At 56.6% G+C, this 139969-nt stretch overlaps 1 protein-coding gene and 1 non-coding gene across 3 annotated transcripts; one reads left to right on the top strand and one right to left on the bottom strand.

Annotated features, from left to right (window-relative positions):
- Window positions 1-26231: 26231 nt before the first annotated feature.
- Window positions 26232-26335, bottom strand: LOC148092535 (U6 spliceosomal RNA). The gene has a single exon (XR_015714960.1). It is a non-coding gene; the product is annotated as a U6 spliceosomal RNA (small nuclear RNA).
- A 52535-nt stretch (window positions 26336-78870) lies between these two features.
- Window positions 78871-139326, top strand: SH3BP4 (SH3 domain binding protein 4). Of its 2 annotated transcripts, XM_087819499.1 has the most exons (6): window positions 78871-78989; window positions 110395-110472; window positions 129019-129277; window positions 132185-134547; window positions 137415-137603; window positions 138321-139326. In XM_087819499.1, the coding sequence occupies exons 3-6, from the start codon at window positions 129160-129162 to the stop codon at window positions 138543-138545; spliced, it is 2895 nt and encodes a 964-aa protein (XP_087675625.1). In that variant the 5' UTR covers window positions 78871-78989; window positions 110395-110472; window positions 129019-129159; the 3' UTR covers window positions 138546-139326. The 2 variants fall into 2 exon arrangements, with proteins under 2 accessions (XP_087675625.1, XP_016076198.2); XM_016220712.2 differs by lacking the exons at window positions 78871-78989; window positions 110395-110472 and having other exon boundaries at window positions 128921-129277.
- Window positions 139327-139969: the final 643 nt, after the last annotated feature.

Below are 139969 nucleotides of genomic sequence, written 5' to 3'. Positions count from 1 at the left end.
TTTATACTGAGCGAGTGGAAGCATTTCTTGGTTTCTGAATTAGCTCATAGCTTCTTAAGTTTATCTTTGTCTCCCTGTGTTGATAGTTTGGCTACAGCCCTCCCGCCTGTGAGCCGAGTGTGTCTGATCCTCTCCCGTGGCTTCGCGTTTCTGTCCCTCGCCCCGAGCGCTCTCAGCCTCGCTCTGCCCCCCCTTAGGCTCCGTGGCTCTGAGCGGCTCTGTGCCGTTTACTCTGTCCTGTTGTTGTTTAATTATTAGATAAAGATTTGTACTTGATCTTAGGAACTCCAGTCGTGGAAGGTGGGCAGCAGGTGACAGACCTGGGGCACTGTCATCTGACCCTGAACGACGACACGCCTGTGTGTGCGTGTGTGTGTGCGTGTGTGTGTGCGCGCGCGTGTGTGTGTGTTTTCAGGAAACCGAACGAAAATGGAAAGAACTGACACTAGTCGCGTTCTCCCAGGATCTCGGGAATGGGTCCCCCGGTAGTGACTGGGCCACATTTATTCCCCTGACGACCGGAACAAAAAGAGAAGCTGAAGACTTTGGTTTCTGACAATGCATAATATTAAGATTCAGGAGGAAAACGGAGGCTCGTTAGGAGCCGCTGCCATCGTGAGTCACGGGCCGTCACGAAGACGACATTAATAACGGAACTATTTACCTTTTTAGCCCGTTCACCTTAGGCCGTAGGCCATCATGTGAACAGAAGGGGTGGAGAGAGGAGTCGCAGGAGCTGTTTTCCTAAGAGGGGAGTGGCTCACGTACAAAGCCAGCAGGGGTGCCCATCCTCGAAGGCCGGCTTCCATGGGACGTCTACTTTCAGGTCAATGAAACCACGCGAGACCCGGCGGGCCACGCGGGAACCCGCCTCTGATGAAGCTCAGGACTCAGGAGGCCTTGGCCCAGGGGCAGGGCTCCTGACTTACCAGGAATCAGACCATTTCATTGTTGCCTGCACAGCAATCCTTAGACCTGGCACAGTAGCGTCATTCCACAACGCTGTGTTATTTTTTTAAAAAAAATATGTCTTTATTGATTTCAGAGAGAGGAAGGGAGAGAGAGAGAGAGAAACATCAATGATGAGAGTCATTGATCGGCCGCCTCCTGCACCCCCCCCGCTGGGGATCGAACCCACAACCCGGGCATGTGCCCTGACCTGGAATCGAACCCCGATCTCCTGGATCTTAGGTCGATGCTCAACCGCCGAGCCACGCCGGCCGGGCAGGATGCTGCGTTTTAACTCCTACGAGACGGAAAAGCTTTCCGAAATCCTGTACACGAGCCACCATGTGGAAAAGTCAGCATTTTCTAATCTGTACACTCGCCTATTTGTAATTGTCAAGTGTCTCACTATGTCCACAGAGCGCGATGGGGATTGAGATGGTAGGAAAATTGGACGTAACCAAAAAGGTGGAGAAAATTGAAGTGCAGGGCGCTCGGCAGAGAGAAAATGGAAAATTAAATGGGTCCGATTCCCACTTCGGTGGTTCGAGGGGACATTTTTTGAACTCATGATGGGAACAAACATTACACAGGATGAGAAACTGGCCGGCGGATTGAAAAGCAGCCTGTGTCCTGAGTAACATGAAACTGCGGGTGTCGGCCGGAGAATTCACGTGGCCTTGGTGCCGTCTCAATAGCGCCCTCAGATGCCTGTTCCGTGAAGGTGCCCCGGCCGCACCTACGGGCGGAAAGAGCACTGAGTGGTAACAGAACTAAAAACAGCTTCCAGCGGGTGTCCCCGGGGCATCCAGCTCTGCCCTACACGTCTTCCGTTGACGATGTCGTTTCATTCCCTCGACGGCTCCGTTGTTACCAACAGGGAGTATGAGTCTAAAATTTAATCTCCTTGATCCAAATCACACAGCGAGGCCCTGGCCGGGCGGCTGGAGTCGTCCCGGACACCAGAAAGGTTACGGGGCTGCTTCCCCATCAGGGCACATACCTAGGTTGGGGTTCGATCCCCAGTCAGGGGCATGCAGGAGGTAACCCACCAATGTTTCTCTCACATCAACGTTTCTCTCTCTCTCTCTCTCTCAAATCTTTAAACATATCCTTAGGTGAAGATTAAATTTAAAAAAAGATCACACAGCTAGCAGATGGCAAAACTGGTTCTGGAGCAAAGATCTCCCAAGCCCGGTGTTCGTTCACTTGGCTCTGCCTCCCAGCTGTGTGACCCCCACTCCGTCCTCGGGCTTCGCTCGCCTGCCGGGAGCTGGACGTGCAGCCGGAGGTGGAACGAGGGCCGGACAGACTGCCCCCCGCCTCCTGGAGTGATTTGGAACTAAATGCACCCAAGTAACCCACGGAGCCCCAAAGAATGGAAGCCGCAGGGTCCTGCTGAAAACCGAAGGATTCAGTTAGATCTGGGTGGGGCCTGAAAGGAGTCATTTGGAAACTTCCTCCGACAACCTGCGCACAAACCTGCGTTTTCAGGACCACGGGAAGCGCTGACTCCGACTTCCTCCCCCACGCTCACATCCTGGCTCTGTCTTCAGACGGCCTGTGACTATCTCTGTCGTCCAGCAGTTACACTCGCAGCCTGGCGCAAAGTGCCCACGGCCTGGTACTGGTGGCGTCCGAGTACCTCCCCAAGGAAGAGTGGTTCACATCGTAGGCGGGGTGGGCGTGTGGGGACCCTCCAGGGAGCAGAAACGCAGCTAGCGAGAGCCCCCGCTGCTGGGCGAGGCAATGAAGGCGTCGGGGACCCCGCCTCACCGACCAGGCCGCCCGCGACGTTCCCCCAGCACCGTTCCAGCAACCAGCCCAGTGAGCCCCGGGTGCGAGGTCTCTCATCCACAGAAACTCCCGCTTCGACGACGTTGCTGGCGGGTGGGTTTCTTCCTAGTAAGCAGGTGGAGCATTTGGCCCAGGATGACGTGGGAAAGGAGATTTGGGATTTAAGGAAACCACCAGGCGAGAAGTGAGCTCCTCAGACCGTGCGGTCAGGGCACGAATCCAGCCGGACCGGTTCTTGGAGAAGCTGCCAACATCACCCGGGTGAAGGGCACAAAGCACGTCATTTTAGAAAGTGTTTGCGAAAGGAGGTGACTTCGTGGAGTCTGTGGCAGGTGCGGGTCGGTGGTTACAGCCGACGCAGTGGCCCCGGCCTGCGCACCGGGGGCGCTCAGGTTCCAGTCCCAGTCAGGGGCACGCACCTGGGGTGCAGGTTTCTCCCCGGCCCCGCTCGGGGCACGTGGGGGACTCACATCGCTGCCTCTCTCTCTCTCTCCCCCTCCCTCCCTTCTACTCTCTTTAAAAATCAATGGAAAAAATATCCTCGAGTGAAGATTAACAAAACAACCCCCCCCCCCCCCGCATCACCCACGAACCCAGGCAGCCGGGGCAGCTCAAGAACCTTCTCTACGCGAGTGAGACTCACCACCTCCCGGGGCCTGGCTGGTCGGCAGCCCGGAGACGGCGAAGTGCAGGCGGCCACGTAAAGGCCTGCCCTGCGCACGGCTGGTCACGGGGGCCTTTCGCGGGTGGCGTTGCAGACGCACGGTCGTCCCAGGGAGACCTGGAGCAGGCGGCTGCCCAGCTGGGCCCACCCCTCTTCCTGAGACTTGTGTTTGGGGGTCTATCCCCTTGATAGCTTGCGTTTGGTTTTCTCTCGCGCGCTCTCTCTTTTTTTAAATTGATTTCAAGGAGAGGAAGGGAGAGAGAGAAACATCAATGATGAGAGAGAGGCAGTGACGGGCCGCCTCCGGCACGCCCCCGACTGGGGATCGATCCCGCCACCCGGGCACGTGCCCTGACCGGGAATCGAGCCGCGACCTCCCTGTTCACGGGTCGGTGCTCAGCCCCGAGTCCCGCCGGCTGGGCCTGCATTTGGTTTTTGCAGGGAAGCGGCTCCCTCACGCTTGGTCACAGCTGCAAGGTAAGCACCTGCTGAGAAGGCGAGATCAGCAACGGGGTGAGGAGCTGACGTCCGTGTCCCTGAACAGCACCCCCTTGGCTCCAGGTCCTGGGCGCGCGCGGGGTCTGCGGGGGCGGCTGTGACACCCCGGCCCTGCGGAGTGAGGGCCAGAGGCAGGCATGGGAGGCGGCGACCTCAGCCCATCAGTAACTTGCTAACTGAGGGCTCCTTGCAGCGGCTTCTCCTAGGACGGGGCAATCACCCTCTGAATGCTAAATGAGCTCTGTTCTGAGCAGGCATTATGGAAACCGGGGGTGAGTTTTAGCCTATACTTGTGTTTTTTGTTTGTTTTTCAATCCTCATTTGAGGATATTTTTTTTCCATTGCTTTTTTTTTTTTTTTTCAGAGAGGGTAGAAGGGAGAGATATAGAGGGAAGGAGAGAGAGAGAGAGAGAAGCATCGATGTGAGAGAGACACAGTGATTGGCTGCCTCCTGCACGTGACCTGACCAGGCCCGGGGATCCCGCCTGCACCCGAGGCGCGTGCCCCTGACTGGGAGTGGGGCCCGGGATCCTTTGGTGCGCGGACTGACGCTCTAACCACGGGGCCACACCAGCCAGGGCTGTGCTTGTTTTTTTTATTAGCACCATGTATTTTTACGGGTATCAGAGCATTTCAAACTCTCTGCCAAGCTTCCCTAGACCCACTCTTGGGAAAGGAGCCCCCAGCACCCACGCCCACCCAGCCCCAGGCCTCTCTGCCCCGCTGAGCCTCTAACCTCGAGCTTTCCTCTAAGGTCCCCTTTCCATGCAGGCTCCCCGGGTGAAGTGCTAAGGGCCCCGGTTGCCCTAACAAAGTCCGAGTTAGCGATCAGTACGGGGCCAGCCACTGTCCCCACAGCCACACAGTTGCTCGCTTCAGCCTGGCCTTCCGGTCCCAGGCCTTTCCTCTATCCGTCCTTATCGGGGGACCTAGGAAACTGCAGGGTCTGCGACTCACAGGAAGACTTAGCAGAGGCTGCTGCTCCCGGTGGTTTTCTTGAAGGTTAAGGGCAAGTCAGAGGCCCCGTATCCAGGCCCCCTCGTCTGGGAGCTCTGATAACCGAGCCCGCGTCACGCACCCAGCGTGGGAAGCTGCTATCGCCTCCGCCCGGGGCTCCCAGGAACAAAGAGGCTTCTGTGGGAGGCCAGTGACGTCACTTTTATCAGGGCCTCAGGGTTGAGCATTTGGGAAACCGGACGGCTTTTTCCCAGGCTGTACGTGCCCCCAGCCCCCACCCTGCAAAGTTCTGAAATAAAGGACAGTGACAGCAAGCAAGGCCCCTCACCTGGCCCTCGAGTTCCCAGACGCTGAGGATAGTTGAGTGCGGGACAAGGCCCGGAGGTTCTCCATCAATTCCCGTACGTTATAGATGACAGACCCCAAGTCCTCGTGGGGCCCAGGGTGCCCTGCTGGTCCCTCTCAGGTCTCAGGGGACTGCAGTGGCTGACCCGTGAGAGGCAAGTTTGCGACAGAGAAGAGATCCCTTCGCTCTTTGCTATCGTTGCCGTCAATCCCCACCTGAGGACATGCTTTCCGTTGATTTTTAGAGAGAGTGGGAGGCAGGCAGGGAGGGAGGGGAAGAGGGAGGGAGAGAAACGTCAATGTGGGAGAGACACATCGGCTGGTTGCCTCCCGCACTCGCCCTAACCGGGGCTCGAACCTGAAACCCAGGTACATGCCCTTGACCAGAAATCAAACCCGAGAGCCTTTGGCGAGCAGGCTGACGTTCTAACCACTGAGCCACACAGGCCAGGACAGGATAACGTCACTCTCAAAACCCAGCGCTGGCAAGTCTTTCTTGCTCCAGGGGACAGACCAGCCTACCTTGGACCCATCTCCCACCTGTAGCCCCGCCCAGGGAGCCAGGTGAGGGCAGGACTGCACCCTGCTGGGAGGGCAGAGGCCGCCCAGGTGAGGCTTGACCCCAGGCTGTCAATCCTGCAGGCGCTGAGCTCCTCGGGCAGAGAGCGGTGGGGGCTGGGAGACCTTCAGTGTCTGGATTTGGAACAGAGACACCCCGCTGCTGTGCCCACCGCTGGGAGGGTCCCGTCGGAGTGTGCGAGTGCCACCTCCGACGCGGGATGGCAATCCTGCCACGGGGCAGAAGGCACCCAGCAAGCTCCTTAAGACCATGTTTGTAACGAAGCAAAACCGAGCACCCAATGTAGCCCGGAGCCAAGGAGAAGCTTGGATCTCGTTATTGGGGCTAACAGTCCCCAGGGTACGACCTGCAGGGTCCATGAAGATTCCTGGTTCCAACTAACAGAAATTCAGCTCATACCTGTTAGAGCAGGAAGGGAACCCATGAGGAGAAAATCGAGTTGTCCCTTGTGATAAAATCACCTTTGGGTGGCCCGGGGTGGGCTTCAGGGGCAGCTGCCACCGGGCAACGACTCCGCTCCCCATCTGCTGCCTCCACGGGCTCAGGCGTCACCTCCCGTTGCCCTCAGCGCCGACACGCTCTGTCCTCCTGGCGGAGGCCCTGGCTGCCCTCAGGGACGCGGATTCGCATCGCGGGGCTTCCACCGCTATTTCACACCGCTCCTGAGGACCCCCCGCCACTGGCCAGGCGTGGGTCAGGCCCATCCCTGGACGGCGCAGTGGGCCGAGCTGGAGGGCCTCCCTCGGGAGGGACGGCCACCGCAGGAGCAGGGCGTGGTCCGGGGGACCAAGCAGGGGGCGTCCCGGCCCTGGGCTCCTCTTGTTTGTGCCAACGCGGGATTGGCAGAGTGCAGCCCCTGTGCCAAATCCAGCTGGCAACCCGTTTTTGTAAATAAAGGTCAATCGGAACAATGCCGCTCATCCCTGCTCTCCTGGCAGAGCGGGAGGGATGTTCTGGTCCTTGTGCTAAAGGTTAAGACATCCTGGGAGGGTGCCCGGTGGCATTGCCCCACGGCTAGAGCAGGCTCGCAGGTCAAGGCGCTGAAGGTCGGGCAGAAGGTATGGATTTCCACTTTGGGGGCTTTCGTTTTCGTGACTGGGCTGGATTCCCAGGCCCCTCTCCCGGGCTCTTCTAATGTCCCTCTGCCTTCCTCCCCTCGTGAGGCTGAGGTTACAGGTCCATGTGGGTATCCCTGACCTTTGGGTGGCCTGGGATGGGCGCCCAGGGCCAAAGGTGTCCTGGCCTCAGGATGACGTGGTGTCTCTGGCCTGATCTTTTGGGCCAAGGTTGGTTCTCGTGTGGTCCAAGCTTCTCAGCTCCGACAACTGTGCCGGAGCGCCGGCGAGTGAGGCTCTGAGCCCCACGAGCTCGTCCTCCTAGCACACGCCTGCCCCTGAGACCTCCTGGGGGGGGGGGGAGGGCAGAGCTGATGCAGAACCGGGTGCTTCTGGGTCCACCGGCCCAATATTATTTTATAATCTCGCCTCCTTCCCCGCAAACACCAACTCTGATCCCTCACCCCGAGGAGAATGCTCCGCTCTCAGCTGCTGGTCCCGGCCGGCCGGCCAGTTCTCTGCAGGCCCGGGGACGAGGCACCGTCCTGGGGGGGCCTGTTCTGAGGCGAGAGGATGTTCTCTTCTGGCAACTCAAAGGCTCGTCACAGCCCTGCCGGAGTGGCTCAGTCGGTTGAGCACCCAAAGGTCGCCGGTTCGATGCCCGGGTTGCGGGTTCGATCCCCAGTCATACAGAAGGCAACTGATCAAGGTTCCTCCCTCTCTCCCCCTTCCTCTCTCTAAGCAAGTCCTCGGGTGAAAATATTAAAAAAAGATTTCATCATAAAAAGGGCAGCAGAGTTGAAGCTTTCGCTGGGCCCCGGCCGGCATGCAGGTCAAGCTCATTTCCTGAGACCGTGAGGCCCTTTGGGAGAAGCTGAGAAGCTCTTCCCGTGCCACTGAGCTCATCTAACCCAGGTCGCTAGGCTGTTTCTGTTCACTCGTCATCATTGTTAGTGATACTCAAGGACAAGAACAACCCACGACGCAGCAGAGACACGGCCAGGCAGAGCAGCAGCATCCCACAGAGCAGCAGCATCCGGCCGACCGGGAGCGACGTCAGGGGCCGTCGGCCGGTGGCCCCGAGAGAGCCGACGACCTCCCACGGTACCTCCGGCTGCGGGGACAGCGCGGGGCCGGCCCAGGCCGCGGCGAGCCCCCGGGGAGAGCGAGATGTGCCGCGAACACCCAGTGCGGACAGGCGAGGCCCCCCGTATCCGGGCACCTCGAGGGGAGGGGCTGCCCGGCTTTCCAAGACCTCCCTGCACTGCGTGGGCCTTCTGTTCACCACGGGGTCGGGGTGCAGGGGTCCCCTCTCTCCTCCATCCTTCCTCCGTAATGAAGAGCGCCTGGCCGGCGTTCCTCGGTTGGCGGGAGCGGGTGAAGAGTGTGCCTGCGTGAGAAGTAGCTTCGGGACAGTGAACCAGAGGCTGCCTCCCCCCAATTCCCCGGCGGGGTCACCCGAGCCTCCTCCATCCGTCCCCAAGGCACGGCTAGGCGACCTCGGCTACTTTCCAGGTGGGGTTCTGATGGGTGTCCCCGTGGGGGAGCACGAGGGAAATCACTGGGAACGCTGCCCTCCAGCCCCCAAATAAAATAAGGCCCAGGGACGGCCCAGCCTCCGTCAGGTAGACGGACGGAAGGGACGGAGCTGTCGGACTGAAGACGGGCCACAGGAGCCTGTGAGCGAGGCGACTTCTTGCCGTTGTCGCCACTTCAGGGGGCCTTGGATCGGCTCCTCCCTGGGGGCGAAGCCCGGGCACCCTCCGGGGAGCGGCCGCCGGCGCCCCACCTGCGAGCTCCCCGCTTTCCCGGCTGCTGGCCTTTTTCCCGGGCCCACGGCTCCAACGCCCGCGTCTGAGAGACGAGGCTGTTCAGGCGCAGCGCGGGCAGGTTCCCGCCCGCCGCCCCGACGGACGGCCTGTTCCCGCGGGCAGAAGCTTGCCGCCCGCTCGCTTGCCACACAAACGCCACCCACTCGTTCCCACGTCTGCCTGCCGGTGGGAACGGCTGCGGGGCTGAGACAGACACAGATTCCCAGGCTGCGTGCCCTGGGGCCCGGGGCCTGAGCGTTGACTGGCACATCTGGGGACGTGGAGCGCGGGTCCGGGGCGGCACCGTGACGCTGGGGTCCCGGGCGAGTCAAGGAGCCCGGCGGGCCTCTAACTCCGCCTCTCCTCCTGCGGAGAAAGAGCGCTGACCCTGCGAGATAAAACCTGGCCCGGCCCTAGCAGGCTTGGCCCAGTGGTTAGAGGGTGGGTCCCAGGACTGGAGGGCCTCGGGTTCGGTTCTGGTCGAGGGCATGTACCTGGGTTGCGGGCCCTATCCTTGGCCCCGTCAGTCAGGGCGGGAGGCAACGAATCCACGTTCATGTTTCTCTCTCTCTTCCACTCTCTCTGAAAAGCAGGGGAAAAAATATCCTCAGGTGGGGATTAAAGAAACAAAGAAACAAAAACCTGATCAGGCACTGACACTGTTAATGCTCAGCGTCTCTGCAGGAATTAGAAATACGTTTCTGTAAAGCCTTAGAAGGAAACATCCTTACAGGGGAAAGGGTTACTAGGAGTCATCTGTACAGAAAGCAGCCCTTGTCCGGGAGGATGGCTTTGAAAAGCAAATGTTAGTGAAAGATGCTCTGTGGGGGGGAGGCCCGCGAATCCGGCCCAGAGCACAAGGGCCCATCTTTGTCCGGCCATCTGCAGCCCGGGCCTGAATGGCCCTTGGAGAAGCAGGAGCTTCGAAGGCGAATGGTTTCTGGCCTCCGTGTCAAAGAGAAACAGAGCGGTTCTCGCACAAAGGGACTGGGGTCTGAAAGCGACTCTGCACTAGACAGGGGTCTCCGGACGCGTCTCTCCCACGCGGGCCCTAATCGGGCCGCACACCCGTGCACCAGAGAGCGCCCCACGTCCAGTCGTGGTCTTTCTTTCTACGTGGGTAACTTACGGCTGCCCCGGCAGCTCCACGTGGGAAATAATCAGGGTGCTCCTGGAGTTGCCCGTAATGACGAGTGACCCCGACACACGCACGGCCTCGAGGTGACTCCAGCAGCCGTGCAAGCCCAGGCAGGTGCCTCCCCCTGTCCCAGCTTCTGCTTCCGGAAAGTCCAGGTCACTGGGCCTGTGTCATAGGTTGAGCTGGGGATTAAATAAGAGAGTGAACATAAGGCACCTGACGCAGAGACTGCTCCAGAAAGGGGGAGGCTCCCTGTCCCCCTCTTTGAGCCTGGGGTGGAGCCCCCCACCCCAAGGTCACAGCGAAGGCTGGTTTTGACCTTCAGTCGACTGAATCGGTGAGGGGCAGCTACTCCGCGCATCTGGACACCCTTGACCAGGAAGCTGAGAGGCGAGAGTGTTTGACTTGGCTCCTGCAAAAAACAATATTTGCTCGAGGTTGGTTCCTGCCTTATGAATTTTTAAGCTCACATAAATCAAACCGTGAAAATGGACAAAGGCTGAGTTTCCTGCGCCAGGACCAAAATAGAAGCTGCCCGCGTCTCTTAAACCGTTGAGATGATGTTCCCATAACCCAGCGATGCTGAGATGAAGAGCCGGCCGTTCCTCCGCGGGTCCCGGAGCATAACTGACAATACATGGGAGCCGTCTGTCTCCTCAGCTGACACGGTGCCTGTGTGTCTCCCACTTGCAAAGGGCAGGCTGTGCAAAGGCCGCGGAGCCCCGGGGCCGGTTTTTGCTTCCTGGCTCTCCTTGCTTTTCCCCGTAGCTGTCATCACCAGGTCCCCACCAGTAAATGATTAACAGAGAGCGAGGGAGAATCCGTCCAGCGTTTAGAGTGAGTGCCTTTCCTGAAGGTTTCCTACCAGAAATGCACCCCCGTTGAGAGATCCACGAGGCAGAATCCCCAACCGCAGAGCACAGCGCTTTCATTAAATACCACGTTCACCACCCCGACCAGCGCACCTTCAGCAACGCTTATGAGCTGCAGACTTCAAAGGACATGGAAACAGCCGAGAGACGTTCCCCCTTTCGGGCCAGTGGGAGGGGAAGATTAGGAAGCGCCTGGTTTACTGCGAGGCAGGAGGAGCTCGAACGCGTCGCAAGCGGATGCGAGGGGCCTCGAGACGCAGGGAGACGCCGCCACAGAGGGTGGAACCGGAGCCGACCTTCAAACAATGATAAAGGTGTTAATAGGAGAGAAGGTGCTGCAGAGGCCGGGACAGTGGCCGGGCGAGCGACACTGGCAAGGAGGTGGGGGCTGGGGAGGCGGGGACGTAGGAAAGCAGCTTGGATTCCGGACTCCGGTCAGAGCCCTTTGGGAACCGGCCTGGTCTTTCTGACCAACAGGCGACCCCTCCCAGGAAAGCCCCAGGCCTGGCCGGGGACGGGGAGGGAGAGTGGGAGAGAGAAAGAAGGGGTCCGGGCTCACACCGGGGCTGACGCTGACCCTAAGGAGCCTCGTCTGCATTTCTGCACAAAGGCCCTGCGGTCAGAGTGGACCTGCACCGTAGATTCACAATAAACAATGTCAGTCAGTGCGTAAAATCGCCTGGAAATCCGCAGTAGGGTCTTCCTGGCAAGTTAGGTGAGCCGGTCCCCAAAATAAACTCAGTGTAAAGGGAGGTGAGTGGCAGAATGCAAGCTATTTTTAGCTTACCTATTACTGTGCGAGGCTTCTTCCTTCTACCCAAGATTCTCCAGCTCAGGCTTGTTTTGATTTTCCAAGCGACCGAGGACGACAGATGGTCGTCATCTAGCTGAAGAATCTCATCTGCTACTTGGTGGGGCCTCAGCCCTCCCTGTCCGTCGGGAGCTCGGGGGCAGTTTTTCAAAAGGCAGCCGGTGCCCAGGCTTCACCCCAGGGGTTTCGGGGTTCGCTCAGGGGCCCGGGGCCGCCGCGCTTTTAAGAAGCTCCCAGATGCTTCGGATGCTCAGGGGTGAGGACTGTGGCTCCTAAGTGTTTAAACCGATGCTGATGCCACTTTGCTCAGATCCTCGCGGTCGCTGAGAGCCGGCTCTGAAACCCACGCGGGGCCCTCATTGCAGCTGCAAGGGCAGGACAAGTGTTTTCGGCTCATCAGCATTTTAACTCAATTACTTTGGAGATGATTCTGTTTACAAACCACATGTAACAGCCTCTGAAGTGGAAGCCGTGTAGCGGAGGGGCCCGGGGTTTGGCTCAATCGCGGAGAGCACAGAAGCGAGGAGGAGACCCGACGGGGCGCACGCGTGTCCCCGCTGACTGCGATTACATGTAGGTGTGTCCGTGTCATTGTGAGCCGCTCAGGTTGTTTTGCCTGATCAGGTCCAATGAGATAAAAGCTGTGGATTATTTGGAACGTGGGCGATGCGCTTCGCCTCCTAAGACAGTAAGTCCGCTATTTTGATATAAGCCGTGGGCACAGGCCTCATAAATATAACCCCGTGACATTTCTTTATAGTCAAGGAAAACTGAGCTTCCTTAGGAGAGAACAGGCCACGAAGAATTCCGTTTCCATGGAGGGGGAAAAAAAAGTTTTCTGCTTGAATCTCAAGCTGCTTGGGCCACGATGAGATTTCAGCGGGAGAACTTGGGGCAGCGTGTTCGGGTGAGACTGGAGCAGGAAAATGCGGAGCCCACGGGAACCAAGCAACTGCGCGGCAATCAGCAAATATCCCCAAACCCTGGGTCCCCAGGAACAACAAGGCAGCAAGTGGGGGAGGTGACTCCTGGTGCTGACCAGACCTCCCCCACGTCTCCCCAAGGTCTCTGCACACAGGGCACCTGGGACCCAGACAGAGGCGGCCCTGTGCCCGCATGTCATCCACGTGGTCACATTCATTTCGCCCTAGAAAAAGGGCAGGTGATACCGTTCCTTGGAAACGAGCGTCATTTCCACCATCACTACTCACCCTCCTTGCCCTCCCTCTCAGGGCCTGAATAAGCGCTAATTATTGCAAGTGGTAATCACAGCGTACATTCGTCTGCGCCTTATTGCCTGTCCTCACTGGAGTGCAAACCCCACGGGGAGGAGCTGGCCTGTCCCAAGCGTGTGCAGGTCCCAAAACCTAACCCAGCGCCTGGCACGCGGAGCGTGAGTCCGCTGAGCGAGTCCGCCCTCACACAAACACCTGTGTCTGCGTGGGATCCACGTGCATCTGATGGGCGACGGGGGGCCCCCTTTCCCTCTCTGCCTGGGCACTGTTTATTTATAAGGAGAAACCGTTTAGGATTTGCTCAGATCTCCATTTGGTTGGCCCTGACTTAAGATAAATAAAATCTTAAGAAAAAAAGTGGCCCGAGTGAGAACTAGTTTTTTTCTTCCAGGCTTTTTTTTTTCCCCTAACAAAGCATCTCAAGAGATTCAGTCTTGTGGGGGAATGAGTTTGCATTGTGTTCATCACAAGCGGGCTTCCCTGGCTTGCACTGCAGACCTCTTTCCAAGGGTGTGGACACGCCGTCCAGTGTGGAGTGGTCCTCGGGACGTGCCGGGAAGAGACGGGGCCATTAGGGGGGAGGGGGTGTGGTTGCTGCTTAAATAAAACAGGCAGGAATGGGCCCCTACAGGCGGGAACCTCCACAGTCACTGGAACCCGCCCTCTCCAGCATCGACGTAACCTCAGGCTGAAGGTTTGAACACATACATGTAGTCACCACTGGCAGCGGCCACAGGGCCCCGCCGTGGGCAGACACAGGCCCCCTGGGCGCGGGTGGGCAGGAGGGCATCGCCAGAGGTACAGGGATCCCGAGTTCAAGAGCAGGGCATGGGTCTGACGCTTGGAGCAGATCCTTCCCCAGTCGAGCTTCTGATGAGACGGCAACCCAGCCAACACGTCGGCTCCCACTCTGTGGGACCCTGTGCAGAGAACCCCGCTGAGCCATACCCGGGCTCCTGACCCCCAGAAACTGTGAGGTCATAAACACGCATTGTTTCAAACCACTAAATTTGTGGTAATTTGTTATGCAAATTATAAAACTGATACGCCTATGGTATAACGTAATAATAATATATAGGCATATGTGCTTCCATTTTCATAAAGAAACATTGGAAATGCCCTGGCTGCTGTGGCTCGGTCGGTTGCCCTGACCGGGGATTGAACCCCGATCTCCTGGGTCATAGGTCGATGCTCAACCGCCGAGCCATGCCGGCCGGGCTAAAAACCAATTTTAATAAAAGGAAACACCGGAAAGATAAACAGGAAATTTATATAAATATCCACGAGGTGAGGGAGAAATGGGTGTGTCCAGAGGGAGGGAGGAAGACTTCTTAAGCCATCGCTTTTCGAATGTTTGAATACTTACGTAGAGGACCTATTCAAAAAGTTAAATTTAATTTCTTTTCTGCTTTTCCATTTAGTAATAAAAGGCTATTCTTCAGATTTGTACCTTTCATATTTCACAATTTATGTTCATAGTACCTTTTACCTTGATTCTTTCTGCACCAAAATCACTAACGTAACCTGTTCTGCTGATCTTCAGAATGTCTCCTTTTAACCTCAAATTGCCATCGTCCAAGGAATCCTGGACTCTCCTCATTGGTGTCTGCCCAGCACCCAACACAGAGACCGGCATGGGGGCACCCCAGTAAGTGCCTGCTGATGAATGAATGAAGGGCGATGCCCCTCATTTGGGCGTTTCTATCCATCACAAACCCACCTGGACGCTGGCTTCCAACCCCCCCCCCGCAGGCCGATTCCACTCTCCGCCTGAAGCTCCCTGCAGGACGAGCTGCCTCCTTCCCGCCTCCGGGCGCCCCCCTGCCGGCAGGGGGTGTTGACGAAACACGATTCCTAACGCATTTTAAACATCTTTCGGGAAAACGTTATGCGGAGAAGACACAGGGATGGTGACCGCAAAACACAGGCATCCGTTCCTCCCTGGCTCGTCTGCCGAAAACAACTCTCCGAGTTTCTGGCAGGCTCTCCCTCGGCCGAGCCACACCCGCCGTGGCCGACGTGGCCTCCGTGGCCTCCGTGGCCGCCGTGGCACGCAGGGACGGAGCTGGCCGAGGGTGGCCAGCCTCCCGGCCCCTTCGCCCTCCCCGGCCAGCTGGTCAAGGCTCCTCTTAGGAGGCGCGGACACCCTGCTCTCCCGTCGCCCGGGCCCCTCGCCGGCTGGGGCTGACATCCCTGCGAGCGAACCTCTGTCCTGTTCTAAGGACGGGGGCCCGATGCACACCCTTTCCTATAGCCGGGAACCTCTCTTTTTCTCTTTCATTCTCTTGCATGGACTGGCGTCCAGCCCCCCTCTTTAGCCCACGATGGCTCCCGGAGCCAAGAGGAGGGAGGTGGGAGCTGCAGGAAGAGGCAGGGAGGGCTCGGGGCGGGTTGGCCGGAGCCCCTGGAGCCCCGAAAGGGATCCTTGAGTGTAGGTGCGAGCTGGGGGTCGGGCTAGGAAGAGGGGGACGGGACTGTGGTTAAGCCTCGCAGTAAGTACCTTTTCAACGATGCACAACTGAAGTGCCCGCACTGCTTCGATAAGAATTTAAATCCATAGTAACAATAAAACTCACCGTGCTTTTCCAAACATCAAAAATAACTTCAGTTTTATAAAAACAAAGAACAAAGTATGGAGTTAAAATGAGCAAGAAGCACAGGGAAATTCACGTATAACAGGGTTTTCTGCTCTGTTCTGACTGACTTTCTCCTTGGGGAATAGGTTTTGTTGGCGTCGATGGGTTTTGCTTTTTGGGTAACTGCTTAGACGCCGTAACCCAGACTCGGGGTCGCACCCAATCAGACGTGCCTGGTGCTGGGGGCTGAGCCCGCTGCCGGGGGCCCGGCCTCCGGGGCCTTCTCAAGGCACACTGGCTGCCTGGAGTTGAAGTGACCCGGCCCGCCTTGGGTCCGAGCTGCCTCCGATTTTCTCAGGGGCTCCTTTAGGAACCGTCACCATGAAAAACATTTCTCGATTTTCTGTAAAACTTTACGAAGACTTCGGCTGATACCTCCCTAATGTCCCTTTCAGAAGGATCCACAAGACAAATTTTCCTCTAAATTTAAAATCCCCAAAGAGGCCGTCTTCTGACGAAGTGGCATCTGGCGACGAAAACCTGTGGCCGCGCCCTCGCCTTAGCTCCGAGAGCGAAAGCACGCGTCTCCCCCAGGCGGGTTGACAATCCGCGCACCTTCGAACTGGTGGGGACTCTACGTTTTTGTTAATGTTTATTTAGGAGATGGAGAGGGGCTGATTTCCTTCCTTTCCTAGGTGTCGATTTTGACTAGGTAATAAAATAGTCGCCGTCGTAGTGTGAGATTTTACCGTACCTCCCCCGTAATTAACTGGCCAACCACTAAAATTGGCTGCCCCCAGGACTGTGGCCGGAGGAATTTAAATGTCAGAAACATCTCAGCGTGCTAAAAAACACAGACGTGCTCCCCATTTAACCCCACATGCGGGCGTCAACGTGGCTCTGGGCTGCTAATCCCTTCAAACAGAGGCCGAAGCACGTGCGGGGGACTGCTGGGGGATGGGGAGCTGCGTCTTGGACCTGCACCCCCCGGTTCTGGTGCTCAGGGGAGCCGCTGGGCAGGCTCCCCCAGGACAAGGCGCCGGGCAGCAAGCCTGGCCGCCCGCAGTGGAGTGGGGCCGAGACGCACCTCCCCTCGCATCTCCCACCTGCCCGCCAGCTTTTCTCCGCGGAGGCACGTTTTGTGCCCCTGACGGTAACCGCAGCGGCTCCGGGAGGCCCCTTCCGTCCTCACATAACCAAGGGCTCGGTCCCGCGGCCGGCACAGGCTTCCAGCAGACGCGGGGTTGGCGGGTTCCAGGACTCACACCTTGAGACGGGCCGTGCGTTGGCTCGCCATGCTCGTAACAAAGCACCGCAAGCCGGCGGTCTAAGGACACACGTCGACTGCTTCACAGCCCCGACGGGCGCAAGTCTGAAGTCAAGGTGTTGCCAGGGGCTGCTCCGGGCCTCTCTCCTCGGCGGAAGAAACGGAAAAAGTGCCGTAGGTATGTGCTTTAAAACCAAAGCATCCCACCCATAGAGAGCACGTTTCTGATCGCGATGCGGAAAGAAAGGGTCATTGGGGGCCCTGGGACGCCGGCGTGAGGCCGTGTAACCGGGCGGGTTGCGAAGCGCCGCAGTTCAAACGGGAAACCCCATTTGGGGAGACAGCAGCCCTGGTGAAACCGAGGTCCCCTGCCCCAGGGCCGGTCCTTCAGCCCCGCCGTCTGCCCCAGCCCCTGGAGGCGCTGTTTCTATTCCTGGGACCCTCACCTACGCGGCCCTCACTTCGGATAGATTCTCCGACTTGTCCCCTTGAACTTCACTGCAGTGGAGGAGACAAGCCCAACAGAGCTGGCCCTGCAGGTGGACACCGAACCCCTACACTAGCCTGGGCACCACCGGCCCGGGCGGGCCCCACGCCAGCCAGGCGCCCCCTCCTTCCATGGCCTGCCCGCGGGACGCAGGTGCTGCAAGCGCTCGAGGCAGGAAACATTCGCGTTCATTGCAATCAATTAACAATAGTTCCGCTCATCCCCTTCGAGTCCAGTTCACTAATTAGGGAGCCAGGACGGCAAGCCCAGAGTAGGCTGAACAAGGTTTCTTTTCTTTCCCCGGCCCCGTCCCTACAGCTGCCTCCGATCCTGTGACGGGGCAACGGTTGCCAGAGGCCCTTCGCTGGACGTGGTCTGGGCCTCGCGGGGGACTAGGGGAGCCGCGTGAAGGGGCTTTGCAGGGACTCGGCTGCCCTCCCACGTGTTTGCTTTCCCTCCCCTCAGACCTCCGCACCTGGGCCCCCGCTCAGAACCGTCTGGAAGGAGGGTGAGGTCATAGAAGGAAAAGGCTCGGCCGGGTGGGGAGACCTGCACCCTCGTCACCCTCTGACGTCCACAGGCAGCCGGTCGGGCCGGGGCCCGGGGTTCACAGGACAGGGGGCTGAGGAGATGAAGCTGGGGGCTGCTCGGGAGTTACTTCGATGGGTCTTCCCCGTGTGGCTTTTATCACTAAAGGGGTGTGATCCTGCCACTGAGTTTTCTCTGAATACGGCAGGTGACCTCTTGACCGCCCCTGCCCTGGGGGTGCTCTGCAGACCGCCCCCCGGGAAAGCTGAGCTCTGGGCTCCAGGAGCGAGCGGGACACAGGAATATGGGGAGGGGCCGGGAGGGGCAGGGCCCTGGGGGGACGACAAGCACCGAGGCCCTCCCACCCTGGTTCCTCTGCACACGCGCTCTGACGTCCGAAGGGCCTTGTCCCCGGGGAAGAGCGGACAGTCCTTCCATGACCTTAAGCGGACAGGGAGCGCCGTGACCTGCAGGTCCTGCAAACCGGCAGACGGGCCTGGAGTATGGAAACGGCCCCGGCCAGCCCTGAGGGAGCGGCCCCTCGACCTGGTGACGGAGCCCGACAATGCCCGTGGCTGGATCCCTGAATCGCTGCCGGCACCCTCCACGCGCCGACCGGCCCCAGGCACCTGCCAAATCTCCTGTCCCCTCGCGTGTGACTTCCCGGGCAAGAAAGGCAAGAGCTGGCTTTGTCGCCACCCGGAACGAATTTCTCAGTTAATGAGCTTTTAAAAAAGAAACAGCTCAAGCTTTTTGCTCTGACGCAACGTTTCCCGGATGCTTTGGGGAAGCAGCTACATATTATTTCTCCAAAGACAAGCAGCCAAGAGGCAGACACGGAGGCGGGGAAGCCAGAAAGGGAACATCCCTGACTGCCCGCGGCGTCCGGTGACGCCGGGCGCAGCCCCCAATCGGCATCTCACGTAACCCTTCGGGGGGGGGTTGCTACTGGGTTATTGAAAATAAGATTCGAAGAAGTTGAATGACTTGTTCTAGTAACTCAGAAATGGGGGGGCCCGGCTGGTGTTGCTCAGTAGTTGAGCATTAACCCATGAAGCGCGAGGGCACTGGTTGGACCCCCGGTGAGGGCACATGCCCGGGTTTTAGGCTCCACCCCCAGCAGGGGGGTGCAAGGGGCAGCCGATCGATGTTGATGTTTCTCTCTCATCTACGTTTCTCTCTCTCTTCCTCTCTCTCTAAAAAATTAATAAAAAAATAACAAGGGGAAACACTCTCAACCCTGGGGTCTTCGTAAACACGGGGGCCACTCGCCTGCACCCTGAAGGTTCTGGCGAGTCGTCACATTGGCCCTGACCACGCGACAAAGCCCCATCTCCACCTGTGACGGAAGGTCTACTGGTTTCCAGTAAAATTTCCGATGACTCGTCACAGCCATTCTCGGGCACAGTTCAACGGCCATGAGCCAGTCGGGGATGCTGGTCGTGGCGGCTGCCGTCCTGTTGCGAGATCCATTGTGGTGACAGGACTTGTGTCGGGGGCGCCCTGTCCTGGCCGTGTCGCATCAACCCGCTAGCTCTGCTCCGCCCTACCGGCCGCGTCCCTCCTCTTTTCTGACCGTCTCTAGGTGGCGAGGCGTAGGAGGGCCGAACCTGACGGGCTCTGCTGTCGGCCTTCGGGTTGGGGAGGTTCCGTTTTAGCAAAATAGAAACTGACCAACAGCAGAGAGCACAGGTCAACTCTCATCCAGACAAGTCGAAACATGGTAACACTTTCAACAATAAAGATAGATTAAAACAAATAAAAACAAACAAACGGATACAGGCCACTCTCGGTTCTTCACCCACGCAAGGTTTTCTCTGACGTATTTACAAAGTGTTTCAATGAATCTCATTGTTAGATAAATTTTCAATTTCCTTTAACAAACGCCTCGGCGCCAGATACTGTTCCAAGTGATTACAAATATCCACTCACGGTCCTCACGGCGAAGCAGTAAGGTAGGCGCTTGTGCCGTCTACACATTGTGGGTGAGGGAACACGGGCAGGGAACCACCCGAGTTCACCCACAGCTAGGGGGCGTCGCCAAGATTCGAACCCGGGGTCCGCTCGGCTCTGCCGAAAATAAAAATTAAAAAAAGAAAAAGAAACACGACAAGCCCGTATTTCTTAAACCGATTGCAGAGAACCGTTCTCCGATGTCCTTCATCACTCCCCCAACTCCATTCCCGCATCTTTCTTTCCTTTCTCCGCAACCCACACCCTGTGAGCCCAGGGCTCTGCCCGCAGGGCCAGCCGTCGCCGAGTCCCCTTTGGTCCTGAAAAACATTCTGTAGCCTGTTAATAAACATGCCTCCTTTTAGATTAAATTATTACTCATAGCGCCCAGGACGGAATGGACCCGCTTGATCCTGGTGAACAGCTTCTCTCTTATTAAGATGTGGGAGCGAGGAGATCCTACCTGGCAGGTGCGGACAGCTGAGTGCGAGGAGGGGTGTGAAGAATTAGAAGGCCGGCCCCTTCTTCGTCCTGAGCCTCGGAGCAGAGCGGAGAGTGGATTAAGTGCATTCCTTTGGGGAGAGGCAGGATATCTAAAACCTCGGCCTTTGAGCCTGATGAACGGGTATTTATCAGAATGCAGGCAAAGAAGGTTCTGTTCGGAGGCTTTTTCCAGAGCGATTAGCATCCATTTATTACATTCTGTCTCATACCTGAAGCCTAGATTATGCGGTCGGGTGCCGAGCCACACATCAATTCCCTCCCCCTCCGTAAGCATCCTCCCTCCCCTGCTTTCCCAGCCTGGATCCCACCGTTCAGCAAAGAAATGACCATCTTATGAAAGCTCCCCCCCATCCCTGTCCTTCTGCTGTAGTCCCAGCAAAATGCCACATCTGGGTCTAGATCCACAGTCTGCCAGCTTAGCTCCTTTATTTTAATTATTGAGCATACCAGGTTCAGACCACAGCCAGTCCCTGGCCTCCAGCCTCAGCTGGGCCTGAGGGCTCCTCTTGTCCTTGGTCATCGACTGTGGTGGGCGGAGTAACAGCCCCTAAAGACGTCCATGTCCTCACCCCCCAGACCTGGAATATGTTACTTTACGGTGGTACCTCGGTTTTCGAACGTCTCCGGTGACCAGCATTTCGGTTTGCGAAGGCCGGAAACCTGGAAGTAAATGCTTCGGTTTTCTAACGCGCCTCGGAAGTCGAACGTGCCAACGGCTTCCGCTGAGGGCGAGATCCTGAGACCTAGCTGTCGGCTGCGGATCCCTCGGTTTTCGAACATTTCAGAACTCGAATGGTCTCCCGGAATGGATTACATTTGAAAACCGAGGCACCACTGTATATGGCAAAAGGGACTTTGCGGAGGTGAATAAGTTAAGGAATTAGAGATGGGAGATTATCCCGAATCCCTCTGTGACCCAATGTAATCACTGGGGTCCTTATAAGGGGGAGGCAGGAGGACCAGAGTCAGAGAAGGAGATGTAATGGTGAAAGCAGGGGAGAGAGAGGGCCATGGAGGGCAGAGGGGAGGAGATTGGAAGATGCTATTCTGCTGGCTTTGAAGATGGGCAAGGGGACCACAAACCAAGGAATGTGGGTGCCTCTAGAAGCTGGAAAAGCCTAGGAAACCGATTCTCCCCTAGAGCCTCCAGAAAGAACACAGCCCTGCTGACACCTTGATTCTGGCCCCATAGAGCACATTTATAATTTTTTAAAATCTCTAGAACTGTAAGGGAATAATTTGGGTTGTTGAACTCACTAAATTAATGATAATTTGTTATGGCAGCAACAGGAAACTAATCAGTTATGTTTCCCATTTCCCCAGAAAATGCACCAAAACATCACCTCTCTCCTCACCAGTTCTAGCTCCTCATGCATCTCTCAGGAGACCACTCCACCTATTATTTCACAAGAAAAAACAGTAAGACATATATTTCTTTATTAATTAGTCAAAGATTCCCCCCAACCCTTACCACATTTACACACAAACACATCTGTTCCTTACCCTGTCTCTTGTAAAGAGTGATAATTTGCTTTCAATGACCACTCTCTAGTTTCTCTGTTTTCAATTTTATCAGTTCTGCCCTTGTCTTTACTACTTTCTTGTCTTCTCTTGCTTTGGGATTGATTTAGTCTTTTCTTTCCAATTATTTACATTTCTTAAAGTGAAAACATAGATTACTGGTTTGAGACTTTTCTTCTTTTTAATATAAGTATTTTAGAGCTATTAATTTTCCTTTAAGCACTTCTTTAGCTGCACCCCACAAACCCTGAAGTGTCATGTTTTCATTTTCATTCAGTTAAAACTATTTCCTAATACCCCTTGTGACTTCCTTTTTGACTCATGGTCATTTAGATACCTTTTGTTTAATTTGCAAATATTTGAGGGTTTTCCAATATTTTCTGTTATCAATTTCTAATTTAATTCCATTATGATCAAAGAAAACCTTCCTTTTGGGGCTGTTTTTTTTCCTCCCTCTCTTTCAATAAATGTTCTTATGCCTTACCCATTCTTAAAAAGAGACCCATCCTTTGGTCCTACTTTGCCATAGCTATTATTCTGCAACTCCTTTTAATACTTGCTATCTCCCTCTTTTCTTCCTGCTTCCTCACGCCTGTGCCTCTGGATTCTGATTGGTTTCCTAAGCCCTTTTAGCCTTCTAATGATCATTCTTTTTGTTTAAAATAGCCAGAGTTTATCTTGTTTGCTTCTAACCAAGGATCCTGGCTGATGCAGCTTAAAAGCATCACAAATGTGCCCCTAAGCCACAACATGTCATAAATCCTCTCCCAGTTTCAGCATCTCATCACCATAGCAACCACAAAATGTGCTATGCAGCAGCAGACTTAGAGGCGTGTTGTTAACGGCAGCCAAGTAGGGAGAGCATTTCAAGAAGGGGGAGGTAATGATTCATTCCAACAGCCCCAGGAAACTCACACAGAATCAGAGCAGGTTCGATGCAGGTGGGCCGGTTGACTATCATGAGAAGGTGAGGCTGCTTTCTTGTGATGAAATAAGATCAAAACTCTGTATCTCCCACATGTCAGCTGGGAGGAAGGTGAAGGTGAAATAGCCTAGGGCAGAGAAAAGAGAAGATTGGCGCCCTGTTCCATTGATAAAGGGAGACCAAATGACACAGGTTGGTAAGGTGACTCATGTGGGCCACATGGAAAGCTATAGGCAAAGCAGGTGCAACCAACACCCTCCTTTCTCCCGGGGTAAATGAGCATCCTAGAAAAATGCCCCAGTTATGCCTAGAATCACCCTCGATATTGGCAACTCGCTCCCCCAGGAGACCCACCCCTGCCTGAGTCCTGAAACCCACCTTCCTCGTCCCCTCCCCCTCTGACCATGTCATCTTTGTCTCTGCCCCCAAAGCATTGCCCCTGCACCCTGACTCAGGCCCTCGTGCTCATGTTTATCAACTACGGGTGGGAAACTCAGAGCCTCCCGCCTCCACTTGTCCCCCAGGGAGGGGATGGGCAATAAACAACGAGCTTCTTTTCTTGGGTCAAAGCCAAGAACTGCCAGGGTCCCACAGAGCGAAGCTTCCCAAGGGAGCCCGAGTCGAACGCCCCAGGGTGTGTCTTTCTTCTCTTTTCTCAAAGGGCGAAGGGGGGGGCAGCGAAGCCAGGACAGCCCCTGGGCACCCTCCTTCCCACCCGTTGCTGCTTCAAGGGCTCGGCCAGGTAAGACTCAGCTGTTCCTCCCCAGGCACCTTTTCTGAGTAAAATTCTTGAGGCTGTTCTGCAACAAAACAAGTGAGAAAACTAGAAAATAAGGCAGATTTTACCCCATAGCACAGTAAAAGAAAGGCCAAGGTGACAAAGAGAGAGAGGTGGTTTGTCAGGGGAGTTGAGGGGCTTCGAGGAGTTGGGGCCGGGGCAGGGTGGTCTCCCTGGAGCCACAGCGGCTCCCGGAGCAGCCACACACCTTCCCACTCACGTGCTCCCAAAGGCTCTTCCACTCACCTTCGCACCCACTCCTGCCGGGGCCCTGTATTGTAATAATGTTTTAAATTTAAAATAATTTTTGAATTACTTAAACTTGAACACTATTGGATTTGACCTGGAAAACCGGGGTTTTGGTTTCTCTTGAACTATTGAAATATCTGGCAGAATCAGGCCACAGTCCCCGACGGCAGCGGCGGGCGGGAGCTCAGCAGCCAGTGCCCCTGAGCCAGGTGTGGCCCTTGTCCCTGCACTACCCGACCCCACACGCACCTGCTGGTTTTCTTAAACCGCCCCCAAACTTCTCTGCAGACGTCTGAGTCTGCAATCCTGTTAAACCCTCGCCCCAGTGATCTGACCAGCTGACCAGCCCTGGGAAACGGCCAGCGTCAGCAGAGAAAGTTCCAGAGCCTCCGCACCACCCACAGCTGACCCCCAGACCACTCTGCCTTAGCTCACGACTGACGCCCCCTCCCCACCTGCCCTTGTCTCCCTGCCTCCTCCCTGTGTCACCTCCTGCGGAGGCTCTTACTCCACCCTGACCCCACCTTCAGTACCACAGCCAGGCCTGACCCGCTCCCCCTGCAGGTTGCAGCCACACTGTGGGTACATCGCCCAGCGGCTCTGTGTGCGAGACCCTTCCCCGGGGTGGTCTGTGCCTAAGCCCAGGACCAGGCTGGGGCAGAGATCAGGCCCAGGACCAGGCTGGGGCAGAGATCAGGCCCGGGACCAGGCTGGGGCAGAGGTCAGGCCCGGGACCAGGCTGGGGCAGAGGTCAGGCCCGGGACCAGGCTGGGGCAGAGGTCAGGCCCGGGACCAGGCTGGGGCAGAGGTCAGGCCCGGGACCAGGCTGGGGCAGAGATCAGCCCAGGACCAGGCTGGGGCAGAGGTCAGGCCCAGGACCAGGCCGGGGCAGAGGTCCGTCCACTCAGCACTCCTGTGGCAGGTGGACCCATCTCTACTCTCCCTCCTCAGGCTCGCATCTCACGGGTGTTTTATAATCTTGCAACACACGTCCTGCTCCCAGGTGGCCTCCGAGCCAGCAGAGCCAGACAGGAGGAGAGGCCCCTCCTCCCAAGCCCTGGCTTTTGAAGTAGCCCGATTGGAGCTGTCCGCCCTGGCACGTCCTTGCCCGCTCTCCGGCATTTTTGACGAATTGTGCCACTCTGCTCCGGGCGAGCCAGCTTTCCAATCAGTGCTGCAGCTTAGAAAGCTCCTCACCTAGCACGCACCTCGGCTGTGCGGCTCCTGCCCGTGTGCGTGCGTGCACGTGCGTGTGAGACACGCAGCCCTGCTCTGGCCTCATCCCCCGGTGCCCAGGGCGGCAGGAGCAGCTTCCCGGAGCCCAGTGAGCAACGCTTCATGCCTGTGCCTCGCAGGCTCCCTGACCGCGGCCGCCGCTCCCGGGAGCCCTGGCGGCGGCCACTCCGCCGGGTGCGGTGGGTGAACGCTCCAGATGCAGCGCCACACCTCAGAGCGAAGGCGGACGCGCCGTGTGCCCAAACCCGCGCCGGGGGCCTGCGTGTGCAGAGCACCGTCCTGTCCTCCCAGCACCGAGCCCGGCCCGGGAATGGCGTGCGGCTGTGAGGGGCTCGGCGTTTGCGCCTTGATGTGGGCGGCTCTGCGTTTTCTCACTGTATCCGCACCGGTCCAGTCCCTGCGGTGCGCGTTTCCAAGGCGTGGCAGTCTGCTCCCTCCCACCCTTCCCCAAGCGCTTTCTTGTTAAACGTGAAACTGAGGCTTGGAAAGCGTCACGGCTGGGGGACATTACCTCTTCCTTCCGACGCAGGTTTATTTTTGCATTATTGAAACGAACGTTACGATGTCCAGCCCAACCTCGGGTCTCGAATATGCTCTCAGACAAAACAGAGGCAAAAAGCCGAGGCATAAACACACAGCCAAAGCAAAAATTGTTTGTAGCAAGCAATTTAGTCACGACTCCCAGAGTCAGCTCCCGAGGAAGAGACCCAGCTCATTAGCTCAAAGCAAAAGCCAGAACGAAGTCTCGACCTGTCCGCACAGCCAGGGCACGGCCTGCTCTGGGCCCTGCGAGCACCTGTGGGAGAAGCCGCCGCCCCGACGGGCGCTCCTGCTCCGGCTCGGCGGGCGAGCGCCAGGCTGCGGCCCCGGGGCTCCCCGGGAGCGGGCCAGCGGGAGTCTCCCCCGGCGCCGGCTCACGGCCCCTGCAGTTCACAGCTTCCACCGAGGGTCCAGGCCAGGGAAGCCTGCACAGGCGTCTGTGGGGCCTGCGTTTAATGAACAAAGAGCGATGGCAGAGGGACAGGGGAGGAACGCGGTGAGCGGCGCGAGAACCATCTCGACTGGCCCTCCCTCCTCCATCTGAGTGCGCCTCCTGTCTCTACCAAAGGACCAGACTTTTATCTACGCCTTACCTCCGTGGGTCCCGGAAGATTATTTAACTGAATGTATTCCTACAAAAATGTGGTACCCTGCCCAGGGGTACGTGAATTTATAAAATGGAGGTTAGGGTTAATTAAAAGCATAGGGTTTTTTTCCCCCTGACTTGAGATAGGATGTTTATACCCATTTACCTCGACCCTCACAACCAGCAAACATGCCAAATTAATGCACAACCAGTTACGTTTTATTCTGACACCTAAGATGATGTTGGGTTGCTTTCCAAAGACAAACCAAGTATATTGTGAAAGGAAACTCTCTCGAAATGTGATGTGAAATAAAAGAGAGACAAATAAGAATGTTAGAACTAATTTGATAAATCAAGCAAAGACTGAAAATAGGAAAATACGGAACGCTTCACGAACTTGCGCGTCCTTGCGCAGGGGCCATGCTAACCTTCTCCGTGTCGTTCCAATTTTAGTATATGTGCTGCCGAAGCGAGCACAAAAGTAGAGGTGTAAACATGCCTTGGAGAGCCTGCCTTCACTCAGCAGTTCCCTTCGCATCTACTCCCCACCCTGTCTACTCCCCTCTATTGCGGGAGAGACTCCCCAGGCTCCACTGGCCCCCAGCTTTCAGCTAAGTTTGCCCAATGGGAGCCACTGGCAGGAGTCTTGAAAACAGGGTCAGGGGATGAGTTCGAATGTTTCTTTCCTGCGTCGCTTCAGAGGACCCTCTGGGCCCCTCCGGTCTGCTTTCGAGGATCCTCTGGAAGCTTCTGGGCCGCAGGAGCGGCTTCAAGTTCACCGGGTGGACCACGGCCTGGGCCTCCCTCCTTCCTCGGGCCCTCCAGCCCCCGGGTCACCAGCAGGTCCTTCATTGTGCTGTTATATCTGACTCGACTCACATCCTTTGTTTAACTTTCAGCCTTTTCATCCCATGGAACATTATCTGTGCTACCTTTACTGTTGAAAACCACATAAAACGGCTGATATTGAGTCGAACCTGTTTAACAAAAATGACAACCACGGACGGTTTCAGCAGCTGCCCGGGGAGATGGGGAGGGCTCTATCCGAGAGGGGGCCCCAGAGAGAAAGCAAGTTCGCCGTCATGTTGAAAGAGTTATTGTCTGAGACGTGGGGATGAAAGGTGCGCACCGTGTGGGCCTAGGTACGGTGGATTTTGAGGCACATGCAGAGCACTTCCCAGGAGATACCCAGCAGGCCGTGAGAACCTGGGTCGGGAGCGCCAAGGGTAGGCGTCCTGGGATCAGCTCCCATCTCGTCTTCCTGACTTAAGACCAAGTCCCGAGCTCTCTGAGCTGCAGATTTCTTATCTGTAGGATGTGGATGTTGGAAAAGTTTTGATGGGTTGTTGGCGGATGAAAGACATAAGCCTCGTAAAACAGCCCAGTGCCTGGCTCTAAAATCCTTTACTAATTGGCCACTGTGATCATGGTTACTACAGCTGCCCCGAGCAAGTCACAGAAAAGGTGAGGTGGGGTTCTTCATTTCCCCCCAAATATTCTCCTGATTCAGGTGTGCAGGGGAGTCAACCTCAGGAGACGCTCAGGGATGTCATTCCCAACAAAAGGAGCACATGAAAGCAAGTCTCAGCCAATGGGTTTAAAACGTACATTTAATTTAACTTCAAAATAAAAATCTAAGGCCCTGGCTGGGTGCTCAGTTGGTCAGAGCGTCATCCTGACTCACCAGGGTTGCGGGTGTGATCCCTGGTCAGGGGCCACATATAAGAATCCACCGACGGCCGCACAGACAAGCGGAACGAAGAATCGATGTCTCTCCCCCCGCCCGCCGCTCTGTCTCTGTCTCCCTCTCTATCTAAAAATTAATGAAAACGTATCCTCAGCGGAAGATGGGAAAAATAAATAAAAGTCTAAGGATAAAAAGTATTCTGCGGGGAAAAGACCTGATGCAGCGTAAATGAAAACTACTTCACGTTGTTCCTTTGTTGCTCTGCAGCTCAGCTGGCACCCGAGCCAGAGTGGTTTCTGCTCCCCCACAATGGCCCGTTCCTGAGAGAAGGCTCGTAGCCAGACGGGGGTGACCTTTGAGCTCCACGGTGCGCTGTTCGAATGAATATTTGTTCTGCATCGTGAGTGAATATTTGTGCACAGCAAGAAAGTCCAGATATTTCTGGAATTGTTCTTTGTCGACTGCTTCATGGGAGGATTATTGGGCAAAACCTAGCTCCTATGTTCACCTAGATTATGACATTTTCTCACTAATAGCTGCTATTTTAATCTTCAGGTATTGCTGATACGTCGTTTCTTGTCCAAACGACAAGTGGTTCTTTCTAAATAATGTGCTCTTGCCTCAAAAGGTATCTGTGGGTCGTGTGGTAAGTATCTGGCCCCGTGAAGTCCAAACCTCACATTTCTGCACCTCCTCTGTTCGGAGATGAATGGCCTGCTCTGCCCTCCAATCTCCACGCGAAACAAATTACCGAATGAACGTACGGAGTCATTAGCTGCCCGAACAAAGGTGAAAATGGTACCAGACAAGCCCCACCCACAGGCGTGCACTCTCCCCATCCATCGTCAGTAAGATCTTGCTCCCGGCTCAGCTCTAATGCTGTGCACTCCCCTGTCCCGCCCGAGGGTGCCCAGCACTCAGCGGAGAGAGAGAGCCGAGAAGGGGCGGGGGGCGGGTGGCTGTGCCGGTCAGGTCACCTGGGCCTCCCTACCTCCGGGTCCCTGATCACAGAAGACCTTTCCCAGGTGCCGCTTGGAAGCAGGACTCCGTGGAATCATCCCAACCTCCTTACATTCTTTCCCAGCTGAATGCTGACCTTGGAAAATACCGTTTATCCTAAACCATTCCCTGACTCCTGAGAAAGTTTCTACCCAAACAGCAGAACTAAGAGCAAACCTGGTTCCAGCTCCATTGCAGATGAGACCAAACTCACTTTGCTGGGGGGCGGATGGTAGACACGGGAGCAGACCTGCTGCCCCTGGGTGTTTTGGTTTGTTTGCTGCTTGTTTCCTGAGGCCTCCGGACTTTTTGGAGGCGCAGGGTTTGAACACATCGGGCAGGATTCACAGTAAAAGGCATCCCTGAGCCCATTGGTGTGGCCGGTTCGCCCCCAGGTGAGGCATAAACCCGGGGAAGGCTCCCTGTCCTCAAGGCCCGGAGGGTGCGGCTGGGAGTCCTGCTGTCCGCCAGCGTTTCACGTGCATCCTTTTACCCCTCCCTCTAGTCACGACCCCAGGTACAATCAGCTTTGTGACGTTTACATTTAGAAATCAAAATTAAGTTGGCGACTTAGGGCGGGAAACCTCTTCGGTCCTGTGGGAATTCACGGGAAATGGGTTCTGGGGTCCGTAGTCTCGAGGATGAGCAGCGGGAGGGAAGGAAAGGGGCCGGGTCTGGAGGGGATGGTAAGAGCCCAGGGTCCTGCTCTGACCATAAATCCACCCCCAGGGGCTCGCAGCTGGTCACTGGAAGGGCCCAGCAGCCAGCCTCTCAGGGAAACACATTTCCCCGGGGCCCTGAGATTCCTGGTGTTTGTTTTCTTCGCATACTTTAGTCTGATCCGCTGATATTTCCCTCAATAAACAGGGACTCTTTTCAAAGTAAAAAAAAAAATAAAAAATCTTACTTTTTAACCCATTTTTAGTTGTTAAAGTTGACACAATGCACAAGGCAATGCAGAAATGAGGTTTGAAGGGCACTTGTAAGAAGGGCGATTCCTTTCTTGTCTTCAAGCATGTTTAAACTTATCGCACGTTTTAAGGCCTCTGTCAGTTGTGGGCGTGTTTTTCCGGCCACCTGCGAGGTCCTGATGCTGTTCCCCTGGTCACCATCCTCTGGGGACAGTGATGGGTTTTCCCAGGCAGCTGTGTGCTCAGCTCGCTTCCCCAAGTCTTCCTGAAATGGCTGTGAAACAGCCACTTTATCTAAAGTCACGGCTTTCAGCCCATTCGACCAGATTCAGGGCAACGGGCGGCTTGGAGATGGGTGTTCAAATTCAAGCACAAAGGCACTGGGGGCGGGTGAGGGGTGCCGCCCTTCGCTTGGCAGCCTCGGTGTTTCCTGTGATAAATATGTCACAGCCCTTCTGGGGGGCAGATGCCCCAGAGGATACCAGGGCCCCCGTCAACCACCAAGGGAGGGGCCTGGTGAGTTTCTGGGCCGGGGGCGTCTTTCTGAAATTTACTGTAAACCAAACGCCAGCCGCGCCCGCTGCCTCCGCTCCCTGCAGCAAGAAAAGAGAAAGTCCTTTCTCGCCACCCAGGATTTAAAGTTTGCTCTAAAACTTGGAAATGTGCAGATTTTTACCGATGCCCAAAGGCCCCATATGAATAAAGCACTTTTCACGTGAGAAAACTAAGCAAGTGAATAATGATGATAATTATGATAAAGTTTAAATAGAAGATGGACAGCGAGCCCGGGCCTCTGCTCATCTGCTCCCGGGCCGGCCTCCTGGGGGAACCGGCAGGACGGGCCACCCACCGAGGCACCCACCCGGAGCCTTAATTAGCACAGGTGTGTGCATGCGTGTGCGTGCGTGTGTGTGTGCGCACGCCCTGGGCACTCGCTGCATCTTCATGGGCTCGGCTTCTGAAGCAGGAGAAGGTGTGTGGTCCCCGCCAGGCACCTCTGAGCAGGCTCCTCCGCCAGGTGTGTCCTCCCCAGGCAGCCACCATCTCTAGGGGGTTGAATTGTGCCCCCCTCCCCCAAAAAAGTCCAAGTCCTAACTCCCAGCACCTGTGAATGTGGCCTTACTTGAAAATAGTAAAATAGTGTCTTTGTAGACGTAAGCAAGTTACGGATCTGAAGATGAACCCAACCTGGACCTAGGGTGGGCCCTGAGCCCTGCAGCTGGGCCGTAGGAGAAAGGGGATTGGAGACAGGGACAGTGGAGAAGCGCGGGGAGGGGAATCGTGGAGGCAGACGCAGAGCTGGGGTGATGCGTCCACAGGCCGAGGAGGAGCGCAGCCCCCGGGGCAAGGACAGAGGACAGAGCGAGTGTCCCCAGCCCCACCCAGGACCCAGCCCCTGTCCACACCCCCTGTCCGGCCTCCTGCGCTTGGCTTCTCCTGCCCATAGTTCCAAGCCCTGGCCGCATCAGGCCACGGGGAGAGTTCTCGAACAACAGAAACCAGGACCCCCACCAACGTTCAAAGACCAATTAAATAAGACCGTTGTGTGTGGGGGAGGGGGCGAGCGGGAGGGGAGGCGGCTGAAAACAGGACTTTTTTAACCTGATGGCAATGCGTAGCCGAAGTTCGGGGGCACGGGGCCTCCAGCTGGCGGGCCCCCTACGCCCAGCCCACACGCTGCCCACCCAGGTCTCTCCCAACCACAGAGTCGGCGCCCTGGCCTGTGGGCCTCAGATCGGAGGCTGCGTAAGAATCTCTTGGGCACCTGTCAGAGTGTGAATTTCCCGACACCGACCCCAAGGATGAGCCTGCACACCTGGGGTGGGTCCAGGAACAGGGCCCTTAACAATCTTGAGCTTTGTTGTGCGTTAGAGTCTCCCAGGAAACTTTAAAAAAAAACAATGTCTGGGCCACACCCCAGACCAACCGGATCAGAAACTGGGGAAAGCACACAAGCACCAGAATTTTTAAAACTTCCCCGCTGATTCCAACACTCAAACAAACTGAGAGCCACGGTTTCAAGAGCGTCCTAATATGCGCCAGCTACGACAATGATTCGTGCCCGCTCCCCGCTCCCCGCCCCCCGGAGTGCACAGGAGCCAGATATTAATCATTTAAGTGCACAGATAAAAACACAGCTCTAAGCTGTGGTGAGAACTATGACGGGGAAGAATGAAGTGCTGTAAAAAGACAGAAGGGAGCAGGGGTTGCCTCTCTGAGCGTGAGTCAGGGGCCTGTGGGGACCAGAGTGTCCCAAGTACCGAGAGCAGCACGTGCAAAGGCCCTGGGGCACGGGACATGGTACATTTGAGTAACCAACAGGAAACCTTGCGGCTGATAGGCATTAACAGAGGGAAGAAATGAGGTGTCTTTTGCTGAGAAGGGAGAAAACTAGAAACAGAACAGGCTTGACGTGTGGGAGGGCTGTGTGGGATCTGAGATGTGTTACCCAAATTGAGACAATAAACCAGCAGTCAAATGCACTCGTGTGCGCCCGGGTTGGAGACCCGGATCTAGCAGTCTTTGCTCCACAGAAGGTCCTGCAGCCGTGGGCTACATCGGCTCATTTAACAGTCTTCGCCGTCCCCTTGTCCCTCCCTGTGTCCCCCAGACCCGCCGCCTGCAGGGCCTTCGTGGTCCCATCTACCGCCTGACTCCCTCTCCTCCCTCTCAGTCAGTCGCCAGCCTGCCTGCCCTGGTATCACCCTCCCGACCCCGGTTTCTCCCCTTCTAACCCATCCTTCCACCAGCCGAGAGCAAGGGGACCCAATCACGGCCTGCCTTGCTCACAGCTTTTCCGCAACTCAGAGTTACCCCAAAACACGACCTCCTTCGCGTAACGGGGCCTTTGCTATCTGGCCTCTGCTTGCTTGTCCGGCTTTGTCCACACGGCCCCAGGCCCTCCAAAGCCCTGCTCCCCGACCTCGGGGCGAGCGCTTGCCCCTGGCTTTCCCGCCGAGCCCCCAGCTCAGCAGCAGCCGTGCCGGTGCAGCCCCCCTGCCTGCGAAGACCCCGCCAGGCCTCGCCGCGCGGCACGTCTGGTTGAAACCTCTCGTGGGATAACTTCCAAACCACCTTCCCCTGGCACGCAAAGCCCCCCATAACTGAGCCACCGACTATCCTTTCAACCTTACCGCCTGCCGCCCGGGGTGGGCATCTGCTCTGGTTCTCCCGAGACTAAGACGGTTTCCAGGATGTGGGACCTTCAGTGCTGGAAACAGGAAAGTCCAAGGCAAACAGACGGGTTGCTTTCCTCTCTAGAACTGCTTGTGGGTCGTTACGGGCTGAATGCTTGTGTCCCCCCAAACCTCAACCCCCATGGGATGGTATTTGGAAGTGGGACCTTTGGGAGAAAATTAGGTTTACATGAGGTCATGAGGGTGGGGCCCCTGGGGTGGAATTCGTGCCCTTATAAGAAAAGGAAGGTAGAGCTCGCTCACTCTCATTCCCTCCCTCCCTCCCTCCCTCCCTCCCTCCCACTGAGGCATTGTGACCACATACGGAGAAAATAGCTGTCTAGAAGCCAAGAGGTAGACTCTCACCAGGAACCAATAGGGTGCTGAAGTGGGGATAGTGCTGGGATGAAGATGGTGCTGGGATGGTGATGCTGCTGTGATGGTGACGGTGATGGTGATGATGATGGTGCTGTGATGGTGATGGTGATGGTGATGGTGCTGTGATGGTGATGCTGCTGTGATGGTGATGCTGCTGTGATGGTGATGGTGATGGTGGTGGTGATGGTGATGGTGGTGGTGGTGGTGGTGATGGTGCTGTGATGGTGATGGTGATGGTGATGGTGGTGGTGGTGGTGGTGGTGATGGTGATGGTGCTGTGATGGTGATGGTGGTGGTGGTGGTGGTGGTGATGGTGATGGTGGTGGTGGTGGTGATGGTGATGGTGATGGTGGTGGTGATGGTGATGGTGGTGGTGGTGGTGGTGATGGTGCTGTGATGGTGATGGTGATGGTGGTGGTGGTGGTGGTGGTGGTGGTGGTGATGGTGATGGTGATGGTGCTGTGATGGTGATGGTGATGGTATTGGGATGGTGATGGTGCTGTGATGGTGATGGTGATGGTGATGGTGGTGGTGGTGGTGGTGGTGGTGATGGTGCTGTGATGGTGATGGTGATGGTGGTGGTGGTGGTGGTGGTGGTGGTGGTGGTGATGGTGCTGTGATGGTGATGCTGCTGTGATGGTGATGGTGGTGGTGATGGTGATGGTGGTGGTGGTGGTAGTGGTGGTGATGGTGATGGTGTTGGGATGGTGATGGTGCTGTGATGATGGTGATGGTGATGGTGCTGTGGTGGTGATGGTGTTGGGAGGATGGTGTTGGGATGCTGAGTCTGTGCATAGAAAGCCATGATGGGGCTCTGTGCCCTGCTTGTTAGGAAGGTGTTCAGTAAATGTGTTTTGACTGAATGGGTGGAACAAGTAGCTTGGGAGTCCTTTATCCGACTACACTTTATCACCATATTAAACTCAACAGGCTCCATGATGCATAATATTATCAGAGTCCAAGCTACATTAAAATAAATACAAAGCAGACTCGCTTTCCAGGGCCTGATTTTCCTGCTAGAGAATGATTACTTCAACTAAAATCTGGTTTCATGTGTTGGAGTTTTGAATATTTTGCCTTAGCCTAGTTTTTTCTTTTGCCCAAATATGACCTCACCTTGTGGAATGAGTCCTGTTGTGCAATATGCAGGGCACTGTCCGCCTCTGGCCCGGCGCCGGTGACCCGGCTCCTCGGCGCCCGCGGCTCTTGGATACGGTGAGAGAGCCGCCCGAGAGGAATCCTTTCTTTTCCCTTGAGCGCCACTCCGGAGCAGTGAGGAGAAGAAAGGTTCGAGCTCCGTTCTAAAATTAGAATTAGCCGTGTTTAATTAAGTCTAGATTTTGGCAAAGGAGTCCCTTGAACTGCCAGTTACACTCTGAGACTAAACTGAAGGCCTGTGACTCCTTCGTGGCCAGACCGTAGAGGTCGCCACCCAGGGCCGTGACTCAGAGGCCGGACCGAGGCTCGGCAGCTGGTTTTTCCCAACTGGACGCCCACACAACAAGTTAACGATTGGCCATGATTCTTCCTTTCCTCCCCTTCGGCCAGCCCCGTTTAGCAAGGTCCAGACTCATTCCACAGATGCTTCTGTGAGAGCAAATCTACATTAACTCCAGATGCAAACAATATGCTCTGAGCGGAGGAAGAGCTTCAGTGCGGCCATCGACGGCTCAGATGCTCGTGGGCCCTGAAATTGTGACATGCCCACGATACCTGCAGAGGAACTGTGCTAAAGAGGCCGCTCGGCTGGAGCATGGGACCACAGACAGTGTCATAACACAAGACCTGCTCCCAGGTGTAGAGTAAATGCGTTTTTGAGGCATTTATACCTGAGGCTTTATCAGTAATGAGATCTCATTACATACATGTAAGGTTTGTGTTGTCCATTGACTTCCTCAAAAATGCTTTTTATTGCCCAGCCAAAGTGGCCAGGCTGGCTGAGTGTTGTCCTGTGCAAGGGGGTGGGGGTGGGGGTCTCTCTCCCCGCAGGTTCTCAGGCCGTGAGCCAGCAGCCGCCAGGGCCCATCCTGGCCACCAGGCTCTGCTGGGAAATAAACTCGCTGAGAAGAGCGGAGCCCAAGGCTGCAGGCGGAGCCTGAGCGCTCCCGGTGACGGTCCAGCGCCTGGATCCAGCTGTGTCTGAAGTCCGCCGTGCCTGGACTTTTACACAAAGAGCCAGTCGTGGTGGGAGGGAGTGACCCGGTCTGTTTCGCTTGAGGCATCCGGGCTGTATTCCTGTCGGTGCTGTTGCAACTCCGCGTCCAGATGACGGAAGCTGGGCTCTTGCCCACTCGTTCAGCGGCGCGCCCTCTCTTACTTGCCTGCTCTTCCTGCGTCCTGCCCTCTCGCTGTCACCAACGGTCTCTTTCCAGTGAGTCCCCAGGCCCCACTGGCCACCCAGGCGACGTCTGCGATCGCCCCTTCCATTCCCCGAGGGGCCGTTAGAGCGTCCGGCGCGGGGCTCTGCGCTCGCAGCGCCGTGATGCGGGCTCCGGCCTGCGTGTTTCCTCGGGATGAGCGGAATCTCTCCTCCCCGGGCCTCCAGAGGGAAGCCCAGCGGCCGTCACGGCCCATGTCGGGGCTCTCGAGGTGGCACCGGCGCGATGGCTGCCCGCGTGCCGTTCCCTCAGGCAGCACGTGCCTGGGCGGACTGGTCGCGACCCGTCGGCTGACAGGCTGGGCAGAGCCGATGCAGCGGGCGTGTGGGTGGGAGCAAAGCGGAGCCTCAGGGTTCTCTCCTCATGTTTGTCTCTTGGTGAGAATCGTCGGCAGGTTCCCCCGCGCAGCTGCGTGCTCAGTAGGTGCGGCGTGAGGACCAGTAGATGTTTCTTTAGAAATGGAAACAAATACTAAGTGCTTGCGATGAACACTGGGGAAGCCGGATTAGCAAATTTCGCTCATTTACTATCCAGCAAAAGTGGACATCCTCGCAGATCCATGGAGACGCTTCCTTAGACAGACGATGGACTTTCTCAAAGACCGCAAGAGTTATTTAAACACAGCGTTGAAGGCCACAACAGTCTTGGAATTAAAAATTAAAAATTCATCATCAAACTAGCCATGAGGGTAGTAAAAGACTAAAAATATCCGAGAAGAGGGAGTGGACGTCCTGGCCCAGGCCGCTCCGAGGGAGGCGCACTGGGGCCCGGGGGAGCCGTCAAGCGTGAGATGAGCTGTGAGCAGAGACGAGACGCAGACGAGAAACATCCCACGGAGCCAATTAGGGGGCTATGACTAAAGCCACGTGACTGGAGAGATGCTGCCAGCCCAGGGGCCAGTCACGGGAAGTGAGATTCAGGGGCCAAGGTAGACGAAGACAGACTGCGAACGGCCCTGAGTGCAAAGCTGAGGATTTGGACTCGTCTGGGGGGGGCAGTTAGTGACGTTGGGACCGGGTCTAACGTGTGAGCCCACCTTTCCCGGTTCCCTCTGCACCTCCTCTCACAGGTGTGTCCCGTCACATATTCATATATGTTTCACCTGGTCTTGTCGCCTGCTTCTTGGAGGACCCAGACTGACATATTAAAAATAATTTTGCCCAGCCAACGTGACTCAGGGGCTGAGCACCAACCTAGGGGCCTGGAAGTCACAGTCCGGTTCTGGGTCAGGGCGCATGCCGGGGTTGCAGGGCTGGGTCCCCGGTTGGGGACGTGCAGGAGGCAGCCCATCAATGGCTGTTTTCAAACCCACGGGGCAGGGCCTCCATCCACTTTCAGATCACGCTCAGCAGTGCTCAGCATCCTCTGACAAGAGCCCGTGAGAGGGTCAGGTCGGGGACGGGCCGGACCTCAGGTGGTGGGCGGTTGTTTGCGGGAAAGACTTCAAAGCCAACTTCTCATACACTGACTAGGTCACCTGGTCGTTGACCAGCGTTTCCCCGAAATTCACACGGAAACCGCTTATGCAACACGGTGTTAATTTTTACAGCAAAGTCAAAACTCAGCCTCCGTTTGCCAGAATCCAGGCTAACCCAGTGCCAGGCCTTTGAGAAAGTCACGGGGTGTCTTCTTCAAGAGGGTGGGAGTGGCGGATCCTGTGGTGGAAGGCGACACTGAGCCCTTCAAGTCCCACCCAGGTCCAGGTGAGCAGCTGGCAGGTGGGGAATGAGAGCTCAGGGTAAAGAAACCCCTCTCGGGGTGATCAAGCTCCCCCTGGGGCGCTTCAGATGCCTGGAGCAGCTACGGGGAGTTACTCACCACCCCCACAATCTGCATGAAAACCAAGGAGCGTGCTCTGCAGAAAGGCATTTCCTGCACCAAACGCGAGCTGCTTGTGGAGCACGGTTGGTTGGTCGGTAGATGGATGAGCTTTTTCCTAATTCTCTGCTCCTCAGAACATCAGCGAGAGTGAGTGCAAATCCGCAGGGCTCTGCAGTCCAATAAGGTCATGGAAACGGAAACGACTCCACTCGCAGAGCAGATTTTCATACCAAAGGCCTGGAGGGCCTGCGGGAAAGAAGCCCCCTCACCCATTTCCTAGATTCGGGGACAGAGTCTGCGCCCATGTCCTGGGCTCCGGGCTCTGCTGGACTGAGCTGGGCAAGGCCACCCAGGACGGGAGACTCGGGTGGGGCTTCCAGGAGCACTTGGCCTCGTTCCCGGCTGACCTCAGCTGACAACGACCTTGACATTACAGGCTCTGCCGGCCTCGCGGGCAGCTAGTGAGTGGGAAGCAGACGCGCCAACCCTGTGTGATCTGTGTGAAAAAACACCGGGCGCAGCCAGGAAGCCGTCGGTGGTGCACCTCCCCGATCACGCACTTGCTCAGACAAACTGCAGGACGGCTGCCTGGTGCCCACGGAGAACAGTCACCCGTCCGCTTACGGCTCAGGAGGGCGGGGGTTGGTCCTGGAAACGGGCTCTTTGTTCCAAAAGGGAATATTTGCACTCGGGGAGCCAGAGTTTAGTTTCTGGAACCTCTGGGCTGGCCGGTGGCCCTGTGACGAGAAGGGCAGGTTTCAGCGCAGTGGAAGCTGTGCCCTGAGGCCACGAGCTGTCACTGACCCGCCCTGGCCCTGACCCTCCCCTCTCCTTCTGGGCCTCCTGCCAGCCCCCCCCCCGCCCCCCATGGCGGGTTCTCTATGTGGCCCATGCCCTTCAGCCTGACTGTGAAAACTTCAGTTCCCCTGTGGAAAATAGAGGGCAGGGGTCCGGAGAAGATGGGGGGTGGCAGGGAGCTCCTCTCAGGGCTGCGTAACCCTGGGTTTGGCCTCTCTCCCCTTTTCCTCCCGCCCCCCGGAGGTCCTGGCCCCCAAGCCCTACCCACAGTCAGGATCCATGACTCACGCTCCAAGATCTTTCACTTCCCTTGAAAGACCAGCCAGAGAGAGGCAGCTCCCTGGCATCTGGCCTCCTTGCGGGGGCCGCGGGGACCCAGCCCGGAGAGAGCGGGAGGAGAGCCAGTCGTCCACGCGGAGCCGCAGGCGGAGGGTTCCTGGGGCTGCCTGCTGTCTGCTCTTCCGCAGGCTGACGATACTGGGCGAGAATTAAGTGTCATTTAACCCAGAAACAGGGCCAATGTGGGTTCCTGGAGGGAAGGACCGTCAGCAAGAAATGGTCCTCAGTGTTCAGTCCCAAAGAATGAGTTTATTCCAAAATAAAATAAGCGAGGAGTTCCTTGTTTATTTTATAAACAAAATTTCAATTGCTTGGTAACAGGACCCGGACAGGACTCTCTGAAAGGAGAGTGTGTGATGGTCATAACTATCTATGAATGTCAAGGGGTATGAGTCTCTCTTTTAGATCCAGCAGATAAAAAGGGCATAGTTCGGCCAGTGTGGCTCAGCGGCTGAGCGGCGACCCATGAACCAAGAGGTCACTGGTTCGAGTCCCAGTCAGGGCGCATGCCAGGGTTGCAGGCTCGATCCCCAGCAGGGGGTGAGCAGGAGGCCGCCGATCCATGTTTCTGTCTTTCATCAATGTTTCTGTCTCTCTTTCCCTCTCCCTTCCTCTCTCTCTAAAATCAATAAAAACATATATTTTTTAGAAAGAGCATAAATAGTTCTAGAAAGCTGGCCCTGATGTCCTATTGCTAACCTACCAAAGCAGAGCTCCCAGGCCCACTGCAAGGGGGCCTCTCGCAGACATATGGAAAGAACAGCTCGTGTGCACAAGGGCAGTGATGCCGATTAAAGAAATCCTCACGCAAGACCCAAGTCTAGTTCTGGAACCCGAGCCGGGAGGAGCTTCTGCAGACACCCTGCGATTGTTGCAACAGCTCGGCACTGGCTACTTCCTTGCTTGTCAATATCACGCCCAGAAACAAAGTAGCACTGAGAGGCCCTGCGCGCCCTGCGGTTTCGCTGCTTCGTCCCCTGGGCTGTGACAAGAGCAAAGAGGGGTCCCAGGGGAGGTGCCCAGAACCCTGCTCCTGGAGAGGATGAGTGGGGTCATGCATGAGAGGTACAGGTGGGTCGTGGAACCTCACATCAGACAGGCCTTAGCGTCCTGTCGCCCAGGTCCCTGCCGGACAGGCGCCTCCCTCCTGTAGCGTCCGAGCGCTGACCTCGGCGGGAGCACCTCCCTCTAGGGCTCCTCGCTTGTGTTTGCCGTGAGCGCCAACGGGGACAGAGCGAGGACACAGCCGCACTCTGCGGGCACACGGCCGCTTCCGTGACGGGCTGTCCTGTTGACTGTGACGAACGCAGGAGGTGCCGCACTCGCTCTCCGGTGTCCTGCCCGTTCCACCTGGCCAGGCATTTCCCCGCCTCCTCTCGCTGCGGCTGCATCATTTTCCGCTGATGGAAAACTGTAATTTTCTTAACAGCCCATTTAGTGAGCTTTGAAATTTCCAGAGATATAAATATAAACACAGAGGAGCATCTTTTTGCATATAGCACATGAGTTTTCAAATGTCCTTGCTTCAGGAACACGGATAGTCAGCCAAAGGAGAGACCTTTTTTCCTGGGGGGGGGGGGCACAGGAATGCGTTGGGCGGCACCGACACTGCGAGGCGCCCGGTATAGAAACGACACTCACCGAGATGGGGTGGGGCCGGGGAGCGGGCAAGAACGCAGCCGACACGCAGCCGACACACAGCCAACACACAGCCAACACGCAGCGAACACGCAGCCGACACACAGCCGACACGCAGCCAACACGCAGCCGACACGCAGCCCGGCTGTAAAAGCACTAACGAGTTGGCAGGAGGAGCCCGAGCCTACTTACGGCACCGGTCCCAGAGCCGTCCCGGGGCCATCCAGGGCCCTGTAACATTTGGGGACCTTTGGCTAAAAGCAAAAACAGCAAAAAGCCTGGAATCACAAACGAGTAAATAGTCGTAGCTTCAAAATGCAAGTTTTCATGTTCTCTGTCCCCAAAGAGGAATATTTTACATGTTGAAAGAGAGAGGACAGCATTTTACAGGCAGAAGGTGGCAGCCCCTCCCCCGAGGCAGGAGCCTGGGGCAGGAGAGCTGTGCCGGGCGGTGGGGCTGGCACAGCGGGTAGTGGGATTGGGTGTCACCTCCCTGAGCCCCCGTGTTCCTAACTCCTGAGTTCGCCGTGAGAATGAGGTCCGGGAACAGGCCGGTTCCCACCGTTACCTCCCTGTCCAATTAAAACTCCTCTCGCTGCTGAGGGGTCGCCGCCAGGGAGGCTCCGGGTGGACCCTCGGTGCGGAAACCCTGCGGCCCCTCAGGCGCGGCTCCTCCCTGCCGGGTTCCTGGGCCTGTGGCTGGGGCAGGGGCTGGAGGGGGCCCGCACCCTGGCGCCTGTTCACCTGGTCTCCTCGGGGCTCCCTCCTGACGGAGCCACGGTCCAAGAGGGGCCACCAGCCGTATCCGCCCGGGGAAGGGCTCCACCTGGAGACCGGCTCCCCGACTCGAACCAGCCGTGGGGAACTAGAGGGTGGAGGCAGGCAGGCCGTGACCTTGGTTTGCCCTTCCCTCCTTCTCAGCGTTACAAATAAATCAAGTCCTTCCCTCGCCTCCGGGATTTCAGTTCTCACGAGGGTCAAAATGTGTGTGGCCTGGAGGAAATGGAGGCGAGCTCTATAAATAACCCGAGCTCTCCCAGAGCCCGGACAATAAAATAAAGGCAGAGCTTGGACACGCGGATGCCTGGGGCCGGGCGGGAGGAGAGAGCAGGGCCAGGCCGGCCTGTGGGTGGAGGGAGCCGCCTGTCTCCCAGCTGACGGCCCTGGGGACCCGCAGTTACCCAGCCGTCCAGCTCCTCGGGCCATCCAGGAGCTGGCGAGACGGGGTCTTTATGGGAAATGTACTGTTTCCGATGTAATCAAAATCCTAACAAGGCCCCACGTGGGCTAGCAGCACCTGACCCCAAGGAAGGCAGGCAAGGGGCCGGGGAGAGACCAGAGCGGGTGAGTGGCCGGGACACACCGGCTCCGCCACCCTGGCCTCTGACATCTCCACTCTCGACTCCTGCAGCGGCAGAGACAGAGAAGCAGCTGGGGGGGGGGGGCAGGGGGGAAGCGCGAGGGGCGGCGGGGGCTCAGACCCTTCCACCCTCAAGAATAAAAAACTCCAGGTGCCCAAAATGATGTATTAGTAGGTGAGCCCTTCCAACCGCCCGCCCTCCTCCCTCTTCCAGTTCCGGATGGGACCCTGTAGGCAGGCCTGGCACCGGCTGAGGCGGGGAGCGTGGGCGCTGCTGGGTCCTCAGGGTGAGGGCACCGGGGCGTCCATCGAGGTGGAGGTCATCTTTATGTTCTCAAGGAAGCCCAGGTAAACCTGGAAGGACTTCTGGCCACCGTGCTGTTTGAGTTCAGCGAGACCTTCCCGAGATGGGGCTGGTGGCTGGGCTGGGAGTGAGTCTATTTCCCACGTGGACACCCTTCCTGCTGCCGGGACGGAGGCGAGGCATTCCCACCCGGTCTGCATGTCCAGGACGTTGCTATAGCATGGAAGCCTCTGGGACTCGCCCAGCCGTTCCTGGTGGCGGCTTATAAACGACCATCGTTCAGGATCATGGAGGCCATGTGGGGGCAGAGCAGCGGGCTCCCCTCCCAGCCAGTCTGGAAGGAGATGAGCTGCCTGCCGGTTAGTTCGAGGGCGGAAGCCAGGCGTGGGGGGGGGGGGGGAGTGGGCCAGGCGTGGGGCCCCCAGGGTTGTCTGCGGAACTGGTGGGACCACCCAGAAGAAGCCCATTCTGAGGAGGGATTGATGGAGGAGCCTCCTGGGAGACAATGCTTCCGAAAGAGAGCCCAGAGGCAGCGACAGGCAGGCTTAGCGTTAGAGGACCACAGGCTTCACCCGCCCAGGTGACCCTGATCCAGCCCGGAGACATCAGCAGAAACCCTAGGGAGACAGGCTTGGAGCCAAGACAGGAGAGGGGGTCCTCATCGCTAACCAGCCAGACCCGGGCGCCAGAGGGGGGAGGGCGCGGTCCCAGAGCAGACCCAGCTGTGCTCCCAGAGGGGACACTGGCCCTGGGAAGGGGCGGCGGGGTCAGCAGAAGGGACTTGTTGAGCATCAGGGCTGAGGTGGCAGTGGGGTCCCCAGGGAGGGGCCAGAGCCACAAATTCTTAGGTACAAATGGGTCACTGGGGGAGGGGACACCGTGCCATCAGCCATGGACAAGAAAGCACATTTTAAAGCGGGAGCATTACAAACACTTTGCCTTTAGTCTTGGGGACCAAGAAAGGGTAGAAGGATGAGCCCCCGAGCATCCCCACGTCCCCGTGACCAGCTGGAACACGATGCGTCACTTCACTAAGGCTGGAAGTCTGCTGGTTAAAGCTCCTTCTCCAGCGTCGGCACCTCCTGAGCGAGTCTCCCCACCACAGGCCTTGACCTCAACGGCTCTCCAGCTCTGGGCAGCCGCAGACCCCTTTCTTGAAACAGAGCCTCAGGCGGGGGGTGAAAGACACTCAACAGATAAGCGCGGAGTTATCCTGCCGGAGGGGAGATGGGCGAGGGGTTTGTGCACAGCCCAACCCAGGGCATCTTGGCCGCCCTGCGGTTCCTCCAGGCAACTCCTAGGGCCACAAACAACACAAATAAGGTCACCGTCTGAACAGGGAGGCTGGCGAGGATGCCAATGCGACCTTCCCTCCAGCGGCATTGGAACCTCTCAGGATCCGGAAGCAACACAGGTGAGTGGATGAAAGAGCCGTGGGCCATATGGCCAAAGGAATACTGCTCGGGGTAACACAGATGAACTCTCACCACCCGGGACACAGGGACGGGCCTCGAGGGCATCGTGCTACGTGAACCGAGCCTGGCAAGACAAATGCCGTAGGGTCTCACTTATATGTGGACTCTAAAGAGCAAAATGAACATGCACGTTTGAAACAGACTCATAGACACAGAGAACAGACTGATGGTTACCAGAGGGAGGGGGTCTGAGGGTCAAGGTGAAAGAGGTGAAGGGATCGAGAAGCACAAATGGGCAGTTACCGAATAGTCATGGGGGGTACAGTAAAGCATAGGGGACGCAGTCAGTGGTGTTGGGGTAACTGTGTATGGTGCCAGGGGGGTACTGGAATTATCAGAGGGAACACTTTGTAACCTCTATGAATGTCCACCAGCTGCGCTGTGCACCTGACACTAATACAAAATAGTGCTGAATGCAAACTGTAATCAAAAAGTAAAATAATGACAAATATTTTCAAATGAAAGAACAAGCAGAGTTTGGAGAAGGGGGCGGGGGGGAGGAAAGGAAAAAGCCTCAGGAGAAGACTGAAGACGCCTTGGGAAGGTCTGAGTGACGGCGCAGCAGATGGCCGGATGCCGAAGATAAAGTCAGGGCAACCTTCAGTGCGCGGGGCAGGGACAGAGGGCAGAGCCGCCCAGGCCTGGAGCGTCCGGCCTCCAGCCAGCCTGTCAGCACCCCTCTGACACCTCATGCATATTAATGGCCATTGGCTCAGCAGTCTGCATATTCCTAATCTCGAGTTCTGCCTCAGTGCTTGCTGGGACAAGGAGCCAGGTTGAATGGAGATGCAGCCCTTGCAGTTTTAGGAAATGCTGAGCTTAATTCTATTATTATTTTATGCTTCCCACCCAGATGTCAAATTTTGCATTTATATTGCGTTATTCCTGACTAGGTCTAGTGGCAATGTCAAGACGCCCCTGTCAGGACACCTCCCACGCGGCCGAGGCGATGCTCTCCCTTCACACAGACGTCGCTAAGGTTTGACAGATCCAGTTCCAGACGGGAAGAGACCCACGTGCAGGGGAACCAGCACCCTCAAGCTGTGCGGCGCCCACTCGGGCCCACCCACCTGGGACAGAACCTCAGCTGTCGTTTTTGCCGGTGAATGTCGCTGATTTAGACAAGTCACCTGGTTTCTCTACATCTCATTCAGCATCTCTAAAGTGTGGGAAATGGTACCTGTATCAGTTTCCTACTCCCACTGCAACAAATTATCACAGATGTGGTGGGTTGAAACAAAGTTATCATCTTACGGTTCTGGAGGTCAGGAGTAGAAAACGGGTCTCCCACGGTTACAAAGTATCTGCAGGGCTGTTTTATTCTGGAGGCCCCGGGGGAGAAACGGTTCCTTGTTTTCCAGCTTCTAGAAGCTGCTCACATTCCCGGGCTCCTGGCTCCTTCCTCCGTCCGCAGGGCCCACGATGCTGGTCAAGTGTTTCTCACGCTGTTTCGCCGACGCCTGCCGGCCGCTCCCACTGATAAGGTCCTCCGGTCACACTAAGCCCATCTGGCCAGCCTAGGGTAAACTCCCTATTTTAAGATAAACAGGTTGGCAACCTTGATTCCCTTTTGCCATGTAAGGTAACAAGCTCATGAGCACACAGACTTTCCCCACCCATGAGGTGCATGGAAGCCTCCTGGAGCTCAGGGACGCTAGACCCCCGAGCTGCAGCGCTGTGCTAGCGACCACTTCAATCAGCAAGATCACAAACAAAAAGCACAAAAATGTGAAAAACATGGCAGAATGGAGCATGAAAAGGACACTTGTTTACACACGAGCTGAAACAAGGAGGCAGAGTGTCATCTTATGAGACTCAGCTGAGAGCATGCCTGTTGGGCCACCCTACGCATATCCATGAATGACGGGAGATGGTGCGAGTGTTGAATTTGGAGTTGCAGGTCCATTTCAGTGAGCAGGAGAATTCACGGCCCCAGAGTGTGTCTGGCGTTTGCAGGAAAGGCTGGAGGGCTGCGCTCGCTGGGCAGGGCGGTCCTCTGGGGCGGGTACGTGTGGCCCCTCCCACATGGCAGCCGGGGGTAACCGCACCCCTTGTGCGCTGGCTGGCTCCCCCCCAGAGCGGGCACCTAAGGGAACAAGCAGGAAGCCGCACGACCTTTCCTGACCTAGTTCTGGAGGTGACACAGTCACTTCTGCCACGTTCTGTGGGTTACAGTGAGTCCAGATTCAAAGAGAGAAATTCTCCTCCACGTCTCCGCAGGGGAGATGTTATGCCATCTTTGGAAAATCCAGTCTGCCAGGGCGCTGGAAGAAACAGTAGCTATTATTTGATACAAAATAACAACCACAAAAGCCGTGTCAACTGAACGCCCACAAGTGCAGAAGTAATTGCTCAGTAAGATTGCTTCTGTAATTATCTCCCGCCTCGCAGGACTCCAACTGCTAGTGCGCCCGGCCCTGCTGCATCGCTAAGCTAAGAAGAGAGGTAAGGAAGCCAGACAGCCCCATAACCCAGGATTTTACATCCAATTAGGATGTGCCCTGGTCCCCACTGAGATGTCCTGGTCCCCACCGAGTGTCAGGAATTCATGTCTGGGTCACAGTGATCTAGAACATTGGTTTCCTCAGGAACAAGCACCTGGTGAGCCTGTTTTTTGTTTTTTTTTTAAAAAAAAACAACACACAAGATTTGCCAAACTCTGCCTTGAATATATGAATCTGTGTCTGCAGTATTTTTGACAAATATTCCAAGTTATCCAGGCTCAGCCACTAGAACGGGTGTCCTTCTGCAACCCAGGAGCTGGGAGGAAACCACAGCCCAGCATCGTCACTCAGGCCAACTTCTTCAGGGGTCACAGGAGGTCCCATTGGGGCCTGTCTAGACCCGCCTGCGTCCAGGATCTCCTGAAGAGGATTTGAGTGATGGCCAGTGCCTGTTCCCCCAGCCACCAGGAAGGGGCCTGGGTTCTGATAGAAAGCCGGGGAGGAAAGTGAGACGTGCCCCAAAGGGACTTTGAAAATCCTCTTTTAAAAGCACCACATTATCAACATGTCCTGTGGTCAGGGGAAGGATGCTCCCCACAGAAGATGCCCCTGTCCTAATATGATGAATATGTTACCTTCCATGGCAAGGGGGGATTAAGGTCACAGACGAAATTAAAATATGCCCCATATTTTATCAATGTTAATTTATCATGTTGGCAAAAAACCCCACAATGTTTGGCACATAGTAGGGGTTCAATAAATGGTATAGTAAATGACTGGAGCGCTTCCTTATTTTGCTGTGCTCTTGTCTTCAATACTTTTAAAGATGCACTCGATTTTATTTAGTAAAAGAGTAGTTAATACAGGAGAACCCCGGAGAGAGCGCAGAGCAAGGAAATGGAGAGGCTTCGGGTGGACGCGGAGCCTTGGGGTGAGCACCAGGCCAGCAGCCGGCACTGGTTCAACCAGTTTCTACAATCGCTTCCGCTCTTACTATCAAAGGCGAGGGAAGTTTATGCAAATTTACAATGATATTTACAAGTCAAATCACAGGCGAAGGGCCAACCTCCCTCTATAGACAGAGCTCCTAGAAAGTGTTCAGAATAAGACTTTAAAAACCCCCCCAAAAGAAACAGAAACAAGGGCAAATGACACGAAGGACACGAAACACAAAGGGCTGTCGATGCAAAGAAAATGCCACACTGAGCCCCCCCACGATAAGAGAAGCAAACGAAAGTGACGCTGGAATTGAAACAAGTCGTCACAACCTCTGGGCAAGTTTCCTGAGGGACACGCGCTTTCACCCACAGCCGATGGGGTCGGACGTGCGTACAGTTCTGCCAGGGAATGATTTGACAATTTCTATTAAATAGCAGATCGGTCCCCTTTGTCCATCACTCCACTTGGGCGGTCCCCCGACAGGCCTGCCCCAGAGAAATGAACCCATACAGCGCAGCTTTGGTGCAGTAGCAACATGCTGGGAACAGCCCAAGCATCCCTCCTGGGGGGATGTGGGGGGACGGTTAGCGCCCATGCTGGGGACGGCAGACCGCGCGGAAAAGGCGATGCACCCTCCAGGCGCGACATGGAGGCATCCCCGAGATACATTGTTACCTGAAAAGACCAAGGAGGACCGTGTGTACAATACGCCAACTTTGGGTTAAAGAGGGGCCAGAAAGTGAGGCCCTAGATGAACATCCGCCGGCACGTGTGCCCGGAGAGTCTCTGGAAGAGCACGTGGGTGTGAAGGCGAGCGGGCGACAGGTTCAGCGCGTGCCCCTCACCGCGGCCCGCTCCGGTTCCGAAGGTCGGTGCTGTAAGTGCATTATACGCGTTAGATCCTAATTCAATACAAAGCATCGTGTGGTAATTAAAATGTTCACTGCCCCGAATTGCAAACAATAGCTGCGTCCTTGGCGGAACGAGGGGCACCGTGGGCAGGTGGCTAGAGAGGTGGCCTTCTCCTCCTGGAACTGCGAGCCTGGGTCAGGCGCCGCGGCTGTGTGCAGGCCGAGTGTCGGGAACGTTGGCGTAGTTTCTGTCCCGAGAGAAAGACATTGTGGCATTGAGACACAGCCAGCGTTTATTGTTGGCTTTCTGTTTATTGTTTCTGATTTTCTTCTTAGAAAACAGAGGGGGAGGGGGAGGGGGAGAGTCTTGGAGTCTGAGAGAGTGAACTATGTTACTAAGTATCCATTACTCAGACCTGTAGGCAGCTGAATTCTGAGGCACGTTTAACAGAAAAAGGGCTATGATTTCATGTAAAATACACCTTTTCTCAGGTGCTTCTCATTGTATATGTTTTGAGCATGAGCGAGCGGATCCAAAAACAAACATAAGTGGTATTGTAATGGGGTCAAAATGCATTAACGGTGGCAGTTGGCCGATATTATTATTTTTTGTTGGTCCCGTAAGAAATTACCAGGTTTGATATATTTAGAACATAAGTCCATCACCAAATCATAGTTACACGAATCCCTTTTAGTTACACTCCGCCCATTTAGAAATAGTCCTCCCTACTTAATTAATAAAAGAGCCACATCATTGATCATCCACCTGGGACACTTTCTACAGCTAATGGACACTCTTCGTAATCCCGCGGGGACCAAGGCCGAGCCAGGCTGCCGAGGACGCTACCCGCCGCGGAGTTCATAATTCAACGCAAACCGCAGGGTGCGCGTAAGGTTGGCTTGGTTGTAAAGAACTATATTTTTCCAATTATAATACAAATGCTTCGGGAGGGCACGAGGCGAGCTCTTTCTGCAGAGGCACGTTGGACAGAACCATCCCCAAGCCCTGCGCGCTGTCGAGGGCGCCCACCCACGCACCGCGCGCTCGGCGGGAACTCCCCGCGCGTCCGCCGTGGCGAGTGGCCGCCTCCATCCATTCCATGGCGCGTGTCCGAAGGCAGTCTTGCTGGAGTCCATTCGAATTTACAGCACCCAGTCCTCTGCCTAATCTAACATTCGCTTGTGCATTTTTATTATTGTTATTGTGCTTTCTAGGAGAATAGCTTTAAATTTTCATTTCTCTCCATTTGAGACATAGCAGCCCCCACCCCACTGTCAGGGCGGCAATGGGTCAGAGCTCCACCCTGAGGCCCACATCGCCCACAGCCAAGACTCCGTCCAGCCTGTGCTATGCATTCTACAGTCACAGGGTCGTTGTTTTTTAATGTGTTTTTTTTTCTCATTGATTTTAGGGGGGAGGGGGGGAGAGAAACATCCACATGAGAAACATTGATCAGCCGCCTCCCGCCCGCCGCCTACTGGCAACCGAGCTGCAACCTGGCACCTGTCCTGACCGGGAATTGAACCTAGGACCCATTGGTGCAGGAGACGACACTCAACCAACTGAGCCACACTGGCCTGGGCAAAGTCGCAGTTATAATTAGTCCACAGATTTTGTCAGTTTGTCTCTTCGTGTTTAGTAGACACACCCCAAGTCCTTTTGTTCTGTTTGCAACCGGGTGCCGATCCTGTCGTCACACTATGACTAGTCACGGGTACACGAGTGCTGGGGGCCCTTGGGCGGGAGTTGTCCGTAGCGTGTTCTGTGTTTGGGGTGAGCATCTGCATCCCATGAAAAGTTGTTCCCAGCACTCAGCAGTTCTCAGGGGGGGCTACCTGAAGGCTTCATTGCCGGGGGCGGGGCTAATTGGAGCCAAAACCTCTTTGGAGCTTTTAGTCGAGGCCCGGCAACATCTCCACAGGAGCTAAGTCGATATCCGAGGGCCGGCTTCACTCTGAGAGCAGTTTGCGTGGTTTGAAAGGTTTTCTAACGTAGGATAGGAGGCAATGTCTGCTGGGGTCTGGAGGAAGCTGCTCCTTTTATTTCCAGTTGAAACTGACAGTGTTCCGGCTGCTGGGAGCTGAGACAGGCCTGCTTGCTTCTCGAGTAGACAGTAATGGGCTTCATCTCCGTGATTTTCCAGAACACTCCGGTTCCCTGCCTCTTAATGACCGCCCGGGTGTCGTCCCATTAAATAGACATCCAATCTCTGCACTCTCCTTAACCACCAAATGCCTCAGAGCCAGCACTCCTCAGAGCCAGCACACCTCGCCAGGTCCCGCTTCAAATGGCATCAAGGGCCGCACAGGGCCTGCTTTTGGAATCTGACCACGTAAAATTCTCAACTAGGTGATTTTCTACCTGGGGTCACCCGTGAGAGCGTCTGTGGTATGTTTTAGGAAATGCAAAAACTATAATATCAGCCAAGTACACTAAGGTCATTATTTCTGCCTTACGAATAACAATATTTTACAAACATAAAACAGCTTCCCACCCATCCAACCTGATCTGACTATGTTTAAAAATCAAGGCTGGTGTCCCTGGGCCCCGTCTGAACAGCCGGATTTGGGCTCCCGGCACGAGGCAGGGAAGGAAAGAGAAGTGGCAGCTCCTGAGCCTGTCCTGTCTTACTACACTGACTTATTATGCAGAGGGCTCACAGCAGCCCCAGAAGTTAGTGTTATTATTTCCATTACAAAGGATGGAATGGAGACTCAGAAACTCGCACACTTTGCCCTGGGCCACTGCAGCTAGTGGAGTCCAGACCCACACCCAGGTTTTGCTCCCTGTGGGTCTGTGTCCCCTGGTTCGGGATATAGCCCAGTCCCTCGGGACCCATAACCTGGGGCGGTTCGCCAACTTCCTGCTCAGTCATCTAGCATGTGGCCTAGAAACTGGACTATTAAGTACTCAAGAGAGAAAAAGGACCATCCAGGAAACATGACAAAGAATTATATTCAGATTCGCCCTAAACTCGGTCCTCGAAGGACATCTGAGTGGGCTTTGGTGACCCCCTAGGGCAGCTAGTGCAGATTGAGGGGGTCTGGCCAGAGGCGCGGGGACTTGAAGACATGTCCAGGGCAGGAAAGAAAGAATCACCCCGGGTCGGGGGGAGCTCACCTACCGCGGGCGGAACTGAACTGAGCTGTAGGGGGTGGTGGGATCGCGCCGGATCCCTGGACAGGCCGCAGGAGGCCCTCGGGTGCTGAGCCTCGCTCGGGAGACAGGGCTGCCCAGAGTCCTCAGACGGAGGCGGGAAGCCCTGGAAGCCAGAGCAAACGCCTCCATTGCCCACGGGATGGGAGATTAGGAAAACGAACTAGGAGTCCGAGACTAGAAGTGGAGGCCCCTTCCCTCGGGAGAGATCCCAGCCCTGGCCTCGGTTCATGGCCAGCAGCGGGCGGAAGGCTGGGGAGGGCCCTGCTTCGGCAGTGACCCCGTCCAGCTCGGTGACAACCCACAGCAGGTACCTGACACTTGGGGAACATTGCGATACCTCAGGTGGAGGGGGTGGAGGCAATCCAGGTGTGGAAAGGAAGTGACTAGAAGCGAGAAGGTTGGAAAACAGGGGGTGCTCAGGTAACGCTGAGTCAAACAGCTTTTCAGGTGCAGGCTGCACCCCCGGAGGGTGGCAGAGATTTGCACAGAGAGGGCCGAGAGCAGGGCTGGGGTGGCTCTGAGGACACTCGTCTCGGGCTGGGTGAGACGGTTCAGTCTGCACCACTGCGGGACAGAGCCACAAGCAAGGTGAGCCAAATGGGATTTTTTTCCCCTCTCGCTCTGACAAGGAGACGGCGGCTTTCCAATTAAGCGTCGCATCTGCTGAATCAGCAGGTCAGCTTCCCTCCCAGCGAAGGTGCAGACGCTGCCCCCGAAGCACCTGGTGCCCGGGAACGTCGGAGGGGTGGGGGTGGGTGCATCGGGCGCTTCCTGAGACTGTGTCTGGACAATGCAAAACCAGCATGTCAACACCTGGCGCTGCTTTCAACGGCTGGGCAAGCATGTCGAGGGGAAAGAAGATCTCCCCCGAGTTGCTTTAAAGGAAAATTATTGACTTCCCTCTTTGCTCCCTGACACATAAGCTTTATTTCCTGCATTCTGTCATAGTTTTCTCTTTTCTGGTACTTTTGGTGAAAATAAACCTTTCATAGGCCTGGGGCGTGACTACCCACTGTGATCAGCCCAGTCAAGAATTTACGATGAGATCACCCTGTGAGGTTACTTTCCCGTCAGATTTATTACTGAGCAACTTTTCATCCACCGTATCAACAGACTAAAACGGAAAAATCAGCCCGGCCGGGCGTGGCTCAGCGGTGGAGCGTCCACCTAGGATCCAGGAGATCACGGTTCGATTCCCCATCAGGGCACATGCCCGGGCTGCGGGCTCGATCGCCAGCAGGGGGCGTGCAGGAGGCAGCCAATCCATGACTCTCATCATTGATGTTTCTCTCTCTCTCTCCCCCTCTCCCTTCCTCTCTCTGAAATCAATAAAAATTTAAATAAATAAACAAAAAGGAAAAATCACATGGCCATGTCAACAGATGTGGAAAAGGTATTTGACAAATTCCAATGCACAGTCATGATAAAAAAAAAAAATTCTCAGTAAGCTAGAAAGAGAGGGGAACTCCCTCAACTCGGTAAAGACCATCTACAAAAACCCTACAGCTAACATCATACTTAATGGTTAGAGACTAGAAGTTTCCAGCTAAGGTTCCATCAAGGCAAGCATGTTCTCTCTCACAGCTTCTTTGCAACACCCGACTAGAAGCACTTGCTAATGCAATAAGGCAAGAAAAGGAAATTAAAGGTACACAGGGTGGGAAGGAAGACATAAAATTGCCTTTGTTTCTAGATGATGTGATCATTTGTGTTAGAAAATCGGAAAGTCAGAGCAAGAAAAAAAACTCCTGGAACTAAGAATCGATCGTAGCAACTTTGCAGGATAGAAAGTTAAGTAATAGTATCATATGCAATACTACGGTATTGTACCGAAAAGGGAAAATACCATACAAACTATTTTGTAACACACTTTTTTCACTTAATGGCACACCTTAGACACCTTCCCATTCCCGTACCTGCAGGCTTTCTTCATCCTTTTTTACGTATGGATAGCATCCCGTTAGAGGACATCAGATCCCCTTACCTGGTTCCGTCCTGAGGGCACCCAGGTTCCTTCAGGGGTCGTCAGTTGGTTGTTTGCTTGCAGTGTGATCTCGTGGGTCCCCTTATTATTAGTGTCCCCTTAAATCTCTCCAAAACACAAACTGGGCTTTTACCAAAATGTCTCCAATATACTCATTTTTTTTGGAAATAAAAATGTTAGGATCGCACTGTTGGCAGTGGTTACCTCTGAGCAGATCAGAGAGGAACAGGAACGTGCTAATATATTTTACTTTACGCTTTTTCTAGTACCAGAGTTTTTACAACTAAATGTAATGCTTTTCTAGTTTTAATGAAAACATATAAACATATAATGCTGCAATAGCTGTCACACAAGCTGGTTTTCTTCTTTAGGGCGATGTCTCAGGGGATGTATCTAGAACAGCAATTTTCAACCAATGGACTGTGAGGATTTTTAAAACATGCAACACCCGACTATCTAGTCAGGGGCACTGAGCTTTTTTCTCTTAGATTGTCAAATTAAAAAATGACAACAGCCAACACAGCAACAGCCGCCTGGTGTGAATGAATCAAAATTATATCTTTTTTTTTTTTGGTCAGATCAGCAAAAAATATATTTTTTGGTGCTGCCGCAGGATTTTAGTGATTAGTTTGCCTGTGCCGTGAGATGAAAAAGCTTGAAAACCGCTGATCTAGAAGTCAGATTACTGGGTTAAATGGTGTGCTCTGAAATCAGTGACGTCAGGGGTGCAGCATTCGCAGGGGGTCCCTACCATAGGGGGAAAAACAACTGTATACAGCCGAGCACTGTCTGATAGTGGAAGGTCCACTCGTGCAGCTGGTGTGGAGGGTTTGGCCTTTAGAATCCAGGAGAAAAGATTCAGTTGGCGGAAGTGCTGGGAGGACCTGCGCAACGCACCCTGGCCCAGCTGGAGTCCTGGGCCAAAACCCCGGGGGAGCACCAGCGACTGACTCTCTCTTTCTCCGAAAGCTCAGAGAGGTGGGCAGGGCGTTGAAGGGCGGGAAAATGGCAAGTCCCGCTCGGGGTTTGTGGAATCAGATTCCTTCTGACCCACCTTCTTCTGTCTCTGGCTTTGTCCTGCTGCTGGCTTCTCTCAAGGTCACCGGTTGACTCCCACAGCAGCCCCGGCTTCAGGGCCTTGCCCACAGCGCTGAGCTTTGAGCCGGCTGGGCCACCCCTGAACCAACCAGTCCCCAGGGCTGGGCGACTGGCACGTGCTGATTGGCTTCGGACAGCTGTTTCCACAGCCAATCACACTGGGAGGGAGAGGAACAGGTGATTGTAATTGGCTGAGGTCAATCAAGACACACCCGCTAGGGCCCCGGAGGAGCCGTCACCACCGGGCCCGTGGCCGAGCAGGGCCACCAGAAACCGGCTCCGTGGGCCACCTTGGAGTTTCCATGGTAGGAAAGGAGGAAAAGAGACCATGTATTGGGCCAGATAGTGTGCTGGGCACCGAGAACGGAGACTTTATTATTTATTTTAATCCTCGAAGATTGAGAGAGGCTCTGCCCCCCTTAAGGAAACTCCACCTCAGAGAGGCTGAGTCAGTTGCCTAAGGCCACACAGCTAATGTGCCTGGAAGGTGACCTTGCCCGGGCTTCATTGCCTCATGGCACAGCCTGCTGACTCCGTCCGTCTGCCTTCAGAGCCATAGAAAGAGTCTGGATTCTGTTCCCTTGAGCGTTTGGGGAGGGGGTGTTTTTGGCTTTTTTGTCGTTGTTACTGTTTAAAAGCCGTGTGGCGAATTTAGAACCTACAGGGTTAAGACTAAAGTCAGAAGGAAAAGCAAAGGTTTGTTCGTTTTTTTCCACGTAAGCATCGTAATGAAGCATTTGGTTCGTGTTATCAGACGCTGGCCTGGAACCAGATGGTGGGAATGACCCACAGCTGATGTGAGGCAGCTCAGCAGAGCTACTGTGCGGTGCCCAGGTGCATGCGCGGGATGGTGCGCGGTCAGCCCTCCGCCCTTGACCCGGGCGAGCCAGCGTGATGTCATGAACTGGGTGTTCGGATGCAGTTAGTTCAAAGCGTTGAGGACAAGCTGTGAAAACCAGGGAGAGGAGGCAAACCTGGGCTACGGGGAAGTCACCCAGCCTCTCCTCTCCCCCACCCTCCCCGCCCGCCTGCAGAGCTGCTGATATCAACTCCCGCGGAACCTGGTGGGGACCATCCAGAGCCCAGGTTTGCACCTTTCCCCTGAGAAAGGCTGTCAGGAGCTGTGGAGCCTCTGGGATGGTGAGTCTTCCAGAAAAACCTGCTCAGGGAGGACTTCGTGTAGGAGGAAAGGCCACTTTCTCTGCAGACTTTGGGCTTTCTGTTTCGTTAGGAGCATTTGGACCAGCAGCCCCTGACGGTCGAGGGAGGTCTCGAGTGTGCGGGTGGGCAGGTGGGTGGAGGGCCCCTTGGGCAAGGGCACAGGCTTCCACAGCCTGATGTGGGCGGACAGCTGGGTAAGGGAGCCACCCTGCGCAGCGCCCAGGGAAACGGGCAGAGAGGAAGGGTTTCTGTCTCCTCGACGCTCTGTGCTCAGGAGTCCTGAAGTCGGACCTGCCGCCAGGAAAGACCGGTCACTTCACGGCTACGCGCGTGTAAATAAACAAAGGCGAGAAAAGACGCGCAGTCCCAGCATCTCACGCAGACTCGAGTTCCTCAAAGCCTGCGTGGAAGCTCTGTTGCAGGGAAGATTAACGGTGCTGAGCTTCACTTGAAATGTTTAAATACATATCCATAGTCAGTTGAATTGTGCCCCCAAATATGTCCCGAGTCCTGCCTCCCCGCCCAAAAACCTGTGAATGTGCCCTTATTTGGAAAAAGGGCCTTTGCAATGGAATTAAGTTGAGGGTCTCAAGGTGAGATTATCCTGCATTTAGGGTGGCCCTTAAGTCCAAGGACAGGTGTCCTTTTAAGAGAAGAGAAAGGCAGAGGAAGATTTAAAACAGAGACACAGAGAAGATGGTCACGCGAAGACCCAGGCAGAGACTGGAGGGACGCAGCCACGTGCCAGGGGACACCTGGAGCCCCAGGCGCCGGGCGAGGCGGGAGAGGCCCTGCCTCAGAGCCCCGCTGGCGCCTGGATTTTGGTCTTCCGATGCCAAAGCTGTAAAATAATACATTTCTGTTGTTCATGGGCCGCCACAGTTTTGGCCACTTGTCACAGCAACCCTGGGGATCTAATAGGACACACAAGCAACAGAAGACTGTTCGCTGACTTCCGTTCCCCACTTACCAGTTGTTCTGAGGGGCTTGGTGTGTTACCTACATGCTGTCAGAAAAGTCCCAGCCCCGAGTAGTGTTTAAACCCCAGGAGAGTTGGAAGAAAACTGCCTCCGAGTCCTTGATAACACCGGGGCTTCTTCGCAGTTGCTTGAGTTGCGGCCTCAGGGAATTTCCGAGCACGGCCCGGAGCCTTCCTCGAGCAGAAAACGCCCTGTTGCAGCAGACAGGACGGGCCCCCGAGTTCCGTTCCCCTTTCCCAGAGGTGGACGCAGCAGTTCACACGTTCAGAGGGGGAGAGACTTTGACTACGTAGCCGATTTGATTTCTGCGTTTTCTAATTTTTCACATTGGCGCTAAGCTCTAGTTACAGCTGAAAAGAAATATATTTACTTGCTTGGAGCCAAAGGCAGAAAGCTGACTCGTGCCCGGCATGAGCCCTTTCGTTGCTGGATGGTAGGAGCGGGGAGGGGGGAGGCAGGAGGTTGGGGGAGTCAGCGCGGCAGGAGCCCCAGGGGTGGGCGAGGGCGTGGGAGAGCGAGCGGTGTCTGCGCCCCTTTAACCATTGGCGCTGCCTCCCGGTGCCTGGCAGCGGACGGGGCTCCGGGGCGGTCAGCACGAGCAAGGGCCTTGCCAAATCCTTCCCCACCCGTCCCCTTGTCTCCTTCTCCCATGACTGCGACAACCCTGGCCAGGGAGGCTCACGGGTTAGAGTAACTTCATGGTCTTCGCTCTATTCCTGTAAAGAAGTAAATATTTATACTTTCAGAACATAATGGGCAATGTTACTGTGATCATCTTGACATAGTCACTGCTAAAGTAGTCTTCTAAAAACATAGTTCTACTGCCTGAGAAGGAGAGAAGCGATGGTGGGGCCGGAGGTGGCCAGAGAGAAGGCAACGGCCCGCGAAGGGCCTTTCGGCTCCCGTGTCCCCGCAATAGCCAGGGTGGGTTCCGGAGGACCAGCGGGGCTGAGTAAGGGATGTGGTCAGGGGGTGCTGAAGCGGCCGTGCCCAGTGGGGCCAGGACAGGCGCTGGGGAGTAGAGAAGCCTCCTAGGACATCAGAGCATGAGCATCGGGAGGCAGATCCACGACATTGTCCACCATCCGCCGCCGGCCACTCTCAGCGACGGAACTTCCCTGCTTGGTGGACGCTGACTGGTCTGCCCCCTTCACGTAAGAAGCAGCAGGCCGGCCAGTGTGGCTCAAGGGTTGAGCATCAGCCCGTGAGCCTGGAGGTCAGGGTTCAGCTCCCGGTCAGGGCACAGGCCGGAGTTGCGGCTCGATCCCCAGCAGGGGGCGAGCAGGAGGCAGCTGGTCGGTGTGGATGCGTCCGCCTTTCTCTCTCTAAAACCAATAAAAACATTAAAAAGAAAAAAAGAAACAGTACCATTCCGTAAGAACCCTCTCCATACTCCACATGGAAAGAGGCGTCCAACCAGCATGTTCCAAAGAAACTAATTAACTGGGGACATTGTTTTTAAAACACAACGCAAATTGTAGCTGAGGGTCTGCGATGCAATCCTTGGGGGGGGTGGTGGCGCACACGGCCTCCGAAGCTATTGCTGGGAAAATGTCTTACGCTAAATGTGGTTCTGCCTTGAATGTACTGTTCCCGGCTCCAGGGTGAGCACCGAAACCGCCAGGGCGCTCCACAGATCATCCGAGCTGGGAACGCGGGGGCAGCGAGAAAGCTCGGTGAATTCACTGGGGGGAAATTACCTAATTTTTCAGAGGTTGTCCACCCAGCACAAGTCCTCTCTCGAATAAAATAAATCTTCTTTCAGGGGCTGCCACCGGAAACCATAAAAAATGTTGGCACTGTCGTAACAGAAACAAGCTTGTTTTGAAGGGTGAAAAATACGATTTGGGAAGAGTAATCTTTATTGCTTAACAGAGATGCTCCTTGCAGACCCCCGAGTGGGATCACTGAGGGGGGTTTTCTCAGCCGTGGGGACTGGCCGTGGCCCGTGTGCAGCCCCTGAGGACTTTCCGTGGCCACCCTGCACAGGCGTGGTCCAGGACAGCGTGGGCTCAGTGGGCAGGTGGCCGTGGCTGAGGGTGAGAGGCGGGCACAGCGGGTCCCGTCCGGGCAGGACTGTGGGATGGGAGCAGGTGTGGGGCTCCAGGGCCATCGTAAATCACTATGAGCTTGTCTCCAGTCACGTAACGCGCATCTTCCCAAATGGCGGGGGTGACTAAGACATATAACAGAAGCTATAAATATGTATAAACATCAGTTTTCTTGAATTTCAGATATTCTAATAGGACCAAAAGGGATCCATTTTCCTCATTATTTAAATGCATTTGCGTGCTTTCGGTGGTGATTAATTCCTTCCCGCCAGCGCTCCGCTTCCTGGAGTGTTTCTTCTCTCCTTCGGAAGGGCCCCGAGGAGGGCCTGGAGCAGGGCGGCTGCAGGGAAGAGGCCCTGCGGACGGCAGCCTCTCCGAGCCACGTTCCACCACGACCCCCAGGCCCCGGGGACCCAGGGACCCCACACCCTACGCCCTGCACCACATTTGTCCTTGGACCACACTCGGTGCCTCCTCACTAACGTTTGAAAGTTTAAGATCATGAGATGAATAATAATTAACCGAGACTGAGCGCGGGGAGTTTCCGGGCTGGAGCAGCTCAGGTGGGGCCCAGAGCGAGGCCGAGGGGGAAGGGCCCTGGGGGGAGGGCGGCCGACACCCACACGGGCGAACCTGGAGGGACAGGGTTGGGTGTCCGGACACCGCCAGGGTGGAGGGGCTGCGAACAAACTGTGTGTCTCACACCAGCTTCTTAGCCAGATTTTTTTTAAAAAATGAGAACGTTTGGAACATTCTGGAAGTCGAGTAGGTAAGAGGAGGAGGAACTGGAGCGTAGACTCCGCTTCTGTCCCGGAGGGATCACAGGCTGCGATTAAGGAAGGCCCGCCACCCCCGCGGCCAAGGCCCAGGCCTGCACGGCGCAGCTGGTTCTGTCCGGAGAGCAGCGTTTCCTAAAATCCGCAGCCTCGCGTCTTCTCCGCTGGGCGCTGGGCGCGAGACAGCCACACACGCTTGTGCTGCGTGAGGCCGGGTCCACCCAGGAAGGCGCCCACGCAGGCTCCGCAGGGCCGTGGAGCCTCCCTCCGGTCCTCAGGGAAGGAGCACGGGTTCCCTGGAGGCGGCCCCTCTGGAGGTGCTTCTGGGCAGCGGCCCCCCGAGTCCTGCTTCCAGCAGGCCCAGGGCCCATCAATATGCAGAAATACGCTTTCACATTTCCCACGTCAGAAAGGGAAGATTGAGGGGAAAGGAATTCTCCGGGAGGTTGTGGGGCGCTGGACGGTGCTTCGGCTCTTACTGGGGACTCAGGTCTGCAGACATGGTGACTCCAGGCCCCCGCCCCGTGGCAGTCCTGGTCCCCTGGGTACCCCGGGGGCGGTGCGCCCTCCCCCACCTGGGCCCACCTCCTGCCTCAGACCCCGGGACCGAGGCCCTCTCGGCCCTCTGGTCAGATGGCTCCCCCTCCTCTCTCTTTCCAGCCCCCTTCCCTTCGTGGCCCAGCCGTGGCAGGACAGGCCCCTGACACACGGCATCACCCACGTTGTGTTAGTGGTTTCTCGAAGAATCCCTCTCTCGTTGCTCTGCGAGGGGAGTCGGAGGGGCTCCTGCTGCCCTCCTTGCTTGGACTTCTTACCCACTGATGACAACGATGACGACGACGAGGGTCCCCGGGCCCCTGGGCTGGACCCCAGTCCGCATTCCCGCCACGCCCGCAGGTCCCGCGTGGAGAAAGCAGAGCCGGCGCGTCAATGTGCGAGAGCGGCCCCCACCCTCCCAGAGCCTGCGGAAAACATGCTGCAAATAACGCTGCTGCAAGAGGCGGACGGCTCAGGTTTCTCTTTTATCCCCGACATGTTATAAATATTTTGTTCTTGTTTTAACAAAGAAGAAAACTGCATCTTACTTGCCAAACATTGTAAAGTTCATGTGGGAAATAAATTCTTAAGACTATCAGACAGATTCTTGAAAAGTAAAGATAACCAAGTGAGAGTAAAAAATGTTATAAAGCAAAACAAAAAAACAAAGACAAAAAATTAAAACAGCACAGTGAGAACAAACAGCCAGTGAACCTAAAAATAACTGATTTTTATTTGCCCTTAGCGGTGCTGAGTGCAGTTATGTTGAACAAAGGGCTTCATAAGTCAGTATTAAAAGGAAAGAGCTCGTGAACTACCCCATTTGCCACCAAGTCGCAGGTTCATCCAGTAAATAACAGAGGCCCAGATAAAATCGTAACACTTTGTTCTCAGCCATCCTTCCCAAAGCCGTGCTCTCACTGGAATACTATGCTTAAGAAAGTGGTGCTAATTTTATCCTAGCTTAACTAAACTGAGATAATTACAGCCCTAGATATTAGTTTAAAAATAAACTATTTAGTTTAAAAAAAAAAAAAAAAAAAGGCTGTTCTCTATGACTGCGATACATTGTTGCCGTCGCTGCAGCCCTGGCCTCCCACCCTCCGAGCACCATCTCCGCTTCACAGAGAATCTCCCTGCAGAGAACGCTGGTCTTGGAAAGAACAGACGCCTTGCAAAAAAAGTGTCGTCACTTGCCGCCTCCACAGGTGATCTCTAAAGTAGGATTTCCCGATTATGCACCTGCCTTCGCTCAATAAGCGCTAGAATCAGGAGAAGCACGAATGCTAACCCTCCCTGAGCCGGGAATAGCAGGGGGCTATTCCAGAGACCCCCGAGCAACGCCTGCTGGCCGAGGTCATTTCCTTCGGCCTCCCAAAGTCTTCCCTGACAGTGCTCGTGTTCCCTCCTGAGCCCTGCAGACTCCAAGGCCTCGAAAGACCAACTTCCATCCCTCCTTTGCTCTCTGGCGACTCAGCTTGAGGCTTTGCAACTAATGTTGCTGCCGACGTGGTTGTTACAGTTCCTGTTTGCGCTGCGCTGTTGTGTGGTTGTTACAGTTCCTGTTTGCGCTGCGCTGTTGTGTGGTTGTTACAGTTACTGTTTGCGCTGCGCTGTTGTGTGGTTGTTACAGTTACTGTTTGTGCTGCGCTGTTGGGCCACTGACATGGGGAAGCCAATCTCGACCTTTCTCATCTCACGACACACAAACGAATCACTAAAAATCTGCAGCACACCAAGAGTATATTTTTTGCCTATTTAACAAAAAAAAATAGGTGTAATTTTGATTCACTCACACCAGACGGCTCTTGTTGTGTTGGCTGCTGTCATTTTTTCATTTGACAGTCTAAGGAAAGGAGGCCAGCGGCCCTGACTAGATAGTCAGATACTGCGAGAGGCACACTGGTTGAAAATCGCTGAGATAGAGGGATTGAGGAATTTTTACAAAAAGAGCTGACACTGCATAGAAATAGCCAGACTACCGGTACTCGTAGACAGAGTTACATAACTTTTGCTAAAATAAGAATTTAAAAAAGCAACCCTGAGAGGCTGTGTCACCGTGGGTCACGCTGCTGGTGCCCGGGTGTGGCTGTACTTCAGCAACTGGTCTAAATTCACATCACACGCAACACCTCTGCCTTCTGAGGGTCAAGGATAACACGCCTAGGTGCGCAGGCACATAGTAGGTGCTTGTGAAAGATCTGTTTCAGGGATGCTAAGGAAAACCTGGGCACGAGCCCTCCCCCTGCCGCGGCAGTTCCTGACGAGTAGCGGAGTCCGCCTGTGAGGCTGTGAGCTGCTCGCTGCTCCCGCCCTGCCGCCGCCGCGGGAGACGCCCTTGGCCTTGGCGCCGGACCCTGCCCCGGGGCAGCTGCCGGGCAGCTCGCAGAGATGCTCCGTCCGTTGGGGACCACTGCGTGGAAGCAAAGAGCGACCCTTGCTCGGCCTCCCAGGGTCGGTCTGGCTGAGTTTAAATATATGTCCAAGAAGGAACAGGGGTGAAGGAAGGTCCCTGAGACCCCAGCTCAGAAAAAAACAGGGTTTTCTAGAGTGGGCGACGCAAGAGGTGGGAACGAACGTGAGAAATAGGATTGGACTGAAGTCATTCCCGCAAGGCTATAAAATCATTTGATTTGACCCAACACGACTATAAAAATTCCTGTTGTAAAAATCAGGGAGAAAAGGGGGGGTTAATTAGGATTTGTTCCCAAACTTAATTTCTTTTAAAATCAGATTTCTGGCAGATAAGCGAATAGTGCATATACCAGGAGGAGACAACCACGAAGAACCTTGTTTAAAAACCTGTTACTGCAGACTCTCAATTCTTAAACCACCCATCCGCTCCCGCTACTCTCAGGAAACGTGGTGCAAGACCTAGAAGTGGGGAAAAAAGTGAAATAAAAATGTTACTGTGTTTTGCCCAGTGTAGCTTCCCAGGGTCCCCCCCACTGTCTCTGAGCCATTGTATAATAATTCTGTAAGTTGTAGAAAATTGATACGACTGCAAATTATTTTTGCCCATAAAAATGCCTAGATGAACAGCCGGACCTTGGTCACTTAAAAGGGGCAGGTGGGAAGGAGAGGCGTGGCTGATGGACCGAGCTTCTGTGGTCAGCGGGACAGTGTCCAGAAGGGAGATTTTAATGCAATTACCCTACAGGAGAAAGACCAGCCATCCCGACCCACCAACTATTATCAGTCACATCAAAGAAGCAATGGGCGTGGAGCCCCTGCCAGCTTTAATGCGAAAGAAAGGAGAGGCACAACTGACGTGGCCAACCGAGGTCTGCTCGTTTCGATTATATACATATGTATACATGTGCATATATATATATTCAGAATATATTTTTATATCTATGTATAAATATTCAGAATAGTGAGCAGTGAAATGTTCCAAACACCTATGAGACTTTGAAAAGTTAGTCATTTGCCCGGCTGCCGTGGCTCAGCGGCTGAGCGTCGACCTGGGATCCAGGCGATTGAGGTCCGATCCCCCGTCGGGGCACGTGCCCGGGTCGCGGGCTCGATCGATCCCCAGCCGGGGGCGTGCAGGAGGCAGCCGGTCAATGACTCATCATCGATGTTTCTGTCTCTCTCCCTCTCCCTTCCTCTCTCTGAAATCAATAAAGGCATATATATTTTTTAAAAATTAGTCATTTGCAAATCTAGTTGAGTATTTATAGGCCCTGATTCAACTCAGCAGGGAAGGGGGGGGGCGTGGGTGTAAAGAGCGTGTCGCCAGCTGGCCACCATTTGGGGACAAGCTGACTCTTGTCTTGCAGGACAGCTTTAGAAAGACTCTCAGAAGGGACCGCAGATGCCACCTACCCACCTGGACGGATGATCCGGCTCCCACTCCGGCTGGTCACCGCTGGCTCACCAGGGCACCGGGGCCCTGCACGTCTGGGTCGGGCCTGCCCGGGTCCTACCTGGCCAATCCTCGGTGACAACAGAGGTGCCCTGAGGCAAGAGACAAGAGACGTGTGGCGTGGCTGTGAGGAAGGGCTCTGTGCGGTCCTGCCCTCCAGCTACACAAAGGACTAGATGTGTCCCCCAGGTGACAGTGGCTTGGATTCCTGTCACTGCCAGGGCCACTCGGGTCAGAGGCCGAGGGGACGCGCAGACGCGGGGAGGAGGATAAACAAGTCCCAACCCCCCTCCCGTGCCCACGGTCCTCATACAGAATCCCGTCTTGGCCTTGCCGCCTCTTTCACGAGAAAAATGCCCCCAAATGAGAAGCCTGCGCGTCTCTGCCTCTCGCTCCGCTTCCCGAATCAGCGTGAAATATAGTCCGACAGCCCCTCCGGGGAGGCACATTTCCAGCACATTCCCTAACCTCGGAGAAATCACATCTTACGTGGGAAAGTTCACTGTCGTAAGTTTAACTGGTCCCCGGAGCCAATAAAATCCTGGTCCTAGGACCTGTAAATACTTTACAGCCCACTTCCTGTTAACAGGCCCTAAATCTCCGCAGAGGGGGCCGTCGGGCGCAGGACCGAGCAGATGCGGCTCGTTTGCTGGCGTGTGGAGGAGGCATATTTCTACTCGGATTAATGGCGGGCCCTCCAGCTCAAGTTCCACCAGAAATAAATCCACAGCCGCCGCCGGGGGAGCCGGGCTCGACTTCTGCGCCGTTCCCTTTCAGCGACACGCTCCTGCTTCTTTTGATGCTTCCTGTGGTCCCTGGTTTAGGCGTCACGCTTACAGGACTCTTCCTTGGTGCAAAAAATGTGGTGACGTGCGCTTTCTGGGACGCGCTCGTCACGGTGTGACGGCCGACGCAGCAGGACGCATGGAAAGTACCTCGTGGACTGACAGAGCTGCACGTGGTCAGTGGTCCAGGTAACACGCCCCCGGAGATAAGCTCACGACCACAGTAGTGATCTTTCCCAGATTTGTGGCTTGTTTGTTTCAGCCACGACCTGCTCTGTCAGCCACCAAGCCTTCCTCCCGCCCATCACCGGGAGTCCCCCGGGGAAACCACGGGGACCACATGCAGACTCTGGCTTCTCTGATGATGTCCAGCTGGAGGTCCAGCGGTGGGCGGACGGAGCTCGGGTTTAGCTGAGGAAGGCAGAGCGTGTTGGCTCCATGCTTAGAGGGTTGGCCTGAGGACTGGGTTTGATTCAGGCCAGGGGCACGTGCCTCTGTTGCAGGCTCGACCTGCGGCCCCGGCCGGTCGGGGGGCATGCGGGAGACGCCGAGTCGATGTGTCTCTCTCACATCAATGTTTCTCTCTCTCTCACATCGATGTTTCTCTCTCTCTCTCGCTCCCTCCCTTCCACTCTCTCTGAAAAGCAATGGAAAAAACATCCTCAGGCGGGGATTAAAACATGCACACAAACAAACAAGCTGAGGATCTGTGTCCTTCCCCCAAGTAAAACTCTGCCCCTTTTTATTTCCTTGTGCCAGGGTCCTTTGTGGCAGGAGGGACATGAGGGGCGGGGTGGCCGGCAGGCGGTCTTTCTAACGGGCTCTCAGGGGCTCTCCTGGGGTTGGCCCCAGGGTCCCTGACTCGTGAGCAAGGTTTGGCTGAGAGATATCCCTGGAGCCGTCAGCCCCCTTGCCCCAGCCGTGGCCGTACAGAAAGCGGGCTCCTTATCGCAGAGCTCAACTCGGCCGGTTGTAAAGGGCCTCAGGTGCGGGAGTCCCGAGTCGCGCAGGCAGGTGCTCCACCGGGCCAGGGCCCCTGGGAGGGGCAGCCTCCAGCCGGCGCTCCGGTTCTTAGACGCCCTTCACCTATCGCCGTGACTCGGACCCGAGCAGCCCCGCTCTGGGTCCCTCGTCTCTTCTTACTCTCGCCCGTTTTCCTGTGTATTTCTGTAAAATGAAGCAGGTTAGGTATCAGCTGCCGTTTTGTTTCTTTGTGCCCCCAGGGGTTTAGATTTTTATCAAGAAGCTTATCACAGTATTTTCTTAAGTCGCTGCCTTTCGGAGAATAATTCTGCTTCTGGTCATTAAGAGAATAAAATTATGACAGACAGACGGACATTCCTTCAGAATACTACATTTTCAGGTGCCCAGGATTATTTTACTCTGCTAGTCAGAAGCTTCAGTTTCTATGGCAACGTGGCACCTCCAGCCACGCCTGCCTTTCCGGAGGTTCCTTATAATTGGGCTGTGACGGCTGATGTCGAATCCTGGATGCGCAGCGTCATTCCCACAAATGCCCGTGGCTCAGGCTGCCCAGCGGGCACATTTGCAGGGTTTTAAATAGTCAGACAACGGGAATGCAGCGCCCGCGCTCGGTGCCCGCTCCTACCCATCCACGGAGAACAGGATGGGGGCAGGCGGCCCTCCAAGTCCAAGCCCATCTCAGGGGCAGATTCCTGGGGTACCAGGGGACCCACATTTAAAACTTGCTCCTCCACATAGTCCCGATCGCAAGCCTGTTACGAGAACAGCAAGATCCCAGGCTGTGCAGCTTTACGCTCGGCCTATTTTTGGACACAGAGTGAGTGTGAAGAATCGCGGGCATTTTGTAATTTGTGCCCAGTTCGCTTTCTGGTCCTCCAGGAAAGGCGCTCACCTGCGTGACCTTTGTCACAGGGAATTAAAGAGACAAGGAGAAGCCGCCGTGCAGGTCTCGGGCGTCGGCCGCCGCCTCCCCAGTTCCGAGCTTGGCCCCCAGGACTGTGTTGGGCACGGCGGGGTGGGCCCGAGAGTCTCGTGCCAGATCTGGAAGGGCCACTGGGAGGCCATTCTGGCACCAAAGAATGTGCTCGACATGATTTGCCATCCTCTGCAGAAACACCCAGAAAGCCCGGGGAAGCGTGAGCCACGGAAGGGCCGCTCCGGACAAACCAGCCCTTCCATGCGCGATGCGGCCCAGAACGGCCCACTTGCCAGCCTGCGCGCGTAGGAAACCCAGGTCCACAGCGGAGCGGAGAGCCGGCCACCGCGCAACGCATTTCACGGAGACGCCGCGTGACACCGGGTGGCTCACCGCGTTCAGAGAGAAACCCGCGGGAAAGGGAACGGAGCTGCTGGGGGCGAGCCAGGGCAAGGGGGCAGCCGGGTGGTGCCCAGCCTCCCGCTGGGCCTTGAGGCCCGGGGTGCATCCGGGTCCCTCAGCAGCACCGTCAAAGCGGCCGGAGCTGAAACCACCGCGGCGGCGGCGGGACGTCTCCATCGGCCCGGCGCTGTCCTGCGGGCAGCTGCCCCCTCACCAGGCGAGGCCCTCGGGGCCCCGGCCCCAGCCCTAAAATCCCAAACGGCAGCTGAGGATGACGACTGCGTGGAGGCCGCCTGGCAGTTCCAGAACGGTTGCTAGGTAGTCTGTGTAAAGGCGGCGATGGTATTTTTCAAAACGTTTTTATTGATTTTAGAGAGAAAGGGAGAGGGAGAAACACTGATGAAAGAGAAACGTCAGCATCCACCGGCTGCCTCCCGCACGCACCCCGACTGGGGATCCAGCCCGCACCCCGGGCATGGGCCCTGACCCGGAGTCCAACCAGCCACCCCTTGGTGCGTGGACAACACTCAACCCCTGAGCCACACAGGCCGGGCGGCGGTGATGGGGTGTAACCTTGGCCGAGCGCTGTCCGCGTGTCCAGCAGCACGCACGCTCCGGGCCTGTCCCAGGCAGAATGGCGTCCTCTCAAAACTCACGTGTGGAAGTCCTGACCCCCCGACCCCAGAATTCGAGGACGAACCCCACGAGGCCCGTGAGCGTGTGATCGTACAACCGCTCCGTGCGGACACTGTTCTCGGCACGTCGGGGGGCCCCCGTTAGTCAAAGACACAGTCCCTAGGGTTCAAAAGGTGGAAAACAAGCCCGATGAAACTTGAATAATTGAAATTCTAAGTAGCAGCGAAAGATGACAGCTGCGTGGAGACCAGATGGCGGTTCCGGAGCAGTTGCTGGTGAGTATTAAATGTAACGTTGCCGTTCGTAGAACATTGAATTGGAGACAATCCCCCCCAGGCCTTGAAAAGACACTTTTCAGCAGGAGGAGGAGTTTAAGGGCCAATTGATACAGTGTCAGCGTCACTAAATCCTGGTGACCTGCTCATTATTACTGATAAATGGTTACGTTTCTGTTTACTTGGACGCCCCATTGGTTTCTGTTTGTTTTGCATCAACACCTAACTAAGGGAATGCGGATTATCCGATGGGTGTGTTTCTGGAATAACTGTGAAACTGCAGGCTTGCTTCCGCCACTGTCCGGGGCGCGTTTCCCGCGATGGGCGAGGCCCGGCCCGGCCCCCTGGGCACGTGCGCTTGGCGTCCTGCGGGCCTCAGAGAACCGCCGGCGGGGCCACTGACCCGAGGCTCAGAGACACGCTCGATGCTAAAAATAAAGGCCATTCGGTTTGGTGTCCACTTCGGGTTATCTCCTCATTACCTCCCCCATTAGCACAAATAATTTAGTGCCATGAAGTACATGAGACTGTTACGCAAGCACGGCTCTCGCAACGATCCCTTTCCCTCGCTCGGCTGTGAGGTTCTCCCTTCCGATCGGACCCCAAGTGCCTTTCCCAGAACTGCCTCCTTCACCTCCCAGAGCAAGAAACGAGCCGGGAGCATTTTTGGAAAACAAGTGACATAATGCAGACGGTCTCGGGCTTGGCTTGCCCGAGTTACGTTTGACGAGATGACGCTCACGGGCTCGACGGGGTCCCAGGGCTTTGCTGGGGCGTAGGGGCAAGCCCCCCTTGGCTGGCTGTCACACCGGCCCCTCCCCAGCAAAGCCACAAGGATGCCGTCTGATTTGTCTTAAAATCAGCTGAAGTAGAGAAGAGACTAAACCACCCATCATTTAAAATGACACATTCCAAGGGAGGGGGGGAAGTGGCCCTTGTTTTGCCTGCAGCTACCTAACTACCTACACCAAGCTGAAGCCCAAGGTCTCCCCAGAGAGTGGGTGTGGACCACCTGAAGAAAACCCATTCTCGCCCAGCTGGCGTGGCTCAGTGGTTGAGCGGTGACCTATGGACCAGAAGGTCACGGTTTGATTCCGGGTCGGGGCACATGCCCGGGTTTGGGGCTCGATCCCCAGTCGGGGGCTTGCAGGAGGCAGCTGGTCAATGACTCTCATCATCGATGTCTCTCTCTCTCTCTCTTTGAAATAAATAAAATTTAAAAAAGAAAGAAAGAAAACCCATCCTCTTACCCAGTGAAGCTCCGAAGGGACCCAGCTATGGGGGGCCACATTTTCCAAGTCAAAACAAGGCACACATCTGCCACATGTGGCCAGAAAGCCGACGGGACGTTTAGACTCAAGGCGGCCCTGTAGGGTCTGAGAGATGACGGGATGCAGTCAGACAAGGGGGGGCCGTGCCGCTCAGCCCCGGGGAGGACCAAGGGGGGCAGCAGGGATGGGAGGCTTTCTGGAAAGGCAGAGAGGCCCCTGGGGACCACCCTGTCCCCGGGAGCATGAGGTGTGCGCGTTGCGGGTGTCCCGGTGCCGAGCGAGGTGGCGCTGGGTGGTGTCCTCCAGCTTGCAGTGCTGTGGACCCAAACGGCTCCTGACTCTCGGTCCCCTCTGCTCCCCGGGACTGAGAGACGAGCTCCTCCTGCAGACACTTCACATGCCTCTCTTTTGGGGTAAGTATTTCTAAACACGACAGAGCCAAATCTATTCATAAAATAGCGGCAAAGCCAGTAACCAAACAAACCTTCGCCGTGGCTGCTAAAACCACTCCAGCCCTGGGAAGTCATAGCTGCTCTCACTTTCTCCAGGCAATTTTGTAAACAGAACATGGCAAAAGGATCCCTCAAAAATAAATATTTAGAAGGCGCGTTTGCCGATAAAAATAGTTGATTAATAAATATTTAGGGAAGCCAAAGTGCTTCTGTAAATGGTACCAAGATGGGCCACTCTTCCACCAAGAGCAGCAGCATCTTCACTTAGTAATAGATGGGGAATCTATTTTAATTCTTTATTTGGGGACCCTGAACGTACTCGGCAAAGCTGAAGAAATTCAAGGATCTTGGTAACTGAAACGCACACACACGTTCAACCTTTGGGGAGCAAACAAAGGACGCAGGTGATTTAAAGGTGCTTGAAGGGTTTGGAGGAGATGAAGGCATTCCTGAAGGATTTCTGTGAGGAGACGGCCACGGGGAACACATGCACGCATGCACACGCATGCACACGCAGACACACACATGCCCTTACGCTCTGTCATTTTGTGCTTTTTCAAAAGCGCATTTAAATGAGCAACTTGTTTGTCAGTGGCCTCGCCTGCTGGGCGAGCGTTTGTGTGCGATTTCATTCACCCGAGGGTGGCTGAGTCTCAGGCTCCGGGACCGGGCACAGTGCTCCGCCGTGTCCCCCTCATTCCCACGGCCACGGCCTGGTCCCGGCCCTCAGCACCTCTGGTCCCCAGCACAGGCCCAGCCCTCCCGTCCTCAGTGACAAGGGAGACGGAAGCAAGCCCGGGATTACAGTCCACGCCGAGCGCCCCGGAGGAAAGCGACTGGGCCTTTCTGAGACAGAGGGACTCAGGCTCCCAGCCGCCCTGTTTGACTGGAACTGTCCCACCCTAGTACCAAAAGGCCCCAGACACCGCCCCTCCCGGGCCACGGGCCGGTCCTCGGAAGGGGGGCAGCGGGCACCTGCGGGGGCGCGGAGAGAACAGGCGGACGGGCAGGTGGTGTAGCCTGGGACTGTTGGTGTGTCCGTGACAATCGATGACGACTGACGCTGCGGGCGGGGACGCGAGCCCCGGGGAGAGCCCGGCCTCCACGCTCCTGGGGACACCCTTGCCCTGGACCCGGACAGCAACACGACACGCCCCCCGGCTTCCTTTCAGCCCTCGTTTGATGCCTGGCGCGCGTTTGCCCCTCATTACGCCTCCTTGTCACCGCGACTCAGGCCTGGCTCTCGTAAGCAGCGTATCGTTAGGCTTTGTCGTCTGAATTCAGTTCTTTTCCTTTTCCTTAGAGAACTGGCCCATTTATACCCGTCGCAGTCATTCGTGTCCGGCGTTGCTGGTGGCATCTCCGTTGGTTTTTCGTTTGCTTTCTCCTTTGTTGAGCCGGGGCCCCCCCTTCTGCTTTTGCTGTGTAGAACTCTAGCGATTCGTAGGGCAAAACGCCTTTCGATGCTGTTACTACGCCAAAGGGCGTCTGTAAACTCGTGGGGAACTGGCCCGACCGTGAGGGAGGCAGGCCCCGGAGTCCCCGGCGGCGGGGTCCGGGCGCAGGCTGGCGGCGCCTTTCCGCCTGGTCCCCCGGCCCGCCCACAGACCACGTGAACGGCATCCGCACCTTTAAACACCATCGTCTTTATTTCCCCATAAACCTTTCTTTCAATAATAAAAAATACTTTTTAAAACAGCGTCTTAAAAATTTTACAGCGTTACCTCAGTGTGTTTTCTCTGCTCCCTGGCTGACTGTCTGGCCGCACCCCCTCAGCCCGAGCTCTGCCCCGGGGCCCTCGCCTCGCCACCTCCCCGTGGGCATCGCCCCAGCTCCCGGCCTTCGCCGCGCCGCCTCCCCGTGGGCATCGCCCCGGCTCCCGGCCTTCGCCGCGCCGCCTCCCCGTGGGCATCGCCCGGCTCCCGGCCTTCGCCTCGCCGCCTCCCCGTGGGCATCGCCCGGCTCTGCGCCGGCAGGAGAGCTGTTCTCCGCGGCTCGGCGGCCTGGGCGGCCCGGGTGCCGCCTCCCTCCCTCTCCGTCTCAGGGAGCTCAGCCGCCGTGGCAACGCCGCGGGCGGGCGCCCGAGTCAGCCGCTGAAATCGAGGGCCCGTCGGGGTCGCCCCTTCTCACCGGCTCCCTTCACGCAGCCTCGACTGTGCCCTGGCTGCCTCCTGGATATCTGCCCTCCCTGCCGTGTCGCCCCCTCCGTCCCACTGTCACAGCCCTGGTCCCCGCCCTCAGCACTTCTTGTCCCAGCTTCTGGGACGGCCAGTTACCCGCAGTCCCGTCCCCTCCGGGCCGCCTCCCTTTTCCCGACAGAGGGGGCTTCCGAAGAGCAGGCTTCACTACGCGCCCGCTCCCCTGGGAATCAGGGCCTTCCGTCCAGGTCGCCCGGAAAAGGGGTCTGTCCGTCCATCACTGGATTCTCAGGCGCACTCCTCCCGTCACACAGACACACACTCGTGTACGTGCACACACGCATGTGCACACACATCACACGAACACTCACCCACAGGCACACACACTCACGCACACGCACACACACTCTTCCCCCCACCGAGTCGCCAGTTAGCCTTTCGATACCCCTTGCTGTTCGGTGTCCCCGACCCTTTCCACCTGCTTGTCCCTCTGCCTGTCACGCCCCGAACCTCTGCAGCAAACGTACCCGTCGTCCTTCCAGATCCAACCCCCGTGGTCAGGCGCGCCCTGCCCACCCACGCGGCGAGGGACCGTTGAAAAGGAGGCCTGGTCACCGCCACCGGGACGTCCTGCCGATGCGGCGAACAGGCTGGCAACGGCAGGACTGTGTGTGTGCGTAAACATATTAAATATAACGGCAGAAATACAAACTTAGCAGAAAATTTGGAAAATAAAATGGAGGTGACGTCTCAAAAAGAAACAAACAAAAAACAGAGCAAAAGGACGGAGAAAGAGAAACGCGTGAGGAAAAGTTGGAGGGAAAAAGGCATCAATCCGGGAGCCCCCTATGCAAATAACAGGCGTTTCAGGCAGAGAAAGTGGAAGGGCCACGTATTTCTCAATTTATTTAAAAAACAAAGTCAGGAAAATCTCCCACCATCTAAAGATAGGTGCTCCGAGCTTGCAAGAGCTGTTAAATCATCCGTCACAAATTATAATAAACGCAGGTAGAACCGTATCAGGGGACATCGCGGGGAACTCCACAGCCCTGGGGACAAAGAGGAGCTTTATGTGCATCGAGAGACAGTAAAACATCCGTAAGATGAGCCATGCAGGGCGGAGGGAGCGCACGGGTCCTCGAGATGAAGAGATGCAGTGCCTGCTGGCGGATAATACATTTATTCATAGCTGACTCTGTGTTCCCCTCCCTCTGGCTGCCGGGGAGCTCAGACTCCCAGCCTGTGGCACTCTGATCCAGCCAGTTTGGCCGGAATTAAAAAAAAAACACCAAAAACTCCTCCCATCCTTAATTCATATTATGTGGCTCTTAAACATTTATATTCCCTTTAACTGCTTTATGGCTCTTAACTGTCTAAATCCTTTAAGGACCACGTGGGCATGAAAAACGAGCCTGAAGGAAGAGATCCCTTCTTTCTGACACACCTTTCCTTCCAGGTGTGCCCCGCCTCTGGCGGGAGCTCACAGCAGCCCAGGTGACTCTGCTGATGGCAACAGCCCCTTCCTCCCTCGGAAGCAACCGGTGAAGGCCTTTTGCAGCGGCTGTCCAGTGTGTGGAAAGGAGAAAGAACCTGACTAATCTGGACTTTTTTACGTGGTTATTTAACGTATGTGTCTTCTACCAGATTTTAAATTCTGCGGAACGTGCCCGCTGCTATATTTCTTGTGGCTACAACACTACTTGTTAATTTCCTGGGGCTGCCAAAACAAATAGCGCCGACTCGGGGGCTTAACCCACAGGCGTTTATTTTTTTCATTGTTCCAGAGGTTGGAAGTCCTAGATCAAGATGCCAGAAAATTTGGTTTCTGGTGAGAGCTCTCTTTCTGGCTCCCAGGCAGCTTCTTCTCACTGTGTCCCCACATGGCCCTTCCTCTGTTGGCGCTGAGAGAGCTCTCTGGTTCCCTTAAGGACGCCAATCCCATTGGATCAGGGCCCCATCCTTATAATCTCGTTTAACCCTAATCGCCCCTCTGCAGGCCCCGTCTCCAAATGCAGTCACACTGGAGGTTAGGGCTTCAACGCGGGCACTGCAAAGGGGGCTCAATGCAGGCCCCAGCTCTTGCATGCTTGTTAAGTGAATTGATGTATCTGGAATCTTGGGGCTTGAGGGGACTTCAGAGATGATCTAGTCCATCTGCACCGCACCCTAGAAGCACCCCCCGCCCTTGTCTGATGCCAGTTTCTGGTTCGTCCTCACGGCAGCCGTGGCATGGAGACTGTGCAGCCGGATGCTGGTTTCTGGGCCGCTTCCTCGCCCTCTGTAACCTGATCTGCTACACTGGCACAAGGACCCCGTGACCCTGACGAGGTCCCTGTCACCGCCTCTCTCAGGTGAGGACTGGCAGCCCAGGTGATTGGCACTCTACATACTTGCTTAAAATATGCTCTTGGAATTCTAAGTGTTTATTATTTGTTTCCACTGGGAGCTCTTCCCAGTCTTTATTCTGCTCTGCACATTCCAGGGGGACCGCCCAGCCTGGCTTGGGGGTGCTGACCTCTCCCCCTCACGTCCAGGTCCTGGGGAGCTGCAGAAGGAGTCAGTCAAAGGCAGATTGTCTCTGTCATCTTAGGATCCCACACATACTCTTCAGGGTGGCACCTTCCCCGAGAAACACCGAGTCAAAATTAACTAACAGTTCTTGGGCGTTTCTAGGGTCCCAGATGTTGGGCTATGTGCTTTACCTCAATTATTTTCCTTTCTACAAAAGTTATTCTCAGTGATTAAATAGGTTTGCTCAAGGTGGCACATAGCCTGGAAGTGGCACAGGACATACTCGAACCCTGGTCTCTTAAACTCTTCCACCAGCTACTGCTTCCTGACAAGGGAGGCCTGTGGGCCTCAGGTGTGCACATGCTGCCTGCGGGACCCTGAGCAGGGGGCTCGGTGTCACAGCCTTCCGCGGTGGGAGGGCTACAGGGTTCCCAGAATGACAAACTAGACCCCCAGTATCTTCTGCCTAAAACAGAGACTCTCACAGCCAGCATCTTCTTGGATTCCTGGCAAAGCAGCGGTCTCTGAGCTGCGGGGCAGGGGCAGGGGGTGGAGCGTCTGAAGGCCTGTGCTTCTCCCCCACAGCCGCTGGGCTCTGGGGAGGTGACCGGGAGGGACGCCTGTGAATCTCTCAGCCTCGCCTCTCACGGCTCCCACCTCCCTCTCCTCACTCCAGCCACCCGGCTGTCCTCCCAGATCCGTAGGTGGAAGCGCTCTCTAGCCCCAAGGTCTTCACCCACTCTGTTCCCTCGGCCTGACTCAGACCCGTTCCCAGCGAGTCTGATGTCACCTCCCCTGAGGGCCCTCTCAAGGTCTCACCTCAAGCAGGTGTCTCCTGTGACCTCCTTTCGGGCCACCTGTGGCTTCCTTTAGAGCACTTGCCACCTGGCAGCTTCGCCCTCTCTCTCTACTTCCACCCCCGGAACCTCAGCCCCCCGAGAGCAGAGCTGATTCTGTCCCGGCCTCAGTCCCAGGGCCGCCAGGGTCTGGCACACAGCCAACATCCAGTGTTTCTCGGGTGCACGGATGATGTCACCCTTCAGGCTTGTGAATCATGCGAGAGGCACCTCCTCTCTCAACTGAAACCGGTGGAGAGTATTCACCCCAACTAGGGTTTCACAAGGGCCGCGCTTCACATTCCAAGTCGCGGACGACACGCCTGAGCCTCCGCGAGGCCCTGCGGATGATCCGGTTTCTGCTGTCGCAGGTTCCACTGGAGCAGCGGCTCGGGCCCTCTGCTCTCCGCTCCCCCTTAGCTGTGTCGTATCTTTTCCTTCCGTTTCCCCCTCGACGTGGCATGCGGCTGGTACCGATTCCACCTCATCAAGGGACGTCGCTCTTTGCGTTGTCTTGCTGGGGACGCCGAGAGGTCCCTTTGCGGGGGCCCGGTGAGACTCCTGAGCAGCCCCTTTCCGATGGGAAGGGCACCTTACGGGGGCCCACAGCGCTGGGCCGCACATATCGGCAGCCCCGGCAGAGTTCGGGACAGTGTCCGCCCGTGGAGAGCCAGTCTTGCCTGAGCCGCTATTTCTGGGAGTGTTGTGCCTATTTTGAGAAGCCTCTGGAATGAATCATTAGTGGTGGTGGGTAGTGTGGATCACACTTCAACTATTGCTGATTTTTATAACAGAGGTGACAAGTTGACAGTCCAAACCCATCCCACCCCCTCCCTCTAACTTCCCCGTGGATCTTGCCCCCTCCGCACAGGAGACTCCCTAAAATGCCACCCCCCCCCCCCCAGGGCGAGGCTGGGCAAGCGAAGCCCGGGGAGTGTGAGGTTCACGCTCTTGGCCCGTCTCGCCCACCCATTCCCCTCAGGGCCGTGTGGGCAGCCTCCGGATAACGACAGTGGCCTGAACAAGACATTTCTGTGTACGGCTGATACAAAACTAGCACCGTTCTCTTGGGTTTTGTGGGAACCAAAGGACACCTTGTAAGTGTGTGTGTGTATAAATAATCAGGACGGCAGCTTATATTTATACATGATGTGTACTGCGTGCCCAGCACTGCACTGAGCGATCTGCAAGCACCATCTCATTTCATCCTTGCAAATATTGCTCCCATTTTAAGACGAGAAAACGCCCAGCCGCTCGGTGGTGGCGCTGGCCTTGGACCCAGGCAGTCTGATTTCAGACCCCACCACGCCCAGCCTGTCTTTCTCTCATTTTTTGTGGGTGTGTACGCACATATGTGTGCATGGACACACGCTCCTATCACATGCCACACTCATATCACACACACTGACACCAGAATGAGGTCTCAGTAGGTGCCTCGCGCACTGTTAGCTGTGGGATCCTGCGAGAGGGCACGAACTTGGGGTCGACGCCGACTGGTCCTCCCGCCGCTCTCACCGCCTGAACCCTCTGAAGCAAACATGTGCTGTACTTGTACCTAAAAAAAACCAAGTTCCTGGTTTTGCTGGTGCTCCCACTAGACACGCTTACCGAGTAATTGAATGTTGTGAATGTTACGAGTAGCTCCTGTTCTCGCTTTGCTTTTGTCTTTGGAAGGGTAGGTAATAAAAACCGGTGGAAGGAGAAGGCACGAATTCAACAGGGAGCGACACCTCGAGGCCTCCTGGCCTCACAGGACACAGAAGACCAAACGGTCGGTCCGTGAACAACACCCGCTTGAACACGCCGAGCGGTCTCCGGGCTCTAACCAGCCTCAAGCGCAACCGAGCTCTTGTAAGAGCGGAGGACGGAAGTCTGTGCCTTTCTCTGCTCCCTTTAAACATTCTGAGCTCCACAAATTCCTCTCCCAGGAGGTGGGCTGGTTTGAGGACGCTTGTGGCACCATGAGGCCTAGAGTTGCTCATACAACTGTGGGCACCGCAAGGCGTGCTCCCTGCCCCCAACCCGTCACACCTGGCAGGAGCTTCGTGCGCCCACCCTGGGCCTGCATTTCCCCCGCCCTGTGTTCTTGGCCATCTTAGTGTCTCTCCCTCCCTCGTTCAGTGGACTCAGCTTTTCCCGGACTGGGCTCTGTCTTTCCTGGGCTATTTTTGTGCGTTGCCCTTGCTCTCTGCAGCGGTGTGTCTGCAGAGCTCCGCATGCTCTGGGCCATCCGTGCTGCCTCTGGGAATTGTCTGTTCATACCTTTGTCCGTTTTCTGCCGCGTATCTTCTGCAATGCTTTATCGGCATTTTTTCCCCCCACAGGGAGGACGCTGGTCAATTGGAACAGAAGCAAATCTAGTAGCCAAAACTTACTGAGCGTCAGTCTGCGCCAGGCCCTCTGCTAAGCACCTCACAGGCTGCGTTAATTTTTCAACCTTTCGTAGGAAACTGAGTCACAGAGAGGCAAAGTTACTTGCCCGACATTCCAGACCTGCAGGCTGGCTTCAAACTCAGGGTTCCTCGTGCGTCCCTGACCGAGGACCCCCGGGCCTCCACACGCTCCCTAGACACCCTCCCCCTCTCTGAGGCTTCTCTACCTGCCCCTCCAGGGGCAGATCCTTTTCAGATCTGCAGCGTACATTTTAGAGCTGTCGGAATAATGTAATCAGAGCCATTTTAAAACGGAGCCGGGTGCCTCCAATCTTTGCAATGTTGAAATAGGACGAAATAACCTTTGGCTGGGGCCCAAAGCAACACTGGATTCCCAAGTGTTTGCAAAGATAAGAAGAGAGCAGTTATTATGACTATTGGGCTGATGACAAGCGGACTGAAAATTAAAAAAAAATCTGTTTAGAGTTAACATCACCATGTTACCTGCACCAGTAGAAATGCCTGCCTTCTACTGATGTAACTTCCCTTTTTCGTAAATCCCCGTTGCCTCTGTCTCCGAGTCAGGACACTATCTGGGACAGAACACGTCTGCCCGAGTCAGCTTGGCCCCACACAGCTATTCTTACTGATCTCAAATAAATGCTTGCTGCCTCTTATTTTAAAAGGCCCTTTTATTTTCAGGTCAGCAGGGCTAATTATGTCAATTTTCAGGCATTCAGTGGCCCACACATAGATGACACCGGAATCAGATCACTCTCCACTCTTCTAGACCCAAGTCTCTGTCTTCCTGGGGGCTCCTGAAAACTACTGACTTCAGTTCCAGAGGCAGGAGACCAGATTCCCAGGTGGAGGGAGGTCTGTCTCCAAGGCAGAGGGAGCTGGGAAAATACGGGTTTGAATCTAGATGCACCCGTCTCACGTGATCACGATACAGTGCATGAGGCCTAGAGTCACCCATCAGGTGCGACTTTAGCTGCCTCACGAGGTACCGTGAGGGAGGACTGAAAGGGCGTCTAGCTCCGGACCTGACATAACAAATGTTAGCTTTTCTGCCCCTGAAGATCCGTGCTTCTTCCTGGTGTTAGGGTCACAGGGGGGCCCCAGTTCTGCAGGGGGGGCCTCAGTTGGGCAGGGGTTACAGCCCAGCCTCTGGAGTGGCCGCTGGCCAAATTCTGGTTCTACCACTTTGCTGCCCGCAAATCAACCCTCCAAGGTTCAGTCTGCTCACCTGTGAAATGGGCTAAGGAGTAGCCAAGTGTGGGATTTTCTGAGGATTAGGCGTTTTAGTCCATGGCCCCCACGGCCCCCACCTGCCCGCCTCGCAGGGTCCTCGACAGTGTCCTGCGCGTTCTGACAACTAGGCTCTGCCCTCCGGGGCCTGGCCGCCGCCCACTCGGGGATCCGAGCCTCACCCGGGGTTCCCCGGGGACGGGGTGAGAGAAGGTGGGGATGCGGTGGGCACAAGAGCGCAGACAAAAGGTCTCCACGAAACAGCCGCACCTGGAGGCGCCGGTGCCAGGGACCACGATTCCGGGGGCGCCCTGCGTCCCGGGACCCGCTCCCCCGCCGGCGCCGGGAAGAGGAAAGGAAGGAATTAGGCGCCGAGGCGGGATCCTCCGGGACTCCGGAGACCCGGCGCCAACCCGCCCCCCGCGGCCCAGTGCCACAGCCCAGCCCTGGTAACACGCCCCGCCCCGGCCTCCGGGCCCCGGCAGCTCGGCCCCGCCCCCTGCTTATTCACGCCCCGCCCCTACTTAGTCATGCCCCGCCCCGCGCTCGCCCCGCCCCCAGCACTCGCCCCGCCCCCTGCTTATTCACTCCTCTCCCCGGTCTCCGGGCCCCAGCAACTCGGCCCCGCCCCCCGCTAGCCCCGCCCCCTACTTATTCACGCCCCGCCCCTGCTTATTCACGCCCCCTAGGCCTCAGCAGCTCGGCCCCGCCCTCCCCGCTCGCCCCGCCCCTACTTATTCATGCCCCGCCCCTAGGCCCCGCCCCGCGATCGTCCCGCCCAGCGCTGGGCTCGGTCCACACCCTACGCTGCATGTGCGCGGCCCCCGCCCTGTTCCGCTCGCTCCCAGCCGCCTTCCCCGCCCTGCGGGGCCTGGGCTCAGGCTCCACCCCGCCAGGACCCCTCCCCTAGACCCCGCCCGGGCGCCGAGACCACCCCAGCCGCTGGCGCCCGCCCGTTCCCGCCCGGATCTCCGCGGAGCAAGCCCTGCCCCCGGCCCCGCGCCCCGCCCCGAGGCTGGGACCTCCCTCGGCTCGCGGAGGCTGGGACCGAAAGCTCCGGGCGCTCGGGGCGGTCCCTGCCCCTGGCCTCCGGCGCGGTGATTCCCGCGGAGCCGCGCGCGCCCCCGGCCGGGCGAGCTCCCAGAGCACGAGGAGAGCCGGGGAGCCGGAGGATCGCCATGCGAGCCAGGTAGGCAGGCGGGCGGGGCCCCTGCGGGCGCTCCGGCCCCGCGCCCGGCCCGCGCCCGGCGCCCGCTCGCGCCCGGCGGGTTGGCGCGCCTCTCGAGCGCTGGTCGTTCTCTCGCCGCTCGAGCTCGGGGTCCGGGGTGCCCTGGCGCGGCGGGCACCTGGCGGCTTCCGGAAGCCTCGCGCACCCCTTGCCGCTCCCCCGGGCGCCCCGATCACCCGGCCCGGCGGGCGGGTCGGGGTTCGGGCGCCGAGCCGCCCTCGGAGCCCCCCCCCGCGCCCGGCAGATCCGCTCTCTCCCGGCCCAGACGCTTCCCAGGGCCGCCCCACAGCCACAGCGGGGCACGAATCTGGGGCTTGTGCCCTCGCGGGGCGCTCCGAGGGCTGGAGGGGCTGGGGCGCCCCCTCGCGCGGTCCCTGGGTGGCGGGCAGGGCGCGCGGTCCCGCGTTAAACTTGCTGGTGACAATGCATATTTGAACTTCGGAGATCCCTCGTTTTAGGCTGGAAATGAAAACCCGGGTTTCTGGCTTTAGCCGTGCGGTGACCCGGCAGCCCGGGGTGACAGCGCCGCGGCCGGCGGGCGGAGACAGGTGGGAGAGGCACGCTGTTCTGTTAAGTGCTGTTTCCCGGGAAGCCCGCTCCGGGCGCGGGTAGGTGGTGCGTGGGACCCAGCCTCGGGGTCCCGTGGCTCCCGGCCCGGGGCTGGCCCTGCAGCCCGGGGGCCAGGCCTTCCCTGGCCCTTGCCCGCGGCGCCGGCGCGGCCGCGGAGCGCGGGGAGCGAGCGCGAGGGAGCCCGGCGGGTCCCTGAGGTTGAAAGAAGGGAGCGCTGGGCTGGATTTCATTCGTGCCGATTCTTTCCAAGTTAGTGCAGCAGCTTGGTGCCCGCTGCTTATCCGTAGTAATAAGTTCTCGTAACTTTTTGTTCTGAGCACAAAAGCAGTAAATGCTTTGGGTAGAAAACATGGAAAGAGACATCAAACAGAAACCATCCATGGCCCCTTAGTTCCTCCGGCCTTTAATATTTATTCATCTTTCTCAGGGTCGCACGCTTGCAGATTTCCTCAGTAAGTTACAACTGGAGCCCCTCTAGCCTAAATCAAAAGTAATCTCTTTATGCAACTCTTCCCACCCTTGGAAACGTTTGTCTCTGAGCACCAAGGTCTGGGTTTATGGGCCTGGTTTCCTTCACCAGGGCCAGCTCCCTTTCCAGAGGGTGGTGTACTCCCTGCCTTCTGTAGGCCTGAGATGGAGAGAGAGGAGTGGTCAGCTTGGAACACGGGCTCAGATGGGATTGGCTCGGTGCCTGTCCACCCTCCCCTGTGGTTTTGGTTCCTTGCCTTGTAAAAATGAAGGTAATGATTCTCAATCAGCTTCTCAGGCCGCCATAAAAATTAATGGGTGGTTTGCCAAGCGTATCGCCATCCTTGGATGGACAGCGGCTGTACTTTAAGGGGCTAGGAAGCATTCTGCTTGCTGTTCTGTGTTGCCGTTGTCATCAAATAAAAACAGTCTACCTCCCACCTGGCCATCCTGACCAGGAGACGGACACCAGGAATGTCCGATGGAGCCTGGAGAACCATCCTGGTCCCCTGCTCAGGTCCGTCTGTCTGGGCCAAGTCCCCCAGAAAACAGGGGCCTTGGAAAGAGACAGCATGCTCAAATCCAGCTCCTCTCTGCCTTCTGCATGTGGGCAGATGGGGAGAAGGGGGCATTGGTATTAAGACGGGCCTCAAGTTGCACAGACCTGACGCTTGACCATCTGTGGACTGCTGAGGCCACAGTGACCCCAGAGGGAACAGTTAGTTCCGGGAGAGGGACTCAGAAAGTGCACAAGCCCGGCTTCCCGGAGGTTTGTTTTATGGCTCCCCTGTTTACCAAATGAACAATGACCAGCTCGGATCTGCCCTGCCCGAGAAGCTCTGTGAGCTCTAATATTTTTCCTCTTGTCCCAGGTCGCATTTTATAACAATGAGAAGGGACTCCTACCATGAGTTAATTTCAGGTACGAAAGGCGGAGTGGGGCGAGGTGCCGCACAGGTCGCCTTTTGTTCCCCTAGAACAGAAACCGTGGTGGAAGATCCAAGATCCTCTTTCCCTGAACGTCTCACGGGCTCCGGTTTGTCATTTGATAGTTTCATTTTTTTTATCGTCACTCCCAGCAGCACTTGGATCTGTCCAGACACAGGGGGTTTCCGGAAGGACCCAGAAAGGGGGCTGGAAGAGTTGCTGACGGTGCCCGTCGCCGGGCTCGCTGTCTGGTGGCAATTCTCCTTATCTGGGCGAGAGGAGGAGGGGAGGCTGGCTGGATTTCTCCTTTGCAGTGTTTGTGAACTTCCTGCTGGCTGCTGGAACAGACTTCTTTTTTATTCTAATGTTGGTTTCTAGTCTGATTATAAGATATGCTAATGGCGAGTGGGGATTTAATCCTCGGACCCCCCAATGAAGCGTGGGAGGTGTGTGTGCTCCCTCTCCTCCCTGGGAGGAGGCCCCCTGGCTTCCACCAAACAAGCCTGGGAGCTCCGGGTTCACCCCTAATGACCTCACCCCGGCTCAGGGCAAGCCTCCGTGGCTCCCTGTTTCAGGTTCTAGCCTTGTGTTGACTGAGTGAAAGCCGCTGTTGAGCAAGCGGGCCTTGGGCCAGCCATGTGGGTTTCCCTTCGCTTTCTTGTTTTCAAATTGGACACCTGAGTTGGGCCATGTTGCCATTTTCCTTTTGAGAACTGGAGTCAGACCCCTGGGATATTTTATTTCCTAAGGCCCTGGAGATGGGCACTAGGATTTCTTTGTCCTTAGGTCGCTGCCTGACAACCAGGGATTGAGAAAGGTCACCGAGGAGCAGGGAAATTGACTTCACAGAGAGTGCACAGGCCGGCCCGCCTTGCTTCCGCCGTCCAGGGTTTACACTGGACTTGCAGAGCCGGGTCTCCTGGCTCCCCAGATATTCCCACAATAGAAGCCCCATGTCCTGCCACTACCCTCTGGAGGAGTGACAGAAAAGTAATTCAAGTCCCCACACACCCAGGGAACAAGCCGGCTACTGACTCAGGATCTTCCAGGGAGCCTGGCCTGCTGCTCCCGGGGCCCTAGGGCATCCCTGTTACATAAGACACCTAGTGCGGGCAGAACCAGCGGCCAGCGCCTCACAGGAGAGCCTTCAGCTTTAGAAGAAAGCAAGAGGATACACAAGGTGTTTTGGAAATTAAGGTCTGTGTGGTGTGTTTCAGGAAGGGAACTGTGAAGTCCCCATATGTGTGCACAGCAAATACCCTCCCAAACCATCAGGAGGTGCCTGCAGATTCAAGGGAGAGAACGGTGGACTGAGTTAGCCTAATTTAAATTGCGATTTGGGGTGTTTTAAGGGGAAGAAATCAGTGTCACTTGCTGAGGGCGTACATGGTACCAAGGACCAGTGTGCACACTTTAAAATCCTCACAAAAACTAGGAGAATTCAAGTCACTTCTCCAACGTAACAGTTCATTCAGTAAGTGCCTGAGCTGGGACTTGAACCTGGGTCTGCCTGAGCCCAGCTTGATCTCCCAGCTCCCGTCTCCCAAACGGCTGTTCAGCACGTATTTTGGTAGCATTAAGGCATGAAATGAGCAGAGTGCCTGCCGCCTCACACCGTGATCAAAAAGCTTGATGGAATCTTTAAAACCCGTGAATTTTTTCAGCCTGAATGGAAGACAGCAGGTTTGCACATTTGTTCCTGGGGGCGGGTGCCCTCACCCTGTCTACAGGGTAAAGGTTGATTTTTTTTTTTTTTTGGAAGACTGCAGTTTTGAAGTTGAGAAAACTCAGCACCTGCTATGAAGTGTGTCCTTGCACCCTGAAAAGAGGTATTCTGGGCCGATGAGGTCACTGAGGTCACTGGAGTAAGATTAAGATTATGGGAAGGCTGATAAATAAATGTAAGATAAGGGCTCCACCTTCCCCTTTACAATCTCTGAAGTGACAGACTGCTGAGATTATTCTTATCTGCTCAGGAAAGACTAGTGTCTGGGGAGCCCTGCTGTAGCTGGTTAGCCCAACTCTTTGGAGCAGATTGCAAAGATTCTTGCTGCAAAATGATTTCATGGTTCCAAATTCTTAGAACACATCCTTTCCTCTCTCCTGCTAGTCTGTGCAGTTGAGGGAAAGCCTGCCCGTTTTTCAAAACAGGGAAGCTCACTAAAGTCTGCAGGTCTCAGTGGAATACAAATGTTTCCTTTTCTAGCCTCTCCAAAGGAGGAGGCCTGAGGCTGCAGTGAACCACTGCAGAGAAACCTGCTCTTTGAGGAAAACAAAAACCAAAAAACACAGAGCCTTGATTGTAGCATCTGCCAATTACTGGGTGTAAATACTCCCACCATGGCTGACTTAAAGCCAGCAGTGTTCGGGCTGCACATTACTAACTATGCAATGATCTGTATGAGCCAATAAGAGCCGCTACAGCTTACTTTTCTTGGACTGAGCCCACCTGTCCAGCGCCCTCATATAATCGATTAAAGGTTGGCTGGCTTCTGCTTGGACTATGTTTGCTTAGCTGTGTGAGAGGAGAGAGGATTTGGTGTCACTGGGTAGCCAGTTTTGGCCCAGCAAGACTAGAGTGCTTCAGAACTCAGACCACACCTTAAAGTCATCTAGGAGTTAAAAAGTTTTTTTAAAACCTTTGCTGCCCCCTTCTCCGTCAAGTCAGAATTTCTGAGGGTGGGGCTCAGACATGAGTAGTATTTAAAAGCTCCCCAGTTGAGCGCTGGCCAGGTGGCTGAGTTGGTTGGAGCATTTTCCTGTACACCAAAATGTTGTGGGTTCTATTCCTGGTCAGGGCACATACCTAGGTTGTAGGTCCAATCCCCAGGGCACGGGGCAACTGATCCATGTTTCTCTCTCTCTCCCCCTTCCTCTCTCTCTAAAATAAGTGTGTGTTTGGGGAACATATCCTCGGGTAAGGATTAAAAATAAAAAAAAAAAAGCTCCCTGGTAGAATCACCATTCTAATGTCTATCCAGGGGAGTTTATTGGAGCCAAACTGATGACATTGCCAGGGACCAAGATCTCAAATGCTCCGGAGGGTAAATTTGCAGTTTCCTTTACACATTTGGATTAAGGAGGGAATGAGTGTAAGGGAGCTTGTGTGGAGGTGGAAGAAAGTGGGGACAGGATTGGATTACATGACTATGTGCTCTCTTGAGGGTGGTTATGCTTCTAGCGGTCTGAAGAAGAGGTATTTCAAAGGTCTTGTGAACCCTGGGGGTGGGGAAGACACCTGCTAAGAAAGGCTCCTGGTGGCTAACTGGGCTCAAATGGGGGGGGGAAATAGCAGCCATTTCTTTTGCACAGGGCCCCTCCACAAACTGCACTTCACGGAGAAGCCTCTGGGCTTGCGGGGCTGCCTGCCGCCCCGTGTTCCTGCCCTCTGAGCCAGCCTTATGAAGGTTTCCTGGAGTCCTAGGTCCACCAATAGGACCAAAGGAAACTGTTGGCATTGAATTGGTGCTAATGACCATGACTGTCCGTGGTCAGTGTGTTAACCCTGATGCCCAGAAACAATGGACAGGGCTTGCTCAAGGCACAGGCAGATCTTTTTATAGGCCTGGGGTGTAACTACCTGCCATTACCCGGCCAGTTGGTCACTACCCACCATGACCTACCAGTTAGAGATTTATGATGGGAGCACCCTGTGAGGTTACAGTTTGGCGGGCTAGGCTACATGGCTCCTTGTTTGTCCACAAGAGGTAGTTTGGGGCCAGGCTGGCAGACCTTGTATTTGATGCCAAGAAGTTGAAATTCCCTCGTGGAGCCTGGGAAGGTTTTTCAGCAGAAAGCTCTGAGTGTGAGGATGAGGCAGGCAGAGACCGATCTTCCCAGTTACCTGTTGTCCGTCTTACTCCAGTGCCCTTCCCCCACGGTGCTGGTCCACATGCTTGTGCCTCGGTTGCATCTGCTGGTTTTAACACGCACCCCGACCGGGGCCGGGGATCAAACCTGCAACAGAGGTACTTGCCCTTGACCAAGAATCGAACCCGAGACGCTTCAGTCCGAGGGCCGACGCTCCAACCACTGAGCCAGACCTGCCAGGGCCACACTCACCTTTTAACAGGGACTTTTCTGTGGCTTCACATATTGACTGGGCTTCTCTCTGTCACTGCCCAGTCTTCTGTAAATGGCTCTTTCTTTTCAAATATGAAACAGCCCAGTGTGCACAACTGAAAGTCATCATATTTGATTCTTAGGAAGACAAGTGACTCACCATCCATCATGTCCCACTAACATTGTGTTTCGTATCCAGGTCGTTGTCGGGGAACAGAAATAGCTGGAACGAGGCTTTCACAGGCTGGACCGCGCCAACTTCCTTTTCTTACTGGCGTCTCCAACAGCTCATCATTAAGACCTGTTTTATTTCCAGTGCCATCAAGGGCTTCTCAGTACCACACACCTGTCTGGATTCAAATCTCTGGCTTCTGTTTTACTTCTGGTTTTGACCTTGGGCAAGTTTGGGGGCTTCTTTGAGGCTCAGCTTTCTGGTCTGTGAAATGGTGACGGCGCTGCTCACCTCCTGGCTGGGAGGTAGACGTGTGGAGACCCCCCCCCCGCCTGTCACCGTGGTCCCTTCTGAGTCTTGCGGGCACTGTAGATTATTCTTAAGTGTTGAGTAAATAGAGAATTTCCTTTATGTTGCACCATCTGAATTAAGTAGGAGTTTGGGACTTGGGTATTTTTAGGTGGTCCGTCTGACCCCTAAAAAGTGAATGGGTGCGGACTAGCAGTATGATGCATGGGTGTCTAACTAGGGATTAGGACCCTCAGTCCTTGCCCTGTTTCTCAAAGCCCTGGGAGCAGGAGCGGTGTGGGAATGGAGTCAGCGAGGTGCATCCCAGGCCCAGACCTGGGATGGGGTGTGGCTGTGGCTGGTGGCACAGGGGGAAAGGGGGGAGCAGCCCCTTGCAGGAGGCCTCTGTGTGCAGGAGACCTGCCCTGCCCTTGGGGGATGAGGGAGGGAGGCCAGAAGCATCTTGTGGTCAATGTAAGTACTTCCTAGGTGTGTGAATTGTTTGGGGACTAGTTTCTTACCGACTTATGTTCTTTAAACCCTGTCCACTTAAATTTTTAAAAAAGTTTTCAAGTAATGCTCATTTTAGAAACATTAGAAAATGCAAAAGGAGGGAAAGCTCCCATCAGCGAAACTCTGCTCCCCGCGATAACCGCTCCAGACGTTTGGCGTGTAAATCAGACCTTCAAACAAAGCCGGGACAGTGAGGACTGTGTTCGCCTGGCCCTGGCCCGGCCCGGCCCGTGGCCTCCTTCAGTAAGCATTTGTCCAGTGAATACTCCTCTATTAAAACTGCTTTTTATCTCAAATTGTTGCTGACGTATTTCCAGATGAGTGGTGCAGGTTGGGTCTCACTCCTGTCAGGCTTGTCGGGGATGCACCCTCTTTGTTTACACGACCTGTTCACGGGCCGTTTCCAGCTACTGTGAAATTATAAACAGCACTATAGCGACCGTCGTGAGATACCTTCCCATGCCTGTAGGTTTCTCCTTTGAATGATGTTTCCTTTTTGCTTTCATCGGGCTTAAAATCTATACAGAACTAATTATATGAATTGCTGGGTGAATGTACACTCGCTGCTCAGGAAAACACCTCTGGAGGGAGTCACTCGGGGGAGAGTTTCTTCATATCTTGGATAGAATTTGGGGAATCTGTGCGTCAGCCTCAGACTCTCCGGCACCCTTTTGGGGGAATTCCTTTATGATTGTCCCAATCCTAAAATGCTCTGCACTACGAGTTTTGGGTGGGGTTGGAAGTGCACCCTCAGTTTTACACATGCACACCAGTTTCGGGAACATTGAAACACGGGGAAACATGCTTGAGCACACGGGAGCTGTTTCTGTTGGGAGTGTTCAGGGCCTACTCGCCCCTGGAAACGCTTCGGGGCGTTCAGCCTCCGGAATGGTCATTGCAGGCGCCCGGGCCGCGTCATTGTGGTCGTGATTGACCTCTGGGGCTGTGTCCCTGTCCGGCTGTGACGAGGCAGGTTGCGTTTGGTCTGGTGCAGGGGGGTGGAGCAGACTGGACTTTCAGAACCTGCAGGTTTGTGAAGAGAAAGGTGCTCAGTGCCTCCCACTGGGGGCGAGGCTGTGATTTTATTTCTGCCTGCAGCCTGGTGTCACGGGACGTCTTCTTCTGACCGGAGCGGGGAACTCGGTTATGGGTGGAAGATCTTTGGCCCGTCTCCCGAGCGCGGTTTTGCAAAGGGGCCTGGCTGCCTCCCTGGTCTTGGCACCCGCAGGATCCTGAGTCATCGGCCACCTATTAGGACATGAGGCAGCACTTTGGGGGCCTCAGGGAAACCGGGAGATCTGCTCTTTGCTCTGGTTGTTTGTCCTGGGTGCCAGGCCCACCTCACAGAGTCTGGAGGAGTGGAGCCCCTAGACGGGGCTTGATTGCTGAGCCCTTTTGAAACTCTCTGAGACACTGTCCTGGCCCCCTTCCCGCCTTCTGATTAGCTCTGTGGGACTTGAACTCCATTCCATCACCCCGCTGAGCCGCTCTATGCCAGGCAGGTTCCTGGGGGTGGAAGGGGCACCAGAGACAGCCTCTGTTTGGGGAGGTCATGGTGCTGGGGGGTCAGGACAGGCTCCCCAAAGCAGCCCCAGTAAGTGGGGGGATGTGAGGGTATTGTGTGGGTGCAGGCAGGGGTCTTGGGGATGGAGGGTGATTGGCTAAGTGCAGTGAACCAGAGGAGGTGACCACTTTCTGGAGCATCTGCGGCCACAGGAGAGTTAGGTGGCTGGATGGACAGGTCCTCTGGCCCACAGTTGGCTTTGAGCTTGTATCTCAGGGCACTGGGGAGACTTGATTAAAAGTACCAGCATGGCCCTGGCCAGTTTGGCTTAGTGGTTAGAGTGCCGGCCTGCAGGCTGAAGGGTCCCAGGTTCGAGTCCGGCCAAGAGCACATACCTCTGTTGCAGGCTCCATCCCCTGCCCTGGTCAGGACGCATGCAGGAGGCAGCCAATCGATGTGTCTCTCTGACAGTGATGTTTCTCTCTCTTTCCCTCCCTCCCTCCCTCCCTCCCTCCCTCCCTCCCTCCCTCCCTCCCTCCCTCCCTCCCTCCCTCCCTCTCTCTCTTCCATCCTCTGAGAAGCAATGGAAAAATGTCCTCTGGTGAGCATTAAAAAAAAATGCCAGCATGATTGGGAGGGGACCCGACACACCACACCTCATTCTAGGTCCCCTCCTCACAGCCCCGACACCCCGCAGCCTTGGGCTCCCGGGACCCCCTGAGTGATCCACAGTGCTGCTCCCTCGTGGCCTGTTGCGAGAGGCCCGTGAAATATCTGATTAAATGACCCCTCTGTGCAGTATTAAGAGTTGCCTTTATTTTAAAAATGACACTTTGGAAACAAAGCCACCTGTTGGATTATTAAGGGAGTCATAGCATTTTTATACCCAGAAAGGAAAAGGTATTATGTAGAAGAGGAGATTTCCAGTTACTACCTCATCAGAGAGACCCAGTTAGGCGGGTTGGGGTGCCCCTCCCTGGCCACCTGCGCCCCTGACTGTCTTTAAGGCAGTCCCAGAGGCCACAGCACAGGGGACGCCGGGCTGGGTGAGTCCTGACCTCATGGAAGCCGCTGAGAGATGGCAGCATTGCTGGCCAGCCCGCGGGTTTCCGTGTTGAACCCACGTGAACCTGGCTAACCCCGTGTCAACTTCTGGGGAAGCCTCAGTAAGAGCCCCCGCTCCAGGAGGACAACCAGCGGCCCTCAGTGCGCTCAGAGTAAAATCATCACGACCCGGTTAGAAGGACAGAGCTAAGAGCTGGGAAACGACGTCCCTAACGCCGCTCTATTGTCACGAGTGGAAGTGTCGAGAAGTGGCTGGTTGCTAAACTGGGAGCCCGATGATTGTTCTGGGAAGAAGGGGTTATTTCGATGAGCAGGGAAAGGGGAGAGCAGCCGGGCTTCCTTGGGGAGCGGGGCTGGGAGGCTGCACGGAGCCGTGAGCAAGGCCTTCGGGACGGGCTCCGATTTACGCCTTAGGTGACTACGGAAAACTTAGCTGCACAGAAAACTTGAGCCATGACTTTGAATAGGTCAGGCTGCTTGTGGTCGTCCCTTGCTCTCGGATTGCACTGCTGGGAATCGTAAACAGGGAGTCTACAGAAGTGGCCTTGCTGTGCGGGTGTGAAAATCGGCCTCCTGTCCCCCCACCTCCAACCCCTCTGTTGTCTGTAGCAAAGCAAAGTAAACTGTGAATTTTAAATCTTTGGGGAGGAAAGAGGAGAAATGCTAGGTAATGCCTGTAAAGCACCCACAGGCCGTCACTGTGCTGGATCCCGTGACTTATGTGACCCTCGCGAAACCCGGCTGGGTGAGTGGCGTTGCCCCCTTCGACGGTGAAGCTGAAGCCAAGAGATGGTTCAGCGTGTCCGTGGACATGGCGAGTGTGGAAAATGCCAGGGAGCAAACTCTCCCGTGGTGCTTATGCCGGATACTAACCGAGGGGCATGGGCCCCGAGCCCTGAGCGCCAGGCTCCCACGGGCGGCGGTGCCACGGTGGGTACGAGGACTGCGAGGGTGGAACCGTTAAGATCGCTGAAGGTGACAGGAACCCAGACGCGTCGCCGACGGGCATCGTTCCCCAGCGTTTCTGGGATCGGCGCGGCGGAGAACCTTGCCGGCCCCGCATCTCCTCTTGAACGTTACTCCGACCTCACGCCCTGCGCGGGGGACGCCTGTGCCTTAGACTCCGGAGCTCCCGCCGCATAACGCGGTGCTCAGGATCCTCGGAAACGCGTCGCTGCCATTGACGGCAAGCAGCCCTGGTGTCGTCTGACGTGAGCATCGCCCGTGTGGCAGGGAGAGCACAGCCGCTCTGCGTGATCGGGCTGACGCTGTCCTCGGTCACAGGCGTATCGGGACGTACAGGGCCTAGCACAGACACACGTGCTTCTGGTGCTAACAGCCCGGCTGTCAGCGTTTGCCCTGCGACACCCGGCGTCTCTGCGCTTTACCTGTGAACTCTTCATCTTTACAAGCCCTGTGAGGTGCGGGACTCTTGCGGTGCCTGTGTGACGGATGGGGACACTGAGGCACCAGAGGGGTAGGGGACTTGTCCGAGCTGTGAGTGCAGCAACCAGGGCTTGAGTCCAGACTGTCAGCTGTCACACTGATCTGCCCGTCACCGCGTGCCAGGTCTCCCCGAGGGTAGAGAAGGCCCCGGGTGACCAGGTGCTTCCCACCAGATCAGGGAGCAGCATGGGCGGTGCCGGGGGGGGGGGGGGAGGCAAGGTGAGGTCTCAGGTGAGGGCGGGAGGTGATGTAGCCCGGTGGAGAGTCTGGGGGGGAGGTTCCCGTCCATGAGCAGGAGCCAAGGCTGGGGCAGTGGGAGCGGGGCAGGAGGGGCTGCATTTCCTTCCCCCACAGCACCCTGACATTTGGCAGGCACACGGAGGCCCTGCTGTGGTGATGTGTGGCGCTGTGCCCATGTCCTCCCCTCGTGTCCATCGAAACTCATCTGTCAAGGCCTGCGCCGTGCCAGGCACCAGGCGGGACACTCGGTCGGGATAATCTAGTCACAGAGCGGTAGGTGTGTTAGAAACCTTCGTACCTAAGAAGGCTGCTCTCAGATATCTCCATTCTGTGGCGCTTTTCTGATTTTATGTTAAACGAAGAATCCGTGCAGTGCGGGAAGCTCCCCACTCAGAAGGGCCAAGGTGCCTCCGGTTTCCCTGCCACCCCTGGAGAAGCCTACAGGGCTTTCCCTCCGTCCGGTGAGGGTGGCCCCCCCAGGGCCCCTGGGTCCCCTATGGCCTGTCCCATCACAGCCGATGGGATGGAGGGTGGGCAGGGACCGGCTGTGCCCTGGTCCACCGGGGCCCCAGCACTCAGGCCAGCGTGGTGATAACTGATGGAAAGCTCCGGAATTGCCTCTTTGGGTGTTTGAACGCAGGGACTGTTTGGAAGTAGCACCGTCACTAGGACCATGGGGTGGGAGTGTGTGTGTGGTTACAGTCGTGTTTCCCTAACTGTGCGCCAGAGGGTCACCTGTGAGTGCCTGCAGCCAGGGGGCCTCAGGGGTCCTTGTTTTTCTTAACGAGTCTCTAGTTTTTATTTTAAATATACCTTTATTGACTTCAGAGAGAGGAAAGGAGAGGGAGACAGACAGAAACGTCAATGATGAGAGTCATTGATCGGCTGTAGCCTGCAGCCCGGGCATGTGCCCTGATCGGGAATCGAACCCCAATCGCCAGGATCCTAGGCCGACGCTGGGCTCTAGTTTTTATTTTAATGCCCTCTTTAACCCATGAGTTCTTTCTTAAGTATTTAACTTTCCCTTTTCTATTTTTCCCTCTTTCTAACCTTATTTTCTTGTTAACTTCTGGGTGTCATTGCGTTGGGACCAGGGGGTGTCCGCACAGGTTTCTCTGTTGACGTTCCCGAGGTCTCAGCCGGCTGGTGAGCACCCCTGGGGCCTTGCCCAGCACCGTCTCCGGGACGCGAGGCTCGATACGGATCCATCTGAGCTCATTGATTGTGCCACGCGTGCCATGCGGTCTGTCTGTCTGTCAGATTTCAGGAGCTGGGCGCGGGGTTCCCGCCCGGCTGGTTCCGTCGTTTTCTCTGGATCTGCGGGAACGGGGTCCTTCACCTGTGTTCCCTCTGCAGCACAGTGGGGCCTGCCTGCAGGGTGGCCCTCCTTCCTGCGCGTGTTCAGTGTCCCCCGTCCTGAATGTTGCTTTTCTGACACTCCTTTATCGCCACCCTTCCTGGGTCAGCTGGTCGTAGATTTATTTCCCCTGCTGGGTGAGTGGTTCTTTTCCCTGGGTCACAGCCCCCCGTCGAGATGTTTCATGTTTGGTGTAAATAACACATACGGTTGGCTTGGTCCCTGCCTCTTCCGTGAAGAGTTTGCTTCTCAGGCCTTGTCGAGCTTTCTTCCTTGAGGGTTTGGGACTTAGACCAAGTGCGGGGGCTCCGGCCCACCAAGCTCTAAGGAAAAGAACATTTCAGCTGAAATTACTTGGTGAGCGTCACAGTGAGAGCCTTGCTGGTGACTTCCCCGCGTCTCCCTTCCCAGTGTCTGTGGGCACAGTTCTTACTGAGAATTTTTACTTGTGTGTCGAACCTGCTAATCCTGCTGTGCAGTTTTTGTTGTGGAGAGTATCTGAATAGTAGGCTTCTGCAGTGTTGTGTGGTTCTGATTTTGTATGTTTTATGCCTCGATCTGGGGTTGACCCTGGTGAGACTCTGGCGCCCAGCGTCCCCTTTCTCTGTATTTGGGAGGTTGCGTGTTGTTATATGTACTAAGGGGTTTTGGAGGGACTCCGTAGCCATAGGATGCCCCGTGTGCGCCAACTCTGGCTGTGCGTGGCATGGCTCTGTGGGCCTGGTCTCTGCCTGGGAAGCCGACCCTGCCCCTGTTCCCACTCATTCATTCATTGGTTCCCTTGCACACGCACACTGGTCCTTCGCATGCTGGGCACCGTTCAGTCATGGCCCTCACCCTTTCCAAGAACTGAAAACACCACCTGGTTGTGTTTCTTCCTGGCCTGCGGGCTCCCAAGCCCTGCCCCTCGGTTCCCCAGAGGAAGCCTGACTTCTCAGTGTGACACCGGGGTTTGGGAGTCTGGCCTTGAGCACGCCCTCGCTAGCCCGCCCCTCCCTGCGGCCTGCAGGCCCACCCTAAGATGCCACAGTGTTCTCCCGAGTGGTGTGTGTTTGCGTGGCTGGGCCTTCGTCCTCTGGCCTCCTGCCTGCCTGTCTCTGTGCCAACTGTGCTGGTCAGAGCCCAGGTACGAGCAGTAGTCCTGGGGACAGTGGTACTAAGGACTGTGGTACTTGGGACAGTGGCACTGTGGTCAGTGGTACTGAGGACCAGTGGCACTGAGGACACTGGTACCAGGAATAGTGGTTCTGGGGACAGTGGCCCTGGGAATCGTGGTCCTGGGACTGGGACTGGGACTGGGGACAGTGGTACCGAGGATACTCGGCCTGGAGCGCATCCTTACATGACTCCTGACCTTACGGCCTCTCTTGTTTTTGTGCATCGGAATCACCCGTGAGGGTTACTGACAGGTATTGCTCAGTGCCACCCCTGGAGAGTCACTTGGCCTGGGCTGGGGCCCTGGCACCCCTGATTTTAAAAGCATCCTAGGTGACTGTTCAGCAGAATGAAAGCCACCAGCTCGGAGTGACCGTGTTGGATGGTGCACCTGAGATGATGGTTGCTCTAAACGGTCGTGCGCTTAAATCTTTCAGTTCTAAGGATGGGTGCTTTTGTAGCAGCTCCAAGCACGACAGACACCCGGAAAGTGGAAAGTGAGTCACTCGTCCCCACTGGAGCGGCTGTGTCACGGGCTCAGGCTGCTGTCCTCGGAAGCCGGCCTTGACCTCCGGGCTGGTTCCGCTGGCTGTGTGGGAGTCTCCTGTGGACTGTATCATGCAGGTTTCCTTTTCTGGTTATTAGCTCTGGGTAGCTATTTTCAGCCAGTAGCTGAACAATTTTTAAAACGTACAGTATCTGTCTGGGTATCAAGGGCACTGACCTCTTTCCCCTTAGATTGTCAAATAAAAAAAATGACAACAGCCAAACAACAGTAGCCATCCCGTGCGAATGCCTTGTCTTGAACCGTAAATATATAGGTCCTACGATAGAGTTGTGTTTTATCGGTCATGTTGCATCATAAGGTTACGTCTGATCGGTTAATTCTTGGTACCAGAAATCTTCACATACAAGTATCGGCACCTGATTTTTTAAAAGTCACTTTGGAGCAAAAAGGGTAGGTAATTACCTTTTTTAAAATTTTTTTTTTGGTAAATCAATCAAAATTATACCTACTTATTTTTGTCAGATTGGCAAAAAAAATATATTTTTTGGTGTGCCTCAGAATGTTAGCGATTAGTTTATGTGCCATGAGATGAACAGGCTGAAAATCCCTGGCTTTGGGGATTGGGATCCCTCTTTGCCTCTCCAAGCAGTGGCAGGGGGGACGGTTTGTCTTTTTAAACTGCCTTACACCTGTCTGCTGGGCACCAGGCCCAAACTGAAGGGAGGTAAATGGGTATTTGCTGCAAGGTGTTGCCAGACGCTAACGCCCTCAGAAACTGCGCTAGGAATGCAGGGTAGGCCGCTGTTTAGGACCCCCCCCCCCTTTAAAGAATTTTTATTTATTTATTTTTGATTGTGGGTTAAAAAACATGCATAATATAAGCTTTACCATTGTTAACCAGTGGTCACTGGCACCAATTCAACGCCAACCAAAACCCCCACTTTGGGGTGCGGTGAGGAAGGAAACTTTATTCAGCGGGAACAGCTCGGTGGTGACACCGCCCGGCTTCTCCAGTCCCCTCACCGCTCGCTGCTTTCTGGGCTTTCGATGGCGCTCCTCCTCGGGGTGAGCGCTGATGTCACGGGCGGTCTTGACTTGCGTCCCCTGGTGATGAGTGACGTGGAGCAGCTTGTCTCGGGCTCGTGGGGGGCCTGCCCTTTTCAAACAGTATTTATTGGCTTAGATTTTCTGTAAAGTGTATTTGATGATTCTTTTTCTTTATACAGTTATAGGTATAAAATCTGCTCGTGGTAAAAATGAAAACGCCAGGAAATTGTTTTAGACGCCGCGGGCTTCTCCCATTTCCCTTGTGCTCGGGGAGCTTATTTCTAACAGGCCGTTTGGGAGGATTTCCTTCCGTGAAACTGGGAACAAACGTCCCCTGGCAGGACTCCCAGAAAGCCGCCTTCCCCCTGCAAACTGTTTAAAGGGTTGATGCCGGTCAAGTCCGATGTCGTGAATAACAATAGACGCTCCTCGCCGGTGGAGGCGAAATCGGAGGAGAGAGGCCACGGGGACTCTGCAGGTTGCCCGCGGGCTGTGTTTGCTGGTGGTGCGTGAGCAATCCCCGCTTCTCAGAGACGCAGGAAATAGACCCTGTAGAAGACACCGGGTCGCCCGAAACCTGTGCCTCGTCACTGCGAGCAAGTCACGTGGGCGTTATTCCAGAAGCGGCCGTTTGTGCGCACTCTTGCAGCCCCCCACTTCACCCGGCAGTCGCGGGGCGCAGGCCACGCTGAGGTCACTTGTGTGCCGTCCGGCTGCTTAGCCACGGCTGCCAGGCGCAGTGCCGTGTTCACCTCCTCACGGCCCCTGTGTTGACGGGTCCCCATAGTGTCACTCCCATGCTCTCCCCGGTCTCAGCGTTTCCCTCCAGCCGCCTGCGTGTGAGGTGGGATTGCAGCAGGCACCCCAGCAAGGCCGGCGGCTCCCCTGGCCCGGGCGGCCCCTGAGGCCATGCCGCCCCGCGGAGTGCCCGGGCGGCCCCTGGGGACAGACCGGTGCTTTCTCCTGCTTCCCTGGCCGCAGGCTGCCCGAGGCCCCCCTGAAGCTGGGTTGGGGGGAACTGTGGACGGCACCACCCACACTGGCTGCGAGCCCACTGCCAAGTGTTTTTCTGGGTCTGGCTTAATAGGTGTGGCTGGAAAGTTTGCCTGGACCTGAGAGAAGGACCATTTCACTTATCTCAGCGGGTGGAGAAAACTGTCCTGTGGGATTCGCGAGGGGCGTGAACTTAACCCACTTTGCTGCCCTCCAGCGCTGCGTGGGGTGGGATGGGGCATCCGGTGGACACGCAGCCCTCCGCTGGCAGGTGTCCTGAATGATTCCAGCTTGTGGGATCTTCAGCAGGACGCGGCCCTCCTGGGGCTCCTGCGGTCGCGATGGGCCTGGGCGGCAGGGCCTCCGCTGCAGGGGCTCCCTGGGGCTCCCCCACGCGCATGGACGCGCTTTCTCACTCAGACAGCAAGGGGCTCCCTGCCGGGCCCAGCTGTCCCTTCCCTCTCCTCCCGTCCCCGCGGGCTCTGCCGGTCACAGCTGGTGCTGGCCGACGGGGGAGGACAGGGAGGAGTGGGGGGGTCTGAGCTAGTCAGTGTGCCGGCTCTGGGGGTGGCGGCCCCGCGGCAAGTGGCGATTTGTAATGGGGATAATCATAAAGCGTACCGTGATGACAGGCGTGTGGCATGGGCCCGGGACACGTGTGAGCCCTGCCCCCGGGCGCCTTCGAGCCAGCCCAGCAGGCAGCTACTGGGGCGTGGGGACCAGAGGGGTGAGGGTCGGCGTGGACGGGGCGTCTCTGAACCGAGCTGGTGCAGGAATCGCGCCTTCGTTCCCGGTGGCGGTGGCAGCTCTGTGTTGGGGACTCCTCAGCAGACGGGGCACTGGGTTTTGGCTGAGAAGTTGTCCCGGTGGTGGCGACGGCAGCTCTGTCGTAGCAGCTCAGTGCTCCGGGGGGTGAGGCAGTGCTGAGGGTGCCCGAGCTGGCGCCCTTCCCCCTCCTGCAGGCGGGACAGCTTCCCCGGGGAAGTTCGGTGACGCGCCGGGGTCACGGCGCAGGACTCGAACCCAGACACCCAGGCCGAGGTCCGTAGGGTAACAGAGCTTTCGTCCACCCCCGCCTGGGGAACTCATGCCTCATTCTAGAATCCTGCCTGGGAGGCAGGCACTGTGAGCGTCTTCATTTAGCATATGGGGAAACCGAGGCACCGAGCAGTTCACCCAAGCTTTGAAGGCCAAAAATCGAGCAAAAGTGGTCTGACCTGGAGCCTTTCATTCTAAACCCCTTCCCCACTTCTCTTCCCAAAAGGAACTTAAATGTGTTTCTTCTCCCCCCCCCCCCCCCTCAGGGCCCAGGGTCTCTGGTCCCTCACAGACCCTGAGCTCTCCGAACGGAACTGCGCCTCCGGAGCACAAGGCTCTCGCTGAGCGCAGTGCCTGGGACCTGGTGTGTCCTCTCTATGTGCCCGAGTCCCCCCTAGGCTTAGAGGCTTTCATCTGCACCACAGGCTTGCGGGACCTCATCAGGTAACCCACTGATCCGTGCCGCGGGGCCGCCCTCCCCCAGCACCAGCTCACCTGGCCAGGTGCGTGTCAAGGGCCTGAGAGCAGGGCAGCTGGTCTCTGGGCTCTCGTTGAAATGGCCTTTTTATAACCACAGGCCAGGTCGTCACCTGTATTTATCTATCCAGCCACTCAGGTTTTAAACTGTTGATCTTCCAGTCGGCGGCAAGCTCTGCGTCTGTAACGTCAGCCCTTCTGAGAGCGCAGGAAGTGTGTGTCCGTGGGGTGTGTGCGTGTGCGGGGGGGGGTGTGTGTGCGCGGGGGGGGTGTCGCAGGGGGGGTGTGTGTGTGTGTGAAGAGGTTGCTGTGTGGTTCACACAGAGCTGCCCGCCACTAAGCCAGGGCTCTGTTCTTTGGGACTTGTGCTTCGAAATTTCCTTTGCTTGTTTTGTTAAAAATAGAGGAGCTCGTGTTTACATCCTGGGGCTGGCAGTGGACATGGGGAAATCTTTCAGCAGGGAGGGAGGGAGGGTGGGGCCTGAAGAAGGCAAGTTAAGAGGCGCCAGGTGACCAAGGTCAGCATCTACAGTGTAGGTCGTGTTGACTGTGTGTGCCCTTGATATGAAGAGGTGAGAAGATACCTCACCTCTGGTCTTCCTCCCAAAAGCCCATGACTCCAGAGTGACCATGAGGAAAACATCAGGCACATCCAACTGAGGGGCATTTAGGGAATCCCTGGTGGTCCTGCTCAGAACTGTCAAGGTCATCAAAACCAGGAGTGTCTGAGAAACTGTCACAGCCCATAGGAGCCTCAGGAGACAGGACTCAGTGCCACGTGGGGCCCTGATGGCGTCCTGGAATGGAACGTGGACAATGGGGAAAATTCAGGCCATCTGAGTAAAGAGTGGGCATTGGTTAGTAACTGCGCACCCGCCTCAGGTCATCAACTAGACAAATGTGCCCTCCCGATGTAAGATGTTAGTAATAAGGGGAGACTGGTGTAAAGAAAGAGTTTACTTAAAGATAGTGTCAGGGAAGGCTGGTGGGTGGCAGGGGTTTCACGGCACGGCTCTCGGGCCAGCGTGGCCTCTGCACCCATGTCTGCCTCGTGTGGTGACCACGGCTGGTGTCAAGACCCAGGTGCCCCCTGCCAGGGAGAGGCCGGAGCCTCCACGCCCTGGCCAGCGGCCACCCAGTTCCTCAAAGCCGGGCGCTGGGGGCCCAGCCCGCTCCGGGTCAGGCCAGGGCCTGCCTCCTGCCCACAGCAGGTCCTTTGTTCTCTCCTGGACCTGACGTTTAGAGGTGAGCTGCTCTCCCGGCTGGTGAGGGAGCTGGTTTCCAAACACAAACACCATCATCTCTCTGCCAGGTGAACCTGAGAAAGGGAGCAGCTCGGCGGGGACAATGGGCCTCTTTATAAGCCGCTCCAAAATGCAGAGTCCGGGGTAGTAGGCTTGCAGGGGAGTCAGGTGTTCGTGGCGGTGGCCCAGGGCCCTCCTAATCCTGTTATCCGCTCGGGTCGGGGGTTGACGCACGGGAAACAGGACGAGATTGGCTGTCCTCCGAGGATGGCTGAATACAGCGGAGACAGTCTACGCGGCCGTGTCGAGCCGGCTGCTCCTTTAGTGGTTTTCTTCTGCCACGGGCTGGCCTAGGGCCCGGCACCACCACGCACGCAGCCCGGGGAGTCACTGCGGGCTCATTCGCATGCAGGCCCTGGGCCCTGCGCTTCAGTTAGTCATCTTAGAAGGGAAGGCTTTCGTTCTTTGTTTAAATATGTTTTCATTGATTTTTTTTTAGAGAGAGGGAGGAAGGGAGAGGGAGAGGAAGATAGAAACATCGATGAGAGAGAAACACAGATGGGCTGCCTCCTGCACACCCCCTACTGGGCATCTAGCCCGAAACTCAGGCATGTGGCCTGACCAGGAATCAAACCAGTGACCTCTTGGTGCAGGGGCGACGCTCAGCCCACGGAGCCATAGCGGCCGGGCGGCAGGGCTTTCTCAGGACTCGGCTCGGGAGAGCAGACGCACAAACACAGGACTCCGGGACCTACCCTCTTCCCGCCCGGCCCACCTCCAACCTGTGCACAGGAGCGGCCTGGGGCTCGTTCACGAGCAGATTCTGGCCTGGCAGGTCTGGAGAGCAGGCTGCCGATCCAGAGGACGCTTTGAGTAGCCAGGGGCTCCGTGATCAGCCGGGGTGTGGTCTGGGCAGGTGGGGAGGTGGCCTCCGGGAGGACTGGGGCTCATGCTTTGTGCCTTGGGAGTTGGGTCTGAAATGTTGTCAGGTGGATAAACTGGAAGATAAGCTTGAATGTGAGTTAAGGGACAAGATTCATCTGGGAAGAGATGAGAGGGGGTGGCAGGTGGGAGGGGAGGGAGGTTGGGAGGCGTCTGGCCGGCTGTGTGCACGTCCGGTTCGGCTCCGTCAGGGAGAACAGCTGTGAGCACTCGGCTGGCTCGGGCTGTGGGCCTGAGGCTGCCTGTCCTTAGTGCTTCCCGCTTGTTGGCCACTCCCCACAGCAGCCCCTTCTGGAGATGAGGCAGGTCTGCCGCCTGCCTGAGGCTCCCCCCCCCAGGAGAAGGTGAACCCTGGACCCCTGAACCCCGGCCGTCCAGAGACCTGCGGCCACATGGGGACGGGCGGCCTTCCCCATGTGCTGTGTTCACGCTTCAGACCGGAGCTTGGGTCCCTCTGCCAGGTGAGCGCCAGAGGCCTGTGTGTGCCCGCCGTTGCCCTTCTCACTTGGTGTCCTGACCGCACTGGGGGCCGCTCACGAACCCCTTCCCTGCTGTCTGGGCGTTCCAGAAGGTTCTTCACCTCTCCACCCCGCTTCTCACATCCAAGCCTGCGGATCTGCTCCCCGACGAGACTCACAGCAGATTTCAGTTCAAACCTCAGCTCTCCCCATGTAGTGCCTAAGGGATGCCGGAGAAACACACCCCGGTCCCCTCCTCACTCTCAGGAGGAGCCAGCACTGCAGCTAGTGGAGCGTTTTTCTAGAAAACGCCAGGGTTTGGGGTGCTAGACTTCCAAGGGGTCGTCATTCCCTTTGAAGAGGCCGCCCAGAGAGCCGCCGTCGCCGGGGCCTTGCGGGGTTTGCTCTCCTGCGCTGATGGCAACTCCCCATCACCCGTGGCTCATCTACGCTGTGCGTGCTCTTGCTCCAGCTCAGAAGCGCTCGTCACTCATTCATTTATCAAACATTTGAGAGCCTGAGACGTTGGGGTGTGGAGATGGGGGCAAAAGCAGGGCCCGGGGCACCCCCCAGCTGTCAGCCACGGGCCGAGCTGGTGCACGCTTGGGCAGTTTGCACCCCTGGCCGGAGCCGTGAGCTCCGGTTGCGCCCCTTCCCTGCTTCGGGCGTCTCCCCGAAGCCCGTGCAGAATGTCCTTTTGTTCGAAGTATTGGCATGACTGAATCCACCCTGCAGCCAAACAGGATGTGGTCTGGGTGGCTCCCAGCTTCCAGCTGCCGATGGCTCTTGTTTTCAGATGATGCCTCGAGAGGGACAGAGCCCCACCACAGGGCTCTTCGAGGCCTTGGAGGGCGGCCCTGGGTAAGGAGGAGGCTGAGGTCTGCGGAGGCCACAACCCGCGCCTCGGTTACAGTGACAGAGCCGGCAAGGGTGGGGCAAAGCCTGGGAGTCATCACCCAGCCCGGGAGGAGGCTGCCAGGTGACGCTGGAGGCCTTTGGATTTGGTTTGGCGACGAGCGAGAGAAGGGATTCCAGGTGGACCACACTGCCAGGTCGGGGCCGGTGTTTCTTTGCAGGGCGAGGCGAATGCACAGCAGGCGGGCATTTCCCAGGTCCCCCGGGGCTCAGGGTACCTCTCCCGACCATTCCATGGGGTGCCAGGGGGCCACACCATGAGGTCCCTGTGTCTTGAGATATTAATAATACTTGGAAATATTTGAGAGGAAAAGAAAATCACAGAAACCGTGGTCACTCTTACAGACTGTGTAGCCACTACCCGGGCCACGAAGCAGAACTTAACCCGTAAGTCTGCAGTTCCTGGTGCCCCCGCCCAGCCCCATGCCCTTCTCGCCTGCCTCCCCAAAACCTGTTCGATATGCAGTAAGCATTGGAGTGTCCCGTCTTGAATTTTGTGGCTGTCATTCCCTCGTGTTTATAATTTTACCACATAGCAATGAACACGTGGCCCTGTGCGATAGTATGTGTTTTCACCTCTGTGTAAATGGAACTGTGCCCATGAGTAGCTGGCCGGCTCTGATGGGGCCCCCGGTGATCCCCGCCTCCCTGTACGCACAGCCGGGGTGCTGGCCGCCCAGGTGTGGCCGGCCTGATAGAACTCATCGGGGGTGACGGAGGCCTCGCCCACGACTAGATTAAGACGGTGGCTTCCTCCTCAGTGACGGGCTTTCCGTCTCGCTGGCTTCGATGCAGCGAGCAGCCGCATGGACCCCAGGTGGCAGGGGGCTGAGGTCCTCAGCTGATGTCATTTTGGGGGCGGTCTGGTCTGATGGATTTGAGCCGGTATCTGACTCATGTTTAACCTGTGCTTTCCTTATTATTAGCCATAAACCGGTGCTTATTGGCTTTTTCTGATGCAAAGATGCTTTTCATGGGTTTTGCCCATTTTTCGTACTGAATCGTAGTTCTTTGGAATTTTCTGGAAAATAAGCCTTTCTTGGCTGTAAGCCTCGAAAATGTTGCTACCCCGTTTGTCCCCCAGCCACGTGGGCTTTAAAAGTCCAATGAGACGGGTTCCGAATTCTGTCCCAGGGGGGTGATCCGCAGGCTCGTTTGGGAGGTGTTCCCACTTCGGGCCTGTCGTCCCCTCGTCCCGGCGCCGTGCCTGGGAAATTGGCCCCCGCTTACCGTAACTATTGGACGCTGCCTTCCTGAAGCGAGCGGCTCCCTGGGTGCCCCTCCGGGGCTCTCCCTCTGGTCCGGGGGTACTTTCCTATTCAAACACCGCGTTCTGGTCCCTTAGTTTGGAGGAATCCGTGAGTCAGCATCGCACCTTGGGCTCAGCCCTCCGCAGGGGGCTGTGGACCCTGGGGTGACCGCCTTCCCGAAGGAACACGGGGTCTGGGGAGGGTGCCCGGCCATTCAGCGCGAGTGCGTTCCTGGGGAAAGTTAAAATTAGAAAGAGCGGCTACACTTCCTGCCCCTCGTGGGCTCGCGTTTGTTTTCACAAGGATTCTTCTGGTAACAATCTGGCGGAATGGGAGGTGAAGTCATGGTTTCAGGATGGAGGTGATCGGTCTCCATGGCGATCTTTGTTGTCGGAGGGCCGATGCTTTGTTTGTGAATTCTTGAAGAATTATGAGGGAATGGAAAAATAGTGTTGACACCGCCCCTTTTTACAACTGGCAAGAAATGGTTTATGTATTTAAAAGCGTTTTAATGGGAAGTAAATCTCACGGAGAGCACCTTTGTAAGTGAGGCCTGGAAGAAGTCGTTAGCCCTGCAGTGAACTTGGCTCCCGATCACCCCTCCGCCCTGCCCAGGCCATCCCCCACCTCTCCCTTCTGTGACTTTCCCTCTGAGTGGCACAGTCTGGGGGGCCACTCCTATATCGCCCTGAGGGTGCCAGGTTTAGCAAATAAAATGGCAGGACACTCAGAAACATGTGACCATGTGGGACACACATACACTAATTAAATTGTGTATCTGAAATGCAAGTTTAACTGGGTGTCCTGCATTTTATCTGGAGACCCTAACCCCTCCCTTCACCCCTGGCTATACTTCATTTTTGGTCCTTGATTTTGGTTACTTGTGGTGCCTGGGCCTGCTCTTGTGGGCTGGTGGCACTTGCTGGCAGACCTGTGGCTTCGCTGGGTTTGTCCATTTCTGTGTTTGGACACGTCATCCCACTGGCGCTGGACCGGCTGCTCTTCCTGTCGTGGCAAAGCCTGTGGTCACTCAGTCGTGAGTATGCTGTGCCCGAGTTGGGGCCTGACCTCCTGGTCTGTCTGATGCAAGCCCGGGAGCTGGAGGGCACTGCAGGATGTCAGGGCATCTTCCCCAGGGAGCTTGAGTGCTCGTCAGAGACTCGCCCCCAGGGAACCCGAGGCTGCAGGCTGGGAGCTCACCTGCGCTGGCCTTTGCTGGGGGGTGGGAGAGGTGTCACTGACACCTGGAATCGCGGTGGGTGGGAGCTGGGCCTTTAGGAGGGTCCCTTCAAGAGGAGGTGGGGGGTGCGCAGGGTTAGGGTGGGCCCCTGGCCTGGCCAGGGTGAAGGAAATTGGCAGGAGGAGCTAAGGAGCCTGGAGGTGGGACAGGGCCAGCCCGGGGGAGCCCTGGAATGGGCAGGTGGCAGGAGGACGCGGGCGCCGTGTGTTCACGAGCAGAGAGGGGTGTGCTGAAGGGAGCGAGAGGGACAGCGGGCTTGGGGGAGATGCACCTGGGACCAGTCAGAAGGCAAACTGATGCGCAGATTCCAGGTACCGGGGGACTTTGTTTCACAGTCAGGAACCAGGTCCTGCTCATGGACATCTTACTGTGCATCAGGTGCGGGCCGGGGGCTGGGATACAGCAGCGAAGGAGGCAGGTGAGCTCCTGCCTCCAGACGGTGCAGGTTCACCTGTCACAGATACTATGCTGACCCCTCGAGGGGGTTCTGTAGCCTTTTACTGAGTCCCTGCTGTGTTCCAGGCAGTCTGGTCTGGGTGACCCCTTGTCCTCATGGAGCACTTGTTCTGGAGGGGAAGGAAATGAGCACACCATAGACCGGGGATGTCGGGAGTGGTGCCTGAGGCCGGGTGAGGGAGTGAGGAGTGGAAGGGTGCTGTTTTAGGTGGAGAATGTGGCGGCTGAGTAAGGACCCTGCAGACGGGCCCATCCTAACCCCTAGAACCTGCCGCTGTCACTTTATGTGGCAGAGAGGACTTTGCACGTGTGTTTAAGGCTCTTGAGATGGAGGGATTACCCTGGATTATCCAGATGGGCCCAAAATATAATGTAATGACAAGTATCGCTTTGAAAACAATTTTTTTTAAGTATTGCCATTTTATTTATTTATTTATTTACATTGATTTGAGAGAGAGAGAGAGAGAAATATCTATCCTTTGTGTCCCGCACACACCCTGACCAGGATTTGAACCTGCAACCTGGTATATGCCCTGACCAGTAGTTGAACCTCCACCTTTTGGTGTAAGGCACAATGCTCCAACCAACTGAGCCACACTGGCCAGGGCTTAAAAGCTTTTTAAAAAAAAATTCAGTCCGGCCAGGCTTGGCTCAGCGGTTGAGCATCGACCTAGGATCCAGGAGATCGGGGTTCTATTCCCGGTCAGGGCACATGCCCGGGTTGCGGGCTCCATCTCCCGTTGGGAGTGTGCAGGAGGCAGCCAATTAATGGCTGTCTCATCATTGATGTTTCTGTCTCTTTCTCTTCCTCTCCCTTCCTCTCTCTGAAACCTATAAAGATATATATATTTTTAAAAATTATTTATTGACTTTTAGAGAGAAAGAGAGAGATCAGTTTGTCGTTCCACTTACTTATGCATTCATTGGCTGCTTCTTGTATGTGGATCGAACCCGCAACCTTGGCATCATCGGGATGATGCTCTAACCAATAGCCACCCAGCCAGGGTCTGACAAGAGCCATTTTAAAAGCGAGGCAAAGGGAGACCCGACTACAGAGGAGAAGCCCATGAGATGATGGAGACGGAGATTAGAGCGATGCACTTTGGAGGGGGAGGGAAGGACCACGAGGCAGGAACGCGGGTGCTGCTGGAAGCTGAGACAGGCAGGTAAGTGGGTTCTCCCCTTAGAGCCCCCAGAAGGAACCAGACCTGCCCCGACCTTGACTGTAGCCCAGCGACACTGGTTTCAGATTTCTCACCTCCAGGCTACAGGAGAATAAATTTGTGTTTTAAGTCACAAAGTTGCCGGCAATCTGTTATAATGGCCCTAGGAATGTAACGGGGGCCTAGGGGTTGGAGCCCTAACTCTCGGAGGGCCGGGCGGGCTCCCTGCTGACATGGGCTGGGCCTGTGGGGCCTGGCTGGGACCTAGGCCCGGCTGAGAGTCGGGAATTCCTTGGGAACTGCGCGCTCTGGTTGCCTCCAGCCTGGATGGGGCCGCAGTGAACGTATATAGCATTTTTAATATAAAAATGTCAGGTGTGGTATAAATGCCCTTTGCTTTCCTCCAGCTTTAGTTGAGTATAAATGTAACTTACTGAAGGCACAGAATACTTCCTCGGCTTCCTGTACTAGGAATTTCTAACACTGTAAAATAGCCCGCTAGCTCTGAGCAGACTGACCAAGAACTTGCTGATTTATATCACCAGCCCTGTTTGCGTCTTGGTGGAAAGGCCCAGCGTCCAGTGCCTGTTTCACTCTGTCATCTGTTCTGGATGGGACCCCCGAAAGCCGAGCCTGGGGCAAGGACTTGGGGGCTGGTTGCTGGGGGAGAGGTGTCCTCCCAAAGCAGGAGCGGGGAACTGGGAGACTAAAGTGGGGAAGGGGGAAGGCAAAGGCTGGGTGAGTAACTGAGCTCGTGGTCACCACTCCAGTGGTCCGCTGGCCTCTGGGTTGCCTTCTTCAAACTTGCATTCTTTAATTTAAAAATAAACATACAACTATTTTTTGAAGATTGCATTTTTAAAAGTATCTTGTTTAAAAAGTAGGCTATTCCCCGAGGTTGGGACCGCCTTGCGTTTCTGGCTGACTTTGTGCTGGTCTCTACAGAGAGATTAGAAACTGAGGATTCATTTGGGGGAAATATATAAAAATATGGAATGGTTCTTTTATGACTTCATTCGGGTCTTGGGCTTCAGAGGATGTCTGTTCCAGAAATTTTGTTTCTGACCCAGTTTCTGTCTGTGCTTTGAGGGCATGGCCTGTGGTCGGAAGAGGGGACGCCGGCAGGTCAGATGGCTGGTGGCGCTCCTCGGGGACAGCTCTGTCTGCGAGGACACTGTGAGGAAGGGTTAGCTGGGGATTCTGGGAGAAAAGGAAGAGCCCTTGAACACCACAGGTGTGGGGACCATGGTGACAGCATCAGATCACTGTCACCCGCCCGCCCAGCGCTGAGGATATGGGTGGTCGAGTCAGGATCTGAACCCATGCCCAAATAGGGTCTGGGCTTCAACACAGGACCTGTCCGAAGTGTTCGCAGCTCTCAGCATCTGACGGGGAGCTGTTTGCTCCGCGCCCTCTCCAGGACTCGCACAGACGCTCCCCGCGCCTGGTCCGAGCAGGACACGCGCCTTCCCCCCACTCGAACAGCCTCGGGAGTTTTCATAACTTCGGTCCTGGAAGGAGGAAAGAAGACATCGGGACCCGCCCAGCGTTCTGCGCCCTCCCTGGGGGACACCCTGTCCCACCGCAGCCTGCCTGGTCTCCCTTTGTTTGCTTTGCCCTTGGCCGTGGTTCTGCTGTCAGTCGCTGGTGCCCGCTTTGCCCACTGCAGCGGGTGTGCTCCCAGCTGCCCGCTTCTTGATCTCGGTCGGTCGTTGAAACCGTGGAGCCTTAGTTCTTTCATTTGCTGAAGGGCCCACACCAGCGGTTTTCCAGGGGCGGTCCAGGGACCGAGTTAGGAATGCACATTTTCAGGCCGGACCCTGGCCTCGGGGTGGAGCCCAGCGGCCTGTTTTTAAGCCCTCCCAGCGTGGAGTCGGATCCCACCGATGTTTACAACCACCGCCTTATTCAAATGGAAGACGTTTTTTGAGGTTTCTGCCACGTATTTGGCACTACGTATCTGGTCTTTTATGTGTCGAAGAAGACAAAGGCGGAGTCCCACCCTCGACGTGATCCGCAGGCCGGTGGAAAAGACAAGAGAAAAAGCCACCTTAAGCGGGGATACCCCCCCGCATGGCATGGAGAGCCCTGCTTGCCACTTGAGGAAACTGAGGCCCGGAGTCCAGGTGAATGATTTAGCAAAGGTGATGGAGCTGGTAGGGGCAGAGCTGACCTGAAACCCACGGTGTGACGCGGGATCATCTCAGAGGGCCTGCGTTTGCAGGCCGCCTCCCGCCACCTGGAGCCGTCTCCCCGCCGATTCACGGAGAAGGTTTTGGGTCCGAAACAGGGCTTCCTCCATCAGCCTCTCAGGGGTGATTGTCACGACCTGGACTTGAACCTCCGGCCCGGGCCCCACTGCGAAAGCCCCAGGTCAGTGAGTTGGAAACGCTGCTCAGAGCCTGGAAGGACACGTTTGTTTTTTTAAAAACGGGACGGTGGTTTCTGAGTGTCGTTGGACAGCAGTGTTTTGCACGAACTCATGAGCGTGATGCTTCCCCTGATTCCCAGTTTAATACCAGGCAGGAGCGTAAGGACACGGGGGGGACAGCCCGAGTGCAGAGCCCTCCTCGAGCTTACTCTCCCTTCCTCCAGTGTTTAACGGGGTCCCGTTTGCCGGCCCCTTGTAGCCACGCGCCTTTGTCGGGTCTGAAATCCTCCCCGGGGGTCGTAGAAGCTGCTCTTGGCTCACGGCGGCTGTTCGTTCATGTAAATCAAATACATGGAAGTTCCCATGACGGGCTCCCCAGCTCCAGCCGGAGGGGGCACAAGCACACGGGCGGGGGGGGGGGAGGCAGCAGCCGCCTGGCCAGGCTGTGGGAGTCCTCGTGCCTGAGAGCGGGCTCGGGGAACCCCCAGCGCCCCCGCCTCCCACCCCGGCGGACAGAAGCCTCGCCCGGGGAGGGACCCGGCCACGCCGGCCGCAGTGAGCTTAGCCCTGGCGGGCGCGTGTCAGGCGCCGCGTGGGAGCCCACAGGTGTGTGGAGCGAGCGGCCGGACACAGAACGAAACCGTTGTGGGTGTCTGGCTGTTTGCTCAATAAATGCCTCCCCTTTGTGCTTCAGTATAGGAGGGGCAGAGGCGTCCTTTCTGAAACGTGAAGTGTTACGTAACCACAGGGAAGCAAGCGAGCCAGCCGTGTTCTGCGAAGAGCATTTCCCCACGTGAATCGGGCGAGATGTCACACTCCCGCTTGGCTGTGTCATCCACCACAAGGCTGTTTTCACGAGCAGTTTCCAGGGCGATGATTTCAATAGCATTAAACAGAAAGGCCGTCGCCAGCCTCCCCAAGCGTTACTGTCTCGAGTTTGTAAGTTGGTTGTCTTAGGGTTTCTCCCACGAAGAGTGAAAATGCTCTGTCCTGAGCATCCCTTGCATAAGGACCGATCCTTGTCAGGTATGCAGGTGGGGGGCTCCTGTCTGCCCGAGGAGGCCGGGAGCCCTTCCCTCTTGACCTCAGAGCCAGCTCTAGGCAGCAATTTTGACCTGATGAAGGCTACCTTCTGGGCCACGTCTGTCTTCGTTTCTAGCCACACCTCACACCTTCCTGTTTTCTTCCCTTCCCTGTGGCCATCTCTCATGACACTTGCCAAGAATTGGTGTCTAGCCACACGCCCATGGGTGCATGCCACTTCCCTCTCCACCTAATCCACCCACCCTGGGCCTCACTGCATGCCTGCTCACAGCCAGCCTCCCCTCTCAAGCCCGCACACCAACACCAAGTGGTCAGAGGGCTCTGTGCGCCCCAGTCCCTGCGTGCCCCAAAGTCCAGCAGGACATCACGACATCTGGGTCAGCCTGGTTGGGCAGCACTGGGTCCTCCCATATTGGGCATGAGATGTGAGTTTACCTGTCTGGGAACCTGCCAGGGGGCCGTGTGAGGAATACAGCTCAGCTCAGGCCTGTAACCAGGGGAGAGCCCCAAGGAGCAAGGCCCCGACCCAAATGCTCAGGGACTTGGCACTCAAAGCAGCGGTGAGTCAGGATGTTGGAAAGAACTGCTCTTTGTAAGGGAAGACACCTGGCAGCTCAGCGGAGTTGAGACGGGAGACGGTCGGGCTGCAGCTGCTCAGCTGTGGCTTATTTTGTGCCTGGGAGCTGGGCTTGGGGGAGCCTGGGGTGGGGTGAGCTCAGGAGGGTGCAGGGGGTGCCGAGGACACACAGGTGCTCTTTGCGGGCCCTTGCCAGTCCCCTACCTGCCTCTCATCCAATATTGGCCCCGTTACCTCAGCCCAGGTGTGGGGGTAGAAAGGAAAGGAGGCCCCCAAATTCTCAGGCTGGTGTAGTGACTTTTGAGGAGTCACTTTGAAAAGTCAGAAGAAAACAAAACGACACCCACACACTGTCAAACAAATTGGAAAGAAGGAAGTCCAAGGAAGCAGCAGAACACCCATAAATCCACTTCCGAGAGGCCCCTGCTCACAGCCTCGCTTCCCCTGGTGTTTTCAGTTCCCTTTCCCCCTTTAAGATGAGGTTCTCCACGGCCTGTCCGGACGCAGGTCTCCTGGCCCCCCAGAGCGCTTGTTCCGTTCTCAGAATAACCTGGGTCTTCCTGGGACCTGCGAGCCACACGGTGGACGCGTCCAGAATAAATGTGGTGGGCACACGGAGGCCCCTTGTCCCCCGTGTCCTGAGCATCCTGCCCCACCCCCCGTCTCTCCTTGGCCTTGGGGACCTGATCCCTTGCATGTTTCAGTGTTTCCTCCGTCGCTGCCTCCTCCGTGGAGCTCCCTGGCGGGGATGGAGCCGTCCCCTCTGCCCGTGGGGTTTCTCACATCGCTGCACCTTTGCGAGAGGTCTCTACTGCGAGATTCGCCGTATCCGTGCGCGATGGGCTTTCCTTCCGGTTGATTCCCTTCCTGCTCCCCCGCCCCCCCTTTCTGCACATCTGGAATTTCTCTTACTGCTGAAGCCCCGGGGGGAAGCGGTGTCCTGAAAACTAGCCAGCTGTCCTGGCCTCACAGAGGAGACTCCTCACCTCCTCACAGGCTCATTTTAATTGCATGTGAAATATGTATGCAGGGGAGGGGCTGTTCTGGGCCGTCTGTTAGGGATGCCGGGGGCAGGCCCAGTGGCCTTGATTTGGGGAAGGTGTCCAGAGTGGATTCCACCTTCCCTTTCCCAGCTTGACCTCAAAAGCCCAAGCCCCCCCCCCCCCATGACCCTGTCCACAATGCCAGCCTGGATGTGGGTGGCTGAGAGGGCCACAGGGTGGTGACCTTCAACCCACTCCTCTCTTGTCATCGTCAAACTGTTTATGGGATCTGCCACGGATGTGGGCTGGGTACTTAGCACCTTAGTGCTCTGTGACTTGACCACCTCCTGGTGACCCCGCCATGTGGGGAGGAGCCCCGCTGCTGGGAGGCAATTGGAGTGTCTTTAGGGTTGAGCCCATCAGATGCCTCTGTTAGCTGACACTGCCAGTCTCTGCAGCAAGGGAGGGGAGTGGACACAGGTCACTGTGCAGGAGGCCTGTGGGGACACTGTTGAGACCAGCCCCACGGGAGGGAGACAGGCATGGGCAGAGGAGAGTGGGCTGCCCTGCGGTCTCAGCAAAGCCCTTCGAGACCTGCAGGAGCTCTGACCTGGGGGATCCTTGTGAATTCTCAGTAGGTGGAGCAGGTGAGGGTCCACCTTTCTCCCTGCACAGTGGCCCCACGGAGGGCAGGTCTAGGAAAAGGTCCTGCCGGTCACACTCCCAGCAGCGGGATGGAACGGGCACGTGGGTGCCACCCTGTAGCGTCCACCACTGTCCTCCCTGACTGTGCGGCTGCTCTCGATGTGGAAGAGTCTCGGAGGGAAAGCAGACGTGGGTTTTGGGACTGAGCGAGACTGAACCTTAGTCACGGTTCTCTTTTTGTCTTGCAGCATCTCCCTCCTTTTCTGGGTGGAAGGCCGGGCCCTGGGACTCCGCCCCTGACGTCGGGAGCTGGTGGCCTGCTGCAGGTAAGCGATGCACACAGGCGTTTGCAAGGGTCGCTGTACCTGGGCCCACTGCATAGGGACAGCCATGTCCTGGCCAAGGGGCACAGACCCGTGTGGGGAGATGAGCCCCGTGCACGTGCCCAGCAGCTCGGGAGGGAGAAAAAGCTTCCAGAAGCTCCTGGTGGCCCTTGGCCTTTCAGGTCACTGCAGACTCTCCCTCCGGACTCTATCTTCACAGGAAGGTCAGATGTCAGCGATGTGCCTGACACCAGGGTTCCCAGAACAGCCCCTCGTTTCTGTTTACTTTCTGTGACTTCCCCTCTGTCGCTGCCAATGGAACGTTCTCGCTTTACCCAGAACCAGACAGCCCAGGTTGGCCGTCCTGTTGTGTTTGCACAAAGGAGTTATTCTTACCACGTAAGAGGTTACGAGCTCCAAACAATGGCCAGCAGTGGCCGGTGGGAGCTGAGGGACCTCCAGTGGCCCTGTGGTTCCGGGTCACTCTCCCCACACACATACTGGGGCTCCGGGACCGGCCTGTCCTTGGAACACAATAGCAGAAAATGTTAGAAGGAAGCAGCAGCCAGGCTCATGAGGAATAGCTGGAGGCGGTTGGAACTCCCAGCAGAAGGGACAGAGTAAATGACACCCTGCTGGAGTGTCCTGGGGGCTTTCTTGGCGCCGGTTCTGTTCTGAGCAATGGAAGGAAACCGTCTATTGTGAAGTCAGTGGGGCGCGATCGGCTGCGTACTGTGTTGTGATGTGTTGCAGCCTCCACGTATTTAAAACAACCACAGCGTGTTTCCTCCCCGGTGGAAGGGCGGGGAGAATCCAAATGGGCATTTGCATCACCCTGGGCAGGGGTGGTGGTTGGGGATCTGAGAGGGAACAGCTCCCTGCCGCTCCCTTTCGGGGTCCCCCAGTCACGGGGGGCGGGGGGCAGCCTGAATTATTGCAGGATCCCCTGTTCGACTCAGGGAGGAGATTTTGGCCCAACTCTCTTCTAACTACTTTGACACCAGCACTGGCCTGTGCTTCAGCGGAGAGAACGGGAGGGGCGCCTGCAGGTTTAGGATGGAAAGAATGTTAGGGACCCCACAGGTTACGACCCCGGGGCTTTTCTTAGTGAAGTGAATTCCGGAGTGTTCTGGGGACTTAAAATACTTCTGCCAGGGACAGGAAGCAGCCCCAGGCAGCCTGCCTTATAAGTGCAGCCCCCTGGCGCGGGCTGTGGTCTGTTTGGGTGGCGGTGAGACCCAGGAGAGGCGGCCACATTCCTGGCATTCCTCTGGCCGGGCACTGGCCGGAACACGGGCGTTTTGAAATCAGAAGCAAGTATGCAGCATGGCTCTCGCTCCAGGCTCCGGAGACACAGCAGCACGGCTTCCTGTCCGACCCCACGGGTCTCGCCCCTGGCTTTGAGGCACGGCTCCCCACTGTGGGCCCTGCCTGGGGCCCCTCCCTGGCTCCAGCAGCTCCCTGGGTGTCAGTCATGTGGTTTGCTTTTGCTGGCACTGAGCCAGACTCACCAGAGCAGCAGGACGTCTGGGAACAGGACACAGGAGGGTGAGACAGGGCCTGGCTATCTCCAGATGGGCCCCAGCGGTGCCCTCTGTCTCTACCTGGGCATGAAGGGCTGGCCCCTGGGAGCCAGGAGAGGGAGGCTCGCCTTTGCCTGCCTTGGAGACGGCAGAGTGGACTTGTGTCTCAGCGTTTAAAGAGACCATCCCTGGCTGTGGCAAAACTGGCGTCTTGACACATTTGGCCGACTTTTGTGGCTTTTTCCCCCAGAAACATAAATGCAGTGTTTTCTCTGTGCTTCATAATCAAGATCTGATTTGTCTCAAGTTCATTGTGAGATGGAGCTTCCCAGGGTTTCTGTTTCTACATCCAGAGTTTTGCTGGCCCCCGGTTTTGTGATTTGCATGTAATTCTGCAACTCGGGGTCAGGATCTCAACCTGTTAGTGGTCCCGCTGTTGATAGTGTATTAAGTTCCGCGGCCACTGCTGCTCAGGATGGTATCAGGGCCAGGAGAGGGAGGGGGGAGCTGACTCGCTGCCCTTCACTCTAAGACGGGGTGAATGAGGGATGTAACCGGAAATAGCAGAGCTTGTCCCCAGAGCTCCTTTTTCTCAACAGACTGAGAAAAATGCCTCCTCGAATGTCAGTGTGCATCTTCTTTTATGCCTGTGGAATTAAGGAGGGATCGTCAGGAGGATTACGCGAAGCTGGGAGAAAGCGGGGAGAGATTGGATTACAGAGCGGTGGTGACGGCTCATTTCAAAAGTGCGTTAACCCAGATGCGCAGAAACAATGGACAGGGCTGGCTTCGGGCCAAGACGGGCCATTCAGAAGTGATAGGCCGGCCGAGGCTGTGACTACCCACCCTGACCTGCCCAGTCAGGAATTTATGATCCCATCACCCGGTGGTACCCCTTGTGGTCCACAGTCTGACCTCCCCGAGACCCGGGGAGGGGAGCCCCGCAGCCCCGCATGAGCCTGAGACGTTACTCGGCCCCCTTCCAAACCTTTGCATGAACATGCCCCACACGTAGCTGCTTCAGAAACGGCTGCCGTTGGAGGAGTGAGGTCATGAGCCATGAAGAGAAGCCCGGGGCGTGTGGACAGACCAGACACCTGAGCCACACCCCCAACGGCCCCCAGCCACCCTCAGCACCCCCCCAAGCCCCCCCAGCCACCCCCAGCCCGCTAGACTAAAAATGGCATTTGTATCCTTTGTTCAGAGGCTGTGTTTGGCCTGGTAAACAGCCTGCCTTTCCACGCTTCTTAAATAAAGCAGGCTGTGTCAGGACTGGGAGAAATTTTTAGCATACTTGAGGCTTTGGAGATAAAAGGTGTGAATGGAGAAAGAGTCTACCGCTGTTTATTTCCAGAGCCTTCCAGTCTCTACTGAAACCTGCTCCGACTCACAAAGAAAGTTCCAGTCTAATCAGAGGGCCCGGGCTTTCCTGTCCCGGCTGGAGTTTCCCCCCTTTGTTGGTTGTTGTTTGGAGCTGGCTGGGCAGCTGCAGTTTAGGAAGCTTCCAGTGAAGGCGGCTCATTCTCAGGCCAGGAAAGTGCCTCTGCACAGAGCCATAGCTTTGGTCTTGTTTTTAAACGAATTTCGGTTATGAGCACATAAGCGCACTTTGCATAAGTTAATTTCCTTGGACCTCAGTTTCCTCATCTGCTGAAATGGAGTTAGCCTCTTAGATGGTTCTCAAAGGTGAAAGGAAAGGAGAGGACAGGCGCTCGGACTTGCTCAAGAAGTAAAAAGGAGAGATTCGGACACCGAGAGCACAGCCGGTCGTGCGGAGGACCCGGGCGCCGGAACGTGAGGGGTGGGCTGCTCTTCAGGAACTGTGCTTGTCCCTGTCACCTGGCCTCCGTTCGCCTGGCTGCCTGCTCACCTGGCGCGCACCTGGCCCGGGGTGGCCTGCAGCCCCGGGCACAACAGTCCTTGGTCGCTTGTGCGTGTCCCAGCTACCAGAGAAGAGGGTTGGGCTGGGTCAGCAGGAGGGCTGTGGGTCTGTGTCCATTGCTGATCCATCTGGGGGAGGGGGCAGGGCCACAGGGGTGTCCAGGCTGGGGACGTCCCTGGGCCAGGGAACGATGGCTGTTGGTTCTCCTGGGAAAGTGAGATGCTTCATCCTTACCTGGGCATGTGTACAAGTTTCCCATGCCTCCCTCCTTCCCCCCTCCCTCCCTCGGATTTTCCCACAAGGCCATCACTTTGGGCAGGCCATTTAGCCCCTCTGGGGCTCCCTTTTCTCATGTCATTGTTGACGGCCCCGAACATTAGTCCAGTGATCCTTTGTGAACATGTCATTGATGTGGTCAAGGGGGCAGCCCTGGCCCTGACATTTCAGTTCATGCCATTTCTCAAGCACATTGCCCTCCTGACCTCAGGTCACCCCAGGGGTCCCAAGGGTCCAAAGAGGGATTAACATGACCCACTGGTCAGAGTGAATGACTCGGGGGCCCTCTTTCCAAGCCATGCACAGCTGTCCTCGGGGAGGGCTGAGCAGAAGGACTGACCAGATGTCCCTGGCTTGCGCTCTGTTGATGTTTTCAGGATGGATGGCACGCCGAGATGCTCCTCTCCCCGTGGGGTAGACACAGGTCCCGGAGTCACACGTATGGCTCACCCAGTGCCCCCCCTTGCACTCCATTCAGGAGTGGGGACGGGCTTGAACGGCCGCCAAGCCAAGCCGTGCGTTTGGCAGAGGAAGCCGGGGCCTGTCCGAGGTCACACGGTATCTTTCCTACTACAACCCTCCATCCGCCGCCCCCCGGGTCGGGGGTGGCCCAGGCCGCCACCAGCGCCTGGTAGGGTCTGCCTTGCTGTGCTGCTTGGGGTGTTTGCTGCCCTGGCTCCTGTGGACACCTTCCCCTGCCCCCCCCTCCCCCGCACCGGCCCGGGCGGCCCTGGACTCTGTGCTCAGTAAACATGGCTTGATTTTTTCCCTTCTTTGTGGCGGCCCATACATCCTGTCTGCACTCACTGTGCCTGCAGGTTATGATGAAACCTAAAAAGTATTGAATGCTCTGTTGGCCTGGGTGTCCTCTGATGGGGAGCAGTGGTCTGGGCCTTGCCGTGGAGCATGACTTTTATCAACCACAGAAGAGGTGTGTTCACCCTGATGGACTCTCAGCCAGGTCCTCTTAGCGGGTCTGCAGCAAAACTCCGCAGGGATGGGCGGTTTTCTAAAGACAAAGCGTATGGCCCTTCACAGGTTCCTCAAAGGATTTGTGCCACCAGAAAGTTCACAGCCCCTGCTGGAGGACGGTCTAGACCTGCGTGGAGATGAGGTGACGGGAGATGAGCTAACCTGGGTGGCTCTGAGTGAGGGGCTGACAGACTCTCCCTGTGGCTGGAGCGCTCTGCATACGCCAGGGTCAGACTGGACAGAAACCAGTGAGAACTCCATTTCCTTCACCTGTTTAATGATTCTGTTCTTCATTAAGTCCAGATATTATTTGCTCATTCACAGAATGGGGGAGACCTGGCTTATGAAAATCATCTTTGGGTCTTTGTTGAACTTGGACCTACTCTGAACAGAACCTGCAAAATCAAATGTGCTCCCCAGGTGGTTTATAGAAACCGAGGGTGGAGGTCACGGGGCGGCGTCCAGGTGACTAACTGGCCATCTGTGGGCAGGTGAATAGAAGGAGGGGTCCTCTGAATTGTTGGGGCTGCACAGTGTCAGGCATTTTGAATGAATGGGCCCTCAGAGAGGAGGGTGGGTTGTGAGTGGTGCAGGAGACTCTAGGGCCGTGGATTTGGCAAAGAGGAAGCTTCCAGGAGAGAAACACCATCTGCAGCAGTCATTGGACGAGCTCCTCTGTGGCTGGGTGTTATTTTTACGTTTTGCACAGCAGTTTACAGTTTGCAAAGCTCTTAGGTTTGTTCTTGATCTGCCCAGGGAGAGGCAGGTCCAGCCAGATCTTAGTATCTCGTTTTACCGACCGGAGAGCCTGGGCACAGAGAAGCTGGACAGTGATTGACTGAGGTCAGACGGGACCTAAGCACCCTCGCACAGGGTCTCCAGAGCCAAAGGCCTGAATGGGATGATGGGAGGCCCAGCAGGGTTCTGGAACTTTCCGTGCGGAAGGAGTCTGGCAGCGGTGGAGGCCCCGTGGGCCCGGGGGGCCTCTGGCTGCAGCGCTGCGCACAGGTTCCTATCGGGCTCAGATCTTTGATTTCCAGAGGACTCGATGTAACCTGAGAACCAGCCTCCATGTGACTGGGCATCAGACATTTGTCAGGAGGCAGTTTTTCCTGTAAGTCACCAGGAAATGGTTTGCCCACATCGAGACTCTGTTTCTGTGGAAATTCCTCAGGGTACCACGTGAGAGGGCTTCCGAGTGGATCTGAGCAAGCCTGCGAAAGGCTCCCGTTGATGTGGTCCCTTGGGGACAGGGTGTGTGGCCCTGTGGCAGGAGCTGGCATGGCCCTGCCCTGGCCGTCCTTCGGTGAGGCTGGTCCAGGAACAACCTGGGGCTGGTCCAGCATGACCAACACCCCGGGCCAGGGCCAAGCCCTCAGGCACCAGGCTCCAGGGTGAGCCTAGGTCTTGCAAACACACTTTCTCAATGGGGCTTGAGAAAAGCAGGTCTTTTGGTGATGGGAACAGAGCTGCTTGGCTGCACCGATGGGTGGGTGGGGGAGGGGCTGGGAGCAAAATGGGGTCCTCCATAGAGTGATGAGAAAAGGACCCTCTTTCTTTTTCTTGGGGACACTTTTCCTCCCACTTCACCCATGTGGTTCTGGTGGGGTGTGGCCTGGACTTCTGTGTCTCCGCTCACTGTGCCTCACTTTGTTCATCTGTGAAATGGGAGCTGAGGCGTGTCACCTGCGACCTGCGTCACACCCCTTTCAGGTGACCTCACTTCTGTACAAGGGTTCTTTTTTAAAAAGTTTTTATCGAACATAAAGTTAACCGTTTTCCAGTGTGGTGACGTCACCATAAGGATGCCCACGTCTTGGCCTGCTTGTCTGGCAGCGAACACTGGGCTGTTCCCACCCCTGGCTCTCGTGAACAGTGTGCCTGAGATGCACTATATTCTGGGGCCCTAGTTCTAAGAGCTGTTGGGAGGCCCCCAGCCTTTGACTCCTGCTCCCTCCCCCTGCCTGTGCCTGTCCCCAGGGTTTTTAAGTCTCCCTGAGCTGGTGTTGACCTGCTGTGAACATCCCCCGTGGCGTGGACAGGCTTGGGTGTCTGTCGAACAGGCCAGTTTGCGGTTGTCTCTGTAAGTTCCTTTGGCTGCGTGTTGACACAGCAGGGCCAGGAACAGTGAGTCACCTTCAGGAAGTGCTGCTCACCGAGGGGGTGTCCACGGCACACCTGCCCAGGTGTTTCTCCAGGTGTGGCCTCTTGGTCACCTGCACCAAGATCACACGGGGGGCTTGTTTTCAGAAAACAACCTCCTGGACCTCCTCTGTGCTGGCTGCTGCTGGTCTGTCCCTCTGTCCCTTGCACCCTCTCTGCACCTCCTGTGGGTAGATCTGAAGGACTGGAGCAGGCGGGGCTCCCTTACCTCCTGGTGGGATCAGCCAGCGGAGAGGACAGAGGGAGGGAGAGAACAGGGTGTCCCTCCCTGCAGCATAGCCTGGGACTGTCTCTGCTTCCTCTGACTGAGGGTCCCTGTCTCCCCAATTTCCAGTCACCACTGCCCCCCTTCCCCTCACGCCTGCCGTCCTGCAACCCCCACACACCTCTGTAAATTGTCCCTTTATTAAAAAGCTCTTGTAAAATGATGCTAAACTGAGTGCATGATCCCATTTCTGTCTTGACTCTGAGTGAGAGCTCAGCCTGTCCCTACCCCGTGAACAGGCCGCCGCAGGGCCAGGAACCTGCACTCACAGGCCCCGAGTCCTCTGAGCTGGGGAACCGCCGGCCCAGTGGGCCCCTGACACTCTCCGCGTCCCGGTGTCCGGGCCCTGGACTGACCACCCTGTTCTGCTCTGCCTTTTGGAGCATCTGTCGGAGGAGGGAATGTTTACTGAACCCCCTGGCTCCAGGACCTGCAGGTTTAACACAGCTTACAGGCAAAATGTGGGGGCGGGAAGGGAGAGGAGGGACGCAGCCTGCTGGGTGGCCCACGCGGGTCGCCCTGTGCCCAGCCACTTAGCTTCCTTTCAGGGCTTGGAATCCCATGGCTGTGTCTGTGCCCTGTCTGTGTCCCCGGGGGGGGGGGGGGGGGGCATGAGTGCTGCCGAGTCCCTGCAGCTGCTCGCACCCAGGCCTAGGCTCCAGCCTTTAATCCTGTCCTGGCTGCGGATGTGAGGAAACCTGAGAAGGGTGCCCCTCCAGGCTCAGCAGTGCTGGCCCCGACTCTTCCCCCTGGGGGCCCACTGGGAAGGGACAGCAGGTGGCAGGTGGGGAGCCCAGCCGGGTACCCTTGTCTCTTCCTGCTTTGTTCCAGTAGGGCCTCCCTCCCTCCTTCCCTCCTTCCCTCCCTCCCTTGGGGTTGGACACGTTCAGAAATTCTCAGGAGGGCCGCTTGCTGCCTTGGAGGTATTGCACCTAAATTCATGGGTTTTGGTAAAAATGGACCCGTCAGAAGTCAGTGGAGTCTCATGTTTAGGGGAAACATATTCCCTTTTAGTTGTAATAGATTTTTAATTGGTACTAAAACATTACAGAAAGGAAGCCAGCAGGATGAGGGCAGCCAGGACTGCAGGATGCTCAAAGCCACAGGTCCCTGGACTCCGGGCGACCTCACTTCTCGTCACCTGGGCTGTCGGTCTGGTGAGCCAGCATCCAGGGTGGGAGGCTGGTCGGTGCCGCCTGCCTCTGTGAGGGAGGTTTTACTGGACCCCAGCCGCACCCCTCACCTGCCAGGCGTGTTTGCCTTTCAAAGGCAGAGCGACTGGTTCCTGTAGGGACCAAATGGCCCACCTTGCCTAAAATAGCTGCCGTCTGGCCCTTTGGTGTCAGCGGGGGACATCTGGCAATGTCTGGAGACATTTTGGTTGTACAACTGGGGTTGGGGGTGCTGCTGGCACCCGGTGGGTTGAGGCTGGGTTGCCATCCTGCGATGCCAGGACGGCCCCCACAGAAAGATGACCAGGCCCCGAGAATGCCAGTGGTGCCGAGGCTCGGAAACGCTGCTTTCTAGGAAAGTCCGCTGTTTCAGCTGGAGAACCGGCTGGCGGGGAGAGGAGGCGTCTGGGATGAGTGGTTCTGGGCGGTGCCCTGTGCTAGGATGGGGATGTGGGGTGCAGGCAGGCTGGGGTGGAGGTGAGGCTGGGCCTGGGGGCAGCTGTTGTGTGCGTGGTGCTGCGGAGCCAGGGTTGCCCTGGAGATACGGGCTCGAGCACCGCAGAGACTAAACAGCCCCGTTCCCTGGGGTGGCCTGGCTGTGGCCTGGCACCTAGGAGATGCCCCAGGTGAGGAGCAGAAGGGAGAGGAGACACTGGGGACATTAAGGACGAGAAATCTCTGAAGGGAGGCGGGAAGGATCAGCCAGGGGTGCTGTGAGACACCCACAGAGCTGCCCGTGGTTAGAAAGCTGCCAGGTGAGAAGCACACGGGAGTGAGCCCTTAGGACGTGTGGCCCCAGGGGGCGCCTCGAGCCCGCAGTGAGAGCTGTGTCCAGGGGCGGTGGGGCAGGGCTGAGCTGGGGGGTGTTGATCAGCTGAAGGGAAGGTGCCCAGCGTCCAGCCTCCCGGAGCCCCTGCTGGGAAGGTGGCGCATCTCCCCGGGCTGCTGGCTTCTAGGCCGAGGCGGCCGTGATGGAGGACGCAGCCTTCCCGCAGGGGACGGGCCTGCGACCAGGTGTCACTGACAGTGGGCGGGACTTTCCTGCAGAAGTGGCGCCTGGGACCAGGTGTCACTGGCAGTGGGCGGGGCATCTGGTGGGAGCCGTGACCACGTGAGGCAGAGGACAGAAAGCACTGGAGGAGGCCCCTCTCTCCTTCCGCGTGGTTCTCGGTCCTGTGAATGCTTGTTCTCAGGGACTCTGGTTGGGGAGAGAGCAGAGGCGCTCCGGCTGCCCCGGGTGCTGGCTGTGCCCTCCGGCTCCAGGTCCCGCTGGCTCCCTGTTCACGTGCCTCTCCGGGGGACACGGACTTATCGGAGGGCACAGCCCGCGTGCAGCGCCCCCACACTCCCTGTCCCGCGGGAACCCTGGCGTTTCGGCTCCACTTCTTCATATCTCTGCCCGGTACAGACTCGTAGCAGAAGCTGGGGGGAAACGGTGGTTCACACAGGGTTTGTTTATTTACACTTCGTTTTAAAAAACCACAATGTGGCCGTTAGCTCTACCGCCGTGGCACAGCCTTGGGGTCCCCCAGGCGCTGGTCTCCAGGCGCCGGCTGACGTGGGCCCAGCCAGACAGGTGGAGGGACAGCTTGTGTTCTCGGGGTTGTCTAGACATGAGCTGATCCATCTGGTCCTTGAGCTGGGCTCCGGCAACAGGCCCCGGAACCTGTGTGTGTGTCTATATGTGTGTGTATTACACAAAGAAAGCTCCAAATGCGTGTGTGTCCCCCGAGTCTGAGTGGGGCGTGTGACTGACTCCGCTAGAAGAGGGTTCTTGCTTTACAACCGGTGATCCATGTGCCCACAGACCTGGCCTCGTCCCAAGCCACGTCCGTGGTTTTCTTCACCTGCCCTGCTGGCTGGGCCGGGGTGCCCACGGGGCGGCTCTGTGCCCGGCTCTCCTGGCCTCTCCTGGTTCCCTGAGGTTTCCCGGGTGCCTGCCTGTGTGTCCACATGGTCTCGTGGATAAGCATCCAGGAGACGCCTCAGTCAGACTCACACAGCAGTGACCGCACCAGGACCCGGGGCCGAAGGCCTTCCAGGCCGCGCACGGGGCCCAGACTTCAGAGGCCACTTGTTAGTGAGCCCACAGTGCAGGCTCCGGGGGTCACTCAGGACAGAGGTGCCCGTTATGAGCAGAGCTCGCGTCACCTGGGCGCCTGAGCCTGCGGCTAATGAAGGACTCGCCACTTTGAGGGCCCTTCTGCCCGAGCTCGGTGCACGGCTGCAGAGAACTGGGCCTGGGGGCCCGGGCGGTCAGAGGGGGGCAGTGCCGGGACAGGAGCTCGTGTGCAGCGCCCAGAAGGTGCTGCGGCCCTTCCGTGGCTTTGTGCTGGGGGTCGGGGGGGGTCAGCGACAGCGCAGCAGAGTAGGGAGGACGCGGAGGGTGGACGGGTTTGGCCACACGTAGGGGAGGCAGAGGAGCCCCGGGTGGGGGAGCGGCGGGCTGGCGAGCGTGCCGAGGTTGGGTTCCTGGCAGGAGGTCAGGCCCATGCCAGCAGCGGCGAGCACACGGACGGCTGGCGTGGGGGGCTGGGAGGGAGACGGGCGGTGAAGCAGATGGTACCGTGGCTGCTGAATGTGGGTTTTTTTGCAGGAAACAAGAACATGCAGATAGTGGGGAATTTGGAGGCCTTGGATTTAGGGCCCGGTCCTCACAGGTCCGGAGAGCTTGGCTGGGCCTAGGAGGCCGGGCAGGGGAGCGTCTCTGACCACCGTCTGCACTGAGGCTAAGAGAGCGGGATGGGGGGAAGGTATCATGTTGACTCGTTCACACCGGACAGCTGTTGTGCTGTTGACTGTTGTCATTTTTTTTATTCGACAATCTAAGAGAAAAGAGGTCGGTGCCCCTGACTCGATACTCAGGCGTTGCATGTTTTAATTCTTGCGGCACACACACCTGCCACTGAAAATTGCTGCTCTAACCACTTGATTGGTTCTTGGGACAACCGGCCCCATCCTTAGGTGATCTAGGAGCAATTCCAAAGTCACGTCGTTCCCGTGATGACAGACAGCTTTCTGGCTCTCCTCACTTAGGAGACGCCAAGGGTTTTAGGAGCTCAGGGCCAGAAATGGGACTTACACCAAATAAGCATTTCTCGTTATAAATCCCAACGCCGCAGTCAGGCACGCGTGTTTCCTAGTTAGTGGAGTTATGAGCCCAGGAGAAAAGGGCGTACCTTTTATTTCCGTTTAGTGGTGAATGACCTCCCAAGTTACAGCGGGAATGGGGCCGGGCTGAGGTGCACTGGGATCAGTTAGTACAGGTCATGGTGCCCCGTCCGGCGCCCGGGAGAGTCCTCGGTGCCCCGTCCCGCGTCCGGGAGAGTCCTCGGTGCCCCGTCCCGCGCCCGGGAGAGTCCTCGGTGCCCCGTCCCGCGCCCGGGAGAGTCCTCGGTGCCCCGTCCCGCGTCCGGGAGAGTTCTCGGTGCCCCGTCCGGCCTCCGGGAGAGTTCTCGGTGCCCCGTCCGGCCTCCGGGAGAGCTCACAGTCAGCCCCTCACCTGGCATACTTTTATCTACGGAATCACAGCTTCCGGTTGTTGGCAAATAAGAATGGAAGTTTATTTCATAAAATGCATTTTTAAACTACAGAAAATTGAACACTTAAGAAAATTAAGATAAGAAAGACAATTACCCATGTCCCTGCCACCTAGACCGAATTAACGTCCATGTTTAGTGTGAAATTCAGTCATCTTTTTCTAGCAAATGTACATTTTTTTAAAACAAAGTAGGATAAGATTTTGTTGTAAAATCGGTGGGTTTAATTTTTCTCAGTATCGTGGGGTGTGGAATTTCCATCGTGTGAAATACCAGAACATGGGCCTGGTGGCTGTAACCCCCACAGGGATGGGACACCCTCAGCCCTGTGTTGGATAATTCAGTCGTCTCCTCTCTTCTGCACGTCTGTGAGCAATATGTGGCTGAGTCACTTTATCTAGATCCTGGGTTGCCCAAGGACACATATTTGAGGGGCAGGGGTGTGGGAGGAGGCACAGAACATATCCTCTCGTTTCCTCAATAAATATTGGTGAAGTGTATAGATTTGTAATCGGTTTAGTGCTCTAGACGTCTTGGTTAGTAATTTGTGGGCGTGGTAGGTGGTAAAGAAATTCATTCCTTCACTCCCTGAATTTTGCTGGTTGGTTGCTGTGCCGGGTGCCGCCAGGCCCTCGAAAAACTGGTGGGTAAAACTGAACTGCTTGCAAGGTTACAGCAAACCTGTAAGGCAGGGGAGGATGCCCGGGGGGGGTCCTCACCCCGTCCGCTCTCCCGAGCCACGCGGGAGGCCCGTGGACAGCCTGGGTTAGTCCGTCGGGCGTCCCCTTGTGATTGTTGGTTGTTTTCCGATGGCACCGTTGGCCTGGTTCTCTGTGCAGCCTCGCAAGGGCTCTCGCTCATCCCCAGGTCCCTTCTGGTTCCAGCAGCTCCCGGTGTCCTCACGGTATTAAATTCCTGTCCCAAAGTGGAGCCTTGGGCGTGGCCTGTTGACTTGGGCAGCGTTGGACCCGCGGCGCTGCCTCCCTCTCAGGCTCGCGTGACCCTCGTGTTTTCATCTGAGTCTCACAAACGAACCTTGGGGAAAACCCCTTCCAGTAAAAACCAAACCAACCTCAGTCCCTTCATCTGTAAAGTGAGTGGCACTGGCCGGGTCTGCGTTTCTCAGAGTGGCATCTGAGCAGAACTTTAAAAAAACGTTTAAGTTGATGTACGTGCGCTAGAGAAGGTATGTCAGTCTGTCTGGCCGACAGACTGGCTTCCTTTAAAGCGATGGAAAGCTGCCTTCAAGAACTGCCTTGAAATAAACTTAACTTTGCTTAAAGGGAACGATAAACAGTATTTGGTTGTGTGTGTTTTTCTGAGGGACCACAGGATATCAGTGACTAATGTTGAGAAGCCACAAATCCTTCGAGGGCTGGTTTCGCAGCCTCGATGCCTGTCGGGCGGGTGGGCGGTCCGGCTGACCCCGCCCGGCCCTGGTTACGTGAATGGGCCTCTCTTCTCGTAGCTGCCGGAACCTCGGCAGAGAATCTTGCTCTGTCTCCCTGGTCGCTGTCCGGGGACTAGGAATGTTCTGGTCTGGGCTGATCACGAGATCCCGCTCCTCAGCCTGTTGCTGCCAGCTCTGTCACATGGTGGGCAGGCCTCCCCATGTGACTCGGGGGGGCAGACCACAGGCCCCATCGTGATGAACACCCCACCCGGTCCCATGCTCGCCAGGCAGGCGACGTGCTGCCCGTTGGTTAGTGTTTGAACGCCTGCGGTTTGCAGCAGCAGGGTGATGGACAGATGAGGGGTGCCCACCTCGGCACAAGCGGTGTGACGGCCACCCGAGGTGCCCGGTCTCCTGCGTGCCCAGGAGACACGGTGGAAACCCCGCCCCTTTCTCTCCTCTCGGTGTCAGTTTCGAGTATGTTGTCTCAGCCAGATGACAAGCAGTGGAGGGAAGGGACCAGGTCCTGCGTTCCCTTGTGTCTTTGGTGGTCCCCAGGGCACTGGGCCTGAGTAAGTGTTTGAACAAGACATTTGTCCATTCGACAGGTGACGGCAAACCCCGACTCAGGCCAGGCACTGCGTCTGCTCCTGGGAAATTGTAAAGATAGGGGAGCCAAGTGTCAGGGAACTGAGCTGGCACCTGCAGAGTCGTCACGTGAGTTCTGATGCTCGCGACCGAAGCAGTAAATGCCCAGATACAATGACAGGTGCATCTCAGGAGAGCTCAGGACGGAGGCGGGCTCCCACCTGCAAAGGCACTGTGTGACCGGGGCCCTCTCAGATGGGTAGGTTTTGATGTAGGAGAAACTGGGAGGCCTGTGGGTCTTCAGAAAGGTGGGGTGGGGAGAAGGACAGCAGATTCTGGGAGATGACTGGGGGATGTTTTGAGCCAAGTCAAAGAAACTGTGGCTGTGTTTGGCAAGAGCACAGGGCAGGCAAAGGAAAGCGCGATACAGACGTTGGAGGGGGCTAGCGCATGATTCAGACATGGTGGGGTTAGTGCGTGAGGGCCTGGGGAGACAAATCAGACTTGCGGATTCTTGTCTGCAGACTGGGGGCGGGGGGGGTGCCTCCGCAGAGCCCTAGATTGTTGGCTTTCCCCGAGGAGGTGATGGGATGGGTCCCACACCCAGGAGGACCAACCCCGCAGCTGGTCGTCCAGTTGCCTGCAGGGAGGAGGCAGGTAGCCGGAAGCTCAGGCCCCAGAGACCCTCCTGCCCTCCCTGCCCCGCACCACAACCCTCTGATTCTACAGACCCGGACTTTCTTACTTTCACAGGCCTGAGAAAACGTCCCGAGTCACTGTGCCCACGCCCAGCCCTCACACTTTCCACAGTAAAAACAGGGAGTGGGGAGTGGCACCGAGTGGGCAGGCCAGAGCTGCAGGGTCCTGCCCACTGTCCCCGTGGAGCCTGTGGGTGGTTTCGAGTCACCAGCTTTGGGTGAGCAGATAAGGATCGGCGTGTGTGTGTGTGTGTGGGTGGGTGGGTGGGTGGGTGGGTGTGAGCACCTTCATTCCCCTCTGAGTCTTACAGTCTTTCCCAGATGTGGTTCTCTGACCACAGCTGCTCCATGTGTCCTTTGTCCCCGGTGTGGACACAGCCTTCATCCTAGAGGTAGGTGCTCAGTGGCTGTTGACCAAGGCAATGTGGCACCTGCCTGGGAGACACCCACCTTTCTCAGACTCTGGGACCAGGGCACATGGTCCTGCACACAGGCCTCATGACTGACCCAGATGGCCTGTTGGGGGCCCCAGACAGCTACTACTGTCCCCCCAAGCTGAACTTAGTGTTGAATCCAAGTGAACAGTGGTCAAGGAGGCCAGGGCATCCTGGTACCTTCAATGGGGCGTGCCCTCCTTGGGGACACGGGACAGCACAGCCGCCTCCTGCTTCAAGTGGACTCCGACAGTCCTGGAGGTGGGACTGTGCAGCTGAGAGGAGAAGTGCCCCAGTGGCGGGGAAGGGTTGAGTTTCTCTGTGTGGGGCTGGTCCTCTCTTGTAACCAGAACCTGGGCCTTTCTTGCAGGGGAGGGAGTGCCTGAAAGGGGACACCAGTCACGTGTCACCTTTCCACTTGGGTTACTGCCCAGACCACTCAGGTCAGGGGTCAAGAGGCAGGGGGCGGGTGGGCAGTGGAATGAGCCAGTCAACCATTCACGGAGATGGCGAAGGTGGAAAGTGGGAGAGGAGGTTTGGGGCAAACCCCAGAGTTGGGTTTGGACCTGGGAGGTTCGAGATGCCAATCAGTGGTCTGAGCCCTTGGTGGTCTGAGGTCCAGGTTCAGGGGTCACTTGTCAGCTGAGCAGGACCCCGACCATGCCCATGTGTAACAGTAAATAAATAGGGAAAATAGTATAATGTATAGTAAATATAGTGATATATTTAAATACTTACAAATACACATATTTGCCGTCATAACGTAATGTTCAGTAAAATATAGCATAGTGGACCTTCGAGAACTCCTTATAAAGCAGATTGTGTCATTTCTCCCGACATCACTTTTCTAATAAAGGGAGGACTGGTTTGAGGGGTGCGGCGCATGAGCTCATAAGCCTTGAATTTGAGGCTTGGGGACATTGACTGCAGATCTGACGCCAGCAGGTGACTCACCGGGGTTTGCAGTGCTGTGGGGGGAGGGTGGGGCACAAAGAGGCAGAGAGGTTTTCCTGGCAGCACAGGTGAGGGCTTGTGTCCTGGAGCAGAGGCTGGAGCGTGGGCGCTTGAGAAGTAGTGAGCGTGGGCCCTAATTCGCTGCGGATAGACCTGAAAATTGAACTTTGCTGGTTTAAAAGCAGCAAGCAACCCCCTGAGGGTTTTAGAGCCGGGATGACCCGACCGGAGAGGAGAGCTTTGCGAAAATTGAGGGCCCTGATGGAGACTATGAGAGGCTGCAGGTGAGGAAGGCCTGGTGATCCCTGTGGGTTTGGGGAGACCCCAGCGCCTCCTGGAGTCTTACCTGGGCAAGTGACCCCAGGCACCCTCAATGCCTGACTCTGCAGTTGGTGGAGGTGCAGGGCTCCCTGCCTGACTGTATTTGGGCCGGGAGCCTGCCAGGCTTGGTCCAGCAGGGCCAGCTGCCCATCTCCAAATGGTGACAGTGCCCGGTGCTCACCATGAAGGTGCTGGTGGGTGTCGGGACTTTGTTTAAGGACCGTCTCCCACTGCCACCAGAGAAGAAGCCACATTCTGGACTTTCTCCAGGGCATTGAGCTCCACGGGCCGAAACGCCCCCTCCCTCCCGTGGAAGACCGAGCATGAATGACGGCATTGACGCTCAGCGGGCAGGCGGCGCTCTGGCCACCAGGGAGTGGGACTTCAGCGCTTTGGCTGCGCTCCGGCTGATAAGTGGCCAGGGCTGCACAGTTGGTGGCTTATCTGTCCCTTGAATGGCAGCCTCTGTGAGGGTATCTTTGTGTTTTTAAAAGGAAAGCAGATCTCTGCATACAGCTGTTAACACTTTCTGTCTCTCCCCGGGCTCTGGGTCATAACTCTGTCCCCCCATCAATAATAAACAAAAATGATGATCAGTCTCCAAACACTGCAGGGTCTGTGATTCGTTCTGCCCACCCCTTACGCCCTGGTTTCACCCTGGCCGCCCCCTGGAAGCCAGGAATCTGTCGCTCTGGAGCATTTCTCTCATCTCGTCTCGCCAACCTGCAGGCTCCTCCCGGTGCTCCCAGGTCCTGCAGGTGCCCGAGCGAGCTGTTGGCCAGGACTCTCCCCACCCCAGGTAACTCGGCCCCGTCAGGCTCACCCACAGTGTCGGCTGAGGACGGACTTGGAGGATGGCAGGGCTGGTCCCAAGGTGCCCTCTCCTTGCCATCCACCTACGTTCCTCCCCCTAAGCTGCGTCAGTCATTTTCAGAGATAACGGCATTGCTGCTTCCCCCCTTCTCATCTGCAGCCAAAGTTCTCTTTCTCAATCAGGAACCTTCTGCGGCTTCCTGGGGTCTCCGGGGCAAGACTAAACCCCACGCCAGGACCAGGGCTGCGAATGCCCGGGGTGCGAGCACAGCGGCACGGAGCTCCTGTTCTAAGCATGAATTCCTCACACAAGCCAAAGCAGGACGGTGCCCTCCCCACTCCGTGCTACAGATAGGAAACGGAGGCTTAGCGGAGCTCAGTGTTGAACACAAGGTGCCCAGTGTGGATGCAAAGCTGGGGCCGCTCGCTCACCCACCGTGGGCCCGCAGCCCGGACGCCGCGTGCAGAGCCGGGGGAAAGGGGACGGTGGGTGGGCTGAGCTGTCACCACAGCACAGGGGCTGCAGAGGGTGGAGTCAGGCCCTCCAGGTCCCTCTGGTTAGTAAAGGTGACACGTGGGTCAGAAGCTGCATTTCAGGGTGCCTTCAGATAAGGGAGGGACCTCGGACTGGGTTGCGTGAACCCGGCCGCACTGGGATGAAGCCCGCCTATGCACAGGGCGCTCTCAGCTGAGTGCTGCGGGCCAGCCGTGGCCAGCCGTGGCCAGCCGTGGCCAGCCGTGGCGTGTCTGCCTGCTCCTCTTGGAGAGCAGGTGAAATCCAGTGCTTTGAAATGGGCCCTTAGCTGGTGCTCTTCCTGAGTCCGGTGCGTGTCTGCTCGGCGTCTCACTCATCTCCAGGACCCCCAGGTGCCCGGTGCCCCTTCCCCGAAAGGGCCGAGGCCCCGGGCGCGACTCCCGCGTTCCTTCCACCCACCCTTCCTCCGCTCGCTCAGCGACGCCGCCCAGCTCAGTAAACGGAGGGTCTCCCCTGCCTGAGTTACACGAAAATGCCTCATATATACGAATGGCCACTTGCGTGTTTTATTTATGATTGTCTGTTTATTTGGGGTCCCGGGAGGATTGAAGGAGGGTGCAGGCGGGGAGCGTGCCCCCTCGGAGGTGCTGTGCTAAGCCCTGTCCCTGGGGGCTGGAGCCACAGCCGAGGCTGCTCCTACCGCGGACCCAGCCCCTGCCTGGGCAGCTGGAGATTCATCCCTCCCTCTCCAAGCCCTCGAACCCTGGAGCCAGCGGTGTGGGCTGCACCCACCCCGTTTGGCCTTCCCTGACTGTAGGGAAAGGGCCAGCCCGGTGCTAGAACCCATCTCACAGACCCCACTGTGCCCGGGGAAGGGAGGCACCCACCGTGGCAGGGACACTGCCCGGCCCTGTGCCCGGGACCCCGGGAGGGAGCCTGCTCTGCCCTCGGGGCCGAGGGAATGACACGGGTCTGCGGATGGGACTAGCCTCTGAAAGAAAGGCTCCCACTTCCCGTCAAGTTACTTTTTAACCTGTGTTTCACTTGCTCAAGGGACACGTTTTTCTTCCTCTCCCTGCAGGAGAAAGGGCATCTCGCACCGCCGGCGCCGGGCAGCATGGTGCCCTGAGACAGACGCCGAGTCGCCTGAGGAGGGGACATGGAGCCTTAGCAGCCCCCCCGCGCCCGCCCCGCGCCCGCCCCGCCCCAGGAGAGCCTCAGGATGGCGGCTCAGCGGATCCGGGCCGCCAACTCCAGCGGCCTCCCCCGCTGCAAGTCCGAGGGGACCCTGATCGACCTGAGCGAGGGCTTTTCCGAATCGAGCTTCAACGATGTCAAAGGTGAGCTCCGGGGGCAGACCCGGGTCGGGGCCCCTCGGCGGCCGGGTTCATGTTCAGACCAGTGCACCTGAGCCCTGAGCTCCGGCGGGTTATGAATCCAGCCCCGGGACAGCGACCACGTGTCTGTTCTGTTTCGCTCGTGTGTTGGGAGGTTGTTTTGAATTTTCCCCTGTAATAACGAAACTTCATGCAGAATGTGTTTGTTCCCCCTCTTCGTGTGTTTTGGTGACATTACGGTGGGAAGCTTGGTGGCGCAGAAAACTAGGGGGAAGTGTGACTTATTGGAAACACTGGGAAGAAACAGGTTGTCTGGGACGGGGTCCCAGGACGTATGATGTCTGTCCCAGCTACTCAGCCCTGTCGTAGCTTCAAAGAAGTCATAGGAGAGCAAACAAATGCAGCCCTAAGCAGCATCCCGCCCAGCAGCTCCACACACATCCCATGGTGAACTGGTTTCAAGGTGGGGATCTATTCCGGCCAGAATACCTGCTACGAAGTCCTCTGCTTCTGCTGAGTGTTTTGCCTGCAGAGGACCCGAGGCAGGAGGGTAGGGAATGGGTTGCCCAGTGCCCGGGAGTCCCTGACGCCTGGGGAGCTGCTCTGCGTTAAAATCAAGGCAGCTGTGATCTGGGCAGCACTCGCTCCCCAGAATTCATTAAGTTGGAATTCAATAGGGATTTTCCTGCGTCCAACTGGATGGAGGCCCGGCCTGGTGCCCCGGGCGCTCTGTGGCAGGTGCCTGATGGAGGGCCCCTCCTAGAAGGGCCTGCACACCACTGTCCACTTTCACAAGGGGGGGGCCTGACCAGAAGGAGCCTGATCCTCGAGTGAAATCTGTTACCTTCTAAGGAGAGTGCTCGGAGTATTAAGTAAAACCGTTTCTGTTCTTCAGCCGGGTGAGACTGAAGTGATCATTTACATGGATATATTGTCTTGGGCTATGTACAACGCCAACCTCATAGCTTCCGTTTTTAATTTTAAAAATATTACTGTAAGAGAATTATTCTGGGCCAACATGATAGGGATTTAACTTGCGAGGGATTCTAACCAGATTTTAATAGCTCTCGGGCTTTCTTTAATTTTCATTTGGTTCTAATTTTCATGTGACATTTTCATTAGCTGTGTCAAGGAGACAGAAGTGGTTTATAGGCCTGGAGCCCGTGACCAGACAACAGAGTGGGAGAGAAGGTCTTATATTATCTCTGACCCCAGCCTGACCCGCCTCCCTTCTCCCCACCTCCCCTTCGAAGCCAGTCCCTTTTATGCTGCTGTTTTTGTTCAGTCCCCTCCCTTCAGTCCCCTCCCTTCAGGGTGTGTGATGTTCCAGTAGGGGCCACAGCCAAGAGGAAGCCTCACTTTGCCTTTGGCCGTCGCCTTGGCCCAGTAGCGTGGACGCGCCCTGTCTGCTGTGAGCAGTCCAGACTGCAGGAGCGGTCATCCAGGGGCTATGGGCCGAGCACCTGCTGTGCCGGACCCTCTGCCAGGGACACCACTGTCAGCAGAGCAGCCCCCAACGGAGCTTGTACCCTGATGGGGCGATGGAGCCCTCCCCCCCAAAACTGAAGCAATTGCGTAAGGTGCCTGAAATATTGGGTGGTGATCAGTGTTGTGGGGAATAAAACAGGAGGGGGTGCAGTGTCCACTGTGACAGAACATTTTGTGAGCCCTTTCCCCGGGCTAAGCGTCACTGTCCTAAGCCCCCCGCCGGCACCATTTCATCTAATCCTCCCCAGGGCCCCTTGAATAAAGAGTCTCTTCTCCATCATGAAGAACTTCAGGCTCCGGAGGTCAGGCAGTCCTGAGGGCCTGGATTAAAAGCCCAGGTCTAGCCCTGGCCGGCTTGATGCTCAACCACTGAGCACGCCCAGCCGGATAACATCAAAATTTTAATAAAAATTAAGTAAATAAGGGTGGTTCAACTTGTAATGGAAGAATCGGGCCTGAGCTTCAAGGGAATGTGTCTTGGGTGTCGAAGGCGGGATACGGAGGCAGCTCTTCTGAGGCTCTTCTTGTCCCCCCTGTGCCTGGTCACATGCCTCAGGGTCACTAAATTCAGAACATCTCTGTGTTTTCTAAGACAAGGGGACACACAACTGTTCCCCTACCTTTCTACGCTCTAGGCTCTAGGCTTAGTTATTGGCTGGCCTAATAACTAAATGGACATAAGACAGATTTACAGGAGAAAAACAAATTTAATGACATACGTATGGGGCCCCTGTAAGACTGTGCGACCTATAATAATATGAGACCTGGGGCCGTCAGGCCAAAAAGGCTCATATGCTAGGAAGGCTGAGCTGGGAAGGAGGCGGCGGGGCTGGGCCTCGAAGGGAAGGAGATTCACAGGAAGATGGAAGAGCAAGTGTTGGATAAACAGGTTTCCCAGCCCTGCGGAGACAGTGGGACAGAATTCCCTGCCTAGCTCCCCCAGCCCACCGGCCTGCGCTCCGCGTCTTCTCTCTGGTGACAGCTCTTCCCGGAACGGGCCTCCATCTACATTCTCGTAAGGAGGTAAAGGCTCTTCCTGAGTCTCTGGGGCCTGGGTTGTCTTCCGATCAGAGTAGTCCACGTGCCACAGGGGCGGACTTTGGGGGGCCTGCCCTGCGCCCCTCACTGCCCAGCAGCAGTTCCGGCCAGTTAGTCAGGTAAAGAGAACTTTGACCCGAATGAGACATTTGAAACGCGGGCACACGGGGACTTCCCTGTGCCGGTTTGCGCGCCTGTGGCTGGCGGAGCGACTTCCCCCGTGGCCTCGCCCGACGCTGCATGTGGGACTTGAGCTCGGCCAAGTGTGGCGAGACCCCCGTGCCCGCATGGGCGTGTCGGCCCCACGCCAGGCCCCACTCCGGTTTGTTCCTGCGGCCCGCCCGCCTCTGCGCCCTCACCTTCCCTTCTGTGTGTGTCTTGCAGTGCCTTCTCCCAGTGCCTTGCTCGGGGACAATCCCACGCATTTCGGAAATGCGAAGGAAGTGATCGCCATCAAGGACTACCGCCCCAACAACTTCACCACCCTGAAGTTCTCCAAGGGCGACCACCTCTATGTGCTGGACACGTCGGGCGGGGACTGGTGGTATGCCCACAACACCACGGAGATGGGCTACATCCCCTCCTCCTACGTGCAGCCCCTCCACTACCGGAACTCCACGCTGAGCGACAGCGGGATGATCGACAACCTTCCCGACAGCCCGGACGAGGCGGCCAAGGAGCTGGACTTGCTCGGAGGATGGACGGATGACGGGAAGGGACCGGCCAGAACCTACAGTAATAACCCCTTCTGGAACGGCGTCCGGACGAACCCGTTTCTGAACGGGAGCGTGCCGGGGGGGGTGCCCGGCGCAGACGAGCCGGCTCCCAGGAGCACCGTGGACTTGCTGCTGTTCGACACGGGCACGAGTCCCTTCCCCGAGTCCAGCTCGGCCACCACGAACGGCACCGGCAACATCTTCGACGGGCTGCCGGCTGCAAGTCAGCTGCCCGCCGAGGCGCCGGGCAGGCGGGACAACCCGTTCTTCCGGAGCAAGCGCTCCTACAGCCTGTCGGAGCTCTCCGTCCTTCAGTCCAAGTCCGACGCGCCCGCCTCGTCGGGGTTCTTCACGGGCTTGAAGTCCCCGGCCCCCGAGCAGTTCCAGAGCCGGGAGGACTTCCGCGCCGCCTGGCTGAGCCACCGGAAGCTGGCCCGGTCCTGCCACGACCTGGACTTGCTGGGCCAGAGCCCCGGGTGGGGCCAGACCCAGGCGGTGGAGACGAACATCGTGTGCAAGCTGGACAGCTCGGGGGGCTCCGTGCAGCTCCCCGACACCGGCATCAGCATCCACGTGCCCGAGGGCCACGTGGCCCCGGGGGAGACCCAGCAGATCTCCATGAAGGCGCTGCTGGACCCGCCCCTGGAACTCAACAGCGACAGGTGCTGCAGCGTCAGCCCCGTGCTGGAGGTGAAGCTGAGCCACCTGGAGGTGAAAACCGTCATCGTGTTGGAGATGAAGGTTTCCGCCGAGGTGAAAAATGACATTTTCAGCAAAAGCACAGTGGGCCTGCAGTGCCTGAGGAGCGACGTCAAGGAAGGGCCGTACGTCCCCATTCCGCTGACCTACAGCTACGGGGACACGGTCCAGGTGCACCTGGACAACCTGGAGCCCTGTATGTACCTGGCCATTGTTGCCCACGGGCCCAACATCCTCTACCCTTCCACCGTGTGGGACTTCATCAACAAAAAGGTCACAGTGGGTCTCTATGGCCCCAAACACATCCATCCGTCCTTCAAGACGGTGGTGACCATTTTTGGGCATGACTGTGCCCCCAAGACCCTCCTGGTCACCGAGGTCACCCGCCAGGCACCCAGCCCCGCGCCCGTGGCCCTGCAGCTCTGGGGCAAGCACCAGTTCGTCCTGCCCAGGCCCCAGGACCTCCAGGTCTGCATGTTCTCCAACATGACGCACTACGAGGTCCGCGCGAGCGAGCCGGCCAAGGTCGTGAGGGGCTTCCAGATGAAGCTGGGCAAGGTGAGCCGCCTGATCTTCCCCATCGCCTGCCAGGGCCCCGGCGAGCTCTCCGACTTCACCCTGCGCGTCCAGGTGAAGGACGACCAGGCGGCCATCCTCACCCAGTTCTGCGTCCAGACTCCCCAGCCGCCCCCCAAAAGCGCCATCAAGCCGTCCGGGCAGAGGCGCTTTCTCAAGAAGAACGAAGTTGGGAAAATCATCCTGTCGCCGTTCGCGGCCACCACGAAGTACCCCACTTTCCAGGACCGCCCCGTGTCCAGCCTCAAGTTCGGCAAGTTGCTGAAGACCGTGGTCCGGCAGAGCAAGAACCACTACCTGCTGGAGTACAAGAAGGGGGAGGCCATCGCCCTGCTCAGCGAGGAGAAGATCCGCCTGAAGGGGCAGCTGTGGACCAAGGAGTGGTACATCGGCTACCACCAGGGCCAGGTGGGCCTGGTGCACGCCAAGAACGTGCTGGTGGTGGGCAGGGCCCGGCCCAGCCTGCCGTGCGGGCCCGAGCTGAGCACGGCCGTGCTGCTGGAGCAGATGCTGCGGCCCTGCAAGTTCCTCACCTACATCTACGCCTCGGTCCGCACGCTGCTCATGGAGAACGTCAGCAGCTGGCGCTCCTTCGCCGACGCCCTGGGCTACGGGAACCTGCCGCTCGCCTCCTTCTGCCGCGCGGAGCCCGACAGCGAGCCCGAGCGGGTGGCATCCGTCCTGGAGAAGCTGAAGGAGGACTGTAACAACGCCGAGAACAAGGACCGCAAGTCCTTCCAGAAGGAGCTCATGATGGTAGGTCCCGGCGGGTTGGGCTTTGGGGGGGTGGGGTGCAATCCAGCCTCTCCTCGCACCGTGGGTGCCGTGTGGTTGAGTGAGCCTCGTGGTTGAGTGAGCCTCGTGGTTGAGTGAGCCTCGTGGTTGAGTGAGCCACTGGACGGGTGTCACGTGCGTGCTGTGTGGTTCAGTGAACCCTTGGGCAGGTGTCACGTGGGTGCCTTGTGGTTCGGTGAGTCATTGGACAGGTGTCACGTGGGTGCTGCGTGGTTTTGTGAACCGTTGGACAGGTGTCATGTGGGTGCCTTGTGGTTCGGTGAATCCTTGGATAGGTGTCACATGGGTGCCCCGTGGTTTCGTGAACCGTTGGACTGGTGTCACGTGGGTGCTTGTGGTTTAATGAGCAGCTGGATTCGTGTCTGGGCTTGTCTCTGCTCCCTGAAATGCAAGGACAGGATTTTAAGCATCTGTAGAGAGGTGTCTACAGGGACCTGTGGGGACCGCCCCCAAACAGCTCAGGTCTTTCTTCCCGCTGAATCTGGGGCTCCTCAGAGGTCTCAGGATGGATCTCCACATGCCCAGTGGGATGGGGACACGCGGGGCCTGCGCTCCAACACCTCTCTGTAGACGTCTTGGGAGAGGATCTGTCCTTTCATCAGCTTTCCGCCGGCATCTATGGCTCAAATTTTAGAACCACTGCCCCAGCGCCGGGCTTTATTTTAATGAGTTTTCCTCTCCATATCTTACTGGGGGGTCCCCCCGTGTCTCTGTATTGTTTCCCTCCTCCTCCTTTCCGGGGGCGTGTGAGTCAGGGGTGGGGACGCCTCTGCTTCGCCAGCACAACCAACAGTTGGGATCCTGAGAAGTGAGAGGGGAAGCTGATGTCGCTACAGGATACACCCGCCCACCAGCCAACCGGGGGCCCTGAGTGGACCTTTCACAGCTCTCACAGGCCTGGCTCAGCCCGGGTCCCGCACCCCACTCCCTGCAGCAGCCCCACTGCCCACAGCAGCCCCACTCCTAACTGCTGGATGGGCTCCGGCAGTGCTCGGAGAGGCTTAATAATGCCCTGCTCCGGGCACCTCTTATAGTCTGTGCTGCCCTTTGTCAGTCAGCTTCATTCTGTGACAGAAGCTGTTCTGTGTCTGTGCCTCTGGGAACAGGCGAACCAGGTGTGTCTGAAGGTGGCCACGTTGACATGAGTGTGCAAACGAGGTTTGCCCATTGCACACACATCTCTCTGCTGCCCCCTGGAGCCGGGGACGGAAGGGATGCAGTCCACTGTGGCGTGGCCACTCCTGCAGGGAGTGGGCAGTGAAGCAAGGCCCACGATGGTATAAGGAGCTGGACACGCGGAGCAGATGGGAACCTGACAGTGCCCCAAGGGGAGAGCCGGGAAGCGAGGGGCAGGTGCAGGGGCGACCTTGGCCACCAGAGGCCATGGGGCATCGGCAGCTTCAGTGGAGAGGACTCGGGGTTGTCATGGCTGGGGGTGAGCTTGGCAGCAGGGAAGCTCCCCCGGGCACCCAGCGTGGTCCCCCCGAGGTGATGCCTCGCGCCCCTCCCTTCGGGGCGCACGTAGGAGCAGCTCCTGCGCAGGCCAGCGACGCGGGGGGGGGGGGGGTCCCCGGCTCCTCCAGGACGGACCTCGCACCGTGGGCGGGCTGAGCTTCCCTCTCGCGGGCCTCAGGCTGGCATTCTCCGTCGATTAGGGAATTAGGTGCTCTCGCGGAGCAAACGCGGATTGATCGCGCCTTCGTGAGCTAAAACGACGCTCACCTTGAGTGGGCAGAGGGCAAAGGAACCGATCCCAGCAGCTCCTTCCGGGCTGTGGGGAAACGCCTGAGGAGGTGGCTTTTATCTCATTTCCTCACTTCTTTGCAGAAGACGTTAGCCATTGCTCCCTTTTTTCCAACCTGGGGGACCCAGAATAGATTTTTCCGTTGGCTTCTTTAGGTGAGTTAGTGTGAGGGTGAGGGCTCTGTGTGTCGGGGGCCCTCTCGCCTCCCCCCAGCCCCACACCCTGGTGCCCAGAGCCCCAGGGAGGAGGGAGTGGAACTTGACGTTGGCAGGAAGGTGCCCTGGAGTGAAACTGGTTCCCCTCACCTTCCCTGAGCGGCAGATCCGAGCGCCTGGCCAGACTCAGAAACCGCAGGCCGGCTGACCCCAGGGTGCTGGAGGAGTCGCTGGAAGCCGGGGGCTTAATTTCCAGGGACTTAGAAATCAGCGTCAACCAAGGACCTAACCTGCCCCCTCCCCCTCTCACAGCCAGACACCCCCTCCCCCGGGTACCCCTCTCCTTGTGAAAGTAGTTTTCTGTTTACGACAGTGCCTCGGTTTGGGATTGTGATTAAATGAATTAGGGAAGGTTTGGACAGCAGATTTGCCAGATGAGAAGAAATAGGAGCTGTCAGTCCACTGCAAAGACCCTGCTTCCAGATCTGGCCACATGCTGAGGTTCTAGGGGACCCCCCCCCAACATCATCGACGTTACTGTGTCCCATGAGTCGCAGCGGTGCAGGGGTTCAGGGGTGTATTGCAGGTGTTACAGCCCTGGCCGGTTTGGCTCCGTGGTCAGAGCGTCGGCCTGCAGACTGAAGGGACTCGGGTTCAGTTCCGGCCAAGGGCACGGACCTGGGTCGCAGGCTCGAACCCTGACCCTGGTCGGGGCTCGTGCGGGAGGCAGCCCATGGATGTGTCTCACAGCGTTGTTTCTCTCCCCCTTCCCCTCTCTCTGAAAAGCAATGGAAAAAATATCCTCAGGTGAGTGTTAAAGAATGATAATAATAAAGCGTTAGGGTGGAGCCAGTTGTCTCTGTCTCTGCAGCGGGGCTCCGCCCGCGCCCGGAGCTGCCCCCCTCACGCTCTGCTCCCCCCTCCCCCAGGCCTTGCTGAAGATGGACTGCCAGGGCCTGGTGGTCAGGCTCATCCAGGACTTCGTGCTCCTGACCACGGCCGTCGAGGTGGCGCAGCGCTGGAGGGAGCTGGCTGAGAAGCTCGCCAAGGTGTCCAAGCAGCAGATGGACGCGTACGAGTCTCCCCACCGGGACAGGAATGGGGTCGTGGACAGCGAGGTGAGCCAGGCGGCGCTTCTTCCAGCCGGTAAAATGCAGTTGTAGCAATGCCTGTTTTATAGCGTTTTCTTTGACGACGGAATGGGTTGGACGTGAAAGCACGTGCCCAGCGCACAGTAGGCCCCCGCTGAGTGGGGCGGGTCCCGTCCTTCTTGGGGTCTTCAGCGGTGACTCCAAATCTGACGCGGGCAAGGCCACGTGCCATGCAGTGGAATGTTGGAGCAGCATTGGCAGGACTGCCCATCCCCTGCTGGTCCCCACCTTAAATTACCTTCAGTTAGAGGGAGTGTGAGCCACAGCAGGCCGGGCTCCTGCTGAGACGTCCTGTTTTCTCACCTGTTGGTGGAGGTCACTAAGCTTCCAGAGATTAGGAAGGGGGCAGCTCCAGGCCTACGGGTGTCCTTTATTAAACCGGGTGAATTTCTGAATCAGTGGCCCCGATAGAAAGTGCTATGGGGATTGTAAGGAGAGAAATCCTTTCTGTTGGTCGAGACACTATTGGCTACGTCCCTCCTCTAGCACAAAACTCCCTGTTCCCTTTGAAACGTGCTGGCCCGGGACAGAGACGGTCACCTGTGGCTCCGAGTTGGCTCCGCTCTTACAGAGCAATGTAAACACTAGCAGAGGAGCTGCATCGGGGGACAGGTTCAAACGTCCGACTGCCCCTCACCTCTGTCCCTTCTCCCTCCTTTTGTTCTGGACGACTCCCTCTTGCAGGCCATGTGGAAACCCGCCTATGACTTTTTACTGACCTGGAGCCACCAGATCGGGGACAGCTACCGGGATGTCATCCAGGAGCTGCACACGGGCCTGGACCGGATGAAGAACCCTATCACCAAGCGCTGGAAGCACCTCACTGGCACCCTCATCCTTGTGAACACCCTGGACATCCTGCGAGCTGCTGCCTTCAGTCCTGCTGACCAGGACGACTTTGTGATTTGAACTGGTTCCCCCCGGTCTGCTCTGCCCTGGGGCCTGTGCCCCCGTCTGCCCCGGATGCAGTGACGTGTTGCTGGGAAGGGAGGAAGGGAGGGCTGGCTGCTCAGACGATCAGGGTGGCTCCGGGCTGGCCCCGTGCCCCAGGACCAAGCAAGCACACGCAGCACTCCACCCGCTGCCTCCGCCACGGGGCAGGGGGCGCCTGAAGGGAATTTCTACTGCAGGTCATTGCCAATCAGATAGCTTTCTATTTGTTAAGTATAAATTTAAATTTAAAATCACTTTTTTTAAAGTATGGGGAGGAGGGGACATACGAGAAAGGTGGTATCTAATTTTTTTAAGGGATCATCAAGGTTAAAAAAAAAAACACCTAATGGGGCAGATGCTGTTGAGGTTTTTATGTTCTCTAAAGATCTTTTTAAATTATGTTACAGATGTATATATGTATTTAAAAGTTATCCGGGGCATTTCATATCCCCAGACACTCACATTTCAACAAGAAGCACGGGAAGATGCTTGTTCGAGTGTTGGACCTTCTTTCACTCTGTACCTGTAAAAACGTAAATCGAATAGGAACCGTGGTTTTTTGGTAGATGAGTGTAGTAGCTCAAGCCCATTCTTTCTGAGAACGTCCTGGGTCATGTTCTCTCCTCTTTTGTTATCTTCTGTACCGTTGCCTCCTGGTGCAGTAAGTGACCAGCCACAGCGCATGTGGACTGTTTCGTGGGCAAAGTTAAGTCCGACATGCGTGACTGGTGCCCTTGAGATGAGGAAGCAGCTGGGAGCTGGCAAGAGCGGCTGCAAGTGAGCTGGTCCCTGCAGAACTCCCCCTCCCTATGGTCACGAAGGAAACTTTGCCACAAGGACGCCCTCTGCAAGGTGCCTGCTGCCATTTGCCAAACTCTCGCTTCATTTCACCCAACATGTAACCCCTCTCCCTTCCTGGTATGCCCATGTCGCCTCGGAAATGAAAGGAACAGTATGGGGAGACGGTTTTTATTTACAATATAGAGATTATCTGAGCAGGATGAGCATTCTCAGAAAATGAAATAGTTCCCACATAATGTCTGGGACCTGGCAGAATGTGGCGTTGGTAACCTTTACGGTTGCAGGCCGACTTTCCAGGTTGAATTCTGTGACGGCGGTGTAGTCGTGGCAGCTCAGAGGGAGCAGGGGCACGACTGAAGTCCCCGGGAATGTACTCGTAGGAAGTCACGTGGGCCACTTGGATCCTGATCTCATTCTTTAAACCTGCTTTCTTAAAACACATTAATTACTTACTATAATCAATGTCTATTCCCTTATGGGGCTGAAACATTCTTACGTATCTACTGATTCAGATACTGAAGATCAACTGGCTAGAAAAAACAATGATACCAAAAACTAAAAACACTACATATTTTATGCTGCAAGAAGAACCAAGACAC

The sequence above is a fragment of the Miniopterus natalensis genome, chromosome 8 (genome assembly GCF_054644295.1).
Source record: "Miniopterus natalensis isolate mMinNat1 chromosome 8, mMinNat1.hap1, whole genome shotgun sequence".
Lineage (NCBI taxonomy): Eukaryota > Metazoa > Chordata > Mammalia > Chiroptera > Miniopteridae > Miniopterus > Miniopterus natalensis.
The sequence above is the reverse complement of the archived record's forward strand: the minus strand, read 5'-3'. Positions and strand labels throughout refer to the sequence as shown.

Coding starts and splice junctions, on each gene's coding strand:
- SH3BP4 (XM_087819499.1), top strand. CDS start 129,160: ATGGCGGCTCAGCGGATCCGGGCCGCCAACTCCAGCGGCCTCCCCCGC. Junction 129,278..132,184: donor GAGCTTCAACGATGTCAAAG/GTGAGCTCCGGG, acceptor TGTGTCTTGCAG/TGCCTTCTCCCAGTGCCTTG. Junction 137,604..138,320: donor ATGGGGTCGTGGACAGCGAG/GTGAGCCAGGCG, acceptor TCCCTCTTGCAG/GCCATGTGGAAACCCGCCTA.